Source organism: Myotis myotis, unplaced genomic scaffold (assembly GCF_014108235.1).
Source record: "Myotis myotis isolate mMyoMyo1 unplaced genomic scaffold, mMyoMyo1.p scaffold_m19_p_8, whole genome shotgun sequence".
NCBI lineage: Eukaryota > Metazoa > Chordata > Mammalia > Chiroptera > Vespertilionidae > Myotis > Myotis myotis.
The window spans coordinates 79,742,536-79,882,351 of NW_023416390.1; the positions used below are offsets into that span (position 1 = coordinate 79,742,536).

The 139,816-nt window shown below is 40.2% G+C and overlaps 1 protein-coding gene across 22 annotated transcripts; it reads right to left on the reverse strand.

Annotated features, from left to right (window-relative positions):
- Window positions 1-38,035: 38,035 nt before the first annotated feature.
- Window positions 38,036-85,746, reverse strand: SLC35F5 (solute carrier family 35 member F5). 22 transcript variants are annotated; one of them, XM_036319037.1, is made up of 16 exons: window positions 85,438-85,743; window positions 84,655-84,745; window positions 84,381-84,522; window positions 79,824-79,967; window positions 76,882-76,944; window positions 74,449-74,530; window positions 72,341-72,531; window positions 60,494-60,575; window positions 59,220-59,307; window positions 57,142-57,206; window positions 55,084-55,188; window positions 50,275-50,434; window positions 46,345-46,435; window positions 41,760-41,914; window positions 41,160-41,253; window positions 38,036-38,935 (listed from the first exon to the last, which is right to left on the reverse strand). In XM_036319037.1, exons 1-15 carry the CDS (start codon window positions 85,475-85,477, stop codon window positions 41,178-41,180), a joined length of 1,575 nt encoding a protein of 524 aa, XP_036174930.1. In that variant the 5' UTR covers window positions 85,478-85,743; the 3' UTR covers window positions 38,036-38,935; window positions 41,160-41,177. The 22 variants fall into 22 exon arrangements, 12 of the variants coding, with proteins under 12 accessions (XP_036174930.1, XP_036174929.1, XP_036174932.1 ...); XM_036319036.1 differs by lacking the exon at window positions 41,160-41,253 and having other exon boundaries at window positions 85,438-85,744; XM_036319039.1 differs by lacking the exon at window positions 41,160-41,253 and having other exon boundaries at window positions 84,655-84,799.
- Between the last annotated feature and the right edge of the window lie 54,070 nt (window positions 85,747-139,816).

The window sequence follows — 139,816 nt, forward strand, 5'->3', positions numbered from 1 at the left end:
CTGGGATTTTAGGGGAGGTGTCAGGGGAGGGTCTCCATAGAACATTCATCAGCTTTCCAGGTGTGTCCTTTCAGGGTCTTGGTCTCTACTCACTGGTCGATTGGTGGAAACTAGGGCAGGGGGTCATTCGTCATTGCAGCTGGTCCTGGTGTCAGTTATGGGGTTACTTCACCTGGTGGTTTTGCTGCTTTTCTGAGCCTGGAGCTGAAACACAACTGAGGTCTAGATGTTATCTATGGTTTGACCAAAACTGTCTCTGTGGTCAACAGACCTGGGGCTTTGTTCTTAAGGTTATCTGATATGAGTCAGAACCTCATTGTCCTGAGGACTTAATGCTTAATGTTTTTTTGTTAAATATATTTTATCGATTTTTTACAGAGGAAGGGAGAGAGAGTTAGAAACATCGATGAGAGAGAAACATTGATCAGCTGTCTCCTGCACATCTCCTACTGGGGATGTGCCCGCAACCCTGGTACATGCCCTTGACCGGAATCGAACCTGGGACCTTTCAGTCCGCAGGCCGACGCTCTATCCACTGAGACAAACCGGTTTCGGCTGAGGACTTAATGTTTAAGGGAGTGGCTACACCACGGCTTAGATGGGAGTCAATGAGGCTATTTGCCAGCCCCCTTGTTCCTCTTGGAGGGGATCTACCACATGACTAGTGACATGCCAGGGAGGGAAGGTCAGGGAAGGGTTGGAACTGCATGACCAGCGGAATGCTAGAGGCGGAAAGGTCACCCTGGGAGTGAGGTTCCACCTACCATACTTGTTTTCCCAGTGGTGCCTGTTGCTAGGCACCAGGGGCTTTCTGCCCTCGTGACCTTCTGCACCTGGCCTATGGTTCCTGCACTGCTCCTATCTAACTGCCTACTTTATCAGTACTAAGCGATATGGACAATTTCAACCCCAAGTGAAAGTGAAAACTAGTGCAATTGGTCTGCGTTCTTCCCTCTTCATCTCTCTTCTGTGTCCCCTAAAAAATTATTCCCTTTCCTTTTTAGAAACCCACAATCTCCCGCTGCTCCTGGCTTCCCCGCCTTGTCTACACCCCCAGCTTCACCCCAGGCGGAAATCATTTTCTCACCTCCTCCCATCAAAATTTAGCTGCCTCATGTCCCCTTCTCCTAGGGCCAATTCCCACCTAGGAAAGGGGGGGCAGCTGAGGTGTTAATTGTTGGGAAAGGGCTCCTTGGGACTTCCGAGGCACATCTTATTTGCATTTTAATAGAGGTCTTTAAGACCTTGGTAGAGAAGTTAATAATGGGGGTTTCCTCAGAGACCAGGGAGGGAGATAGATTAGACACCCTTGACATTCACTCCAGGTCCTCCCCACCACTTCCCGCACCGCTCCCCCCCCCCCCACGCTCCCCCCCCTCCGCTTGCCCCCATCATTAATGCTCTGCGAATACTTCCAGGAGGAGTCAATTGTTGCCTGTGGCTCCCAGCACTTCCCCCAGCAGTTTGTGTGTCCAAGATCAAAGCTGTGACAAAAACTCTCTCCTTGATCAGAGTGTAATTAGGCTCCTCTAAATCCCCCTTCAGCCAAACCTTGTTCTTTGGACGCTGTCCTTGTCCTACCTAAACCCAATTTAACAAACAATCCCGCTAAATCATCTCCCGGCCCCAATCCTTGATATCTGATAAAGGTCCTTATCACCCGCCTCTGATGACTACCTTGGCCTGCCTTTAGCAATAATATCGGGAGATCAGTTTAGCAAGAACCCCCTACCCTGGATGTCTCCTCTTAGTAATTTCCATCCACTGATCCTTACCACTTACTTATTGGCTACAAATCCCCACTTGTTCAAGTTTTATTCAGAGTTGAGCACAATCTCTCCCCCATCGCAAGAGAGTTGGCTCCATTGCAATAATCTTAAATATTACCTTTTAAAAAAGGGACAGGCATTTTATTTTTAACAGCTGAGACTCCTGAGACACAGCAGCATGCAGAAGACTTCCCTCAGAAGACCACATCCTGTTTAACCTCCCAGAGCAAACGCTTAGGTGAGAGGGATGACGATTTTGCAGAACACACTTGGGAGAAAGAGAAATAAAGAATGTCCATGCACATGCACTCTTGGAGGCTGTACTCTTCAGAACTCTTGGTTGTAAGCGACAGTAACCCCGACCACCTTAAAAGGAAAAAGACTAACCTATTAGCTCACAGACTGATAAGTACAGGAATAGTGTTCTTTTCAGGCAAAATGAGATCCACGGGCTCAAAAGACGCTTGTCTGTTAGCTGCATTCTCCAGGGCCCTCTCCCCCTGTGGGGGCAAAAATGGCCATCGCTCCCCTGGACTGACAATCCAAGGGGAAAAGCAAGGGTTTTTAACATCTCCAGCAAAAGCCCCGGTGTTGCTTCCTATTCGGGCAGCTTGCCATGGTCCCTGGGCCAATCACTGTGCCTGAAGGATGTGTGCTCCGACAGGAAGGTCAAGTCAGGCCATGCCCCATTTATTTTTTTTAAAATGTATTTCTTTATTGATTTCAGAGAGGAAGGGAGAAGGAGAGAGAGGTAGAAACATCAATGATAAGAGAGAATCGTTGATCGGCTGCCTCCTGTACACCCCCCCCGCTGGGGATTGAGCCTGTGTGCCCTTGGCCAGAATCGAACTTGGGACCCTTCAGTCCAAAGGCTCATGCTCTATCCACTGATCCAAGCCGGCTAGGGCCCCATACCCCCATTTATTATATATATTTGATTCCAGAGAGAAAAGGAGAGGGAGAGAGATAGAAACATCAATGATGAGAGAGAATCATTGATTGGCTGCCTCCTGCATGCTCCACTGGGGATCGAGCCCGAAACCCGGGCATGTGCCCTGACAGGAAATGGAACTGTGACCTCCAGGTTCATAGGTTGACCTTCAACCATTAAGCCATGCCGGCCAGGCCAGAGCTCCATTTTAAACACATGGATTGAGAGTGGGAGGGTTAGATCTAGGGGGAAAAATAAGCTTTTGCCAAAGAAGGCTTACTGGGTAGACAAACCAGCGTCCATTCAGTGGCCTGTGAAACCTCTCCTCCCAAAATATTGCATCACAAATAAATTCTGACACTCTAAAGACAGACGTGGGTTTGAGTCCTTATGGTTTCCTATTACTGTGAGCTTGACCAGTGGTTTCATTCCTGTGGGCCTCAGTTTCCACATTGTGCAATGGAGATATAACCTGCGCAGTGGGTGTGTTGGGAGAGTGAGAGGAGACAATTCTAAACGTTCACTAAATGTTAGGCAGGAAGAGTCAGTCGCTCATCCAACTTCCCCTACCCTCTCTCCCCTGTCGTCCGCACCAGCCTGGATTAAACTGAAGGGTAAAGATCTTGTCTGTTTTCTTCATGGCTAATTCTCTATTCCTTGTATACAGCAGACACCTAGCCAATATTTGTGGAATGAATGAATGGGGACAGAATTAATAAATTTCTGGTAAATTTCTACTCTTCAAATGTCAGCTCGCAGGCCTAGCAAACAGTATTAGTCATGTCCTTCTCTTTACCTGCTGGCATTTGTATTAATGCCTCTTACAGCCAGAATGAGAAGCAGGACTGTGTGTGACTCAGCTGCACCCTGTGCCTCTAGTGCTTGGTCCTTGGCACAGTATATGTGGCAAAAAAAAAATACCTAATCCAAACTCCTCACCTTACAAATGTGACAGAGGCCCAGAGAGGTTAAGCAATTTGCCTGAAGCCACACAGCTTACCAGTAGACCAGGACTTCTAGTCCAATACTTTCCTTCCACTTCATGCACCTGGACCTGGTTCTGCAGTGCCGCTATGAGGAGTGCGCGTTGCCAGGGATAAAGTGAAGCCACTGGCCCCCTAGAAGGAGAGGGGTTAGTTCCCTTCCAGGAAAGTCACCAGCACAGAGCAGATCAGCTCCTAAATGAGAATCTTATAATAGAAGAGCATTTCAGTTTCAGACTTTTTCCTTCAGCAACCACTCATGCTTCCCAGTAGCTCAAGCTGGGCTCACAGGTTTCCACGTGGCTCCCTCAGCACGTGCAAACCCAGTACCAAACCACTGATGGAGGAGGCCACTGGCCTATGCAGGCTGGAGGCTGAATGCTAAAGTCCACAGCTGTGGGTTGTACCCTCTACTCCACACTCGTCCCTCCACACTCCTCATCCACGCTCCTCCCTCCACACTCCTCATCCACACTCCCCATCTACACTCCTCATCCACACTCCTCCCTCCACACTCCTCATCCACACTCCCCATCTACAATCCTCATCCACACTCCTCCCTCCACACTCCTCATCCACACTCCCCATCTACAATCCTCATCCACACTCCTCCCTCCACACTCCTCATCCACACTCCTCCCTCCACACTCCTCATCCACACTCCCCATCTACACTCCTCATCCACACTCCTCCCTACACACTCCCCATCAACACTCATCCCTCCACACTCCTCCCTCCATACTCCCTCCACACTCCTCATCCACACTCATCCCTCCACACTCCTCCCTCCACACTCCCTCCACACTCCTCATCCACACTCCTCATCCACACTTCTCCCTCCACACACCTCATCCACAGTCCTAATCCACAGTCCTCATCCACACTCCTCCCTCCACACTCCTCATCCACAGTCCTCATCCACAGTCCTCATCCACTCCTCCCTCCACACTCCCCCCTCCACACTCCCCCCTCCACACTCCTCATCCACACTCCTCATCCACACTCCTAATCCACACTCCTATCCACATCCCTCATCCACACTCCTCATCCACACTCCTCCATCTGAAGGAAGAGGCCCAGCAGGTGCCATGCCAGTCCCTCCCCTTCCCTAACTATTCCCAAACCCAATTTCCCAAAGCCCACATCCCCTGACCAGTTAATTTCTAGGAAAAACAAGATCTACCACTAGCACATGCAAAATAATTTTTGCTATTCTCTTTAAGGACCATAACAATATATTTCTTTTATTCATTTGTTTATTCAACAAACATTTCAGTAGCTACTACGTGCCAGGCACTAGGCTTGCCAAAATGAATAAATGAATCATGAAGTATGTATGCGCTGGGTGAAGCACCTAAGTAATCCATTCATAGCATTTGTTTCAAAACCCCAAAGCAGAGAAGCTTTCTCATTCACCACCACCCCTGACCAATATTTAATTCACGCAATGCTTTGAAGAGGATGCCATTAATAGCTTTTCAATTAAAATAAAAGGTTCCTTCAAGGCAAACTTGATCCTTTGACCAGCAAATACATAATTTTTTAAATAAAGAAATGAAACCAGCAGGTGGGCTTGAACCGCTCTCTAATATTGTTAGAAAGAAGGCTGAAGTGATGTGTTCACTGGTTTCTTAACACCGGGAGGAAAGACTACTTGGAAATTTAAAGTGTGTTGATGTGAGAAGGAAGCGAAACATGAAAGACTCCATCAAAAATCTCCTTTGAAGGGGCTCAAAGAGCCCAGTGCAATTTTCTCCTGGACTCAGGTGCACAGCAAACACATCTCAGTGAATTAACGTGGTTGTGCATAAAGCATTTGGCTTCCATTTTCAGTTGTAATGAATGTGTTCATTTTGCAAAGTTAATGACCCTAATTTGTTAGTGTTAGCTGGGCCTTTGCAGTGTTTCCAGTATTCCAAAGCTCCTTCCTTATAGGGCATAAAGCAGTATCCTTTTTGGTGTATAAAAAGGGGACATTTTGGTTCCTCATTTATCTAAATATCTAAATTTGAGTGAGAAAACTGAGGTCCAAGAACACACAGCTAATTAGGACTAGAGCCAAGACTAACATGTCTCAACAACAAATTGAGTGTTACACTTAAGGGAGCCCATTAAATAACGCATTCCTTGGAATTTACATAAAAGTCTGCCAATTATTAAGGGTCTGTTATGTACTAGGTCCTTTACATATATCTTTTCTCCCTTTAATCCTCACAGAAAACCTCCCAGATAGGGATCATTAATGGATGTTGCATAAATGTTCAAAAAATAGCATTATACAGGGTGGAGAGGGTCAATGGGGGAGAAGCAGGGTGGGGGGGAGGGGGAGTGGAGAACATCTGTAATACTTTCAACAATAAAGATAAATTTTTAAAAAATTAAAAATAGCATTATATATTACTCACAGTAGATGGAGTACTTCCTATATGTTATTTCTAATTCTAACAAAAATCTTCCAAGGTATCATCATCCATTTTACAGGTGAAGGACTTGGCTCTCTCAGAAATTAAGCAACTTGCTAAGTTCACAAGCTAGAAATTGATGGGACTGGGTCTAAACCTCAAAGCCTGTAATGCTGACCATGTAGAAACCATGGATGCTCTTCCAACCCAAACATACAGCATCCCAGGCACCCCCTCAGCAAACCCACAGAACACTTCACAGCGTTAGGTAATTGTCTCCACTGCAGTGCAGCTCGGAAGAGTCAGCTGCGCTTCCAAGTAGGGCTAAGCTCTCAGTTTAGTGGTCCCAAGTGAGGTGGCTCTGCATTAGTGTCTCTTTGGGTCTTAGCTTATCAGAGTCAAAAACAGGATCCCATCATGTTTCAGTTAGGGGTGGCTCATGTCCATAAAAACCAATTCAAATTAGCCATATCACAAACTAAACCTATATAATAAAAGGCTAATATGCTAATCGACCAAATGTGGAATGACCAGTCACTATGACGTGCACTGACCACCAGGGGGGCAGACTCTCAATGCAGGAGCTGCCCTGAGGTGATCAGTGTGCTCCCACAGGGGGAGTGCTGCTCAGCCAGAAGCTGGGCTCATGGCTGGTGAGCGCAGTAGTGGTGTCAGAAGCTGTCAGTCAGACATCCCCTGAGGGCTCCCTGACTGTGGGCTGAGAGAGGGCACAGACCAGGCTGAGGGACTCCCCCCCCCCCCCCCCGCCGAGTGCATGAATTTTGGGCACCAGGCCCCTCTAGTAATCATATAATCATTATGACGATATTGATAATTATCATTTACACAGGGGCCCAGTGCACGAATTTGTGCACCTTGAAAGGAACTGTGGGCCATGAGGTTGCGGTGGGCTCAGGGGCGGGTCTTGGCCCATCCTCCACACCCCCACCCAGCCCCTCCCGCTACAGCCCCCAGTCCCCTGTCTGCCAGCAGCCCTGCTCCCGCCACCACTGCTCCCATGCACTGACGGCGCCGGCCCCACTCATACCCGCTGACAGTGCGGAGCAATTGGGGCCGGCACCAACAGTGGGTGTGAGTGGGACCAGTGCAGTCAGCCGGTGCAAGCAGCGGCTGCTGCTTTGATCACCCCTCAGGAGCAGGGGGAGGTGGAGAAGCCCTCAGGGGTGATCGGGGCCAGCAGCCACTGCTCACACCACTGATGGTGCCGAGCAATCAGGACTGGTGCCAGGCACCGGCCGCAGGTATGAGCAGCGGCTCTTGCACCAGCTGCAGGTGTGAGTGGGGCTGGCACTGGCAGTGGGTGTGAGCTGTGGCTTCAGTGCTGGCAGCAGGTGTGAGCAGGGCCATTGCCAGAAGTAGGTGCAAGAGGCAACTCTGGCCCCGATTGCCCCTCAGGAGCAGGGGGAGGTAGAGAAGCCCTCAGGGACGATCAGGGCCGGAAGCCACTGCTCGCATCCACTGACAGCACCGAGGGGGACTGCAGCGTGCAGGAACAAAGAATTTTCAGTAACCATCAGAGACTCACCCCAGTGACAGCAACCAGCGCCCTGCCTTGGTCTGGTGTTCCCACTCACCTGCTCCACCATCCCCCCACGGCTGACGCCCACCATGTTCCATGCACACCCCCTGGGGGTCAGTGCACACCATAGTGACCGGCTGTTTGGGTGTTCTGCCATTTGGTCTATTGGCATATTAGCCTTTTATTATATAGGATTGAGTATATGTTATATATAGTGTGCTTTACATCTATTATTTTCAATTACTGTGGAGATAAACCTACTTGCCTAAGAGACAAACCCCATTTTCCATTCAGGACACATCTTTATGCTGAATCATAGTGCTTAAGAATACCCTAACGAATGTGAACAAGGAATTGTTACAGAAGGAGGTGAAGGTCTTACCTCATTCTACCCCGACCTGCTGAATATCCTGTAGTGAAAGATCATTGCCAAAACTTGGTTTTCCTTATTTAAGTTATAATGTCAGTATTTGATAGACTTATTGTAAAATCAGAACTGGTGATATAATCAGTACTCAAATCTAGGCTAATTCTACATATATTTTTTGGTGTTCCTTAATAGTTTTGTATATATGCTCCTTATGCTATGATGTCTAACAATCTGGTGAGATTTTGAGAAATCATATATGTGTTGTCATGTAATGACATATTTAAAAATCTCATCATAATATGTACCAGTATTACTTCTGAGAAAACTTAAGCAGTAGGCGATCTCATCTATTGCAGCTTGAGTTTGACAATTTTTTTGTCAGGTATTTTGGGGATAAAACGGTGTGTTAGGCCAAGGGTGCCTAGTCCATCTTACTATACAGTGGTAGCAACCTCTCATTTTCATCCACATCAGCAACCAAGACCAATGTCATTAAAAAAAAAAAAAATAGAGGCAAGAACTTATTAGGAAAGTGCCTCAAAAGCCACCCACTCTTTTGCAGTCTTTAGCCTCCTTAGGATGTCTGTGGGAGGCAAGATCATAACAAAGAAGTGAACTAGGGAACTTCTTGTAGAAGCCATTGGTTCTAAAACATGGCTAAATAAAGAAGAGTGAAGGTGCCAGTCCATCCTTCTATCCCCTCTAGAGAGAAGATATTTCCAAGTTCTGGCTCTGGGTCCTTAGAAACATATATATGGAAACATTGTGCATGCTGGTCAAAGAGTAGAGGTGCCCCAGGGCCACCTGAGCATCAAGACTAGACTCCATCTGATTCCTCTGCTTCAGCAAATAACGCATCGCTCAACCAGCTGAGACGAAGTGGTTGGATTCACTCATGCGAAGGGCCCTGCACTACTGTCAAAAGTATCCCAAGATAGTAGAAGAGCTAAAACCAAAAGTTGGACTGATGTTAGAAACAGGAAAAGATATAGACAGATGTAAAAGCCAAGTACAAAGAGTCATAAATAGGTCAGTTCCAGACATGAAACAGCACCAAATCCAGTGTAAACATTTGTAATTTCTGAGGTTTTCTGCAGATTAATTTCCTCTATCACATACGGATTCTTATACCTTATCTTGACATGTTGAGGTGATTCAGTTTATTTTGAGGACCTATGTGCTATTTTTTCCATAGTTGCACCAACATACACATACATGTACACAGACTCAAACATTAGTCTCATTTAAAAATTGTATACAAACCAACAGACACCGGGTATGGGTTCAATCAGCCACGAGTTTGGAAAATTGTTATTCATTTGAAGAAAAAATAAAGTTAGATCCCTATCTCAAACTATAAACAAAAATAAAATTCCAAGAGGAGTAAAGGTTTAAACATAAAACCTATAAACATACTAGAGATGAAACTCCTAGCTATGGTGGCCTGAAAAGGTTGGAAATCCTCTCCCCCAAAAAAACAATTAGCTGAAAAATGTTTATTCATGAAACCTACTCAAACTTCCTATAAGAACAGCAGAGCTGGCTGGTGTAGCTCAGTGGTTGAGTGTCAACCTATGAACGAGGAGGTGACAGTTTGATTCCTGGTCAGGGCACATGCCCAGGTTGTGGGCTCGATTCCCAGTGTGGGGCATGCAGGAGGCAGACAATCAATGATTTTCTCTCATCATTGATGTTTCTGTCTCTCTCTCCCTCTCCCTTCCTCTCTGAAATAAATTTTTTTATTTAAGGAAAAAGAACAGCAGAAGTCTGAGGCTTCTTGCCTGGGGAGCTTTGATTCCCCCAAGTTCAGTTGGTGATGATGGCAGGTTTTACCTGTAGGGCAGGGCTAAGACAATCAGCAGCCTTGCTGCCAAGGGGCAGAGATCAGAAACTCTGATTGGTAGTGTCGTTAGTTAAAGTAGTAAAGCCAGTACAAAAGGCACTGGAAAACCTGTAGCTCTGCTAGCATGAGGTTGTGGTCCCATTTGGGGCCAGTGGCAGAGCACTAGGAATGTATGGGGAGATCCTAGATATGAGAGATCTATAGAAGGGCTAGGTAAACGCACCACACCTCCTTGGGAAACCACTCCCATGTGTAGGAGAGACTTTCGAGGCCTGCTGTAAAGTGAAAGCCCAAGCAGACCTAGAATGGGCTGAACTCTGAATGCACTCCCCAGCTCACACACAGACCCATCAGCAGAGGTTGGAACTTTCACCAGCTCAAGATACTTGGGCATAACTTTTGCCTAAATCATTGGTTGATCAGTAAGCTATGCAAACATAGCAGTGACCCCTAGGAAGATAGGCTTAAAAAAAATCAGTGTAGAAAAACTGAGCAAAGACGTCAGTGGCCACATACCACAAAGAAGACAGATTCTACAGTGTAAGCACAGGAAAGTTACAGGAAAGAAAGAGAGAAAGAAAAAGAAAGAAAGAAAGAAAGAAAGAAAGAAAGAAAGAAAGAAAGAAAGAAAGAAAGAAAGAAAGAAAGAAAGAAAGAAGGAAGGAAGGAAGGAAGGAAGGAAGGAAGGAAGGAAGGAAGGGAGGGAGGAAGGAAGGGGAAAAGAAAAGAAAAGAAAAGAAAAGAAAAAGATAGAAAGAAAGGAGGGAGGGTGGGAGGGAGAGAGAGAGAAAGAAGGAAAGAAAAGAGAACTTCAGGGATAAGAATCAAAGTCTAGAGTTTCAATAATATAGTATTTAAAATATCAATTTTTAACAAAAATTATGAGACATACAAAGTACTAGAAAACTGTGGTCATATTCAGGAATAAAAGCAGAAATTAGTTCTTTTTTCTGCCCCTGCCCAAATGTTGGAAGTAGCACACAAAGACATCAAAAAGACATCAAAGCAGCTGTGGAGGAGAAGGGGTTCCAGTGATGGAAAGTAGCCTCACAGAGAGATCCCATCATACATTCCTAACTGGGCAGATCAGGGTGGGTAGCAAGGGATATAACTTCTTTAAAAAATATATTTTTTATTGGTTGCAGAGAGAGGAAAGGAGAGGAAGAGAGATATAGAAACATCAATGATGAGAAAGAATCAGTGATCGGCTGCTTCCTGCATGCCCCACACTGGGGATGGAGCCCACAACCCCAGCATGTACCCTAGCCAGGAATCAAACCTTGACCTCATGGTTCATGGATTGACCCTCAGCCACACTAGCTGGAGGCATATAACTTTTTAGTAAAAGGTTTATCTTTGCCTTAAGTAAGCCCTGTCCATTGTTCTTCTGCATTTACCTTTGAAATGCCAGAGTGATCCTCTTTTTCAGACCCCTGAAGTGTAACTACCCTCAAGAGAGCACATAATCTGGTCAACTATCCTGTAATACAATCCCCACCTTGTTTTCTCCCACCTTTATTTCATCTTCCTTAATTCCAAATTTATAAAAGAAACTGCAAACTGTCATTCTAGAAAGCATTTTCCTCAGTGTTTAGATCTTGCTTCCAGGCATGTCCTCTGTTTGGCTCTAATAAACTCTTATATAAAAGTTTCTACAGGTTTGGGTGTACTTACATTTACACATCTATTCTAAGTACACAGAAAGAATTAAAGAAAATTGTTAAAAATTTAAAGAAAAATACTATAACCATTGAAAATAGGGAACTTAATACAGAAATGTAAACTATAACAAGACCCAAATGAAAATTAGGGTTGTAAAATGTAACAAACAAAATGAAAAATGGGCTTGAGAATAGATGTGAGATGACAGAGAAAGAAAATCCATAAACTTGAAGAAGATTAAAATAAACTATCCTTACACAGAGAAACAGATTGAACAAAAATGAGCAGGCCCACAGAGACCCTTGGGGCAACATAAAGAATATCAACATACATATAATGGGAGTCTTGAAGGAGAGAAGAGAAAAGGGGGTAGAAAAAAATTTGAAGTAATAATTCCTACAAACTTTCCAAATGTGCTGAAAAACATTGATCGGCAGGTTCAAGGAAGGACCTCAACAAACCTAAATAGGATAGCACAAAGAGATTCACACATCAGAGCCAAACTGCTAAAAGCCAAAGACAGTGAGAACATCTCGACTGCAGTAGAGAAAAATGATTCATATACAGAACAACAATCTATATATGAGCTGACTTTCCATCAGAAAAAAAATGGAGCCAGGAGGCAGCAGAATGACATATTCAAAGAGTTGAAAGAAAAAGAGTGTTACCTAATTCATCTAGCAAAACTATGTTTCAACAATAAAGGAAAAATAAAGTCATTCAAAGATAAACAAAAACTGAGAGGATTTGTAGCATTCAGAATGGACCCACAAGAAATACTAAAGGAAGACTTTCAGGTTGATAACATAAGAACAACTGATACCAGGTAGTAACTTGAATTCACAGAAAGAAATGAAGAACACTGGAAATGATTAATATGTGAGTAAACATAAAGGACTACATAAATATTAGCAGGTATTGCTTTCTTTTCCTCTCTGAATTTTTTAAAGTGATTGCATAAAGCAATAATTATAATGCTATAGTGTTGGATTTATGATTTATGTAGATACATTATATATGGCAATAATAGCACAGAAGAGGGAGGAAGAAATTGGAACAAAGCTGCTATATTTTACCAGAATTGTCATTATTAAACTGAAACAGGCTATAAGTTTACATATATATTGTAACCTAGAGTATCACTAAGAAAATTAATTTTTAACAATAGTTAATAAAACAACATCGGAATTAAAATGGCATACTAAAAATATGCATTTAACACACAAAAATAAAGGTAGCAGAGGAGGAATATGGAAACAGGGAAGACATGAGACATTCAGAAAACAAACAGCAAAATGGCACACATAAATCCAATCCCATCAATAATTAAATTACAAGTGAATGGATTAAACACTTCAATCAAAAGGCAATCTCTGGCAGCCTGGATTAAAAAGTAAGTTGCAACTATATGTTGTCTCAAAGAAAAACACTTTTGATTTAAAGACACTAATAGATTGAAAGTAGTCAAATGGGAGAAATACATATATATACACATATATATGTACATATGTACATATATATATATAATGCAAACAGTTATCATAAATAGCTGATGTACCTATGTTAATGTCAGAAAAAAGAATTAAATATAAGAAATATTGTCAGAGATAAAAAGGGATATTATCCTATATAATAAGAGAGGAATATGCTAATTAGCCATTATGCTAGGCGTAACGACCAAGTGCATCATGACCAGATCATGGATCAGCGGGAGGGTGGGCCAGCGAGGTACAAGTGGGCTGCGGAGAGCTACAGGAGGAGGCAGGGCAGCAAGCAAGCAGGAGGCAAAGAGCTACAGGAGAGGGCAGGGCAACAAGCTATGGGGGGGAAGGGGGAGCTTCAGGAGTGCAAGGCAGTGGGCAGAGAGCTACAGGAGGGTGGCAGCAACCTACTGGCACATGGATTCATGCATAGGGGTACTAGTGTAATGATAAAAGGATCAAAACATCAGGAACCTGTAACAATTGTAAATATAGAGGTGCCCAATAACAAAGGGCTGAATACCTGAAGTATACAGAATTGAAATTGGCAATTTAGTAATTATAGTTGGAGATTTCAAGTCTCTTCTCTTAGAAAGTCAACTAGAAACAAAATTGATCAGAATATAGAAAACTTGAACAACTATCAGCCAGCTGTGCCTAACTAACATATTTACTGGAACACTTCCTCTAACAATAGCAGGCTACACATGGTTTCAAGTGCACATGGAACATATTCCAGGATAGATTATATTAAACTAGAGGCCTGGTGCACAAAATTTGTGCACAGGAGGGGGGGGGGTATGTCCCTCAGCCCAGCCTGCATCCTCTCAAATCTGGGACCCCTTAAGGGATGTCCAACTGCCCATTTAGGCCCGATCCCACTGGGCAGTCGGACATCCCTCTCACAATCCAAGACTGCTGGCTCCCAACTGCTCACCTGCCTGCCTGCCTGATTGCCCCTAACTGCTTTTGCCTGCCAGCCTGATCACCCCCTAACCACACCCCTGCCAGCCTGATCGATCCCTAACTACTCCCCTGCCAGCCCAATTGCCCCTAACTGCCCCCCCTGCCAGCCTGGTCACCCCAAACTGCCCTCCCCTGCTGATCCAGTCACCCCTAACTTCCCTCCCTTGCCGGCCTGGTTGCCCCAACTGCCTTCCCCTGCAGGCCTGATTGCCCACAGCTGCCCTACCCTGCTGGCCATCTTCTGTCCACATGGGGGCAGCCATCTTTCACCACATGGGGGCAGCCATCTTGTGTGTTGGTGTGATGGTCAATTTGCATATTACCTCTTTATTAGATAGGATTATAAAACAAATCTCGATAAATTTAAAAAGATTAAAGTCATACAAAATATATTCTCCAACCATTATCAAAACTGGAAATTACAACAGAAAGAAATTTGGAAAACCCTCAAAAATATTTTTTAATTATGTTTTTTCATTGATTTTTAGAGAGAGAGGAAGAGGGAAAAGGGAGAGATAGAAACATTGATCAGTTGCCTCCTGCACGCCCCCTACTGGGGATCAAGCCCACAACCCAGGCATGTGCCTTGACTGGGAATTGAACCAGGGACCTCTTGGTGCATGGGTCAACATTCAACCACTGAGCTACAACAGCCAGGCAAAATTTTTAAAAACATACTTTTAAATAAACCATGAGTCAAAGAAAAAAATCACAGATTTAATTAGGAAATACTTCAGACTGAGTGAATACAAAACCAAACCTATTAAAATTTGTGAGTGCAATTAATGCAATGCTTAGAAGAAATTTATAGCTTTAAATACTTAAATTAGAAGGAAGAAAGATCTATAATCAATAAGTAAGCTTGCACCTCAAGAAGGTAGAAAAAGAAGAGAAAGTCAAACCAAAAGTAAGGACATAGAAGGAAATAATAAAGGTCAAAGTGATTAATCAATAAGATAAAAACAATAGGGAAAAAAATATCAACAAAATCAAAAGTTGTTTATTTAAAAAAATGAATAAAATTGATAAATCTTTCAGTAGACTGACAAAAAAAGAGATAAAACATAAATTACCAGAATTATAAATGAAAAAGAAATATAATATTGATCTTACAAATTGAGAGGATATAATGGAATATTATGAACCACTTAATTTCAACAAATTACACAACTTAGATAAAATGAATAAATTTCTAGAAAGATAAAAATTACCAAAACTGAATCAATAAGAATTTAAAAATCTAAAAGACCAATGAAAAATAAATAATTAAATTACTAATTCAAAATCTTCCTACAAAGAAAAAAACAGGCCCTGGCTGGTTTGCTAAGTTGGTGTGAGTGTCATCCCATACACCAAAACGCTGCAGGTTTGATCTCCAGTCAGGGCACATACAGTAAGCAAACAATCAGTGTTTCTCTCTCACATCAATCTTCTCTCTCTCTCAAATCAATAAACATATCCTCAGGTGAGGAAATAAATAAATGAATGAATGAATGAATGAATGAATGAATGAATAAGTAGATAGAAAAACACAGGCCCAGATAACTCTACTGATAAATTTTACCAAATATTTAAGAAAAGACATTACCAATCCTACACAAACTCCTTTGGAAAAATATGGGTATTAGTTTGCTGGGGCTGCCATAACAAGTACCCAAAACTGAATGGCTTGAACAGAAGTGTAGTCTCCCATTTCTGGAGGCTACAAGCCTGAGATCAAGGTGTGAGCAGAACTGGTCCCTTCTGAGGCTGTGAAGGAAGAGTCTGTTCCAGGCCTCTCTCCTTGGCTTGTAGATGGCTGTTTTCTCCCTGTGCCTTCTTCACACTATCTTCCCTCTGTGTCTGGGTCCAAATTGTCTCTTGTTATAAGGTCGCCTGTTATAATAGGGTTTAACCTCATGATCTCATTTTAAGTTGACCACCTCTATAAGACCCTGTTCCAAATAAGGTCACAATCTGAGGTACTGTGGGTTAGCACTTCAACATATGAATTTGAGGGAGGTGCACAATGCAATCCATAATAATAGGGGAGGAGCATGTATTTCCCGACTCGTCTATGAGGCCAGTATTATCACCCAGACATCAAAGTAAAACAAAAGCATTAAAAAAATGTTAAATAACATTAGCAAACTGAATATATGCTTTTTAAAAATTATATATAACTAAAGGCCCGGTGCACAAATTCGTGCATGGGTGGGGTCCCACGGCGTGGCCTGTGGGGATTAGGCCCCAGCTCAAACCCTTAGCCTCACAGCCCCACAGCCCTGTAGCCCTGCCTGGCACCCTGCCATGGCCTGGCTCTGCCCCCTCACTTGCTCCACCATCCTGCCTGTGTAGCAATTGATCAGGGCTGGGCACCCTGCCTGGCTTTCAGTGCCTGGGAGCTGGGTGGTGGCCCCGCTCCCTGCTCCCTTCACTGGTCACCGTCTGTAGAGCAATCAGGCCCCTGCTCAGACCCGCCTTGGCCTGGCGCTGCCCACTCACCTGTTTCACCATCCCACCACAGTCCCACTCTCATTAGGGCCCACCAGGGCTGGCAGCCTGCCGTGTTCCACACCGCCTGCTGATGGTCAGCGCACATCATAGAGAGCAGTCAAACTCCTGGTTGAACAATTTGCATATTAGGCTTTTATTATATAGGATTATATAGGATGACCAAGTGGAAATTATCTCAGGAAAGTATAGTAAGGTAGGTTTTACATCTGAAAATAAATAAATATTATATACCATATTAATAGAATAAAGGACAAAAAAATCACATGGTCATCTCAACAGATACAGGAAAAACATTTGATTTAAACACACACACACACACACACACACACACACACACACACACAAAGAAACTCTCCACAAAGTAGACTCAGACCAGAACTTCTTTAACCTGATGAAGAGCTTCTAAAAACACCAACAGCCATGTTACACTTATTGGTAAAAGACTGAAAGTTTTCCCCTAAGATCAGGAACAAGACAAGAATGTCCATTCTCACCCACCAATAGGCTAGAATAAGAAAAAGCATCCAGACTGAACAGGAAGAGTAAAACTGTATTTATTCACAGGTGTGTGAAGAAAACATCATGACACCTACAAAAAAATATCTACTAGAAGTAATAAATAAGCTTATCAAGGTTTCAGGATACAAGACCAATATACAAAATTAATAGACTTTCTATTTGCTACAAACATCCAATCTACAAATAAAATTAAGAAAAAGAGTCCACTTGTGATAGTGATAACAAAGAATAAAACACTTAGGGAAATAGTAACAAAATACGTGTAAGAGTCATACACTTCAAAACAATACTTTTCAAAGATCTGAGTAAATGAAGAAACATACCATGTTCATAGGTTGGAAAACTCAGTATTCTTAAGATGACAGTTGTACTCAAATTGATCTTTAGATTCAAAAGCAATCCTTATCAAAATTCAAGCAGGATTGTTTTTGTAGAAATTAGCACATTATTATGTCTGCTATTAGATGGTTACTAGAATTATTGTGGTGATCACCTCATAAGTTATATAAATGTCTAATTACTATGTTGTACACCTGAAACTAATATAATATTGTATGCCAAATGTAATTGAAAATATTTTTTAAATTTTTAAAAAGAAATAAACTAGAAAATTAATCCTAAAATGTATATGAAAATGCAAAAGACCAGTAATGAAGAAAGTGTGATATTAGTACAAGGATAGACATATTGATCAATGGAATAGAATAAGACTATAAAAATATACTCTTTGGCCCTAACCGGTTTGGCTCAGGGGATAGAGTGTCGGCCTGCGGATTGAAAGGTCCCAGGTTTGATTCTGGCCAAGGGCATGTACCTTGGTTGCGGGCACATCCCCAGTAGGAGGTGTGCAAGAGGCAGCTGATCGATGTTTCTAACTCTCTATCCCCCTCTGTAAAAAATCAATAATAAAAAAATATATATGTATATATAAAATATATACTCTTTGCATTAATGGACAGTTTATTTACAACAAAGATGCCAAGATAATCCACTGTAGAAAAGATAGTTTTTCAACAAATAGCACTAATACAATTGAATATATATACACAAATAAATGATTTTAGACCCTTACCTTACACTATACACAAAAATTAACTTTAAACAGACAGTATACAGTACTTCTACGTAGAGCTAACACTATAAAACGTCTATAAAGAAAACATTGGAGAAAATCTTCGTGGCTTTGGGTTCAGCAAAAAATTCTTAGATTTGACACAAAAATCATGATCCATAAAAAAATATTGATAAGTTCCACTTCCACAAATTTTAAACCTTTTGCTCTTCAAAAGACACCATCAAAGGTTTTAATGATTATATTGAAAACCCGTACCTCTTCAAAGTCTGATCAGCTGTTGGCCAGTTGCTCTTGCCTCAACTATGTGTCTCTCTCCCTCACATGTTCCCCACAGGGAGGGGGCTGCAGGCAGACACTGTATGTGCTCCTGAGGGGCACAGGGTTATAGGAAGAGGGCCCTTGTAGCTGTCCCAGCAAACTAGCAGCAGGACACAAGGAGGTGGGCTAGAGAATCCGCCTGGGACAGGGATGGCACCCAGAGAATGCCAACCAAGCTCCGCATCACACTCCCCACTTCCACCTTTTTATCCTCTCCATGCACTTCTACCACTGTTACCCCTCCCCCGTCCCTTCTACTTTCTTCTTCACTCCCCTCTTTTTATTTTCACACTTTTCCATAATTTTATTAAAGTTTTCTGCTCCCTTCAGAATTCCTCCCTTAGGAAAACCAGGGAACTATTGCATCTATTGGGAGGTAGGGAGGTGAAGAACAAGACTTGCTCTGTATGGCTTCTTATATTGTCTTCATTTAAAAAACCTTATTAATGTACCACTTACTTTGAAAAAACAATACATAATAACAACCAAACCAAAACAAAACCAAGATGTTCCTTGGTGCATCTCACCCCTAAAAATGTCATTTTAAGGGGTTAGACAGAAGGAAAAAAATCTATCATATTTTCAATCTTTATTATTTGAAAATACAATTGACCCTTGAACAACATGACGTTAGGGGCCCATCCCAAGGCGGTGTTATAAAGGACATTATTTGGATGGTTGAGGAAACCTGAATTTTGATATATTAACATGAAATGTTAATTTTCCAATTTTAATGATTGTATTTGTGTATTGTGAATATAGGAGAATGACTTTTGTAGAAACTCTGAAAATATTTGGAGTGATGGAGAATCACCATTTACCCTCAAATAGTGGCGGGAGGAGGGATTTTTGTACTCACCTAGTAAATTTTTTATAAATTTGAAATTGTTTCAAAATTTTTTTAAGTTATAAGTTAGTAGGTAGGTTGGTTTTGGTTTATGGCTTAGTAGGACTAACAAAACGAAATGGGAAAGGAAGAGGGAAAGGAAGGCAGGTGTCACAGGTTCCCAGTCCTGTTTTTTTGTAGAACTCTGCAGTTACGTTGACATAAGACTGGAAGTAACTATTTGCCTCACAAAGTGTAAACAAAGACATTACATCTGCACAGTGTAATAATGTGCTTTCCTCATCCCGGCTGCCAGCAGGACTCCTGTAATGAGACCAAATAAACCTCATCAGTGGGGCTGGGAAGGATCCCTCCCCCAAAGAAAGGCAATTTCAGTAATTAGCTCAGTCTTTTCGGCAGGATCATCTCCCCAGCTCCCCAGGGTGCGAGATAGCACATGGCTGTTATGCAATAAAAGCTATTCTTCATTTTTATACTCTCTTCTTCTAACACAGACGTGCAAAGCATACCCAGAGAGGACATTTCTTCCATGCCAGTCAGGGTCCCAGATGGAAAGAGGCTGATGGCTGAGCCAAACCGGCACATGCTCACAAGCTTTTGTTTCATTTTGGGTTTTGATTGTTGTTTCCAACTGAAAACAGCTTCATTGTTTTTCCAGATTATAAAAGTAATCCATGCTTGTTATCAAATTTAGTCAAAAACAAATAAGGGTAGCTATAAAGTAGAAAGTTAAAATTATCCATAATCTTCCCAACCACAGAGAGATTTGGCTTATATTTTAGAGTATTATCCTTCAAGTTTATATAATTAAAAATAAAAATATAATTATTTTTCATATTTAACCACTGTAATATTTATTATAACCATTGTAATATTTATTTTTCTCTTACTATGTCATGGACATCTCTCTCTCTCTCTCTATGTATACATATAGTATATTTTTATATATTTAATATATTTACATATTTATATCTACATTTACATATAAATTGATGACAACATACCATAAAGAAGCCTTTGCCCAGACAACACAATAGAAAAGTGGGCGAAAACGTTAGCCGTCTTTTGGAGATAGTGCCCAATAAGCATTAAAAGAATGCTCAGCCTCATTAGTCATCAGGAGAACTCAAATTCAAACCAGATCATCCACCAGAATGGCTAAAACGAAAGAGACAGATAAAGCACATGGTGGTAAGGATGTAAAACAATTAGAACTGCTGGTTGATTATAAGTTGGTACAACCACTTTGGGAGATTACCTGGCAATATCTATTAGAACTAAACATACGTATAAGTAGAATTCAGCAATTGTATCCCTAGGTACATTGCCAACAGAAGTGCATATACATGTTGACTGAAACATAGGTACAAGAATGCCCGCAGCCCATGGACAACAGAGTGATGATTAAAGGCCTCACAGAGTTATTTATTATTTAGGAGAAAACCAACTTAAAGCTTGCCAAATAAGAAGCCACCAGGCAGTCTAAGGGTGGAAGCGTAGGTGGGCAAAGTGAGTGAGGGGACCATTGCCAAGGTTGGCCTTACCAAGGCCAATGGCTTCACTGGGAAATAGAAATGCGAGGTTTCGTAGGCCAATTAGGACTGGTTGGGGGAGAAGCATTGGCTTGGAATTGGTTTTAACAAAACAGGGACCTGTGGTGATTCTTCAGCAGGTGATTAACAAAGTTAAAGCTGCTTTTGGAAAAATCTAGCAGCAAGGTACAAGACCGACTGCGGGTGAGACTGGCAGCTTGAAGTCCAGCAGGGCAGAGGGGGCCACAGTCCTGGGAAAAGGCAGGACTGTGCAGACTGCAAACAGCTCCCAGGGTGGACGGAAGATGAGAGCCATGCTCCCTCGCTGAAGGGCTAGCATGAGAAGGGATTGGCCTTGCTCAGTGGGGCAACCCCGAGCTTCTAAGGAGCAAACCTCAGAGCGCTTTCCAACAAGGAACTGGATGTCCCTTTGGCAGAGGTGAGTGCACATATTTGGGGATTTTTAAAAAGAGGCTGGTGGTTTCTTGTTGAACATAAGAGGAAGCCAGCAACGAGGAGAAGGTGAAACTGGAGTTCCTTTAATCTCCCTTTCAAGCCTACTGCAAAAATGTCTATTATATTTCTACTCTCTTATTTATAGTCTCTTCTTCTAACACAGAAACTTCTAACCAGTTTCTTTCTTTTTTGCTGGGATCTTTTGCTTCCTCAAGTTTGATTTTATTATACTGATGATGTTTCCTTCTCCCCAAACCCCCTTCCTCAACCATGTCCCTAAGGACTGTGTTCTTCATGGTGTCCCACTTATGGAGTCGATATTTTTGGTTCATACTCAAAGGAGGATAAAAACCGAAGGCATGCAGATCGCCTCCTCACACTGCAAGCCTCCATCTTTTGATCGTCTGACATTTGTTTCCAGAAAGCCAGTCCCGTATGGGTACCACTCAGCACTGCATGTGAGCATAGGTCTTCTGTTCTAGTACCCACTGAAAGAGGTCAAAGGTGCATGGGACGACTGTGTGTTTTTAGATTTCCTGCCCCAAGTTCATGTGTCTGGGACCAGTCTTGCTCTCGTTGCAGTGCTAACCACAGGAGCCAGAAAGGGGAAATACATTTTCACTAGAGAATGTTACATTGAAGAGGTGAGCACTCTTTCAGCAAAAACAGGCTACAACCACAACTGCTTTTCAAAGCATTGAGAAGAAACTGCCCAGAGACAACCTTAAAAGTATTTAAAGACAAGAGCAAGCTTGCCAAAATCGCCATTCAAGTGGGCATGGGTGGAACATCAGAGGCTAAAGAACAGCTATGAATGTGCTAGGGAGGGTCATTCTTGCAGGACACCTACACCCATTGCCTAGGGATAAGAATGTAAGAAATTTAGTGTCAAGGTCCACATTTGTAGAACAGTGAATACTGAATTCACCTGGGTCTATGTTCCTCCAGTGAGAGGGGTTCTAGAACAGCCCTTCCCTTTAGAGTCCTCAATGTGTGAACCTTCTGTGTGACATTGTAAATGAGGGCAGGGCCATTAATTCAGCATTTGGGGACCAGTTTGCTGCTCTGTTCCACATCACAAACCACAACCCTCACCTCAGGTAGCTATGGTGTGACTGTATTTAGTAGGTTAGTAGTCACACAAAAAAAACAAACAAAAAAACAAACAAAAAAAAAACAGTTAAGAAAATACTTGTGCTTCAGCTGGGGGAGATAATGTGCGCAATACCCAGGAAAGTATGCCTTTCTTACCCCAGCCCCACTTTCTGTCTTCAGAAGGTACTTTTTAAATGTTAATATATATTTATCTAATTATTTTTTGAATATATTTTATTGATTTTTACAGAGAGGAAGGGAGAGGGATAGAGAGTCAGAAACATCGACAAGAGAGAAACATCGATCAGCTGCCTCCTGCACACTCCCCACTGGGGATGTGCCTGCAACCAAGGTACATGCCCTTGACCGGAATCAAACCTGGGACACTTGAGTCCACAGGCCGATGCTCTATCCGCTGAGCCAAACTGGTTAGGGCTATCTAATTATTTGGTGATACATTTCTATCTTTTAACCACAGTAAATCAAATGTACACAGGAAACCTTCCCTCCCATTTGCCTTATATACCCAGTGTCCACCTGCCCATAGGAGTCTATATTCTTGATTCTTATGAATCTTTTCAGAGCTTCATACATATACAAGAAGTATGTGTACAGATACTTGTTATTCCAACTTTTTTACACATAAAAATATTCTGTTCTAAACCTTGGTGTGTGTTTTCTCCATTGAACAACATATTTTGGAGAGCCTTCCAAATTAGCACATAGACAGCTTCATTCTTTTTTATGGCCTCACTAGAGGCCCAGTGCATGAAATCGTGCATGGGGAGGAGGGGTGTCCCTCAACCTGGTCTGAACCCTCTCGCAATCCAGGACCCCTCAGGGGATGTCCTACTGCAGGATTGGGCCTAAACCAGCAGTCAGACATCCTTCTCGCAATCCAGGAATGCTAGCTCCTAACCACGTGCCTGCCTGCCTGATCGCCCAACCACATGCCTGCCTGCCTGATCACTCCTAACCACTCGTCTGCCTACCTGATTGCCCCTAACCACTCTGCCTGCCTGACTGATCACCCTAACCACTCGTCTGCCTACCTGATTGCCCCTAACTGCCTCTGCCTCAGCCCTCACCACCGCAGCTTCATCCGGAAAGACATCCAGAAGGTCGTTTGTCTGTACAGTCTAATTAGCATATTACACTTTTATTATTATAGACTAGAGGCCCAGTGCATGAAATTCATGCATGGGGGGGAGGGGGGTCCCCTCAGCCCAGCCTGCAACCTCTCCTATCCGGGATCCCTCTCACAATCCAGGACCACTGGCTCCTAACTGTTCACCTGCCTGCCTGCCTGATTGCCCCTAACTGCCCCACCTGCTGGCCTGGTCCCACCTAACTGTCTTCCCCTGCCGGCCATCTTGTGTCCACATGGGGGCAGCCATCTTGTGTGTTGGAGTGATGATCAATTTGCATATTACCTCTTTATTATATAGGATAGCCCCCCAAAAAGAAACAACTGAATTTCCCATCAATTGATTAATGGGTAAACAAAATGTGGCATATCTATATGATGGACTATTATTTGACCATAGAAAAAAATAAAGTGAAAATATACTACAAAATCCATGAAGATACATGGATGAACCTTAACATTCTTATGTTAAATGAAAGAAGCTATTCACCAACTGCCACATATTATATGATTCCATTTATATGAAATTTCCCAAACAGGCAAATATATAGAGACAGAAAATAGATTAGTGGTTGCTTAGGGCTGGGGAGGGAGGGGAGATTGGGGTAACAGTGAAGGAGGTGGATGAAAATTGGGATGAAGTAGTTCTAAAATGGACTGTGGTGATGCTTGCACAGTGAATGCACTAAAACCTGTTGAATTTCATGCTCTAAATTAGTGAGTTGTGCGGCATATGAATTATATCCCAAGCTCTTACCTAACAAATGTAATTACTGAGGAGTGAGTGCCTGGGAGTGGTGGGGGATCCATGCTGGGCTCTCATGATTGTCCTCACTCAGAGCCCACTGAATCTTGACAGTCACCACAGTCTAGCACAGGGGTCCTCAAACTTTTTAAACAGGGGGCCAGTTCACTGTCCCTCAGACCGTTGGAGGGCCAGACTATAGTTAAAAAAACACACAAGACTATGAACAAATTCCTATGCACACTGCACATATCTTATTTTGAAGTAAAAAAACAAAACGGGAACAAATACAATATTTGTATTTGCATGTGGCCCGCGGGCCATAGTTTGAGGACCCCTGGTCTAGCACATCCAGGACTTTCTGAAAATGCCCCATTTGAAGCCCCAAGGCTCTGAGAGCACCACCTGCCATTTGGCAATTGTACCAGTAAAAATGTGCCAGCCACCACCTTCACCTGACTCGTCACCATGTACCTCGTGGCTTTTCTCCTTATTGAAATGAACTATAAAATGAGAGAACTTTGACACTCTTGAGGCACATGTTTCTACACAGCAGACTATACAAAGGTGATTTAAAATAGTCCTTTTAGACACATGCCAATAAGTTATGTGGTTAGTGAGTCAAGTGTGCATGTATGGGAGGGATTGCTTTGAAGGCCATTCATCATTCGCCATCCATTCATCTATGGAAAAGCACCATTTGTTAATACCATTGTTAACGAAATCTACGATTGACTTCATAAAAAGAGCTCCTATCAATCAATAAGGAAAAGACCAGTAAAACATTGGGGAAAAGAATATACATGAAAATATAGTTCACAGGGGGGAAAAAAGTAAGTTTGTCTTTAATCTCAAGTTTTCCCCCACAAGAGACAAATGCAAGTTAAAACTACCTCAAAATTCCAAAAGCTTACATGTACGGTGGGCTTTCGGAAGTGTTAAGAAATAAGACCCTCAGCATTATCGCTGCAGTACACTGGCCCACTCTCCCTGGAGGAAAGCAGACAACACGGAACATGTGCAATGCCATGTCCCTGGACCCGGAGCGCCCCTTCTAGGAGTCATGCTACAGAGGCACTTCCCTGTCTTTTCTCCCCTTTATTCCAAGCTCTACTCTATGCCTCAACTGAAATCAATAAATGGGTTATAATGCCATTAAACTCTACAAATTAATTTCTTTTGACTATAGGAACTGGCAGTTAAAAAAGAACTACATGCCTTAATAATTAAAGAGAAACCTTAACAGTTCTTTCTATGAAGGTTCAAAACTATAAAGGCAATAAATGAAGCTCCCAAATACTGCACTTAGATCGGGTTAGTATTCTTACTCAACAAGAGCTAGCTAGCTTACCAGTCTAGGAAGCTGAGCCCAAATAACCAGCGTATGTGCGACATTAGCGCCCCCTGCTGGCCCAATGCTAGAACTAATTTATGTGGTAGGTTTTAGTCAACACTTTTTTGATAACTGCCCTTTGCTCCTTGCATTGCCTCCGACTTTCTGATTATTATCTTTGCTCTCTTAAAGTTCACAACGATTACTTGCATCACATAGGCTTGCCTCCTACTTCTCAGTGAAGATCAAGATCCCTCGATAGTCTTCATCTCACCTCCAAAGGAGACTTGCCCCTGTCGCTGTGGTTTCCCAGTTGTTTCTGCCCTCCTTCCATTTACCTGTTCCAGTTCTACCTGTTCTCCTTCCTCTGCCAGTGTGTCTACCTGCCTCTGTATTGGCCACCAACTCTGTGCCCACATTGCACCTTGATCTCGCACCCACAGACAGCCTACCATTTCCCCGCTCACTGCCCCATCTCACTGCACCTGTTCATTCACTCCCCATTCTTTCCTTAACCCAGGGTTTCATAAAGGAGGTCCATGGACCACCTACATACTATTCAACTGGCTGCTTGCTAAAAGTGCAGATTCCTGGGCACCCTGAATCAGGCCTCCTGAAATCCTGGACCTGCATTTATAACAAGTAATCTTGTTATGTACACACATACGCATATACACTCAAATCCACCCTGTTTTTTTTTAACCGAACCATATGCTCTTGTAGAAACTTGCTATAGCTACCAACCATCTAAAGAATTAAGTAAAAAGGATTCAGACTGGTTTTCAAAGCTTTTGGAAATTGTTCAAAATACCAGTTGTGCCTTCTTTTATAGCCCTACCCCATTGATGGCAGGCTTGGCCACGTGACTTGGTTAGCAAACGAAACGTGAGCTGAAGTGATGCCTGCCCCATTCACACAGGGCAGCTTTTGCACAGTTCCGAGCATTCTTCCCACAGCAGGACTGATGGTATCCCAGAGGGGCTGCTGTTCCAGCCTGGGCCATGCCAGGAGCAGAGCTGCACACAACCCACAATGGAAAGGAAGTGTAGGCGAGAGGTAGCTTGTGGTATGATTGTGATGTGGAGAGCCCTTTATCCTGCAGCCCGATGCTGCAAGTCCGTACTTCACAATTTGCTTTCCTAACTCTATCTCGCACTGCTCCCTAGCACCTACTCCGCCTCCTGCCAAACTGGATGCTTGCTTTTCCTCAATCACAAATTTTTCAAACTCTATGCAGGTGTTTGCTTTCTGTTTCCTGCCTACCAACTACACCTCTCAAAATTGGACCTTAACCTTCGAAGTCCATCTCAAATGCCACTCCTGTGAAAGCCTTTCCTCACCCCTCGATGGTTAGGACACCCTTTCCTTTCAACCCTCTCTAACGGGCAACTACTGTAACTTGTTTATTTTTATTGTTTTTAAAAAGACTTTTCTTATTGTCGTCCCCCCAAAGATCATAAACTCCTTGAGATTACAGACAAACTTATTCATGAATGTATTCACTGAAATACAAATAGTAGGTATCCGTACAAGTATTTATTGAATTGGAATAGATTTTTTTTTGTTAATACTTATGAGAATATCTTTTCCATTGATTTTTAAAGAGACTGGAAGGGAAGGAGAGAAGAGAGAGAGAGAGAGAGAGAGAGAGAGAGAGAGAGAGAGAGAGACATCTATGAGATCTATGAGAGAGACACATCCATTGGTGCCTCCCACACGTGCCCCAATCAGGGTGGGGGGATCAAACCTGCAACCCAGGTATGTGCCCTTGACCTGAATCAAACCCACAACCCTTCAGTGCATAGGCCGACACTCTAACCACTGAGCAACACCTGCCAGGGCTAAAGGTAGATTTTAAAGAATGCTTAACATCTCCTATGGAGGCGTGTGTTTGAATCCCACTCCTGACAGAAAAATAAAATAAAATAAAAATAATAAAGAATGCTTAACATATTTGTTGAGGAAGCAAAATTAAGATGCAAGTAGAATTATTTTCAATAGCTAAGGTTCCTGCTGAACAAAATATAGCTGAAACTTTAACCTATGTGAGTTGTAATCATATGTAAAAAACAAACAACACCCCTCCCCCCAGGTCCTGACCTCTATCCCTTTGTCTCCTTTACTAAGCCCAACAGATCTTACAGCAAAATTCACCAAAGAAAACAATGTATTATATAAAGTTCTGGATTTCATAAAGTTATTGTTCCTGTTGGGAAGGCTGGAGGTGGGTGGGGGTAAGTGGGGAGGGGTGAGTGGGAGGTGGGAAGAGATTAACTAGAGAACCTATATGCATAACCCATGGACACAGACAATAGGGTGTGAAGGCCTGGGGTGGAGGTGGGGGGTGCGGGGGAGGGCTAGAAGGGGTCACCTACCTCCTTTCCTGCCCTCTTCCAGCTTCCGTTAACCTAACGCCCTCTGAAATGTTGGGCAATAATTGCAAAGCTTCTTCAGGTTTTTCTGAATCTAATTTTAAAGGAATAGGAGATATTTTTGAATTGTTTATCAGTCTCATGCTGTGTGATGTTTTACTACACGCTGAAGGTGAAAGTACTTTGTATTTATTAGGGATGCAAAGTTGCTTGCCAGGGCACCCAAAATCAGCCATCTGTGACGGGAAAACATGTCATCCATTCAGCCCTGTCATTATCTCAGGAGAGGACACATTTCTTCTATCCCAAATTCAAACTGATGCAAAAATACATGAAGATTCCTGATCTTTTGTCAGCCATTTGCCATCCTCAATATCAGCATTTTCTAAACCATATTTTGTGGAACAAAAGCATCTCTCTATATATGGATAAATGTTCAGCAAAAAAGCTAGGCCTTATGGGGGGGATCAGTGATCAAATAAGTTTGAAGAAAACTGAAAATTGGACCTCATCCCCTTTGGGGAGTCATCATTTATATAGGATTTTAACATGACCACATGACCGTAAAGTGAAACAGGAACATGTGAGCACATTTCCCAGTTTACTTGACCATGGGATCAGCTTTTATTCCTATGTTTTATTTTGTTTTGTGTTGGACACCCATTAAGCTAACTGCACAGGACACTAGTATTCAGCAGGACTTGAAATGAGAAATAGTTTCAGACAGGTATACTTAAAAATGCATCTAAGGTAAAGTGTCAAGAAAAAGTTTAATGAGTTGAAAATTCACATTCACATAAGTACACCCAAGATTGAGTGGTTTCTCAACACTATCCAAGAACATAGGGCTAATACCACAGTTCTGAATTAAATGCACCCAAAAGGAGAGGTCTTGTAGCTATGCCCTACTTTAGTTGTTGAAGTGCTTCGATGCACTTGGTTGAACTTCTGGGATTTTTTCAGGTCTGGCTGATGCTGTTGGTCAAGGTCGCTCTTCTTTTTCTCTCCATCACATTTACAGAACTTTCATAATTGATGCTGTTAAAGCACCTGACCACATTTTCACACTGGTCGCTGAGGACCTTTCTTGTGTTCTTTCTTTCCCTATGCTCACACAGTTTATATTCCCCTCATGGGCCTATTTGCATTCTTTCCGGGTATTTGCCAGAAATGTTTCCTGGTAGTTCCAGGAAGTGATAGCTGCTCCCTCATTACAACAATTTTAAAATGCACCCATCTGTTTTTAGGACTCGCCATCTTGATTAGGTTTCAGGTCTTCCTGGGATTCAAGACACTAAGAGATGGTGCAGTAGCTGGTCGTTTAACAAAAGTATGTTACCTGCTATTTTCTGTTGAAGGTAGAGTGGCTTACCTATCAAGGCTTTTTCCTTACTATGAAAACAGTAACCACTGCATATTTTAAGTTTCCTCAGCAGGTGATTTGGGTCAATGTGGCTAGATTTGATTGTAGGTGTTTCTTTTCAGTGCCAATTAAAACCAAATACTGTGGTGTTCAGCGAGATTCAAATGGGGCTGCTCAGACAAAAGGAAGGCCTGTGTGGCCCAAAGAAGATATTGCCACTTAAGAATGTCATGCTGAGGACCTCTCCAAGATGGTTGAACAGAAGGCGCATGACTTTCCCTCCCTCTTGGGACACACCAAATATACAGCCACACATGAATCAATTCCTTGTGAGTGAAATCCGGAACTAGTTGAGTGACCCCTACACTCAATATGCCCTGCACATTATTTTGGGAAGCCACTGCTTTCCAATACTATCATGAGAGCGCACCAAGGAAGGCCGATGGACCTTGAGCGTTAGCAGGGCTGACGCTAAGCACCGATTGTTCGTGCTGAGATAGTGGTGGCTCGAAGCAATTTCCTGACCTGATAGCCTCCAAGTAAATGTTTACTGGATCTTTACTGATCTTTACTAACCTTAGAGATGGTCTGTCTGCTATCTGTTTGCCGTGCTTTACTGAGGACAAGATGTGTATCTAAAACTGAATAAAAAGCGGATAAGCCCAGGTCTCGGTGTGTCTCTTCAAGAAAGAGGCTCCACTGGCCCCCAATGCCTTCTAAATTCATGTTTCTTGTATAGCATTTTCATTTGTGTGCTGGCCCCTCCTTCAGATCCTGAACCCCGCCTCGAAGGTCACAGCACATTATGACTAAGAAAATACACCAAAATGGGTAGGAAGGGCTGAGATACACTCTCACCACAAACCCCACGCCCAGCATAGCACCTTATAATCAGGAGGGAACCCCAAACTCCAAGCTTGCCCTGGGGAGCAAAGCATTTGGACCACACATATAGTGCCCCAACTTTTACGGCTGCTACACAAGGGACAGGCCCACAGTCCCCGACCTCTGACATCCAACAGGCCTCAGCATTCAGGAGTCTCACAGGACATGCTAAACAAGGCTGCAATGTACAAAAATCAGGTGTGTTTCTAAACACTAACAATAAAATCCTGCAAATAAAAATTAGGAAAACAATTCCATTTACAATAGCATCAAAAAATAAAATATTTAGAAGTAAATTTAACCAAAGAGGTGGATGACCTGTACACTAAAAACTATAAGATAGTGATTAAAGAAATTGAAGAAGACACAAATAAATTAAAATATATTCTGTATTCATGGATTGGAAGAATTAATTTTCCACACTACCCCAAATGACCTACAGACTCAATGCAATTTCTATCAAAATTCCAATGCATTCTTCTCAGAAATAGAAAGAAAAAAAAAATCCTAAAATTCCTGTGGAACCACAAGAGACTCCAAATAGCCAAAGCAATCTTGCACAAGAACAGCAAAGCTAGAAGCATCACATTTCCTGATTTCAAACAATATTACAAAGCTACAGTAATCAAAACAGCATGTATCGGCATAAAAACACACACATAGATCATGAAACAGAATGGAGCCCAGAAATAAATCCACACACATATGGTAAACTAATTTTTGGCAAAGGTACCCAGAATACAGAATAGGGAAAGGATAGTCTCTTCCATCAGTGCTGTTGGGAAAACTGGACATCCACACGCAAAAGAATAAAATCCACCACTATCTTACAATACTCAAAAATTCAACCCTTGCCCTAACTGGTTTGGCTCAGTGGATAGAGCGCCGGCCTGAGGACTCAAGGGTCCCAGGTTCAATTCCGGTTGAGGGCATGTACCTTGGTTGCTGGCACATACCCAGTAGGGAGTGTGCAGGAGGCAGCTGATCTGTTTCTCTCTCATCAATGTTTCTAACTCTCTATCCCTCTCCCTTCCTCTCTGTAAAAAATCAAAATATATTTTAAAAAAAAAGTTCAACTCAAAATCGATTAAGGACTTGAACATAAGACCTGAAACTGCAAAACACTAAAAGAAAACATGGAAATTGAAATGGGCGCCCTAGACAATGACTTTTTGGGTTGACACCAAAAGCAAAAACAAACAAGTGGGACTACATCAAACTAAAAAGCTTCTGCACAGCAAAGGAAATTTTAACAAAATATAAGGGCATCTGAGAAAATGTGTGCAAACCATATATCCAATTAGAAGTTAATATCCAAAATACATAAGGAACTAATACAACTCAACAGTAAAAACAAAACAAAAACAAATAACCCGATTTAAATACAGGCAAAGGACCTGGACAAACATTTTTCCAAAAGAGATGTATAAATGGGTATATGAAAGATGTTCAACATCACTAATCATCAGGGAAATGCAAATTGAAACCACAATGAATTTTCCCCTCACACCTGTTAGGATGACTATTACTGAAAAGACAGAAGATAAACGCTGATGGCGTGGCTCCGTGGTTGTCAACCTATGAACCAGGAAGTTGAGGTTCCATTCCCAGTCAGGGCACAGGCCTAGGTTTTGGGCTCAATCCCCAGTGTGGGGCATGCAGGAGGCAGCCGATCAGTGATTCTCTCTCATCATTGATGTTTCTCTCTCCCTCTCCCTTCCTCTCTGAAATCAATAAAAATATATATATTTTTTAAAGATAAAAGCTGGTGAGTATGTGTAGAGAAGACTTTTGGTGGGAATGTAAACTGATATAGCCACTATGAAAAACAGTAAGGAGGTTTCTCAAGAAATTAAACATACTGTATAATTATCATATAAATCAGCAATGTCACTTCTGGATATATATCTAGAGAAATAAAGTCACTACTTCAAAGAGATATCTGTACTCCCATGTTCATTGCAACATTATTTGCAATAGCCAATGTATGAAAGCAACTTAAATGTCTGTTGATGTATGAATGAAATGAATGAAGATGTGTGTGTGTGTGTGTGTGTGTGTGTGTGTGTGTGTGTGTTAGTCAGACTTAAAAAGGAAGGCAGTCCTGCCATTTGTGACATAGATGGACCTAAAGAGCATTATGCTAAGTGAAATAAACCAGACAGAAGAAAGACAATTACTGTATGCTATCACTTATGTGTGGGAAATAAAAATAAAGTCAAACTCATAGAAATAGAGAATTAAGGGCTGGGAAGTGGGGGAAATAAGTAGAAGTTGGTAAGAGGTACACACTTTCATTTATAAAATGAATAAGTTCTAAGGATCTAAAGTATAGCATGGTGAGTATAGTTGATAATACTTTATTGTATAATTGAAATTTGATGAGAGTAGATCTTAAAAGTTCTCACACACAAAAAGGGTTAGTGTGTGAGGTGATGATCATGTTAATTCATTTGATGGTGAGAATCCTTTCACAATGAATACAAATATCAAATCACCACATTGTACAATTTAAATGTTACAATTTATTTCTTCAATTATACCTCAATAGAGCTGAAAAATAAAAATACATATTTGTTAATTCTTATTTCTTGCTAATAACTGGTTTATAGCCTTAGGAAGGAAAATCTGGGTCAACAATCTAGTGGCTAATTGGTATGAAAATCTGGTTCCTCGCTTAACCTCCATGAAGAACCCTAGCATTCCACTTCAGGTGGAAAACAAATACCAGGTAAGACTCAGCATCCTGAGCAAGAGCCCCCAGCCTGTTGGCCAGAAATCTTCCTTTAAGCACGCATATGGGTCTAGTGCAAAGAACAAGCGATTGGAGTCCAGAATGGGTGAAATTTGCCAGGCCGAGCTGTCAGAAACAGGTATACTAGGGTGGTCAGATGGTCATATAACTTATCTAAACTATGACAGTTTTGAGTGAAAGGTGGCACTATTAATAATTATACTAGGAAGCAGATGTAAACTGGGACTGTCCTTAACAAACTGGGACACATGGTCACCCTAATTCTGTCACTAGTCTGTAGAGATGCTTCCAGTGATAAAACAGTGATCCTATAATTTGTGAACTGGTTTACACTTTTTTCTCTAAAGGTGAGGGGTGATGTAAGATTAAGTGACTTTTCTAAGTAATTAGGTAGATGAAGTTCTAAATAGAGTAAAGTTTTGAGAACACTAATTCCTTAAGGTTTTATTTTCTATCTTTCATGAGTCATTTAAGAAATTGCTTCCTCTTTCCCAACACTTCCATGACTGTAGTATCCTGAATGCTTTAGCTCTTTTCCTGTCAGGCACTACACATTCTTTTCATGTTCTATTTTCATGTTTGATTTTTAAAAAGCAATACTGTTGCTCACATTTCCCACCAGCCCTGTTTGGGGGAGAGAAGGAACAAGGAAAGGAGGGAGTGGGAAGTACTAGATGAGGGATGTGAATGAGAAATGAAGTCCAGGGCAGGCATTTCCTCCAAATCCTCTTTCTGGAGTGGACTTGAGACAAAGCCAATCTTGCTTCCAGAGTATTTCTTGTACTGTCATCTTCACCTGTTGATTCTATTCCTTAAGGATATGCGTTCTCTACACAACCTGGCCTCCCAGTGCAAGCCAGCTCCTCAGTGCCTGGGCCAGGTCTGGGCCTGTGGACTCTGGCTCCCTGACACCTACAGGCCACACTTCCCAAGCTCCTGGGGCCTCTGGCTTCCAGTCAGGTGCTGCCAACCGGAGTCAATGACAGAAGGAAGAGAAGCCAGAGTACTGCTCTGCCATCAGCTGCATCACCTCTAAGACCCTGCTCTTCTCTGCTACAGTTCGGCTTCCTTTGCGTGACCCTGGCCTTGAGCTTTGCCCCACTTCCTTCCTTTGTCCAACTAGCCCCAGGATAGTACTGGCTTCCTGCTGTTACTAATTTCTGAGTGACCTCAGTCTTTTGCCTGTCCTCTCAGCTCTTTTAACGCTGAGCAATCAATTGTTTTAAATTCCCTGTTTAAAATCCTCAAGTAGTTTTTCTCTTCTTGGTAGAACCCTGACTGCTACAATCCTCAGTAAAAGAGTGAGCTATTCCAACTTAGAGGAAAACGCATTGGAGTGGCCTTATCACAAAATGGAATATGGATCTCCTCCAGGAAACCTTCCCAAGAATACATTATTCCAGAACTTCACCTTTTACGTTGGCTTTAGACTTTAACATGCGGAGGATGCAACTCACTGAGCATGTTTGGTCTCTCAAAACTGACCATGTTGTTCACAGGAAGATCTAACTTATCAGGTATCTGACATACATCTTAGACATTGAGGCATGAAAGAATGAGTGGAAATGTTTTAATAAAGGAAACTAGAAATCCAATACTGGCTTGTACAAAGATGGATCTTGGCTTGTGTATTTTTACTGAGATTAGGAAATACTATAATAGAATATGCAAATGATTTTACACAAACAATGCATTAAAGTAAATCATGCATATTTTACATTAGGTTCTTCATAGTATAAATTTCCCAGATTACATAGTATATGAATAAGCAATTGTCTCCAAAAAATGGGAGTTTTGACCCCAAATTATAACAGAATTAGTAACATTCACAGAAATTAAAATTAATTTCATGTTTAAATTTTAAATACTCCAGGGTCTGAAATATTTTTTTATTAAACAGATGGAGGAATAAAATTTCAGGTTTAGTAACAAACTTGAGGTTAAAATCTGCATTAAATTATCCACACCAAGGAGACTATATCTAAGACTGTTTCCTTAATTTATCATAAATATTTCATCTTTCCCTTACCTCTGGCCTTCTGGGTCTGGTACTGGAGCTTTTATATAAAATGATTTCTATACTATTCCTTTCTTGAGAGTGTTTGCACACAGGGTTGATTACTCAACGTAGACCCATCAGATAAAGTTTCAATGCTGCAACTTGGTCAGAATGATGCCCTCTCATTTTATGTAAACACTAGAGGCCTGGTACATGAATTCGTGCAGATGGGGTCCCTTGGCCTGGCCAGCGATGGGGGCCGACTGGGGCCAGTCAGCTGTGCGGGAGGGACTGTGGGAGGTTGGCTGGCTGCCTCGATTGGGAAGTTGGCCAGCCACAGGAGGTTGGCTGTGGGAGTGCACTGACCACCAGGAGGCAGCTCCTGCATTAAGTGTCTTCCCCCTGGTGGTCAGTGCACATCATAGCTACCGGCTGGTTGTCCGGTCACTTAGGCTTTTATATATACAGATACAAAACACAGTATGCTGATATTAGACAAATTCAGCTTTAATTCACTAGCCAAAGGAGATTAAGAATATACTATAAAATGTTAATATAGGAAATATCTCAGTACACAAACTATGAAACACTGTATTATAAATTTTGGTACAGATGCATGAGGCTAATACCATAAAAAGAAGGAAATGTGGGTCTAACTATTGTAACTCTAAAAAGGTACCTCAGTTATCTAAATGGAAGTTTGGATACTTAACAAACATTACAGGAGAACTTCAAATTCTGTAAACTGAAACGCTCATATATGTCATGTCATTGTTAAAAAACCAGCACACAGTATGTTAGCTATATAAGTTAAATCTGCAGATATCACAGATAATATTCATCTGTTATTTATGTGAATTTTTCCTAAAATAGTATTTAGTGATAAAGAATATCTCAAAAGCAGAGAGAAATGAAGCAGGATTACAACTGGAAATACTTAAAATAACATTTTATTTATTTGCTGGTATGATTATGAAAAAAAAAAAAAATTTCTAATTAATTCCTAGTTTATTGTCTTTAAATTGTGTTTCTTCAACCAGCACACAGAGAATATGTGCTAGACCTGACCACAGTGCATTATGAAAAACCTTGGCTTCCACTGAAGTCATATTCCGCAACCCCAAATTGGGCTCTGCATGACTGATTGCAAAGGGAGCATTAACATTCTTCCTGAAACAAGCCTCACACCTTTGAGAATATCCACATTTAACCCATGAGCTCACATCTATAGCAACAATGAACTTTATTCATCAACTTTCAGAGGGGAAATTGGTTTACTCTATAATTAAGTCAGGCTGATCGAAGCCAATATTTCAATTTTTTAAAAAAATCAAAATTTACTTAAAGAATAAAAATGAGTGCATTACATACATCTAAATAGCCTTTCTAAGCTCCAAAAAGCATTCATCTAAGAAATTCCAAGGCTGCCTTTTCTTTCAGTTTTGTTTTAGTAGAGATTCTAATGTTCAGTAACAGAAAGTCTTTGAGAAAACAGCGAACTTCCTTCAGTCAAGGGCATAATTCGAAGCATTATATAATAATGAGATTTAAATTATGTATGGGAAGAAAAGAAGACTGCAACGAGGTATTAGAATCTCTCTTTGTATCTTTAGATTCAGAAAACCATAAACATGAGCCAACACTGCTCAAAGAGGATGGAAGCGCCCCAGCATTCCCAGAGGCCTGCCAGGTGGCTGCTATGATCCTAGGGCTGGATGCTGACATTTCTGGGGAATCACAGAGTGCAAGTACTCCATCACAACTTTATCTTGAGAAGATGAACCCTTAACTACAAAGGTGCAGGAAGTCGTCCTCAGTTGCTGCTCACTCTAGGTACAGTAACCAAATACAAAATCAGTCAGATAAATAAAACATGAGGAAAAACAATAGGTGGGCAAGCAAACAGCAGTAATTCTTACTTCAGTTAAGCAATTTAATGGTGCTTCCTTCTACAGTTGTTCTTCGATAATAAAACAGCTGAGCAGCTGCCTACAAGAAGTCCTCCTCAAGATCTATCCAGCACGTTACAAAAGGCTTAATACTCCCCGAATCCTGAGTGAGAACACGCGATCTGTAAGACGTGAACATAGGCCACATGAAGAACCAAAAATTCTAAGTTCAACCTCTTCTCCTACTTAAATAAATTAAAATTTAAATGTTACTTCCAGTTTCAACTACTCACCCTCTAAACTGCTGAAGGTATTGGTGAACCGTCAAACAGCAAAAACAGAAAGCAGAGGTGGCTAGATAATAAACTTCAACCAAAATTAGTCTTTGAGTGATTGAAATGTTACTTCATTAAGTTCTTTTTAGGAGAAAATTCCCTAGAAGTCCCCACTCTTTACATGCCTTAACCTTGTGTCAAGCTAACAAAATCAGTATTACTTTTAGCTTAACAAGAATTATTGGTGGTACCAAATAGGAAAGCAGTCATCTGTTTTTAAAATGTGATATCATACACAATCTTAAATTAATATGAGTTCTCAGAACAGGCAGAAAAAGGGTTAAACTCCACTATAGACTCATGGTAACACTAAAGCACTTTTAAGAACAGAGTGGATCCAGAGACATGGAAGCATGGAACAGATTGAGAAATCTCAGAGGGAAGGTGTGGGAAGGTGGGTGGGTGGGAGTGATCAACCAAAGAACTTGTACGCATATATGCATAACCCATGGATATAGATAATAGGATGGTGAAGGCCGGGGGGGGGGGGGGCATGGAGCAGGGCAAGCTAAAGGGGTCAATTGGGAAAAAGGGGACATACGTAGTATGTTCAACAATAAAGATTTTTTAAAAAGAATGTGAATAACACAAACTGAAGCTAAACATAGCAAAGGGAATTTTTTAAATATTGATAAGAAATTTTGCAGAGTAATGAACTTGAAAAGCCTGGATGAATCCTGAGACATACTTTCATTCCCAATGTCTACAATGACGAGAATCCAGGAAGAGTTGCACAATATGGATATATAAGACCTAAGTATAGGAGTTAAAATTAGGAGTATTTTATAATTAATTTAAACTTGGTAGATTCATTTTAAATGTAATTTAATATGAATTTCTTGCCTTCCTTCTTTGGTATTTTATCCATTAAAAATTATTTTTTTAAAAACCTAGAATTATATAAAGAAGAGGCATCCAGTTCCATAGTAATGTGGCACATTTTTATGTGAAAAAAAAAATCAGAAACCAACTGACAGATCTATAATACACACATATATATAAACACTTTATTTTCATAATACTCTTATCACTTCAATTTAAGTCATTCCATTATGAAAATGTCTTAATTGAAGAGAGAATATTTCTTCAAAACTCTAAATTAAGCAGAGCTTTATCAATTAAATTTACAGCAATACAGGCTTTAGAAATACATGATTCTTCATTTTACAATATTTCCCCTTTAAAAATTTGTCATGGTTTGTCACAGATTTAAAATACAAGGCACCTAATGCTATGAAAGGATAACACAGTATATGTAGTGTAAGTGAACCAGATCTTATCTCAAATATCCTTTCTGAAGTCTAACCAAATTTGTGTAAATATACTTGTCACATAAATTGAACATTTTTTTTGTTAATTTGCAATATTCTACAAAACTCAGAAATATAATCTGTACCTATTATAGGCAGCTTAATTTAGCATTTTACCTATACAAACATTGATCTACATACTAAACAATTTCTTGAAAACATTTTCATAATACAGTCCAGCATTTAACAAATAATAGGTGAAGATAAAATCTCCAGACATTAGGATTTTATCCCTTGATTAGTTCAGATTATTTCATCAGCTGAATTCCTTGAGATGTATAAGGCAGGTGGTCCTTTAGACAGACTGTGGACTGAAACTTCCTATAACTGTAGTGACGTGTACACAGCTATATAGCAAAGAACTTCATTATGAAAATGAAGAACACCAATATGAGGAAAATATATTTTAGAGTTCCAAAGAACTGAAAATGTTATTTTTCAGAGTAGGCACTGAAACATTTTTCTCCAAAACCTTGCCAGAGATTGTCTCTTCGCTATATAATGTTCCATTGTCAAGCTGAAAATAAAAGCAAACACAAAATCATTAGATAACAGCTACCATAGCTTTAATTTCCTATAGTTTATATTTTAAAAAGCAAATTATCTTAACATTGAAATATACATCAAACACAATCTATGTAGTATATATAATTGGATATATGAACTTGAGGTGAATCCTGAGAACACATGTAATTAAGTACTATAGCAGTGTCAGAGGCTGACACCCAACACTACTTAAAGATCATGTAATAAGTTTAATCACGGTGTATTCCACCATTACCCACATTGAGACAGACTCCTGCCCAACCTGTCCTACTTTATTGCTTTATTGTAGCCCATTTTCTTTTGTCGTCACCATTTCCCCTTTATCCAGCTCTCACTTCCATAAATATTGAAACTTAAGTATGAGTACGGGGATAATGCACAGCATACTAGGGAGGGAAAATGTATGTCATAGCAATAAAAAGCTTTCAAGAATAACTACGTGTATTTTTTTAATTTAAAGTTGGCAAATAAACACATATTAGTTCCACTCTGTCCCTAAAAATCTCAGTAAAAAGACAATAAAGAGACTTTTTAAAAGGAATAAACCATGTGGACAAAGAGCAGAGCAGAGATAAGAAAATAGTGGCTAACTCTTAGCTAGCAGTAGAGAAATTGACCAGTTATATCTCTCAAATGAAGACACGACTAAAAACAACCAGACTGGTGCAAATTTTATAGAAAAAGCAGTTAGAAAATCAGATGCCCTCCTTTTATCTTTCACAGTTGGTGCCTCCCAAAAGAGGCTTATTCCTAAAAGAAAAAGTAGTAACAGAGGGTCTCTGGATTGGGGAAATGCCAAGCACAATCCTATATGCCTCAGATAAAAGCAACATTTGTATAGTCATAACAATGTAAAAGTTGACAATAGATCTACACAAAATTATGTAATAATGATACTGGGTTGATAAGAAGGAAGGAGTGATACTGAGTTGGCAAATAGGCAAGTGGGGTGAGAACAGAGGAGGGAGGCACTTGAAAGTAACCCATCCTCATTTACCACAGTGGGAAAATCAACTGAATATGCCTAAAACCAAGAAAGCAAGAAACAGAAGTATAGGCATGGTACTTTAGAGCGCCAGGGAGGAAAATACCAAAGACTCCACTAAGAGTTTAAAGTGATTCCTGAGAATGGGAAAAGAGTGAACACAGGATAGATAGTGCAGAGCAGGGAGAACTCCTTTGTATAAGATGTCATGTGGAACTCGAACCCTTTTGAACTACGGGCATGTATAACCATCATAACAAAAGGAAAATGACCAATCACAGAAAAACACAAAACCAAGACAATTAGTTTGTATATGAATTTACCATGAGGAATTTACTTAAGTTTCAAGGTCCGTGTGATTACAAGGAATTGACAGGAGTTGCTTGATGTTCTATGTGAGGAGGGGAACCCCCAGTTGCAATTAGGACACATTTCAATCTCAGCTGCCTAAAGTTATCTCAGAAAAAAAGAGCCTGCATGCCCAGAATTTCGGTAACTTATTATGATCTCTCATTCTAAATAAATAATCACTTTTGTACCTGACAAAGACATATGTCAGATATATTTTAAACATGCATTCAGCAAAATATAAAATGTAATGTACTTTTTCATTCATATAAGAAATATAAAATGTTTCTTAAAATTTTTAAAAACTGGGGAAATGTTCTTCAAACATCGTTAAATGAAAAAGCAGTCAGAGAATCAGGATATATACTGGGCCAGTTATAGTAACACATGCATAACGAAAAGACTGAATACATATCCAAGTATTGCATTTTTTTCTGAATGTTATACTTAGAGAAAAAACATGTTTCTAAAGTATATCATAAGTAAAATGATGATGGTGGACACGAATAAAAGTAACAGTTAAAACTTGGAATCACTTAGTTTGAGTCAGGCACTAATACTGTATGTACTTTAAACTTATGAAGTTTAAACTTATGTTTAATACTCCCTTAATAATGAGGGAATTTCTATTATAACTCCATTTCCACAAATAAGAAAACTGAGGCACAGAGAGGTTAGGAACCTTGTTTTAAGGTCACAGAGCTAGTACATGGTGAAGCTGGAAATGAAACCCAGGCAGTTTAACTCCATTAGCCTCTTGGTTGTATAGCCTCTCAAACAACTAATTACGGAAATTCAATTTTGTATATAAGCAATACAAGAATTAGAATTAGTCAACACTAAGGCCAGCTAACATACAAACCTGGATGACTGACAACAGCTAGCTAGCTCCATCCTCCTGAGCAACACTGTGCATAGGAATAAGACTCTCACACTGTTCACTGTCTTCTGAAACCCTTTAAAAAAAGGCAACAGTTAAGGAAAGCTTTAGAGCTAAAAGGAACCCTTAAAAATGACCCATACAGATGGCTGAAGCTGTGTGGTCAGAACTAAGACTAGGGCAAAATTTCTCAACAACTTGTCTCAAGTTCTTTCTATAATAGAATATGAAAGCTTTCTCTCTGTTTAAAAAAATTGAAAAAAATTTTGAGGCAATGTTATCATATTTTATTATGAATTTTATTAAAACCAATAAGAGTTCTCTACATTTAAATGTGTTATAGCAAAACAGTAAGAACTTTAGTTTTACCTGTAAATCAAAACATTTTTTAAAAGTAGTTGTGAAGAAACTATCTTATAACCTAAGGATCTGAACAATTTTAATTTTGCCTGGCATAGTACATATATAATTATAATCTTTCAATAATTCACAAAATCTCTAAAATTCAGGCCAGCATGATATGATTCCCATTTTATTTAGCAAATATTATTTGTTTAAAAATTATATTGTAGCTAAATATACCTCTGAATTCGATGTTTTCTGCATATAAAGGCAAAGATTCTTCTGATTCCCACCATCACAGGATCCCAATTATTATAATGGCATAGGAGAGTTACAATAAAAAATGAAAAAAATACAGGGATAGCGCCTGCAAAAAATAACCAAGAAAACTGCACCTAAAAATAAAAGGTAGAAAAAAACACAATCATTATTATGAAGATGATTTTCCCCTTTAATGTAAGTTTCCCATTTATGAAAAGTTACGGGAATAAGTTAACAAGCCAAGAAAATACTAGTAATACTAAGTACTGACAATACATTCGTAAGTATATTATTATTAAAAAGGATTCAGGACTTCAACATCTTAACCACTTGCTTAAATTACCAACTAAAATATTTCTCACTTGGGAAACAGCCTAAAGGAAAGCCAGAAAGGCATGCTTTTCACTTATTAGGCACAGTATGGCTGAGAACAGAATTATGAAACTCTAAGCTTTTGTCTTACGGATCACGTTGCCCATTTCCCCTTCACTGATTACTATTTATCTCAAGTTGGTCCTGCCCTTCAGTTTCTGAAGTCATCTTAAAAACTCAAATTTTAAAAAAAGTATGTTATGGTCTAGTTGTGATATGTTGTGTTGTTACAGTTCTTAAGATAGTATTAAAAACAGATTAAACTCTTAACTTCAACTTCTATAAACCTTTTATTAACAATTGGCAACAAATTTTAATCCTGACACTTAAAATGAGCTTGATTATCTAGTAACAAAAAAATTTCAAAAGTAAAATAAAGACTACAAATAGGAATGTGAGAAATGTGAGCCAGAGAAGACAAGCAGCGAGCTACGCCTCAGTGGTGCAGAGCCCTCAGCCATCAAGTCAGGCCCTCCAACCCATCATTTTATGAGGGTTGTCAAGAAATTTAAAAATAATGAGATGCCATAAAGTTACAAAAAAAATCATTCTTCTCTTTCAGTTTACCTTTACCACCTAGATTCAACTAAGAACTCCCTCTGGTGGGAAACATATACTATTTCACTTCATACCACCATTAGAGCAAAGGGGTTTTGTGAGAATGATGTTTTTTATGAGGGACTCACAATGTGTAACACATGAACAATAACTGACAATTTAACATGCACATCCTGAGTGCATGGTACAACCCACAGGCTGAGTCAGCCTAAGAATGCCAGGAAAGATCAGTCAGTAAGAGAAAATAAAAAGCCTTCATGCTGTTATCAAATTATTGGTATAACAAAATCTTAGAACATTTTCTTATCTAGAAAAGCCACAATGCACTTAAATGACTCAAGACCAGAAAAACTTATGAATACTGAGGGCTAAAATGTAGATCTAGTTGATAGAATGATTTCATGAATATTCAACTAAAAACCCTATAACTGAATTAAAGCAAACTTTATAAAGGTAGGTGAAACCCTAGATGACTTTTAAAGGAAAGTTCACTTTTAACAATGCAGGTTGCATGTTGCCACATACTATAAAACTTACTACTGGATTTCCAAGAAGCTAATTTTTAAAGAAGATTATCCAAGAAGATAATTTTTAAAAATGAAGACACCTATTAACAAAGAAAATTGCCTATATAAAAAATATATAATTCCTAAATATATCTGAAAATAAATCTAAGTATACTAGTAATCAGATATAGTTCCTATTATACAACATGTCAATTATAAATAAGTTCAAATAATATTTTTAAGCACAAATATTGTTAATAAATGCTAAAATTTCAGAAAGTATATATAAACATGATTGGCTAATAGAATCAAAAATTCCCATGCAAGTACATTTCTCCCATCATGCTTTTCTAGTATAGCTCTGGGGCCTACCCTGTGACTTTTTCCAGAAGGCATCTCCCAACCTTCAATTCCACCAAAGACTCAGCCTATTCATTTAAATGGTTGCCTAATAATATATGTGAAGACAATCCAGAAAAGACCACTTGGATATGTTTTTCTAATCAATGACATATCTGTATAATAAAAGCCTAAGTGACCGTTAAGGCCAAACGACCAGAATGACCAGTTGCTATGATACACAATGACCACCAGGGGACAGACACTCAATGCAGGAGCTGTCCCCTGGTGGTCAGTGCAGTCCCACAGGGGGAGCGCTGCTCAGCTAGAAGCTGGACTCACAGCTGGTGAGCGCAGAGGTCGTGGCGGGAGCCTCTCCCACCTCCGCTGCAGGGGTCGGTAAGGAGTGAGGGGTCCTGGACTGCGAGAAGGATGTCTGGCTGTCATCTCAAATTTTAAAAAAGTATGTTATGGCTGAAACCAGTTTGGCTCGGTGGATAGAGCGTCAGCCTGCGGACTGAGGGGTCCCAGGTTCGATTCCAGTCAAGGGCATGTACCTGGGTTGCGGGCACATCCCCAGTGGGAGATGTGCAGGAGGCGGCTAATCGATGTTTCTCTCCCATCGATGTTTCTAGCTCTCTATCTCTCTCCCTTCCTCTCTGTAAAAAATCAATAAAATATATTAAAAAAAAAAAAAAGTATGTTATGGTCTAGTTGTGATATGTTATTACAGTTCTGTCAGGGGTTGGACCTAAGCCGGCAGGTGAACATCCCCTGAGGGATCTCAGACTGTGAGAGGGCGGCAGGCCGGGCTGAGGGACACCCCCCCTCCCCAGTGCATGAATTTCATGCACCAGGCCTCTAGTACAGTGATTCTCAACCTTCCTAATACCGCGACCCTTCAATATAGTTCCTCATGTTGTGGTGACCCCCAACCATAAAATTATTTTCGTTGCTACTTCATCACTGTAATTTTGCTACTGTTATGAATCGTAATATAAATATCTAATATGCAGGATGTATTTAGGCGACCCCTGTGAAAGGGTCGCTTGACCCCCAAAGGGGTCGTGACCCACAGGTTGAGAACCGCTGCTCTAGTATATATATGTACACACACACACACACACACACACACACACATACACACGCACACAACACACTTTCTCTTGTTTTACCTTCATCTTAAAGTATTTGGTTAAACAAATTATGAAATCATTTAATAAAATGAGATCCCCCGTGACATTTCCTTTTTTTAAATTCCCTAAAATTAACCTTCAATTTTATTTTTCAAATGTACAAAAGCTAATGTTTTCAAAATATTGGAACATTAAAGTTCAATTGCATAGTGGTCTACCAAAATCCTTACTTCCCCAATTTCACTATAACAATTTTGGTTCATATTCAAGATTATGACCCTGAGATGTAAAGGACCTGGATATTATTTAAATCTATAAAGAGAATCTAATATGTGTAACTTTAGTATTATATATATTTTATAATTTTGACATTCTTTGAAAATGCATGCTATGTAAGGTAATTAATTCTCAATTAAGGAGATTTCCATTTTTAACCATGATAAATAAGAATTTACTAAACCACAAAACCATGTTAAATATTAGTACAGTTTTTTTTTTAAATAAAGAAGATAGATATCATTAAGAGTATTTTGACTTTATCCTAAAAAGTGCAAAAAGATCTAAAGAAAATTAGCTTTCAAAATCTGATTATAAGTTCTTCACATTATGCCTTTGGGCTTTCAAGTATTTCCTCTTCCAATTACATTAAACCAACACCCTCCCCTCCAACCCTCCCCCCCCCCCCCCCACACACACACACCCACGCACACACACCATTTTGTTACTTAAAAGCTTACAAATACTAAACTGAGTGGTCCATGCTACATTACATCTTCTAGCATTAGCCAATGGCATATCTCTTTTCTCCTTGTTAACCCTTAGGAGCACTAAAGAAACTCCTCCCTTCAGGCTGTTGGGAGAGACTCAGATTCTCTTGTCTGCAGTACTGCCAATATTTATCACAAGATTCCCGTATCCAGACCAGGACTTCATAGAAGAGGGAGGAGGCCCCTGCCCTGCTGAGTTCAGAAAGAAATGAACATTTGCTGAGAAGCAACACTGCTCATATACCTCACAAATTTATAGTAGTATTAGCAGGGTTAAGGATTTTATCTTAGAAATCAAAACACTACTACTTAAATGATAAAATATATCCCTACTCTATACCACTGACTTAACAAAGAGCATATGGAATATATCTACTCTACGATGGAAAACTACATATAAAGATACTACTCTTAAGATAAAAAAATTGAAAAGCTAAAAATTCAAGATATTATCCATTTCTTTCGGCATTTTTTTTTTTTTAATTCTCACCTGAGGATATTTTTACATTGATTTTTTTTTTTTTTAAAGAGAGTGGAAGAGAGAGGGAAAGACACTGAGAAACATCAATGTGAGAGAAAAACAGTGATTGGTTGCCTCCTACTGGAGCCCCGATCAGGGCCCCGGTGGGGCAGAGCCTGCAGCTGAAGTACATGCCCTTCACTGGAATCAAACCCAGGAGGTCAACTCTCTATCCTATCCACTGAGCCAAACCGGCTTGGGCTCTTTGGGTACTTTTTACATCTCTATGTAGTAAAGCACCTTGGGAGGGAAGGCATCAAGTATTTTTCATGGTTGTATCCCTTATAATTCAGTCACATCCCTAAACCTTCATTAGCTCTGTGTTTAATAATATACATAAAATATCTAATAAATAGCTTATCTTACCTTTTGCATACACATGTCAGCTATTATAGACAGAGGTATTGTAAGGCTTAGTGCAAGTGTGCCTATCAATGATGAGGTAAGAAAGCAGCCCCTAAAAAGGAAAAAACAAAACATACATTTCCATATTAAAAAAGTAAAAGGACCAAAGAAAAACAATGATCAATGTCTACCTACCCTAAAATATAGATGTGAGAAATCAAAAGCAAAAATGAAAGCTCAGGATGGACTGAGACAAAATAAATAATAGAGTTATTAAGATAATTCCTAAGGTTTATCTTCAAATATTAAAAATCCAAATATGTAAGTATAAATATTTTGAGGTATTTTATGCTATTTTCAAGATCTGCTTACAGACATTGTTCAACTTTAAATACATAACTTAAATTTCCTTAACATTTTTTACAAAACTGTCAAGAGTTGTGATAGCCCGACTGGTGTGGCTCAGTGGTTGAGCATTGACCTATGGTCACAGTTCAATTCCTGGTCAGGGCACATGCCTGGGTTGTGGGCTCAATCCCCAGTGGGGGATGTGCAGGAGGCAGATAATCAATGATTCTCTTTTATCATTGATGTTTCTATTCCTCTCTCCCTCTCCCTTCCTCTCTGAAATCAATAAAAATACATTTTTTTAAAAAAGAGTTGTGATAATGATACTTAGCTAACAAAGCAGGAAGCTTTATTAAAACTGTAATACCTCACAACACAGACTTTAAGAAAGTGATAAGCCAACATGTGCGTCTGTCATCAAACAAAAAATATCTCACCCTCATGAGAACTAAGTCTTTAGATGTGTACTGCTCTTCTGGTTTGGTTCAGCATTAAAAAGAAAAAAAACTGAATATTTTTAAAGGATTAGTTCCTTGTTGTTTCCCACTTGTCTAGCAATTGTCCTAACCAAAACCTGTATTATTTTCACCTTGAACTATCAATTAGTTTATTTTTATCTTAAACTATCAATATTGGTATCAAATTTTAAAATATCAATTTGCATATAATTTTGTTTAGTTGAAGAAAAAAAGAAACCATTATACCAAATAGGCGAGCCATTTATAACAACTAAAAATTTGGGTATATAAGAAGATAATGAATTATAGCCAAGATAAAACCATAATGTATATCATTAGGACTATAGACCCACGGAAATTACAGGCAAGCAAGTTCTAGCTCAGTATAGGTTAGAATTTATAATGTTGTCTTGTTATAAAAGAGGCTATCTCTTGAAAGTGTCATTTGAAATATTCAACAGAGGCTGGACAATTCGTTCTTATTGCTGCAATAAAGAGAACTCAAGTACTAGTGGTTTCCACTACTCATAAGCTGCTCTATGAAATGAGGGTTCAGGGATTAAATGTATATATTTTTAATGTAGCATATGTTCTTAGAGATTTATAATGCTAAGTACAATCATAAAAAGTCTGATAGGCTTGTTATGGTTATTTTGAGTTACCAACACCTAGAATTTAGGGGTATGTTTGTTTCATTACTTACTCACTTTACTGCTACTGAGTTTTTACTGTAAGTACTCATAAACACTTGAATATAGAGGTGTATCTGAAAAATAAACCTTGAGATCCTGAAAAATCCATCCTAGGTAAGGATAAATATAGCTTTATCATAATATATGAATTTCAGTGTCCAGTTTAACTATTTAATAATAAACACTCACAAATACACAGTAGAGGATAGAAATTGTGTTCCCTCTATGAAGAATGATTTTGCAATTCTGTATCAAAATTTAAAGTCTATGTTTGACTCAGTCTTTTCCACTAAGAGGCATTTATCCTATAGAATGCTAACATATATATGCAAAGATACATATAAGAATACTCAATGCTGTATTATTCACAAAGCAAAAGACTGCAAACTGAAAATGTCTCTCCATGAGGAACTGGTAAAACATGTTCTATCCATTACATAACAAAATGGATTGGAATAAAGTATTTTAAAATACAGCCTTTAAAAAAATGAACCTAAGTGCTATTATGTGAAGATTGAAAGACAATTTGTGAAAAAAAAAGTAAAGTATAGAACAATATCCACAGTATGCTCCTATTTGTGTGTTGAAAATAAAACAAATTGAGAGGAAAATTAAGAGAATGAAACATAATTTTGTATGTATAGAAAATATTATAGAAGGTTTAGATGTTAATAGTGGTTGCCTTTGAGAAAAAGGAATAGGTATTTGGGGTAGAAGGGACATTTCCTTTTGATTGTGAACTCTTTTGTACACTCTTTTAATTTTTAAAAGCTAAATAAAAAAGAATATTGTAAAACATGCTATTTATTATTTCTTTACATATAAAATTTTCCAAGGAGCAAACTATAAAATCTCACATAATGGAAAGATTACACATCACAACTCATATTTTATTGTCCCCAAAGCCTACATTAAATTCTGCTAAACATAATGAAAATCTTTTGCATATGTTTATTATTAAAAATAAAGTGTTCAATAACGAATGAGCATTTTAATATCGATAGGTGGCACAGTCCATGTTTACTATGAGTCTCAATGTAATAATCAAGTAATAAGGACCAAACTAAACCTTTATTTAGTCTAATATCCAAAGAAAAACTTAATTATTTCTTTCAGATATGTAAAAATGCTCTGCTTTGGAATTTCCCAATTTCAACTAAACTTACGAAACCAGAAAATATGAACTTGTATTAAAATACAATGAATACATAATTATTTAAAGCATATGGTTCATTGGGTTGAACCATATGAAACTGCAGTCAAAAATGGCTGAAGATCAACAATTCTTTATGATCCTACTAAGTTAAATCAAAACACAACCAGTAAATAGTTTTATCTGCTCAGAACCAAGAGTGGAGAGAGACAAGAGAAATGATAGAACAAAAGAAGTGATAACAAGAGGGATATGATATATATTAATGTATAAGATAAAGTATGTAACTATTTGAGGCTAAAAAAGGCATATAAATGCATGTAAAAAAAGATGGAAAAATAAATGAGTAAGTGGATTCTGAGATAAGAGTTTTAGATTAGCAAAGGAATTTAAGATGGGTACATAAATTACTATAATACAAAGGAAATCTTTAAGTACTACATGAAAGAGAGTGAGTAGTGAGGATATCAAGAAAGTAAGAGCTATTCCCTTATTAGGGAAGAGGAAGAAGTATAGGCAGAGCATAAAGAAAGACTTCTTACTAAAGGCTATTTTTGCCGCAGCCTTTTGCAAGGGAAACTAGTCAGCAATCTTAAATGCCATACAATAAAAATTCATTTAGTAGTTTAAGTACAATTTGTTTCTTTTTCAGTTCTTATTAGGTGGAAGTAGGACTAAGTATCAAGCTCTATATTTGAAAGGTTTCTTAAACTCCATACATGATATTGTCTTCCAACTATTTTAGGATTATTATTAAATATCAACATATTTGATATTTTAACATTTCAAAGTATGTTAACATGTCTAATCAGAGTTTAGGGCTTACATATGTGACTCACCCACATGAAAATTCCTGAGAATAAACAAAACAAAAGAGACAAAGTCTCTAAAATAAGCAAAGGCTCTTAGACAAGCAAAATCCTCAGAGTCTCACTAAGAACTCATGTCATTAATATGTAGGAAATACATCTTGTAAGTTAGGATGAACATTAGATGCCACTTTTCATTTGTATAACACTACTTCAAAAAACACTACAAATTTAGGTCATTCATATTCATTCATTCAATATTTACTGAGCTCCTTTTATGTGCAAAACATTGCTCTATATGATGGATAATTAGAAATTTAAAAAATCACAAAGCTCCCGCTATAATGGAGTTACTGTATTAAATTGTTAAGTGTGAGGTGAGAAGGTGAACAGCAAGGGCCATCAGAAGACCAAAAAAACATAAATGCTTAAACTATCCAAAAGTCCATAAACTGATAACTAATAAATCAGAGGTAATAAACAGTACATACCACAACCACAGGAACTCTGAGAGAACTGTTCCAATAAGGCCATTAATGATAATGCACATTAATACTACTTTATTGGGAAATTCAAAGTCCTCAAATCCAGTATAATGAAGTAAAAAGAAACCTGGCCATAAGAGCAGCAGATTAAACAGTCCTACAAAACCTAAACATGTGTAAAGAGACAAATGTTAGTTTCTCTGATTTATTTAAATTTTCCAAACTTATAACTCTATTCTTATAAAACCGATCTTATACAAATGGCTCCAATAGATTTCCTTAACTGGAACTTGTTTCTTTGTTTTTAAGCCAGTCCTGTGGATAACTCAACACCAGGAAAAACTGTATCAAGCAACTGGTGTCCACTGAGTCTTCAAGGTTCAAATGCCCACAGTGCCTGGACCAACTGCTACAGAATAAACCACTTAAAACAATTCAAAAAGAAGGGTTAACTTTAGCTACTAATAATTACAGGGTGAGGCAAACGTAGGTTTTCAGTCATGAGTATGCAAAACAGAGCTTATTCTTGTAGTACTATTTATTGGTTTCCATACAAGCAAATGTAAACCTACCTTTGCCCTACCCTGTATTATCTTGGAAGTTAAAAGAATAACTGGTGTGTGTTTGTATATTTACCCTAAATTAAGTATAAGGAAATGCACAGTTTGTTCTCTAATTCAACTCATAGTTCTATTTAAAGCTCCTGTACTATACTAGGAATAATGGAAGAAGGGTCCAAAAAAGGATAAAATTCTTGGTTCCTGTCTTCCCAAAGCTCATTAGCTAGTTGGTGCGATAACACATATATGCAAATACCTATCCAATGTATGAGCACAAACTACTTATAAGGAAGGCTGCAATGCTCAATGGTTACAGAGTATGAGCAGTCTGATTGCCCTGGGTTTTGATCCCAACTCTACTATTCACTAGTGGTGTAAACTTGAGGCAAGAGCAGAACCTCTTTTAAGCCTGTTTTCTAGTCTGTAAGTGTAAAGCAATATTTACTTAGGTTATTGGAAAGATTAGATAAAACATAAAATATAGCACAGTACCTAGCAAAGAGTAAACAGTTAATAAAGGCTAGCTATTATTATTATAAAAATTAAAGTTTACATATGACTATATACATGCAAATAGTATATAGTAATGACTACAAAGAAAAATTATAATTTTTATTGCACTTTCTATACAGTTTAGCATCAAGGATCCACTATGAAATTCATGAGGTAACAATAAGAGTTTTCATTTAAAAAGTTAAATTACAGTAGATATATATTTTATATTGGCTGCTAAACAATAAACTAGAAATTAGGCTGCCCAGTTAAATAGAAACAAGACTGGAGCACCCGATGCTAAAATCTTACAGCCTTCTTTCTGTCTTCTCTATAGAACTGTCTTGGACATTAAACAAGTCTGCTTTTCCCAGGAAATTCCCATCCCTGCCTACACTACACCCTTTGCAGCCAATGACTGCACTCACCCACAAGGCCGACCCCTGTGGCTGAAATCCTAATGGCTCAAGGCCAGGACATTTCCAAGGAGTGCCTAGACATTACCCGCTGCCTCCCACACCAGCTTCTCCATTCTGCTTCTCTCACTCCCTTGCCAGTTCTTCCTGCAGAGGACCCCCTCAATAAATAACCCACACTAAAGCCCTGTCTCCTACTTTGCATCTAAGAAACTCAATTTAAGACATTTAGTGATAAAAAATAAAATAAAACGATACACATACAGAAGGGACTAGTGATCCAAGAGACTTGCATAACATTAAAAAGTTGTCATTAAAATGCCAAAATTTGGTATTATCAAGAACCAAATCTATTTTCTGGTTCCTGAACTATCAAGTCTATGAAATCCCACATCAATTAACAATATCTGGACCTACAAATTATTTCCTCTATTCTCCAGACCCTCAAGAATTTGGCCTACATATCTTACCGTTCTACCTAAAGTGAAGGCTTCAGCACAATCACACAGATCTACTCACTGTTCCCTGCCATGCTCTCACTTCCCTATGCCTAAGGCACCCTCCACATTCCACCCATAACTTCTTTTATAAGCCCGTCTATTCTAAAACTCAGGTCAAATCAATATTTTCCGTATCACATCACATATGAAGAAGAGCAATCAAGTTAAATGTTTATGCGTATTCTATTAAATTAAGCAATGTTTCTTGAAGGCTGCCAATCTTAAAAAAAAAAAAAAATAGCATTTTACGCCATTACAGGTAGAATTTTCTATAGCTCTAAAATAAGATGACTAAAATGATCTTCATATTTAAGGTATATTTATTGAATTCTATACTTAAAAGGAACTTGAGTGATCACTCAGTTTGGTGGCTTTTCAAGCCTTTTATTTCTGTCAATCTTTAGGTAAAGATATTCAAACTGCTTTTAGCATCAACATCTGTTCTACAACTTAAATGATAATGCAATAAGCCTAACAAAGCAATGCTGTTCCAGCTGAAACAGACCCCACATACAACTCCACGGCCTACCAACCTTCCCCAGATCCTTTGTAAATCAGCTTGGAAGCTACCCATCAGTCCAATTTCCTCATTTTTCAGATAAGCATGAGATAAATTAAGTTATAACAGCTATATATTCCATGTCTCCTGATTCCCTGTAAGCTGTACTTTGAAACCTCATCACCAGGCTTCTTTATCTATTGGTTTTACGGTATCTTTTGAAAGATATCCACAGATAGTCTACAAGTAACACAAGTTTTTACTGAGCTGATTTTTGACAAAAGATAATTTATAAATCATATCAGGTATTTTATTTCCCAAAATTAAAAACAGATGCCAGAAACAATATTTGGGTAATTTGAAAAATATTTGTCATAAAAGAGTCCGACTCTTAAAGATAAAATGCAAATAGAAAAACCTTAAATGGCCCATAATTTTTAATGAAAATAAGTACATAGACCAGAACAGTATTATACATATCTTTTGGGGCCAGTCTCCCCAATCCTATGCTTCCAACAACTCAAAAATGGCAAAATGTATAATACAGCAAGTATACTCTCACTTGCTTATAATAGCACTAGAGGCCCGGTGCATGAATTCATGAACGGGTGGGGCCAATCGGGGCCATCCTGCCCAATTCCCGAGGGAGGTAGGCTGGCCAGGGAGGGACCATGGGAGGACTCCAGGTTGTCCGGCCCCATCTCGCCCAGTCCTGATCGGCCGGATCCCAGCAGCAAGCTAACCTACCAATTGGAGCATCTGCCCCCTGGTGGTCAGTGCTCATCATAGCAACCGGTCGAATGGTCGACACTTAGCATATTAGGCATATATATATATATATATATATATATATATATATATATATATCTACACTAATAAAAGAGAAAAATGGTAATTGGCGTACAACGCTACCCTTTTCATTGGCTAATCAGGGCTATATGCAAATTAACTGCCAACTAAGATTGGCAGTTAACTGCCAACAAGATGGCGGTTAATTTGCATATGTAGGCACAATGCAGGGAGGTGAAAGGGAAAGCAGGAAGAAGCCCCCTGCCACTGACAGTGATCAGAAACCCAGGGGGAGCTAAAAGCTGGGGGGCAGGGCAAAGGCGGCCCTGGGGCCACCTTTGCCCTGCCCCCCAGCCATGATCGGAGAATCAGGCGCCTTTGCCGCCCTGGCCAGTGATAGCAGGAAGTAGGGGTGGAGCCAGCGATGGGAGCTGGGCACTGTCGAAGCTGGCAGTCCCGGGAGCTAGGGGTCCCTTGCCTGGGCCTAAAGCGAAGCCCACGATTGCGGGGCCGCTGCAGCTGCAGGTCCCACTGCCCAGGCCGGACGCCTAGGCCAGAGGCGTTAGGCCTGGGCAGGGGCGGAGCCTGCAACTGCAGGGAGCTGGGGGTCCCCCGCCCAGGCCTGACACCTCTGCCAGAGGCCTCAGGCCTGGTCAAGGGGCCGATCCGGTGATTGGTGATCGGAGGGTGATGAGGGTCAACTCCTCTGGCTGAGGCATCAGGCCTGGGTGGGGGGCAGAGCCGGGGATTGGGGGGATATGATGGTCCCCTTGCCCAGGCCTGAAGCCTGGATCAGAGGTGTCAGGCTTGGGCGGGGGGTGGAGCAAGCGATCAAAGGGAGATGGGGGTCCCCTGCCCAGGCATGATTCCTGGGCCAGAGGCCTCAGGCCTGGGCGGGGGCCAGAGCCAGTGATGGGGGGAGATGAGGGTCCCCTGTCCAAGCCTGACACCTCTGGCGGAGGCGTCAGGCCTGGGCAAGGGGCCAATCCTGCGATTGGAGGGTGATGGGGGTCAACGCCTGAGGGCTCCCAGTATGTGAGAGGGGGCAGGCTGGGCTGAGGGACACTCCCCCCACACACACCCACCCAGTGCACGAATTTTGTGCACCGGGCCCCTAGTATATATATATATATATATATGATTCTGTCATATCAATGAGAAAACTATCTGATTCATAGGCTGAAGACATTAATGCAAAACTGTCAGAGGGGGGTAATACTCTCATAGGGTTGTTCAGAGAATTAAAGAGCTAATATGCATAGGGGCTTAGAATAATGCTTGTTACTTGGTACACACTCAATGAATGTTTACTATGACTATTTTTTTAAAAGGCGTTAAAAAGAATTTTTTTCTTTACCTCACTTTGAGGAAAGGAGCAATCCCTCATAGGTACACAACTATGCAGGACAAGGTAAGAGAAAAACATTGAGATTGGACTTCATAATCTTTAAAATCTGATGGACCTCCAGACCCCCCAGAATTTGGCCTACATACCTTCCTGTTCTTCCCTAAAGTGATAATTCAGAGTAAATTGCCTCACAAATTAAACATATTCTTACCAAAGAACATCGGAATATCCAACTTATCTTCTCTGTCTACTTTTCTCTTAATCATAACAATATAGACAGCATAGAGCATGGCTCCAGCAAGAGACCAAATGGAACCTGTAAAGATCCACATAATGATTTAAAGCATTTGTTCATTAACTCATTCAACACACACTTATTTAAAATCTAACAATGTGTTGGATCCTATTTCAAGAAATGAGTGTGCAAATGTGAAAAGATAAAGTACAGCCCACCCTATCTTTATCCTCCAGGAGTATAGGAAAGAGTTTAAAGTGTAAACAAATAAATGCAAAAACATTCACCTCAATGATCTAACCCAACACACATATTATAATACTGAAATTCATATAAGTAACACTTTGTTTTTAAATTTTGAAATGCACACTTTCTATTTCCCCTCCATAAACAATTTTGCCACCTGACACAGTCCAACTTTAACAATGCTTCTTCCCCTATCACTTGTCACTTTTATTTTTATTCTTTCTGTTAATCCTCACCAGAGGATAGTTTACCTTTGCTTTTTAGAAGAGTGGAAGGGAGGGGGGAGTGACAAAGAGAAACATTGATGTGAGAGAGGCACATCGATCGGTTGCCTCCCGCACGCACCCCGACTAGAAGTGGGATTCGAGCCTGCAACCAAGCCTTTGAACGGAATCGAATCCAGAACCCTTCAGTCCACAGGCCAATGCTCTATCCCGAGCCAAACCGGGTAGGGTACATGTGTCATTTTTAATATATATTCCACTACCATCTTTAAGGCCCTATTAAAGTCCTATCTCTGCCACAAAGCATCCTCTCTCCTCTGCTGAATTTCCATCCTACCTGTCTTCTACTTAGGGCAATTTAATGCTTACTATAGTTAAATGTGATATAATTTTATTCTCTAGTGGCTTCACTTTGCAAATCTTAGCTACTGATTACAACCAAGAATTCCTTGAAAACTGAGAACACTTAATTTATACTTTTTACTGTCCCAAAATACCTACCATAAGGCAGGGCTCACTGTATATACATAGTAAATATTGATCCACTTTAATGTAGTAACTCATTCTCAAAACATGTAAGTAAAACTTTAAAAATAGCTAAATAATATGCTATCTGCCAAGTGACCATATTCAATACTTTAATCAATTATCCAAAAGTCCAATGTTTTATTAAATCTGCTTATTATCAACTTTTTTTTAATAGCAATGGGAAAGCCTGTCAACAAAATCTCACACACACAACAAATACATATATTGTTTCTCCTACAAAACTATTTTGGGTGGGAAAAAGGTGCAATTCAAGACACAACTCACTGGATAGTATCCAGAAATAGTTTAGAAATATTACTCTATTCAATAAACTTCAAATATCTACAGTACCCAGAGGAAAACCATTAGGCTGGGTTCTGATTAACTTTGTTTTGTAACTCTAAATAATGGATCAAAAGCAAGGGAAAAAACTGGCAGACACCACCTTAAGATTAACATCATTAATCACATCAACAGCATGTGTCTTCGGATATAATATCCTGATCAGAACATAATACCGCTTCCATGGTATTCTTTCCAAAAAGATACAACATAAATTTAACCATAAGGAAATATCAAACAAACGCAAATTGAGGGATATTCTACAAAACCAAAGGACAGTAACCTTCAAAAGTGTTAAGGTTACGAAAGGCAAAAAGAAGACTGAGGGGTAGTTCCAGATTGAAGGAAACAAAAGAGACATGACAAGTAAATGCAACAAGTGATCCTGGATCAGAAAAAGAAAATTAGTGAAAAAATGGTGAAGCTGGAAAAGGACTATACAGACTAGATAATATAATTCTAATCAATGTAAACTCCTGATTTTTAGAACTATATTTTGTAGCTATCTATGTACGTAGTTAACAAAGAATCTGGATGAAGGCTACATGAGAATTCTATGAAATATTTTTGAATGTTTTTAACATTATCTCTAAAAAAAAGTCTTTTTTACAAAGCCCCAGTTAGTGCCCATCCTCTGTGTGGGCATGATGATGATATGCACAAAATTTTCTCGTATACTCTAACAGAAACTTACCTATCGTATTTCTTCCAGCAGATTTTTCAGACCCCGACAGGTTTACCAGCACAACACCTCCAATGCTATGAGAATAACAGTTGTTACTGATAAGCAAAATAATAAATCCCTTAAAAGAACTAAGCATAAAGATGAAAATTATTTATAAATGATCAAGACTAATTTTGGGGTAAAACTGTCAAATAATTCGTGATTTAATTAATATCAAACAATTTTTTAAATTCTCACCAGAAATTTATTGATTTGAGAGAGAGAAACATTGATGTGAGAAAGAAACATAGATGGACTGCGTCCCAGGGACCAAACCTGCAACCTAGACATGTGCCCTGACCAGGAACTGAACTCACAACCTTTTGGTCTACAGGACAATGCTCCAACCAAATGAGCCAGCAGTCAGGGCAATATCTAGCATAAGAGCTATAGTATTAGCTAATTTAATCCACACAAAATGTACAATATTACTGTATAGGAAGGCGTTATTGTTATTACCATTCCATTTTACACATGAGAAAACTAAGCATAAAGAAAGGAAGTATTGACCAAAATCACATAGCTGAGATCTAGGAAGTTCTTCCAGAGTCTAAGGGAAGTGCCCAGGGACACAGAGCAGAGCTGTGATTCAAACCTAACTCTGATAGCTAATACCAATCTCTCCATTAAATCATTCTGCTACTTTCTCTGATTTTTCATTTGCTCTCACAAAAACAATAGCTTAATCAAATCAACACATCTTTTTTGAGTACTGTCGGTGAGCAAAGCCCTATCTAGGCCTTTGGTGGCACAAGGGGCTTAAAATCTCATGAGAAGACAAGACAAACATACACAAAGTTAAACAAAAATAAAAGATTAGAACACAGTTATTGACAATATTGATGCTACCCAATAATATAAAAATGCCAAAATAAAAAAATAAATGAAAGGCTGAGGCAATCAGAGAAGACTGCATGTTAGATTTCTAGAAGGGGGAGAAATAAAGACCAAAACCCAAACAAAAAGGGGAACTTGTTTTAAGAAAATGGAAATTTGGAAGATTATAAATATTAATTTGTCACATTAACTTAAATGTGAACATCAGTACAATACTTAGTTTGCAGTCACATGAATGGCAACCAACATGCCTTAGGTCAGGGGTGGGCAACCCCTGGCACTCGTGCCAAACACGGCACGCCAGTAACTTTTGCTGGCACGCAAAATCCTCTCTTATAATCTTTCATTTACAATTTTTTTCTTAATATCAACTTTTTTATTTTTCAGATAAATTCAGTGTAGGTGCATCTTAGATAAATAATTTTACATAACAAGTTATCTTAAAGACCACAGACATGGATTGACGAGAGAGGGGAAGAGCAATTTCTATGCCTCTGCCTTAACTCTCCCTGCCTTCCTAGATCCGACCAGTGTTTTGGTTTCATCCACATACGCTTGTGAATCTTTGTTCTCAGTGATGAATTTTGTTAAGTCTTATAATAGGAGGAGCCTGACAGATGAAAGTAGTAGCTCGTGCATATCTCTGAAGGTCATGAAATATAAACCTGATGTAAAATCTCTGTCATCAGTGATGCAGCAGCAAAAGTCCCACTGATAATATCAAACGGAGTCATAAAGTTTTCTGTCGGACTATCAGTGTACATGTATACATTAAAAAATAAATGTAGTTTTCATCATCATATACTGTGTTTTTGTCGCTCGAATGAATTTTATTATTTCTTCAAGGTTCTTCACATACATACACCTTAAGAGATATCAAGTAGGCATAACATGTTCTCAAAAAATTAGGGTTGACACGCAGAAGAATTTTGAGTCAGAGATTTTGCTGGTTTTGGCACGCACTCACAAAAAGGTTGCCCACCCCTGCCTTAGGTCCTTCCCTCAGGTTACCCTCCCTAGGGAGGTTTAGAAAACTAGTCTAGGATAAGACACAGGGCTGAGTGGCAAAATGTCCATTTAAAACTTTCTACTATCCTCATCTTTCTTTGCTTATACAGTACACTGTAACATAAATTGTCCTCTCTCACAACCAGAAAAATTTTATACATATTTTTAAACAGAATAAATAAGCTATTACACTACATGCTTACCTTAAAATTACAGCTAATAATTTAGAAAGAGTAAATCTATCTCCACTGTTACTTGGAAATACTGCAGCAAGGATTAAGGTAAAAAGTCCTATGGAGAGAAAAAGATGAAAAAAGACACATTGGCTTAAATTCTGTCAAAATTATTTACTATCAATTTAATAATTTTTAAACTAATTTTTGTCATTTTTTAAATAACTAAGAATAAGCCTGGTCAACATGGCTCAGTGGTTGAGTCTTGACCTATGAACTAAGAGGTCACAGTTCAATTCCCAGTCAGGGCTCACTTCCCAGTGTGGAGAACGCAGGAGGCAGCCAATCAATGATTCTCTCTCATCATTGATGTTTCTATCTCTCTCTCCCTCTCCCTTCCTCTCTTCAAAAAAGAAAAAAAAAAGAACTAAAAATAAGACTGCAGTTACCTACGCTGAAATGTTCATACACAAAAACAGCCTCTAGGCCTAGCCGGTTTGGCTCAGTGGATAGAGCATTGGCCTGCGGACTGAAGGGTTCCAGGTTCGATTCCGGTCAAGGGCATGTACCTCAGTTGCAGACTTGATCTCCAGTCCTGGTCGGGGAGCATGTGGGAGACAACCAATCAATGTTTCTCTCTGTCTGTCTCTCCTTCTCCCTTACACTCTCTCTAAAAAAATCAATGGAAAAATACCCTTGGGTGAGGATTGACTACAACCAAACTAATACTCAAAAAAAACAGCCTCTAAACTAAGCCATGTTTATTTCAACAATACAGATCAAATATAGTCCTTTTTAAAAAACTAACAAAAAGTTAAACTGAGCATTCAGAATAATATTCTGACATCATCATAATCAAACTTGTATGTTAAAGTTATTTTTACAGCTTCAAAACACTTGTTATCTTCTAGATTTGGAAGGTGATTCAATTTTAAAAATAAAAACACCTTTCATAGGGCAAATTATAGTTCTAAGATAAGCAATTACATTTAGCCAAAGGATCTAGAAAAAGATCTTTGGAAAGAATATGTGAAAGATAGGGCAACTATAATACAAAGAGCCAGCATATCGGTATACAAAATACTGTAAAGTATTTGTTAGAAATATAAATAGCACAAGGCTATGGTATAAAACTATAAAGATTAAGAAATAGTTACAATACACTAATGTAATGAGAACAAATGACATAATTTATAACAAGATAAAAATGTGTGTATAATACATATATATATATATATATATATATATATATATTTGAAATATATCTTGATTCATAATGCAGATTTTAAAAATACATTTCTTACCAGAAGTTGAGGACAAAATGTTAACAATGGCAACTTGTGTGTCTGAAAGTGCTTCTTGATATGACAAATTTGCCAAAAACCACTAAAGAAATAGAAAACAAAGTGAAACCTAATGAATGGCGTGTTTATATTTGCCATTACAATATATGATTGCCCCCTTTTTTTTCTTCCCCTAAACATGAACATTAGAGGTTTTAAAATCTGGTTTGTATTGAAAAATCACAGGCCCGAAAAGAGGACAAGTATAATCAGACCTAAGATATGTTCCCTTCAAAAATTAAAAACGGTTAAAATTATTGTTCAGGTCTTTTTTTAAAATGAGGATAAAATTTAATATCAAACAACTTTAAAATTTTCTTTATCCAAGCACTGCTAGCACTCTATTAAGTTTATATAAATCAAATTTAAGTTGGGGAAAATTCTCAAACATTAAAACGAGCATAGCATGCTGAGAAATGAATAAGATGATGCCCATGGAGATGGATGGAACTAGCTAGCCAGATTGCTAGCTAAAATGCTATATTCACTTCGGAAATTTAAAAATGTCCAAGAAAATGGTGAATGTACTGGCTAATTGTGATTGTTTTTCTGATTCTCAGTTTGAAAACACAATACAGAGTTCTCACAACTTTAGATATAATAAAGGAAGTTTTGCAGCTCTGAGAATTTTTCTTTCTTCCCTTTTACTAATCTAGGCTAAGATATTCTTATATTCCCAACCCTGTGCCTACTTTGATTTAGAGAATAAGAAATGAAACCTCTTTTGATGAAGCCTGGTATGTGTGTGTATCCAAAGTTCATTTATTCTCACTGCCATCAGATATTCTGATGCATATTACCACAACTCATCCATTTTCCTGTTAATGGATACTTTTTGACTATTTCAAACAATGCTGCTATGAACATTCTAGTGTATGACTCCTGAGGCATATATACATGAGTGTCACTAACATATATACTAAGAAGCAGATTGTTTAGTAAAAGATAATTAACTACTTGTCTGTTTTTGGCATCACTGTTAAACACTGACTGGAGGGACATCTCCTAATGTGTCTCGAACTTCTGTGAGCAGTATAATTATTAGCAGTTACATTTCATTTCTAGCATAGACACATGCTTCCAGAGCACTGCTAAAAGGTAGCAAGCAGATAGCTGAGAGTCTAGTACTCTCCATTCAGTGTAAACTGTACCAAAAGGCTAAACCCAGGATAAAACTATTCTGATCCTGGCTAAAGCCAGGATAGTTATTCTGATTCCCCCTGCAGTCCTCTGACCTGCCTAGATCAGCGACTTTAAACCAGTATGCCACAATAATTTTTAAAACACACAATACCTAACTAGATAATTTCACTTGACTATCTAAATAAAAAAATGAAGTAGCAATTGGTGAGATGGGCAATATCAAACTTATATGATAACAGAAGCCACAATTTACTTGTAGTTGAAGTGCTAGAAAAAAGGCAAAAGATTCTGCCCTTCATTATCTTTTGGAGATTTTCTGCAAGGATAATGCTCATTGGGTGATAATTAGCTTTCTTGACCCACTTTCCTTATCACTTTAATACTTTAAATATTGTGCTCATTTTCCAAACAATCTCACTAGTCTCTGCTAATGCAAGATGAAGAAATAAAAACAGAACACTTAGATGGCAGACATTCAAAGATCATCACAACTTATCATTAGCTATGAAGTCTTCCCAGAAAGACTTTCCCATTCTCCACCTCTCTCAAAACCCCAAGCCACAGAATACCATAAAAGGTATTCTTGGTAAAGTCTATATGACCTAAGTTTTATTTTACAGAAAAAGAATTAAAACACCATAAGTCCCAATGAGACAAAATATATTAAAGGAGGACTGGAAAATACAGTAATCTTTAACTCCTTTTGAGCTGCACTGTCCAATACATTAGCCCAGTGATTTTCAACTGGTGTCCTGTAGGAATTTTTAAAACATACAATACCTGACTATTTCATCAGGTGTACTGACCTCTTTTCCTTTATATTGTCAAATAAAAAAATAATGACAATAGCCAACACAACAATAACTGCCTGGTGTGAATGAATCAAAATTATACCTACATTTTTGTTCAGATAGGCAAAAAATTATTTTTTGGTATGCCACAGAATTTTAGTAATTAGTTTATGTGCAACATGAGATGAAAAGGGTAGAAAATCGCTGTATTAGCCAATAGCCACATTTGGCTACTGAGCAACTAAAATATGTCTAGTCTAAATTGAAATGTTTAGAAATTGAAATTGAGAGGAATGGCAGCATGAGAGATCCCCTTGGTCTTTTCCCTTGAAGTTTCAACAGTTTGAACAGCTATAACTCAACAAAGGATTCCCTCCTCAGTGTACAAACACACCTTAGAGATCTACACACTGAAAGATCTAAACGTGGGCAAGTGGGAGCGAACCCGGGAGGCAAGAAGGAAGAAAAGCTGAGACAAGCCAGGGACATAGCCCTACAGCCTGAGCTCATGATGGGGCTCAGCTTAGAGAGGGGAGGAATCAGGCTGTGGCTGGCAAGACAATCAGCTGGAAGAAGCAAAGAGATTTAGTGGGCATTCTTGCAGGAGTGGGCAGTACGAGCAGTGGCTGAGCCCAGAGACCTGGGCAATAACACAGCATCTTGTGCAGGTTGCAGAGCACATTATCTACAAAGCCGAGAACTGGTACTACAGATTCACTTTTTTTCCCTGAGCAAAATGTACACTATGTGACCAGTCCTGGGGTCAGGGCACATGGAGGTACAAGGATGCTATTACCTGGAGGACAAAACAACAAAGAAGCCAGCCAGGTTACCCCAGCCCACCCTAACTCCCACACATCATTGCTACATTGACAGCAGCGTCTGACTGTGGGGGACAGCATTGGGATTTCACGGATTTGGAGCCCCATTGTATACCACATTCCCCTGTGGGGTTGGTCCACTGGGACCTGGAAACACTATCACAGGGAAGGAAACCACATACTCAGGGACCAGAGAATAGCCAGAGAAGTGCAAGAGAGCTAAAAAGCTTCTGATTCATCACTGCCTACTGCCTACTGCAAAATAACATAAAGATCTCTTCATATTAACCGTCTAGATAAATGCCACTCATACACTGACGCATAGACAGAGAAGGAATCCATCAAATACCATGAATAACCAAGGTAGCGAGGCAGCTCAGAAAGATAAAAAATATCCAGAAAACAAACTTAAAAACATGGAAATATGTGATCTAAACAACAGACATTCAAGAACTCTAAATGGCAGTTCTGAGAAAACTCAACAGAGTTTAGCTCAGTGGATGGAGCATCAGACTGTGGACTGAAGGGTCCTGGGTTCAATTCAGGTTGCAGGCTCGATCCCCAGTGGGGGGTGTGCAGGAGGCGGCCGATCGGTGATTCTCTCTCATCATTGATGTTTCTATCTCTCTCCCCCTCTCCCTGCCTCTCTGAAATCAATAAAAATATTTTAAAAGTAATATAAATAAATAAGTAAATAAAGCAAGATTCAAGAAAATACAGACAGGCAATTTAATGAGCTCAGAAAACAAATCAACGAACAAAGCAGTACTTTACTAAAGAGACTGAAACTGTTGAAAAGAACCAAACAAATTCTGGAGATAGAGAACTGGATAAAAGAGACTGAGGATGAACTAGCGAGCATAGGAAACAGCAGCTGGAGGAAAGGATTAGTGATATTGAAGATAGAAATCCAGAAATAATGCAGAGGGAAGAAGAGATTTGAGCATAAAAAAAAATGAAAGAACTCTATTAGAACTCTCTGATTCCATCAGAAAGAACAATATGAGAACAGATATACCACAAGAAGAAGAGAGGGAGAAAAGAATAGAGAGGCGATTCTAACAAGTAGTTGATGAGAACTTCCCAAACGTACGAAAAGAACTAGATCCTCCAATCCAAGAAGCAAACCGAACACCTATTAGCTCAATCCAAAAAGGCTTTCTTTTCTCCAAGATACATTGTATTAAAATTGTCAAGAATTAATGACAATGAAAGAATTCTCAAGGCAGCCAGGGAAAGTAAGAAAGTAACCTATAAAGGAAAGCCCATTAGGTTATCATTGGACTTGTCAGCAGAAACTGTAAGCTAGAAGAAAGTGGAATCAAAATTCAAACTACTAAAAGAAAGAAATTACCAACCAAAAATAATATATCCAACAAAGTTATCCTTTAGCTATAAAGGAGAAATAAAGACTTCTTCAGACATACAGAAGTTAAGAAAATTTATCACCAGAAGACCTGCATTGCAGGAAATACTCACGTGTCTTATTCTACCTGAAACAAAGAACAAAAAGTCACAAAACTATGAGTAAGAGCACCAACAAACTTGCAGCATATACAGGGATATTCTGGGACAACAAAAACATAAAAGGGCAGCAGTGAAAGATCTGAATTTGCAAAGAAGGATGGAGATCAGATGCATTTAAGGAAAAAAGCTACTGTATATATGAAATTTTCCTTTTCATAAACCTAATGATAACCACACACACAACACACACAAAAACTGAGACCTAAAGCTTAAAAAAAGAGGAAAGAAGTATGGAATACCACCAAACAAAAAGAATAGACAGAAGCACAAAGAAAAAGAATCAATGGGGGCACAGAGCTACCAGAAAACAAAAGATAAAATGGCTATAGGGGATCCTCATCCTATATAATAAAAGCCTAATATGCAAATTATCCCCTTGGGTAATGGTTCAACCGGGAGTTCGACTAGGTCCTAGTCACTAGGAGATGGGGAGTTTGACCACTCGGTATGATGTGTGCTGACCACCAGGGGGAGGCACAGAACATGGCAGGTGTCAGCACTGGCAGCGGGCAGCAGTGGAGGTGCTGCTGGCCCCAACAGGCCCCGACAAGAGCGGGACTGCGGCGGGATGGTGGAGTAGGTGAGCAGGTGACACCAGGACAAGGCAGGTATGAGCAGGGGCCTGATTGCCCTATCTATTGCGACCAGAAGCGGTGGGGGGGACGGGGCCACTGCCCAGCTCCCGCTCCCAGGCGCTGAGAGAGAAAGGGCAAATAGCAATATTAAAATATTCCTTCTAATTATTTCCCTTTCAATGTGCACAAATCCGTGCACCAGGCCACTAGTACATCAATAATTACCCTAAATTTAAATGGACTGAATTCACCAAAAAGAGATACTGAGTAGCAGATTGGATCACAAAGTAAAACCCAACCACATGGTACCTTCAGGAGACATATCCAAGTTGCAAAGACAAAGTTAGACTCAAAGTAAAAAGGTGGAAAATGATTCTCCAAGCAAACAGCATCCACAGAAGAGCAGGTATAGCCACACTTATATCTGACAAAAACAGATTTCAAGATAATAAATAAGATACAAAGATGGACATTTTATATGATAAAGGAGATAGTACATCAAGAGAACATAACACTTCTTACTACATATGAACCCAATCAGGGAGCACCAAAATATATAAAGCAACTACTAACAGAACTAAAGAGAAACAGACAAAAACATAATCATGGATGGGAACCTTAACATTCCATTGACAGCTCTAGGTAGAACATCCAAACAGAAAATCAAGAAAGACATATCAGACTTAAATGACACATTAGACCAAATGGACATAATTGACATTTACAGAACCTCTCATCCCAGAACATCAGATTATACATTTTTCTCCAGTGCACATAGAACATCCTCAAGGATAGACCATATGTTGGGTCACAAAACTAACCTCAACAAATTCAAGACAGATAACATACTAAGCATATTCTCTGACCACAATGCTTTGACATTAGAAATCAACTGCAGCCCTTTCTGGGGTGGCTCAGTTGGTTGAAGCATCGTCCAATACACCGAAGGGTTGCAGGTTTGATTCTCAGTCTGGACACATAACTAAGTTGTGGGTTTGATCCCTGGTTGGGATGCGATAGATATTTTTCTCTCTCCCTTCCTTTCTCTCTAAAGTCAGTAAAAACATATCCTTAAGTGAAGATTAAAAAAAAAAATCAACTGCAAAAAATGTAAAAACCCCCACAAATATGTGGAAATTAAACAACATACTACTAAAAGTGATTGGGTCATTTTAAAATAAAATGATTGGGTCACTATTAAAAATAAATAAAAGGTGAGCTCAGAAGATATATAGAGACAAATGAGAATAACAATACAACATATCAAAACTTCTAGGATACAAAAGCAGTAATAAGAGGGAAGTTTATATCATTACATGCCTATCTCAAAAAAATAAGAAATCCCAAGTAAACAACCTAAATTATATCTTAAAGAACTAGAAAAAGAACAAAACAACCCAAAGTCAGTAGAAGAAAAGAAATAAAAATTGGAGAATTGAATGAAATAGAGAACAAAAGACTATATGAAAAATTAATACAACAAAGAGCTGATTCTTTAAAAAAATATTATTAATATTAACAAGACCCTGACCCTGTTCACTAAGAAAAAAAGAGAACTCATATAAACAAATTCAAAAATGAAAAAGAAGTTACCACAGATATCACAAATATACAAAGGAACACACTAGAATACTATAAAAGACTATGTGCCACCAAATTCAGTAACTCGGAAGCAATGGATAAGTTCCTAGAAATATATAACCTTCCTAGACTGAATCAAGAAGAATTGGAAAATCTAAATAGACTGATCAACAGTGAGGAAATTGGAACAACCATCAAAAACCTCCTACAAAATCAAAGTGCAGGATCGAATGGCTTCACTAGTGAATTCTATCAGACATTCAAAGACCCTAGCCTTCTCAAACTCTTCCAAGAAATTGAAAAAAGGCAATACTTCCTAACATATTTTATAAAGCCAACATAACCCTGAACCAAAACCTGGCATGGATAACAAAAAAAGAACACTACAGACCAAAATCTCTGATGAATACTGAGGCAAAAATCCTAAACAAAACACTAACAAAAGGAATACAACAGTACATTAAAAAAATAATGTATTGCGATCAAATGGGGTTCATTCCACAGACACAAGGATGGTTCAACATACACAAATCAATCAATGTAATACTCCAACTTAACAAAACAAAGAATAAAAACCGTATGATCGTATCAATAGATGCAGAAAAAGCATTTGATAAGATACAACATTCATTTATTCATTTGATAAGATACAACACTCAATAAAATGGGTATAGAAGGAAAGTAGCTCAACATAATAAAGGCCATGTATCACAAACCCTAAGCCAATATCATACTCAATGATGAAAAACTGAATGTTTTTCCTCTAAAATCAGAAAAAAAGACAAGGGTGTTCACTCACACCACTCTTATTCAACACTAGTGACCCCGTGTACAGATTTGTGCACAATGAAAGGAAATTGATAAGAAGGTGGCTGGCGGGGTGGGACTGGGCGAGATGGGCGGACACGCCCTGGAGCCAACCTCCTGTAGTCCCTCCCTGGCTGGCTGCACCTGGGGTGGCGCCATGGCTCGAAGGGCATCTGCGGAGTGAGCAGGGGTTCCTCCAGCAGGTGGGGTCCCTTAGCCTGGCCTGTGGGGATCGGGCTGAAACTGGCTCTCCAACATTCAACCAAGGGGTCCCAGAGTGCGAGAGGGCACTCTGCAAAGTTGCTGTCATTCACAAACACAAGTCTGCAGTAAACCAGATGGGGTACCAACAGTACCCCAGAAACAACATAACCCACGGCTGAAGGTGGAATTGTGCAGCCCCATGAGGAATTGGGCTCCCTCCTCTCTGGTTTCTGAGTATGTCACCCAAGAACCACCGCTGCCAAGTCACTGCAGCTCAACAACTCCTGCGTTGAGTGTCTGCCCCCTTGTAGTCAGTGCGCGTCATAGCTACCAGTCGGACAGACACTTAGCATATTAGCCTTTTATATATATACTAGGGGCCCAGTGCACGAAATTCGTGCACTGAGTGTGTGTGGGGGGTGGGGGGAGTGTCCCTCAGCCCAGCCTGCCCCCTCTCACATACTGGGAGCCCTCAGGCGTTAACCCCCATCACCCTCCAATCACAGTATCGGCCCCTTGCCCAGGCCTGACGCCTGTGACAGAGGTGTCAGGCTTGGACAGGGGACCCCCATCTCCCCCTGATCACTGGCTCTGGCCCCCGCCCAGGCCTGAGGCCTCTGGCCCAGGAATCATGCCTGGGCAGGGGACCCCCATCTCCCTCTGATCGCTTGCTCCACCCCCCGCCCAAGCCTGATGCCTCTGACCCAGGCTTCAGGCCTGGGCAAGGGGACCATCATATCCCCCCAATCCCCGGCTCTGCCCCCCACCCAGGCCTGATGCCTCGGCCAGAGGAGTTGACCCTCATCACCCTCCGATCACCAATCACCGGATCAGCCCCTTGACCAGGCCTGAGGCCTCCGGCAGAGGTGTCAGGCCTGGGCAGGGGACCCCCAGCTCCCCACGGTTGCAGGCTCCGCCCCTGCCCAGGCCTAACGCCTCTGGCCTAGGCGTCCGGCCCAGGCAGCGGGGACCTGCAGTGGCAGCGGAGGGCGCCGTGATCGCGGGGGCTCCGCCCGCCCCTGCAGGACGCCTCTGGCTGAGGCGTCCGGCCCAGGCAGCGGGGACCCGCAGCTGCAGCGGCCCCGCGATCGTGGGCTTCGCTTTAGGCCCAGGCAAGGGACCCCTAGCTCCCGGGACTGCCAGCTTCGACCTTGCCCAGCTCCCATCGCTGGCTCCACCCCTACTTCCTGCTATCACTGGCCAGGGCGGAAAAGGCGCCTGATTCTCTGATCATGGCTGGGGGGCAGGGCCTTTGCCCTGCCCCCCAGCTCTTAGCTCCCCCCTGGGTTTCCGATCACTGTCAGTGGCAGGGGGCTTCTTCCTGCTTTCCCTTTCGCCTCCCTGCATTGTGCCTACATATGCAAATTAACCGCCATCTTGTTGGCAGTTAACTGCCAATCTTAGTTGGCGGTTAATTTGCATATAGCCCTGATTAGCCAATGAAAAGGGTAGCGTCGTACGCCAATTACCATTTTTCTCTTTTATTAGTGTAGATTTCTGAAAGTCTTTGCCAGAGCAATCAGGCAAAAGAAATAAAAGGCGTCCAAATTGGGAATGAAGAAGTTAAAGTGTCACTCTTTGTAGATGACACAATTCTGTATATTGAAAAGCCTAAATACTCCACCATAAAAACTATTAGAAACAATAAACAAATACAGTAAAGTTGTAGGATACAAAATCAATGAACAAAAATCTACTGCTTTCCTATATACTAACAATGAAACTTCAGAAAAAGAAATGAAACAAAAATATTCCTTTTGCAATTGCAACAAAAAGAATAAAATATCTAGGAATAAATTTAACAAAGGATGTGAAGAACTTATATACTGAAAATATAAAACATTATTAAAAGAAATTGAAAACTACATAATGAAATGGAAAGATATTCCATGTTCAAGGATTGGAAGAATAACATAGTTAAAATAGCCATATTACTCAAAGCAATATACAGATTTAATGCAATCCTCATCAAAATCCCAATGTCTTTTTTGTTGTTGTGAATCCTCACCCGAAGATATTTTCTTCATTGGTTTTTAGAGAGAGTGGAAGGGAGGGAGGAAAGGAGAGAGAGAAAGAGAGAAACATTGATGTGAGAGAGACACACTGATTGGTTGCCTCCTGCACACACCCCAACCAAGGATCAAATCTGCAACCCAGGTACATGTCCTTGACTGGGAATCGAACCCGCAACCCTTTGGTGCATGGGCTGATTCTCTAACCACTGTGCACATGGGCCAGGGACCCAGTGTCATTTTTAAAAAATATATTTTTATTGATTTCAGAGAGGAAGGGAGATGGAGAGAGAAATAGAAACATCAATGATGCGAGAGAATTACTGGTTGGCTGCCTCCTGTACACCCCCCACTGGGGATTGAGACCACAACCTGGGCACGTGCCCTGACCAGGAATTGAACTGTGACCTCCTGGTTCATAGGTCAACACTCAACTACCAAGCGACACCAGTTGGGCCCCAATATCATTTTTTAAAGAAATAGAACAAAAAATCATCAGACTTATATGGAACCACAAAAGACCTAATAGACAAAGCAATCCTGAGAACAAAGACTGAGGCCAGACCTATCATACTGACTTCACATTATACTAGAGAGCTACAATAATCAAAACAACATGGTATTGGCAGAAAAACAACACACAGACCAGTAGAACAGAATTGAGAGCCCAGAAATAAAACCACATGTATATAGGCAAATAATTTTTGAAAAAGGAGCCAAATCACACAATGGAGAAATCAAAGCCTCTTCAATAAATGGTGCTGGGAAAATTGGAAAGCCACATACAAAAACTGAAACTAGATTAGTTTGTCCCTACGTACAAAAATTAGTTCAAAATGAATCAAAGACCTAAATATAAGACTTGAAACAATAAATTGCATAGACGAAAACATAGGTACTAAACTTAAGGACCCAAATCTTAGAGAACATTTTTTTTTTTTAAATATATTTTATTGATTTTTTACAGAGAGGAAGGGAGAGAGAGATAGAGAGTTAGAAACATCGATGAGAGAGAAACATCGACCAGCCGCCTCCTGCACATCCCCCACTGGGGATATGCCCGCAACCCAGGTACATGCCCCCGACCGGAATCGAACCCGGGACCCTTCAGTCCGCAGGCCGACGCTCCATCCACTGAGCCAAACCGGTCTCGGCATCTTAGAGAACATTTTATAAATCTGACCCCAAAGGCAAGGGAAGGGCAAAAGCTTCTGCACAGGAATAGAAACTTCCAACAAAACAAAATGCAACCAACCAAATGGGAGGTGATATTTGCAAACAGCAGCTCCGACAAGGGATTGATATCCAAAATACATATATAAAGCACTCATACAACTCAACACCAAACAATCCAATAAAAAAAATGAGCAGAAGACGTGAACAGACACCTCTCCCAAGACGACATACAAAGTCCAGAAGATATATGAAAAGATGTTCAACTTCACTAGCTATTGGGGAAATGCAAACCAAAACTACAATAAGATACTACCTTACACCTTTTAGAATGGTTACTATCAACAAGACAGATAATAACAAGTATTGGTGACAGAACACGATTTGACTGTGGGTGGTGGGCACACAATGCAATATACAGGTCATGTATCATAGAAATGTACACTTGAAACCTCTATGATCTTATTAACCAACTAGAGGCCCGGTGCACGAATTCATGCACAGGTGGGGTCCCTCGGCCTGGCCGGCAATTGGGGCTGATCGGGGTCATCTTGCCCAGTCCCTATAGGGGCGATCGGGGCCAGCCAGCTGGGAGGGAGGGATCGCAGGAGGTTGGTCCGCCACAGGAGGTTGGCTGTGGGAGCGCACTGACCACCAGAGAGCAGCTCCTGTGTTGAGCATCTGCCCCATGGTGGTCAGGGCATGTCATAGCAACTGGTTGACTGATCGTTCTGTCATTCAGTCATAAGGGTCACTTAGGCTTTTATATATATAGATGTCATCCCAATAAATTTGACCATATTTACATGAATTTAATATAAACTTGTTAAACCCCTATTTGAAGAGATCAATGTATACAGTGAACTCTTAGCTGGATATTTACTAGTCCATATACATAGCATAGTGTAAATTAACTCTATTCATTATTCTGACCATGAGGCAATGGCAATTCTGAATATATGAGTAGTTGTAGTGTTAAAGTATTAAATTCTTTGAGGTGTGACAAGCATTTAAGTTCAATACTTTAATTCCCCAGTGATGCTAGACAGCAGAGTTTAAAGCCATGATTAAGCAACCTAAAAATTTTACACTTCAATAGTATAGTTGGTGTGTATACTGTCTTAAAATTCAAGGTCCAAACATATAATAAAAGTATAATAAAGAGAAGACATACCACAAAGCAAAAAAAAAAGCTAATTTTTGCTACTTGAGTTGCAGTAAGTTTCCCCACAGTTTTGAGTATGGATTCTTGTTCTTTCACAGTAGGATATGACATGCGAGACAACTTAGCTTCCAATGCATGGCTTGATGGAAGCTGTCGAATCTCCATGATATTACTGAACCTTACACGAGACTTTTTGGGAGCTTAAAAGAAAAAGTATAGTACAAATCATTAAACGTTTCTCCTCACATCCAACAAAAGTCACATTTTAATTTACTAATAAAAGCATATTATTTAATCCATCTATGACCAGACTTGAACAGTCAAAGAAAAACCATTTATATCATCACCTGAGGCAGCTTTGCTCATTCAAAAAAGTAAACAGAAAAAAACGTTTACATCTATAAAAATGTTTTAAAGGTTTAAGGTACGACCAATATTCAAACAAGATTTCTACAACTGTATATATACACAACTGCCTAGTTCAGGATTATAGTATGATTAGAGGCCTGGTGCACAAAAATTTGTGCACTCGGGGGGGGGGTCCCTCAGCCCGGCCTGTGCCCTCTTGCAGTCTGGGAACCCTCGGGGGATGACCACCTGCTAGCTTAGGCCCACTCCCCAGGGGATTGGGCCTAAGCTGGCAGTCAGACATCCCTCTGGCAGCCTGGGAGCCCTCAAGGGATGTCCACTTGCCAGCGGGGAGCAGGCCTAAGCTGCAGTTGGACATCCTTAGCGCTGCTGAGGAGGCGGGAGAGGCTCCCACCACCACTGCTGTACTGGCAGCCATCAGCCTGGCTTGTGGCTGAGGAGAGCTCCCCCTGTGGGAGCGCACTGACCACCAGGGGGGCAGCTCCTGCATTGAGCCCCCTGGTGGTCAGTGTGTGTCATAGTGACCAGTCATTCCCAGTTGTTCTGCTGTTAGGGTCAATTTGCATATTACCCTTCTATTATTATAAAGGATAGAGGCCTGGTGCATGGGTGGGGGCCGGCTGGTTTGCCCTGAAGGGTGTCCCGGATCAGGGTGGGGGACCCCGCTGGAGTGTTTGGCCAGCCTGGGTGAGGGGCTGAGGGCCGTTTTCAGGCTGGCCACACCCCTTTCAGGGAGGGGCGTCCTGCTGGGGTGCTTGGCCAGCCTGGGTGAGTGGCTGATGGCTGTTTGCAGGCTGGCCACAGCCTCTTCAAGGTGGGGGTCCCCACTGGGATGCCTGGCCAGCCTGGGTAGGTGCTGAGGGCCGTTTTCAGGCTGGCCACGCTCCCTTCAGGGTGGGGGGGTCCTGCTGGGGTGCCTGGCCAGCCTGGGTGAGGGGCTGATGGCTGTTTGCAGTCTGGCCACACCCCCCAGCCATCCAAGCTCCCAGGGGAGGCTGGTTGGAAGCAGGTATCTGAAATTTATTTATCTTCTATAATTGAAACTTTGTTGCCTTGAATGGAGGCCACAGCCGGCCAGAGCAGACGGGAAGCTTGGCTTCCTCCATATCCGGGGCAACCAAGCCTCCTGCCTGCTCCAGCTCTGTGGCTGCCGGCCGCCATCTTGGTTGGGTTAATTTGCATACAGTCTTCTGATTGGCTGGTGGGCATGGCTTGGGCATAGCAGAGGTACAGTCAATTTGCATGTTTCTCTTTTATTAGATTAGATTATTATTTTAGCATTTATAGTAAAACTTTGGATTTTCCCTCATAGATAATCAATTTATGAGAATTAGTTTCCATTCAAGAACTCAGAATATTCCTCTATAGGGCCATTCGTTGCAAAAGAACATTATGGATAAATACTGTGCCTTATGTTGAAGCTGGCATTCTTTACTAAATTCACAGAACCAGCAAAATTCCTATAACTGGCTATCAAGTTTTTTTGATGGCATGGTTGACGAGAATATTGTTCATTAAGAAAAGAAGTATATATATAAAGCACAGAGACTTCTGGTATTTGGAGATTATTTCCAGTTGAATTAATAAAAACTCCAGTCATACTTCTGGAAGACTACAGGCGGTGAAGCCAATACCACCTGAACAGACAACTGTCAAGTGATCTCAAAAATCACTAAGTTTTGGGATGGCTTGAATGAAGCTAAGATTTCCACCCATATCTAAGATATGAAATTCTAAGTTTTGCTTACTTTTTTCAGTATCAATATTTGTGTTCTCAGGTTTTTCACTGGGAAGATCATGAAATTTCACAGGAACATACAGAGGTTCACTCTGGAACATACCAGAAACAGAAACAAACATAAACAAATATGTAATAGCTGATATAGTGGTAAAATTTAAGTGGACGGTTTGTAGGCACAGATACCACTCAAAACATGGCTGTTCACCACCATGTTTTTACAGCATAATTTACCCAAAATGCATTTTCAAGACTTAAAGGAGAAACTCAAACGATGCACATAGGTACAATGACAGAAAAGTTTGTAAGTTTGTAATGACAGTTTCAAGTTTGTAAGTGTAATAATACCGCATTGGTATCTTATAATACTTAACATTTAAATGTCATAAAAGCAGACCCATCTCTCAATTAACAGATTACCTCCCATTCCTTTTCAGTCATTATTTTAATAAATACATGTTGAGTCCCACTATGTCAGGTGCTGTCCTACTTCCTGAGAATATAAGAGTGAACGAAGTGTCCTCAGTGATCATATAGTCCAAAGGGGAAGGCAGACAGTGAACAGATAATCAACTATATAATATGTATATATATTTGCCAAGTTGTTTTCTCTTATTACTTAAGATTCAAGTAAAACCAAAAATTCCTGAAAACTTTTTTAGCATTAATAGATACGAAAAAAAAAAAAGCTACAACTTACCAGTTCTTGCTATGTACCAGGTACCAAGTCCAGAGCAGTTCAACATACATTTCTCATCAGCCCTTGAAACTACCTTATAAAATGGTATTTTAAATAACTTTTCTAGAAGCTGAGATATAATAACCCAGGGGTAGACAACAGAATTAAGCCAGGTTTGTCTAACATGTTCTAAAGATCGATATTTTTAAGTCGTTTCAAATTCAACTGTTTTTGCAAAAATTGTTCAGATAATCCATATTTAAAAAACAATTCTCCAACCAAGCTGTTTCTTAAATTAACATAAAATTGTGTTTTATATCTTTGATTTCTCTTTTAACTCCTGGTATAGAACTCCACCAATAAAAATTATTCAGTAAATGAAGAGACTATAGAATCTGGAAATAGATGTAGTCTCTTGTTACATTGAACTTTTCATTACAGCATTTGGCCTAGAATGATTTGACATATCCATCTTAAAGATAATAGCAAAAATTAGGAGAAGAGCCCTAACCGGTTTGGCTCAGTGGATAGAGCATCAGCCTGCAGACTGAAAGGTCCCAGGTTCAATTCCGGTCAAGGACATGTACCTTGGTTGTGGGCACATCCCAGTAGAAGGTGTGCAGGAGGCACCTGATTGATGTTTCTCTCTCATCGATGTTTCTAACTCTCTATCCCTCTCCCTTCCTCTCTGTAAAAAAAAAAATCAATAAAATATATTTTTAAAAAAATTAGTAGAAGAGTAGTTAGAAGAGTAGGCTGCCATCTTAGCTCTGCTTTCTACACTGAAAGAGACAACTGATAATACTTTGTTGATGCTTATGATCCCAGGCAAATGAGATGACATTTTCCCTAAGCTTCAAAAACTTTTCACAGCACCTTGTAACCTACCCTGAATACAAATGTAGTTCTAGAAGCCAGACAAACAAAAAACCAAGCTAATGCATATAAATTTGTATTAAATTTTAGAGCAACTTTAAAATTCTTCTCAGACAAAATGCCACATTTTGAACAATACATTAAAAAATGTTTTACTGATGGTCTAAATAAATATTTTAATATATTATCTCTCCAATGAGATTATAAATGCCTAATATAAGTAAATGCATTACTTTATCTGCTTATTATCTGTCTCCTTCTCCTTTCCAAACTTATGCTCTCACTACTAGAATGTAAACTATATTTCCAGAGTAAAAAACAAGTGCTTAATACAGATTAAGCACTCTTAAAAAATTTATGGGACTAATGAAAAATTTCCTTAAAAATTCTCAGTGTCAAGCAAATACATGTGTTTCTAAGTGATAATAATCCTATATAATTGATGCACACTGACCACCAGGGGGCAAACGCTCAACACAGGAGCTGCCCCCTGCTCCCCACCGGAAGCAGGCCTAAGCCATCAGTCGGACATCCCCCAAGGGCTCCCGGACTGGGCCCCCGCCCCCCAAGTGCACGAATTTCATGCACTGGGCCTCTAGTATAATAATAAACACGAAGTGACAAAGCTTTTAAGAAACAAAGGGCTGCCCATCACTATTTTCACTTCTTAACTATTTCCCTCCCCATCTCTCCCCTGTAGTAGTTGAATTGCTTATTTTTTGGCTCCGGGTGTCCCTAAAGAAAGAGAGTACCAAGCTAAAATAATCATGGAGGACACCTAATATTTATATATATTCTAATGTAGCTTTGGTGTTCAAAGCTATTCAGTCCTTCCCACTACGGTTCACCTCCCTCTGCTCCATTCCTGACAAAAAAAGAAGCACTTACCAAAGAGCTATTCATAGTTGTATCTGTTGTGCAAGCAGCAAAATAACCTTCAGCATCTGCAAACTACAGATAACAGGACAAAAAATTCAATTAAACTTGTGATAAAGTAGGACTAGTGTCAGTCACAGCTTAAAAGAATAGAAAAACCAGAGTAGATCTATAATAATATAACTATTATTAACAATAATAGCAGCTAATGGTCAGTATTCAACCATGCAAGGTTGGTATTACCTTCATTTTAAAGAAACTGAGACTGAGAGATTTTATCTAAGTAACAAGAGTTAGGATTAAACCCAAGTTAGTCTAACTCCAAAACGTATGCTCCTTTCACAATACTATTATAATATTTCAGATTAGCAGGGAAAGGAAAGTGAGTGGTTAGTCAAAAAGACAAATAACATCTTCGTATTATCATGATAACAGTATTAATCAAGAATTCCCTAAATGGATCTCAGCGGCTGGACCACGTTCTGAGAAGCACGGTGCTAGTGGTGTATAAGCAGGCTTTTATTCATACCCACAGCTATCCTATCATTATCCTTGCTTAGTCGCTAGAGGTTAAATAACTTGCCCAAGGTCAAACAATCAGCAGTGACAGAACAAGATTCAAATACAAAGCCCATGCTATTAAGAATGCTTGTATATCAATAAGAAAAAGTCAATGTAGAAAAATGGACAAGATATATAGACAACTGATAAAAGAATTCTATTGTGCAACAAACATATGAAAGAGTAACCCATACCATGCATACTAAACAAGATGCCACTGATCACTTAATCAAGTTGGCAAATGTTAGGGTTTTGGTAAGGATTCAATCTCATATACTGCTAACAGAGATATAAGTTAGGTATAACTATAAGACTAAACTTATTTCTGCTATAAATAATTTTAAGTATTATTACATAAATATATAGCTATAGAAAATATCAAATATTTATAGTGGCCTTAGAATGGTGAGATTGTGGATAAATTATTCTTGTTCTTCTTGTTACTATAATTTGTCTTCAACAATGAATATTTATCACTACTACATTCAAAAAATCTTTAATATTAAAGAATGTTCTAGTAATACGAAATTACATAGAAAGTTGTTCATGATAACAAGTTATAAAACAGGACATAACAGTAAATTTCACTTTTGTGAAAAATGAAACAAATGCACACATGAAAAAAAAACTGCAGGATATATGCCAAAATACTGTCAATGAATGGTAGAATTCATTCCTTGAATGGTAGAATTATTCCTTGAATGGTAGAATTTATTATTTTTTGACTATATTTTCTAAATTTTTGATAAGGTACATGTATTCATATACATATAACATCCCTACATGTAATACTATAATATATATACGTTTCTATAATGTCTATATATTCCTCTTAAAAATAATATATATGCACACACTTTTTTTCATAAAAGTTAAATTTTTGTGCACATATAAGTGTATACTTCCAGGCTTTACCTCAAAAAGTTACTGAAAAGCCCCTGATAAAAATCAAATGACTGTATTTCTCAAGAATGTACTCATTAGATAAGACAAGATATAATAGTATTTTAACCTACACAAAAAAATAGCAGACAAAAGAATAGGAGTGACAGAGACAGAAAGTAAAACAGTACTAACCAGGGAAGGAAAGGAGGAGGGACATGGGAGTTGTTTAATAGGCAGTGTTTCTGTTTGGAATAATGAAAAAGTTCTGGAGTGGATAGTGGTGATGTTTGCACAGCAAAATACTTACTGCCACTGAACTATATACTTTTTAAAATGTTTCAAATTGCCCTAGCTGGTTTGGCTCAGTGTATACAGCGTCAGCCTGCAAACTGAAGGGTCTCAGGCTCAATTCCAGTAACGGACACATGCCCAGACTGCGGGCTCGATCACCAGTAAGGGGCATGCAGGAGGCAGCCAATCAATGATTCTTTCTCATCACTGATGTTTCTATGTCTCTCTCCCTCTCCCTTCCTCTCTGAAATCAATAAAAATATATTTTAAAAATAAAATAAAAATGTTTCAAATAGGAACTTTTGTTTTATATATATATATATATATATATATATATATATAATCTCCCACAAAAAAGGGAAAAAGAAAAAAATGGTTAAGCCCTAACCAGTTTGTCTCAGTGGAAAGAGCGTCAGCCTGCAGACTCAAGGGTCCCAGGTTCGATTCCGGTCAAGGGCATGTACCTTGGTTGTGGGCACATCTCCAGTAGGGAGTGTGCAGGAGGCAGCTGATTGATGTTTCTCTCTCATCGATGTTTCTCACTCTCTATCCCTCTCCCTTCCTCTCTGTAAAAAAATCAATAAAATATATTTTAAAAAAAGGTTAAAATGATAAATTTGATGTTATATTTTACCACAATTTTAAAAAGAAAAGGGAAGAGAATAAAAAAATTTGAGAGTGTTATATTCTTCATTCTCAAAACTTCAGTTTCTATTTCTATGAATCAGCACTGAAAGAACATAATTTGATGAGCCAAACATCTGAAACATGCCCTGAAATATGCTATTTTCATTTTAACAAATAAACCTTGAATAATTTTGCTTTTACAATCAATGGTATAACCAATTAGATGATAATCATCCAGTCTACAAAAGATCAGAGATCCAGATATTACTCTTCTTCCTTACTTTCATCATCATCTCCACATTAAATGATTTAGGCTAGTTCAAAAATGTTTAACAACTCAGAGGATGTCATGAGATAAAGAAAAGAGGGTGATTATATCCCTTTGATTTCTCACAAGATATTCTGATACGAAGGTGATTAAAAGAATACATTTAAAGTTTTGGACAAAAGTAGGTTTTTCTTATAATATGCTATGTTCACTCACTTAACTGAACAACTGAAAATTGGACTGTCCTTCAAGAAACTAATACATCTTTAAACTTTGAAAAACTATATCTGTCTCCAACAAACATTTAAAATTGAAAACTTACAAAAGCAGCATGCTTTCCTCGAAATCCTCTTGTACACTGTTGTCTCCATGGCTTCCAAATAATAAAGCCCAAAAGGTACAGAACAAACATCGACGTTTTTGCAAAGGTGCTGAAGAATGGTTTATTGTACTGAGTAAAAACATACTAGAGAGAAAAAAGTTACATAAACTATGAGATGACTTTAAACCTAATTACTTATCTCCAATAAAACAAAGCCATTACATGATTTTTAACTCTAAAAGTTCATTTGGAAAAGAAAACTCTAGAGGGATTATAAAAATGTTTTAGATTCATTTCTGAATATTATATAGAATTTGCCTTGAAAAAAAAAAAAAAGGATAATATACCCAAACAAAGCATGAACAACTTGGCAAAAACAAGTTCTATTCAACATTCACTGAAAACCTACTATGCAATAGTGTTTATGCTAGAAGCTAAAGAAAAATAAGACAGGCTTTCCTGAAAAGAGAGCACACATCATAACGTGCTAAAAACCATGACAGGGGTATAGAGGGTACCATGGGAATAGCAAAGGAGACAGGCCATTTTAAAGGTTATGGAAGTTTCCTAAAAGAAACTATTCTTGCGCTGCCTGAACAGTTATCCCAAAGTAACAGGCAATGAAATGGAATGGTGTATGAAGAAAACTGCATGAAATTTAAAGTTATTAGGAAATTATACAAAATATGTAATCTTTGTTTAAACTGGAAATATCAGTATGGACTCATGATGTTTCCTTTCCTAAAAAAAGTTTTAGTTATCTGCACTGAAAGACCCAGAAAAAATGGCAACCCTGGAGGAATGGGCACTTCTAGAATCCAGATAGTGATCTGAACCATGCGTTACTGAAGAAATGACTACATCCATGTATAGGGCAGGAAATGTACCAGATGAGCCTGGGGTATCTTGTGCCAGAAAGCAGATAGGATGTTAAAGATTAAAGGGATCATGTTAAAAGGGTATTAGAGACAACAGGAAGGGGCTCTTAGTGGTCAAAGATAGGAAACTTTAAGTGTCAAAAGAAATAACTACAACTGTTTGAAGCTTCAAGTATACAAAAATCCATGAATGTATAAAGATACTCAAAAAACCCTCAATAGTTACCACTGGAAGTTGCTAGGCAACATTATTTTAAAATGGATAAAGGAACAGAATCAAGATTTATCCAACATTTTTTCTATAAACCATGTTTCAGGATAACCAAACAATAGTTGTGAAAAAGTCTTCCTTACAGAATTCCAGCTAATAAATGCAGAAGGAATGACCCTTAGAAAAATCGCCACTTTACCACTTCTAATGAAATACCCTATCTGGGCAATAATCATAAGGATATTCAACTATTACTTAGAGGTTGATAAGGAACTTTATAGTTCTCATACTAGCATTACCTATGGTAAGACTTGTGGCCATTATGTGCCTCATGTTGTGATATGCAAGGAAGTGCCCAGTACTACCAAGGTATTTTTTCCTAAATACTGAAACTGAATCAAATCAAGACTGTACATCTATCTACCATTTTATAGGAAACTAGAGGGCCAGTGCATTGATTCGTGCACCGGTGGGGTCCCTCAGCCTGGCCTGCGGGGATCAAGCTGAAACCAGCTCTCCGACATCCCTGAGGGATCCTGGGTTGCAAGAGGGCGTGGGCCAGGCCAAGGGACCCCACCAATGCATGATCCGGGCTGGAGAGGGACCGCAGGAGGGCTCCAGGACAAGTCCGGCCTGTCTTGCCCAGTCCCGATTGGCTGGACTCCAGCAGCAAGCTAACTTACGGGTCAGAGTTTCTGCCCCCTGGTGGACAGTGTGCGTCATAGCGACTGGTTGAACAGTCGAACAGTCAGACATTTAGCATATTAGGATTTTATTACATAGGATAAAAAAGAGGAGCAAGTTAAATGACACCCCAAGGACGCAATCAGTCAAATCCAGAATGTGTTATGGACTAAATGCTTGGGTCCCCCCAAAATTCATGTTAAAATCCTAACTAACCTCCAATATAGTGATATTAGGAGGTGGGGCCTGTGGGTAGAGCCCTGATGAATGAGATTAATTCCACATAAAAAGAATCTAGAGAGCTCTGCCTTGTGAGGACACAGTGAGAAGACTGCCACCAAGAACAAGGAAGCAGCTCCACACCAGGCAGAATCTGCATCTTGACCATGGTCTTTTGAGCCTCCATAACTGTGAGAAATAAACGTTTGTTGCTTGAGCCACACAGCCTATGGTGGTTCTGCCAAAGCACCCCAAACAGACTGACAGTGTAATCCATCCTACAGGAAAAATGATACAGTTTCTCCAACAAATCAATGGCATGATAAAGGGAGGGGCATAGGGGAATACAGCAAAAGAATAAAAATGACTTAAGAATTATAACAAATGAAATGTGTGATCTTTTGTTTAGATCTTAAACTAAAAAAATGTCCTTGACATAACCAAAGAAATTTAAATATGGACTGGATATCCATATTTAAGGAACTGTAGTTAATTTTGTTAGGTATGTTAATAGCATGGTGATTATATTTTTAAAAATTAAGTCATTTTCAGTTTGAGATGAATATAAAAGAATTTTTACATGAAATCAGAAGTTAATAAGATCGGCAAAATTTGACAGTTGTTAAAAGTAAATGATGGGCACATGAAAATTCATTATACTTCTTTCTACTCTGTGTATATTAGATGTTTTCCATAATAAAAAGATTGATTTTCTTTTTAAAAAATATTTTTTTTATTGATTTCAGAGAGGAAGGGAGAACGAGAGAGAGTTAGAAACATCAACGATGAGAGAGAATCATTGATCAGCTGCTCTCTGCATGCCCCTCACTGGGGTTCGAGCCACAACCCAGGCATGTGTCCTGACCGGGAATAGAACCGTGACCTCCTGGTTCATAGGTCAACGCTCAACCACTGAACTGAGTCACACCAGCCAGGCTGATATTTTTTTTTTTTACATATATAATTTTTAATTTCAAAAGTTTGATAAGCATATCTGTACTGAAGAATTAGACACATTACATATGCTCTTGGATAATGAAATTATAAAATATCCTCTTAGTAACAGATTTTACTTTTTAAAAAATAGGGACACACACACACAAAAAAATAGGGACAAGTTTTTTGTGTTTGTTTTTTACTTTGCTTAGATATGGATTGCTAAATTATAATTTAATCAGGTGCTCTTTTGCTGTAAATTTTCTTGCCTGATAAATAAGAAACCAAACTACTTAAAACTAAAATAAAAGTTTAACACCCAGCTGGGTTAAGCGCCCCCCAGACTGTTTTGTCTTCTGGACAGAAAGCATAGTGTCAGTCACTGGTGATTGACTGGCGCTTAACGTGTTAAAGATAGGCTTATTTCTCTGTCAACATTAAAGAGATTTTTTTTTGTATTTAAAACAGAATATTAATCTAAAAAGAAGGTTATAGAAGAGTGAGGGGTATAGAAGAATTAAAAATAAATGGCCTGTTTTACTCCAGAGCCTAATTCCAAAAAGACTAAAAATTTATTTATTCATTAGATACAATGTCAATGGCAACTATTTACTTAGCTATGATGTGAGATGACCAGTAGTATCAAATGGCTTCTTCTGACATTTCAGGCCATTTTATAAATGCTAGTTTATTTTTGTATATTAGCCTTGTGATTGCAACATGCAAGTTTAAATACAGTAATTTCTGAAAATAAAATTGCTTGTCTTTTTATAGGGATCACTAATCAAATAGAATAAAGTAACTGCACAAGTAGAGAGAAAAACTAGCTTGTGAATTCAAAATACCATGATACTGCCAATAGGTCATCAATAAAAAAAAAAAAAAAAAATACAGCCATAGCTGGTTTGCCTCCTGGATTGAGCATCCATCGGCCTATTGGACTGAAGGGTCCCGGTTTGGATTCCAGTCAAGGGCACATGCCCAGGTTGCAGGCTCCATCCCCAGTAGGGGGCATGCAGGAGGTCGCTAATCAATGATTCTCTCTCATCAGTGATGTTTCTATCTCTTCCTCTCCCTTCCTCTCTAAAATCAATAAAAATATATTTTTAAAAAATTTAACTAAAGGCAATCACTGTACTTTATAGTAATGTTTGAATCAGCAGATAAAGGTACATGCAACAATCGTGCCTGTGCACAACAGTGAGCTGTACATTATAACTCTGATCACTTCCACTCATTTGTCCAAAAGCATTCTTACATTCTACTAAATGGTGACAAATGGTTTTGCATCCTAGATGGCTGTTCCCCTAAAAATAGCATTTACATAGAAATAAACTGAACTTAGAAACAGACACACACACACACAGCTTCAAATATTAAGAAAATATGCATATACTCGCTTTCTAACAACCCCTAAAAGACACAAGAAACTTGTATGAAACAACAAAGAGTATCCTTTCAGCTTCAACTTCACTCTAATTCAGTATCAAAGAAAACATAAATAATTCAACCATATTCAAAACGCTGCTTTCAGTGAGCATGAGAAGAGAGTAATGACTAGAGATCCGACAGAGGAAGAGGGATGTCGTCATTACAATGGAGCATCGTTCCAAGGCCAGCGCCACGTACCGAAGTGAGTTCTGAGGATGCGACCCAGATCACATCCACGAGGAGGAGAATGACGATGCCCAGGGCCATTCGCCGGCGCTGCGTGAAGCCACTGCTCTGGGCGCTCATTCGGTTCATGATACACACACACACCATTTGCAGTCTGTTTAGAAAACAGAGAGGATTCTTTAAAAAAAAAAAAAAAAAAACGAGAAAATTCGTAGGGCAGACACATCGGACACGTGTTCCGGTCTGCGGTCTGGACGTCACACCGTCACTAAAGGGCTCGGCTTACCTTCTCTTCCAGGCCTTGCCGAGGTCCTCCAGAGCGGCGCCTGCAAACCTGGCAGATCTGAGTCTAAACGGCGGCGAGGAACTCAACGCACCTGACGGGAGGCGAAGAGCTCAGAGTCAGGGTCAGCGCACCTTCTGTGCCCGTCCTTAAAATGAACGCAAAGAAAGGAAATGCCCAAGTGCGGCCCACCTGACTGGCACTCCTCCCCAGACTTCAAACTGTCATCAGAGAATTACACGGCACAGAGCACAGAAAATAAATGAAAAGGCGACCTTCCGCACAGCGCACAGCGCACAGCCGGGCGCTCCCGGGAAACGGCGTCGGTGAACCGCACCGACCGAGCCCGCCCCCTCTGCGGGGAGCCCGCCCCGGGACAGGGCGGCTTCTGCGCGGCTTCGCTGCCCCCCGACCTCGAGCGGGGTTCGGGCGAAAGGGAGTCGTTTGTGGTGAGTCCGGGGCGCGTTTCCAGGCGCTCACGTGGTAAAGGGGAAGGCTCCTCCGCCACCCCGTCACTCTATCTAGACATTTAAACCGAAATGGCAACGCACAGGAGCAGAGAGGAAACAGCTGTTGCGGGGAACCCGCCTCCTTTTTCGGAGGCACAAGTGTGGGGCAGTGACGCCTCCCGGGGAGCGTCCACGTCCCGAGGTGGCGGCGCTTGGGCAGCTGCCTCGGCGGCCGGAGTCGCGCCCGCCGCCCGCCTCCCCGTCGGGCCGCCCGGCAGACCGTTAACGGCGCTTCGGCCGCCGCCCAGGGCGCAGTCGTGGGGCCCTGCCCGCCTACCTGGCCTTCCTGCCCAGCGGAGGCGTCGTGGCGGCACCATGAGCGGACCGGCCCGGCCCTGCCGCCGCCCAGCGCCACGGCCACGGCCTCGGACTCACGGAGCGGTCGCGGCGCCCGGCATTGCGCCGGCCGGAGGCCCAGCCCCTGAAGCCGCGCTGCCCTCCGAGCGAGGCTGCCGACGCCGCCCAGCTCCACGGGGCCCGGGAGGGCGCGGAGCGGCGAAGCGAGGGGACCACGCAGGCAGCGATGGCCGCGGAGCCGGGAGCTGGACCCTGTGCCGACCCCACCCCCAGCCGGTCGGTCCCTCGCGGCCCCGCCCCCCCCCCCGCCCCACGGCGTGGGCGCGTGATTACGTCACGGCGAGGCGGTGGCGGACTAGGGGGTGTGTCCCACGTGATTCGCAGCGCTGAGCGGGGCGCTGCCGGCGCGGGCCGCCCAGGAGGAGCGGAGTTAGGGAGACGGGGTGCGGGGCGCGGTGGAAGGAGAGAGGGGAGCGGGCGGGCGTGGCTGGGCGGAGCGTAGGGCAGGGGGAGTGGCCGAGCTGCTCCTTGACCCCAGACTAGGGCAAGAGCTGTCAATTGTTTTACAAAGTTCCGCCCGGAACTCTTCACATTCCTGAAAGCAAAGTGGCTTGGGAGGATCTTTGCTTTCTGGAACCTTTAGTGTGTAAACTGGGTCCCAGCTGTTGGAGTTAGAGGCTGTACAGCTTCACCTCCCTGGCCCTCAGTTTCCTCATTTGAGAAGTGGGCATAATGATAGTGCCTGATATATATATATAATCCTGATAAATATAAATATATATATATGTACACATATGTATATATAGTGCCTGATGTATATGTAATCCTGATATGTGTATATAGATATATATATATATATATATATATATATATATATATATATCAGGATTACATATATATATATCAGGATTACATGTGTACAAATGTGAAAGGCTTAGATAGTTCGTGGCCCATAGTAAGAACTCCACAAATGATGGTAATTAACTATAGATTTTTTTTTTAACCATCTTTTGACTATCCCACAAGAAATAAGGTTTGGCCAGCATACTAATTTATATTTAGAAAACAAAAACGAGACAAAAAGGTTCTGTAACTTAACTTTTGTAACATCTTTATCAGATGATGGGAAGAAATTAAATTTGCTTATAGCTTATATCTGTAGTCACCTTTTAAACCTTGGTTTTCTGAAATTGAATACATATTCAAATGATAAAACCATACCAATGGACTTTTTGTGTTCATCCAGTAAATTATCAGCATGAAGTATCTCTAATCGTTCAGAAATCTATCATGTAAAATAGAAAAAATCTTAACCATCTACTTGAATTACTAGTTAGGAAAAATTTGATTGTATGACATTATTTCAGCATCTGTTTTACTCTTTCTTTCATTAACTTTCTTTAAAGTGTCAGGCTCATACTATGTTTAAATTATTTTGTTACATTTATGATATGTAAACTGAAAAAAATTTATATATATAAAAGCCTAAGTGAACAAACAACCGGTCGACTGATTGCTATGACACGGACTGACCACCAGGGGACAGACGCTCAACACACAGGATCGGGCTCTCTCCTGTCTGGATCAGGCCTGCAGGGATCAGGCAAAAACCAGCTATCCAACATCCCCCGAGGGGGCCCGGATTGCGAGAGAGCGCAGGCCAGGCCAACGGACCCCACTGGTGCACGTATCTGTGCACCAGGCCTCTAGTAATAGCATAATGAATAACTCCCAGTATCTAACAGGAACACTAGGTTCTAATTTTTAATCTGACCACAATTTGTTAATGTAATCTTGAGGATTATTATTCTCTACTTTGCCTCAATTCCCCTTCTATAAATATGCTGATACTGTTATGTTTATAAATAATGCAAATGATAATAACTCTGAATGGAAGTCCTGCAGCTAGAGAAGTAAAGAAGAAAGCACATGGAGACTAGTAGAAGGGGCAGAGGCATGGATGGGATGGCCCGACACCAATGTGTGGTGTTTTGTTTTGTTTTGTTTTCAGGAGGGTTATGTGGCTCTGGGGGCCTCCTGTGAGGAGCAAACGGACCCATCCCACACCAGACCCCCCAGCCCAGGGTTCCAGAGCTGGGAAGAGAAGTCCCTATAACTTTGGGCTATAAAAAACCAGCAGAGATTGTGGCTGAGTGGCACAGAAGCTGCTGGAATCACAGGGAGTTCCCTTAAAAGGGCCAGTGTATGGACTTACTCGGACTTGATCCCTCTGAACTCCAACTCTGGGGTGATGGCTTGAAAGGAACCTGGGACATTAGGGGAGGAACTGATCGTCTGGCATTAGAGCAAGAACCCTCGGGGGTGGCTTCTTCCCAGATGGGTGCTTGCAGGTGTCATTGTTCCTATGCTGAGACCTCCCCTGTCCCAGAGCTGACTGGCAGCCATATCTGAGTTTCCATAAGTGTGGCTCGCACTGTTCACTCGCCCTGGTGATTCCCCGAGGCCCCACCCCATCTAATTTGCAGCCCCACCAAAGCTGTTTGCAACAGCTTTTCTATATGAATGGCCTCTCCTGGTTCAGGCTTCAGACTTTCCTAAAATCTCTGAAACAAGCAGCAGCTGACTTTGGAGTGCCCCATACCTATCAATAAGAGGCCCAAAACCCGGTACTAGCACCAGCCTGCCTCACCGGGGCAATTCTAAGCCCAATACAAGTAGCAGCCATCTGCAGATCTCTCTGTAACTCCTACCAGGTGACGCTAGGCAGTGAATTGGTATAATCAACATCATTAAAATGTCCATACTACCCAAAGCAATCTATAGATTCAATGCAATCCTTATTAAATTACCAATAGCATATTTCACAGACCTAGAACAAATACTCCAAAAATTTATAAGGAAACAAAAAAAGACACTGAATAGCCACAGATATCTGGAGAAAGAAGAACAAAGTTGGATGGATCACAATACCAGCTATCAAGTTATACTACAAAGCCACTGTAATCAAAATAGCCTGGTACTTGCACAAGAATAGGTATATAGATCAATGGAACAGAACAGAGACTCCAAAAATTGACCTAAGCCATTATGGTCAAGTAATATTTGACAAAGAAGGCAAGAGCATACAATGGAGTCAAGACAGTCTCTTCAATAAATGGTGTTGGAAAAATTGGACAGATACATGCAAAAAAAATGAAACTAGACCACCAACTTATACCACACACAAAAATAATATCAAAATGGATAAAAGACTTAAATGTAAGGCATGAAAACATAAAAAATCCTAGAAGAAACCATAGGCAGTAAAATATTAGACATCTCTCATAGCAATATGTTTGCTGATTCATCTCCTAGGGCAAAGGATATTAAGGAGAAAATAACAAATGGGACTACATCAAAATAAAAAGCTTCTGCACAGCAAAAGAAACCATCAACAAAGTGAAAAGGGAGACCACTGTATGAGAGAACATATTTGGCAATGATACATTTGATAAAGGGTTAATAAAATACATAAGGAACTTATACAACTTAACAATCTAATTTAAAAATGGGCAAAGGACCTAAATAGACACTTCTCCAAAGGAGACAATACAGATGGCCAAGAGACATACGAAAAAATGCTCAAAGTCACTGATCATAAAAGACATGCAAATTAAAATGACAATGAGTTACCATCTCACACCTGTCAGAATAGCTGTCATCAACAAATCAACAAACGACAAGTGCTGTTGAGGATGTGGAGAAAAGGGAACCCTAGTACACTGCTGGTGGGAATGCAGACTGGTGCAGCCATTATGGAAAACAGTATGGTGTTTCCTCAAAAAATTAAATAGGGAACCGCCATTTGACCCAGTGATCCCACTTCTAGGAATATATCCTAAGAAACCCAAAACATGAATCAGAAAGAATGTAAGCACCCCTATGTTCACAAAAGCATAATTTACAATGGTGAAGATCTGGAAACAGTCCAAGTGCCCATCAGTAAATAAGTAGATAAAAAAAGCTGTGATAGCCAAAACCGGTTTGGCTCGGTGGATAGAGCGTCGGCCTGCGGACTGAAAGGTCCCAGGTTCAATTCCGGTCAAGGGCATGTACCTGGGTTGCGGGCACATCCCCAGTAGGAGATGTGCAGGAGGCAGCTGATCGATGTTTCTCTCTCATAGATGTTTCTAACTCTCTATCTCTCTCCCTTCCTCTCTGTAAAAAAATCAATAAAATATATTTTTTTTAAAAAAAGCTGTGATATATTTACACCATAAAATACTGTTCAGCATTAAAAAGAAGGATCTCTTACCCTTTGAGATAGCATGGAGGATCCTGGAGAATATTATGCTAAGGGAAATAAGCCAGTCAGAGAAAGACAAATAGCACATGATCTCAACTCATGTGTGGAATCTAATGAACAAAATAAGCTGTTGAACATAATAGATCCAGAGACATGGAAGAGATATGTGATCTCAGAGGGAAGGCAGGAGTGGATGGGTGGTTTAGAAGAGATCAACCAAAGAACTTATATGCATATATGCATAACCCATGGACACAGATAATAGGGTGATGGAGGCCTAGGGCATCCTTTAGAAAGTGTTGCAATACAGGTTTGTAAAAATGTGTGTATATATATATATATATATATATATATATATATATATATATATATGTATATGTATATATATATGTATATATGTATATGTATATATGTATATATGTATATATATATATACATAAATACATATATTACTATTCTAGTAATCATATATATATTACTATTCTATATATTTTACACCATAACTTTATAACACTGTAATCCTAGTGGCTCTGAAGAACAAAATGTTATAGAACTATGACTCAAAACATATTATAAGTCTGCAAAGGCATTGATTCCTAGCATGGGCCCTTCTATGTCAATTGATCAAAAAGTATTTATTGATGCTCTTTTGTATAACCAGAGCTAGACAATGTGGGGGAATTTATTGACTCTGCAAATATTTATTGAGTGTCTACTACATTCCATATTCCCTTCAAGACACTGGACCATCTTTTTTGTTGTTGTTGTTAATCCTAACCCAAGGATTTTTTTCCCATTGATTTTCAGAGAGCATGGAAGGCAGGGAGGCCGCGGGGGAGAGACAGAGAGAAACATGAATGTGAGGGAGACACATCAAATGGTTGCCTCCTGGACATGCCCTGACCAACCCTGGACCATCTTAGAATGACCTTAACTTCAAGTATAGAGATATAGCAATAAACAAAACAAAACCCTTATATTTTGGACCTTATTTTCTAGAGGGGGGAATAGACAATAAATAAGCAAATACATAAATGAGTAAACACAGATTGCGATAAATACTCTAAGAGAAATAAACATGGAGATGTGATAGTAACTAGGAGAGGCCGGTTTTCAATGGATCTGTTAGAGGAGGCCTCTCTAAGGAGGTGACTTTTGTTCTGAAGACTGAGATTGAGCCAGTAATGTAAACATCTGTGGGGAGAATGGCCCAATGGAGGAAATAACTGGTGGGTTTAAAATAGAAGACCAGGTGTGGCTAAAGCCTTGGTGGGCAAGAAGTACTAGATAGGAGTGGAGAGGTAGGCAGCAGACAACATGCAGAGTCCTGAGCATCTTGGCAAAAAGTTTGGATTTCCTTCTTGGTGCAATGGAAAGCTTTTGACCCATTTTAAACAAGGAAGTAACAATATTCTGGGTGATTTTTTTTTAAAATTACTTAAACTGCCATATGAAGAATGAATAGACGGGTGGGTAAGGAAGAAAAGGAGTAATTAGAAGGCTATTGTGGGAACCCTAAGAGAAAGAACAATGTCTTGGATTTGATAAGGAGTCATAAAAATGCAAAGAAATGTACAGATCTGAGATAGATTTTGAGACTAGAACTTGCTGATAAATTGGATGTGGTATTGACAGGGAGAGTATTAAATATCATCATCCCTAAAGCAAAGACCATCTGCATATCTTTCATGCCTAAAAGAGCACTCAGAACATGCACATATATGTTGGATGAATAAAACTGGTTGAGCATTTAGAAATGTGGGAACCAAACAAGAAATACAGCCCTAGCCAGTTGGCTCCATGGATTGAGCATCAGCCTGCAGACTAAAGGGCCCTAGGTTCAAGTGTGGTCAAGAGCATGTACCTCCATTGCAGGCTTGATTCCCAGCCCTGATTGGGGCAAGTGTGGGAGGCAACCAATCGATGTGTCTTTCCCCCTCTCTTTCCCTCTAAAAATCAATGGAAAAATATCCTCAGGTGAGGATTAAAAAAAAAAAATCAACTACTGATAGGGTTTAGCAACCCAAAACTGCCTTGGAGTAAGTAGAGGAATATAAATCCTTTTAAAAACATTCTTGATTTGCCTCCTAAAAATGTATATATTTCAGCAGTGCGCTAATGCGTATGTGGATATTGTTAGGGTAGATTTTAAAACGCAGTGCCTTGAAAAATTAAAAATACCTAAAGTGCTGCTTCATCTTCCAAAGTCCCCTATATTGTGCTCGCAATAGATTTGAACTGCAGTTCAATTAAGATACAAATTAGGGACCTTCAAAATCAGAAATTTGGTGAGAAGACCACGCAGCCAAAGCTCTCTGGAAGTCCGTGTCTTAGAATGACCTCGACTTCAGCTTCTCCCCCGCCAGGGAGTTTGCCTCATTAATGTTTCCTTGGAGCAGCTGTTATCACTGAACCACGACGAGTTTTGAGGTCATTAAGTATGAAAAGGACACATGAAATAGGAAATTTTGAAAATATGGTTAGAGTCCACTACGATTAGCATTAGCGTTTTAGCAAAAGTTAAAATAGTATTTTTTTTTCAACAGCAGTTCTAGGTTCGTAGCAAAATTGAGAGGGAAGTACAGAGTTCCCATATATTCCCTGTTCCCCACCCATAGCCTCCCCCTCTACCAACATCCCACACCAGAAGATAGCATTTTAAATGTGATTTTACACACACACACTTTTTCCATGCCTCCCTTGCCTAACAAAATTAAAGCAATTAAAAGATGGTTTTTCCCAATGTGCATTCATTGTAGTGAAGACAGGGTCTCTCGTAGTTCAGCACGACTGACCCTTCAATGTTCCTCACAGACCAAGTTGATCATACCCCAGCCCCTCCCCATGTTCCAGAAAGCCTTTTCTATTCAGTGAGATGTGTCAGTTGCCTTCATCCCACCACCTTCCCTGCCAGACTTAAACTGTCAACGATCCTTTTCCTTAAATAAATGAAAAAATAATTTTTATGAAAACTAATTGCATACCGTGCTGGAGTAATCTGTCTGCATTTTATCATGGGTAGGGCCTTGACCTTTGATTGAAATGTTGTTTCATCATAAAGATTACGTGGAGCCAACACAACCCTTTCTTGTTCCATTCCTGGGACTATCTGTGAGGCGATTCAATATGCATATAATAGGGACACACAGCACATGAGCAGAAATCTAGGGCTTTGATTCATCAGCTTGCTTTTTATCACAGACCTGCTCTGTGCCACGTATGCTGCTTGCCACACACAGTAATAGATAAATCAGAAATGGGCCCTATCTCTGAGGAGCTCACTGCTGCGGTGGTTTTCAATGACCTGATTTTAACTGCTCCCCACCCCCTCCCCCAAAAGGACATTTGGCAATATCTGGAGACTTTTTTTGGTTGTAACAAGGGTGGGGGTGCTACTGGTATCTAGGGAGTAGAAGCAAGGGATGCTGCTAAACACCTTTAATACCCAGGACAGCCCCCTAACAAAGAATGTCAATAGTGTCAACAGCAGTACCAGCCCAAATGTCAATAGTCCCGAGGTTGCGATAACACAGTCTAATGAATGGAAATATGTTACTCCTAGATTGCTGAATGGTAAACTGAATCCCCCTTGGAGGATTTCACCTTCTGGGAACCCTAACTTAGAATGAAGTATTTTAGGTCAATTTAAACAGCTCAAAGTTGCAAACAGTAATAGGTCCAACCAGCTGGTTTTGCTTATTGTGATGATTTCAGATTCTGGTACAATGATTATCAACCTAGAGATCAATGTAGAATCACATGGGGAGTATTTTTTGTATTTTTAATTGTCACCAGAAGATATGCTTTTATTGATTTTAGAGAAAGGACAGGAGAGAGAAACACTGATATGAGAGAGAAACATTGATTGGCTGCCTCCTGTATGCATCCTGAATGTACTCTGACAGGGGATCAAACCCGCACCTGGGTATGTACCCTGACCCAAAATCGAATCTGAAACCATTTTGGTGCATGGACGATGCTCCAACCAATGGATCACCGGCAGGGCAATGACATGGGGAATTTTTAAAACTTTTGGTGACCAGGTTACACTCCTACTTTGTAGGCAGTAGAGAAACAGGCCCAACACAGAGTGTTGTAGGCTAACCCTGACCCTACAATATGCTCATTAGTGCTCCCTCTTCCTTTCCTCCCTCCTTCACTCTCTCCTCTGTTTCTCCTTTTCTTTTTTCCTTCCTTCCTTCCTTCCTTCCTTCCTTCCTTCCTTCCTTCCTTCCTTCTCCCTCTCTTCCTGACTCCTTCTCTACCTTTTTTATGGTCTAATCATTTCATAAATGGAAATATTGTCATCCCAAGAGATGACTCAGTAGGATATTTTATCTCTACTTTTTTTTTATCTTCTCCTGACCAAATATAATGCTACTCATATAATAGGTGCTAAATAATTGGTATTTAGTGGCTTAAGAAAAGGTCAAGACTCACATCCTATCTAATAAAAGAGAAACATGGTAATTAGCCGTACATCTGCTACCCTTCCCACTGGCTAATTAGGGTGATATGCAAATTAACTTCCAGCCAAGATGGCGGCCGGCAGCCAGGCAGCTTGAAGCTAACATGAGGCTTGCTTGCTTCAGTGACAGAGGACTCCAATGTTCCCTGCCTGCCATTGCCGGCCTCTGAGATTGCAGTATGAAACATTGTTACAAATATAGAAGCTAAACAAAACCCCAGAAACCTGCTTTCAGTCAGCCGGGATCTCAGAGCTAGAGTTGAAACAGTGTTTCGATTATAGAACCCAAACAAACCAGATACCTGCTTTCAGCAGTGGAGGCCTAAGAGCTAGAGCCTCAGAGCCTAAAGCTGTCCCAGAATAAAAAAAGAAAAAAGAAAAAAAGAAGCGGTTGGGAGCTTCAGTCACCCGCCAGCCTGAAAACACCCTCAGCCCCTCACCCAGACTGGCCAGGCACCCCACTGGGGACCCCCACCCTGAAGGGTGTGTGGCCAGCTGCAAACAGCCATCATCCCCTCACCCAGGCTGGCCAGGCACCCCAGTGGGGACCCCCACCCTGATCCAGGACACCCTTCAGGGCAAACCAGCTGGCCCCCACCCGTGCACCAGGCCTCTATCCTATATAGTAAAAGGGTAATATGCCTCCCAGCACCGGGATCAGCAGAGCCACGAGGCCTCCCAGCACCGGGATCAGCATGACAGGGGGCATCACCCAAACCCCCTGATCGCCCTGCAGCTCTGTGTGTGACAGGGGGCGGGGCCACAACCTCCCTATCGGCCCTGCTCTGTTCCTGACAGGGGAAGGCGCCCCAACCCCCGATCAGCCCTGCTCTATGCCTGATAGGGGGGAGCTCCCCAACCCCCTGATCGCCCTGCGGCTCTGTGTGTGACAGGGTGCGGCGCACCAACCCATCCCCCCCCCCCCCCCCACCCTCGGGCCCTGCTCTGTGTGCAATGGGGTAGAGCCATAACCTACCCATCAGCCCTGCCCTGAGTGTGACAGTGGCGGCGCCCCAACCCCCTGATCAGCCCTGCTCTGTGGGTGATAGAGGGCGACGCCCCAACCGCCCCCCACAGGCCCTGCTCTGTGTGTGACGGGGTAGAGCCATAACCTCCCCATCAGCCCTGCCCTGAGTGTGACAGGGTGCGGCGCTCCAACCCCCTGATCCGCCCTGCTCTGTGTGTGACAGGGGGCGGTTCCCCAACTCCCCTATCGGCCCTACTCTGTGAGTGACGGGGGGAGCTCCTCAACCCCCTGATCAGCCCTGCTCTGTGCGTGACAGGGGTGACCTCCCCAACCCCCTGATGGGCCCTGCTCTGTGCATGACAGGGGGAAGCGCCCCAACCCCCTGATCAGCCCTGCTCTGTGCGTGACAGGGGGCAGCGCCCCAACCTCCGCATTGACCCTGCCTTGAGTGGGACAGGGTGCGGTGCCCCAACCCCCAATCGGCCCTACCCTGATGTGACTGAGGGCGGCATCACAACCTCCCGATCTGCCCTGCTCTGTGCATGACTGGGGACGGTGCCCCAACTCCCCAATCAGCCCTGCTCTGAGCCCGACCAGGGGCTGCACCTAGGGATTGGGCCTGCCCTCTGCCACCCGGGAGCAGGCCTAAGCCAGCAGGTCATTATCTCCAGAGGGGTCCCAGACTGTGAGAGGGCACAGGCCGGGCTGAGGGACAGCACGCCCCCTCCCCGCCAGTGCACAAATTTTTGTGCACCGGGCCTATAGTCTTAATATAAAAGCTCTGACTGTATAGATAGGAAGAGAGGGGAGCATCAAATACATTTTAAGATGGCAACTAAACACAACACAATGGTTCAGAAGGGAAAACACTATATAGACTATTATTGGAACAACTGGTGCAATTTGACTATACAGTGGGGCCTTGACTTATGAGTGTCCCAACTAACGAGTTTTTCGAGATATGAGCCGTCTCTCGGCTGATTTTTTGCTTTGAGTTGCGAGCTAAAATTCGGGTTACGAGCCAGCTTCAGATACCCCACTGCTAGTTGGTGCAGCGAACGTCACAGTGAACGCCACAACATCAGCCCAGCATCACGTGTCTCACTCATTCACTTTAGTGATTTGACATACGAGTAATTTGAGTTACGAGCTCCATCATGGAATGAATTAAACTTGTAAGTCAAGGCCCCACTGTAGATGGTACATTAAATGTACTACCTTATTTTCTTGCCATTCACTTAAGCCTCTGCATTTTTTTTACCACTTCAATTTCTGATAGTTCTTTTCCTAATTAAATTGTATGTCTGGATTTTTTCCAGAAACAAAATGCTAGCAACTGGTTAACAGCAATAACCCTGGCAGCTGAGGTGAAGGGCACAGGTGCATTTCTGAAATCTAAGCTCTTCAGCCAAATATTCAAACTTGCCAAGGGACTGATTCTGGCCCCTGTGCCCCAGATGTATCTGCTCAACACCCGAGCCTGAGCCCTCCATGCAGGTGGCTACCCTCCCCACTGTCCTTTGTGCCATTTTACTCTCACCTTTGTCACTGCTCCACCCGCTTCCTTCTCAGCCCCTGGAACTAGCACTCATTGTTCAGGGTTTGGATCCAGAAACAACTCCTCCATAAATCCATCAGGCTAAACTAATCTCTCTTTCCTCTGAAATCCTGTAGCAACAAGTATTAGTACCACTTGTTTGAACACATAATTACATATTATTCTGGGTCACAATCTAGTTTTTCCTGCATTAACCTTGCCTCTCCAGCTTGACTGTATAATCAGGGAATATATTTTATTTTTCTCATGTATTTCTTCTATATTTCCCATAGCACCCAGCTGGTTGCTTTTACACAATGCTAGTGCTCGATTAGTACTTGTTGAACCAAACTGAGTGATGAATTAAATATGTTTGACTACAGGAGAGATGTAGCAGCTGTCTTTAAGGCTTGGATACGGCCAAAGGTGATTCCAGTTCTTGATAAAAAATATCATATTACTTCGGGTTCCAGACTGAAAAGGGGATGAAGCTGACATGGCACATGGTGGTGATCTTCCTCCCTTATTCTCTCTGAAGTCAGCCCTCCCTCACTGTAGCTTGCCTTTTCTTCAGAAATACAGTGAAAACTATCACAACACCATATTAAGCAATTTGAAATTTTAAATCATATTTCATACGTAAGTTTTCTTCTTAACAAAATTAATTAGCCTTTCAACAACTAAAAATAAACCGCAGATATGTTAAAAATCACGTTGACCCTCCATCACTAGATCTGCATGTATATATGTGATAAAATTAAGTGTTGAATGCCCAGTTTCAGGTCGGGAGCATCCTGTCACACCAGAGGAAAGGAAGCTATCAGAGACTACTTGTTCATGTCAAAGGATTCAGAAGCAACTTCACAGAGCTCCTATAGCAAAAGATGGGACAGATTGAGCAAAATCAGAATAGTAATTGCAATAAATTTTGAAATACCAAATATGTTTGCACTCCATAAATTAATTTTAAAAATCCCTTAAAATTTCTAAATGCTAAGAATCTAATATTTTGAAAGACTAGCACATTTCTCTTCATAGAAGTATACTGACTAATTAATAAAGAATAATAATGAAATACCACTCTGATAGATTGTGTTATTGACCCAGTTCTTTGCTCCTTTTAGTAACCACACACTTTTCTATGTAATGTGCAATGCCCTCCTGCTGAGTTGCCAGGTGTCAAGGAGGTCAAATTGAAAGGAACACTTAAGCCGTATTCACTTAAGGCAACAACATGGCAAAAGGCAAAAGAGAAGGCGGCCAGCTCTGCAGTGTTCCATTTTCCCCCATGGAACAATGCTGGGCAAGGGTGAGGTAGATGCATTGCAGACAGGATAATCATCTCCCTTCAGAGGAACTCTGAGCAAAAGGCTCAATGGAAAGGCTCAGAGTGCAAAAATACCGAGTTCAAGTGGAGAAAAATGCCTCAGCCAAGGCCCCCAATAAAGAGAACTTAGAATATGTGCCTGGGAAGTACCCCAACTGAGATCCCCAATAAAGAGAACTGTTGATAGAGGCACCTAGGCTAGGAATGAGGACATGTGGAAGAGCATGGCTGGTCCGAGCAGGGAGGGTATGAGTCCTCAACCGTAGCTCCAGAGACTGTATTGCACCTGGTACTAAGTCTGGCATGGGAAGGACAGCTCCTCCCCATGAGGCCTGCCAGGCAAAGCCTTACATTGCCTGTGAGCAGTCCTTCAGGGCTTTAACCTGGAGCCTAACTCTTCACCTGCCTGCTGCTAGAGGCAGAACTACTTTGGCACCTCTTGATTTTAAGGTGAGGTGCAAGTGATGGTGAAGCATATTAACATCCATCTTGTATAAAAACTGCTGTTTGAAATTCTCTGCTATTGTTAGATAGTCCCTTGTTCTGTAAACTCTGTCATTTTTAGATAGTCTCTTATTCTGTAGAATAGCTGTTTTAGTTTGAATAATAGAAAAAGATAAAAACTTAACTGTCTGACCTTGCAATCTAGCCATCTAAAGTAATGGACTAATACTGATAATAATTCTCATATTCTTATGCCAAATGTTTGTTCTTTATGTATCCAAGATTATAAACTGTCTGTAACAATCACTCACACAGAGCCCTTTGTAAAACCTGCAGACAAAGAAGCTCAAAAGGTATAAATACCGGAAACTTCCTGTGTGACTTTGCTCAGAGATTTGGAAGAAACACCTCCCTCTGGGTAGCGCAATAAATGACTCCTAATTAATTGGCTCATTAAAGAGTCTTGTATCTCACTCGCTGATTTATGACACAACAATGGTAAATAAGCTAAATAAACACTTATTATATGCTGCTGAGATTTTTTGATCCTTATATAGTAATAGCTAACTGATACAATCTCCATTTTGCAACTCCAAGTTAGTTAAATGGATCCAGGCAATGATTGTCAATGGCTGCCAACATCACAAAACAAGAGACAAACTGAAGTGATGTATCTCCCGAGAGAAGTGTACACCACCACCTATAACACAGCTTTGCCGCAAATCAAACCTGATACTGATCGAGCCTCTACAGATTTGCAGAAATCCCAGGTGACAGCTGAACATATTAAACAATACTAAAATCCAGATTGTAGGAAACTCTGAGAACAAATAATCCAGTTTTCTAAACAAATAATTTGGGGAAAAACAAAAACCAAAGAGGAAACCATAGATTGAAAGATTTTTAGAGATACAAAAATCAGTTGCTATGTATGGGCCTTACACAGATCCAGATCAAAGCAAAATGTTAAAGAGATTATGAGACAATAAAGATTATTTGTAATTTAAACACTGGCTCTCTGATATTTTAGGGAATTATTGCTAATTATTTTTAGAGTGATGATGGTTTTGTGATCGTTTCACTTTTTTTTCCTATTGCAGCATAGTGAATAACCCAAGGTTAGTGGCTTAACATGGCAAACTTAAAACCTTGTGGGTCAGGATTTTGAGCAAGGCTCAGTTGTATGATTCTTCTGTTCTGTGTGGCACCATATAAGATAACTCAGTGGTATTCAGTTGGCAGATGGGCAAATCTAGAGGGTCAAGATGTCTCCTGCTTTGGAGAGAAGCAAGAAAGACTGGGCTCAGTTGAGACTTTTGACCAAAGCCCTTACATGTGGTCTCTTCAGTGTGGCTGTGTTAGGATTGTCAGACTTTACTTGGCAGCTCAGGGCTCTCAGAGAATGTGTCTCAAGAGATCCAGATGGAAGCTTCAAGGCTTCTTAGGACCTAACCTTGGAAATGCCAGAACGATACTTCTGCCACATTCTCTTGGTCAAACAAGTTACTCTGGCTGAGTTCAAGGTGAAGGGAATTAGGCTGCACCTATTAATGGAAGGAGTGGTAAAAAGGTGGGGTTGATTATATGTAATCTACCACAGTGGTTATGTTTTTGAAAGGATATGCTTTACCTTGCAGAGGCACATACAAACGTATTTACAGATGAGTGGTATGATGTCTAGGATTTACTTCAAAATAATTGGGGTGAGGAAGGGATAAACAGGATAAGCCATAAATTTATCATTGCTAGATCTAGATGACGGGTACCTAAGAGCTCATTGTGTTATTATATTTTCACAGGTGTTTGAAATTATCCAAAATGAGAAACATAAAAATAAAGATTAAGCTCCTCCCTCCCCCCCAAAAACCCTTGTGTAATATGGAAGAAAAGACCACCAGCAAGACCTCTGGTACTATGTATTTGGTGTATCTTTACAGGTATTAGACATAGAGAGAGTGTACACAAATTATTATTGTGGTAGGAAGTCAGGTATTTGATGTTTGGAAGAGAAATTTGAATTTCTTTAAATTACTGATGTGCAATTTTATGTACAGTGTGAATTTACAGATATCTTATATTTGAAATATTGCCATTCATTTTAGTGTTCTGAAAGTGCTTTCAATACCTAGTACAATACAACTTCAATTGGGTGCTTGACTATATGATTACTTTTAAATAGTTATAATGATATAATGACCTCAGGAAAACAGTCAACTATTTTTTATTTTAAAATTAACGTTCTATAATAACCCACTTTTCTTAAGGCACAATACTATGACTAATTTTTTCCAGTCTTTTAGACCTCTCACAAAGTCTTTTTTTTAAAAAATATATTTTATTGATTTTTTACAGAGAGGAAGGGAGAGGAATAGAGAGTTAGAAACATCGATGAGAAACATCGATCAGCTGCCTCCTGCACACCCACTACTGGGGACCAAGGTACATGCCCTTGACCAAAATCGAACCTGGGACCCTTCAGTCCACAGGCCGATGCTCTATCCACTGAGCAAAACCAGCCAGGACACACAAAGTCTTTAATAAAAGCACAACTCAAGTGAATAACTAAATGAAGGAAGGAATTGCATGACATCAGAATATGTAAAATGCACGTAGTATTTTCAGTTTCTCTAAAATAAACTCTGTAACTACTTACTCTTATATTCACTATGTCTATTATTGATTAGACAATCTGCAATCTAAATAATCGGATCTTGTTGATCTCTCTTTATGTATAAAAATACAGAGGCCAGGCCACTCACCTTTGCATTACTAACTATATAGTCAAATGTGCATAACTACCACATTAATATTGTGCCTTATGGAGGATCCAAAATCCACACAGTACCTATACAACAGGATTTGATGCCAAGATTTATTGTTACACTACAGTGAATGGGGGTCCCAAATAGAAGGTTCCAGCCTTATTTGACAAATGTGCAGTGGTTCAGAGGAAGAACAGCTTGAGGAGAAGCTAAATGACTTTGACATTGGTGCCATGTTTGCACGCACCAACTCCCAACACTATCAAGGCCCTTCATGGAAGATTCTCCTTCCCACAAGGCTCCCATACGATGCCGAAGTAAGAAAACTAGAAAATAAATTAGAACTCATAGCCATATGACCTTGGGGAAGACACTTGGTCTTTCCATGCCTTGGTTTCATGATCTTTGTAATAAAGACTACAATCTCTGTCTAACTCATAGGACTCTCAGGCCATCAATTTATATCATGTTCTCTAACACCGTTGTGTATATTACTAGAAGTAGTATTCTGTATACATAAAAAATTTTTCTTGCCAGGTTGGTGTGGCTCAGTGGTTGAGTGTCAATCTATGAACTAGGTACAGCGGTTCTCAACCTGTGGGTCGCGACCTCTTTGGCGGTCGAACGACCCTTTCACAGGGGTCGCCTAAGACCATCCTGCATATCAGATATTTACATTACGATTCATAACAGTAGCAACATTACAGTTATGAAGTAGCAATGAAAATAATTTTATGGTTGGTCACAACATGAGGAACTATATTTAAAGGGCCAGAAGGTTGAGAACCACTGAACTAGGAGGTCAGGATTTGATTCCTGGCAGGTTGCAGGCTTGATCCCCAGGAGGTGGTGGTGGTGGTGGTGGTGGTGCGGGGGCTGGTTAGTGGTGCAAGAGGCAGTTGATCAATGATTTTTTCTCATCATTGATGTTTTTTTCTCTCTCTCAATTCTCTCTCTCTCTCTCTCCCTTCCTTTTTGAAATCAATAAAAATGTCTAAAAATTTTTTCTTAACAAAAAAATAGAGCTTTTTTTTTTTTTTTTTTTTTATCAGAACAGCATCTTATTCATTCCCAATCTCTTTAATATTCTCCATTATTTTTCTTTAGAAAATCAGGTGCCATCATTTTTTAAAATAGAAAAAAAATTAATTAAATGGACATGGAAGCGACTATCCAATATACATTCTCTCCTTTCATTCTAATAGAACCAATATTTTATTCACAGTGACAATGTACCTGCTAAAAGGCTGTATTTCCTGCCGCCCATTATAGGTAGTTATAATCTCATAACTATGTGCATGATTATAACAGATTATTTAGATTTGTAGGTAAACACCAAGACAATCAGCTAGAGTAGAAATCACCACATTTTCCTCTCATATCTCTTTTCACTGTGTGTCTCTCTGCCAGGCTTATTTTTCTGTGAAGATACCAATTTTTTTCCAAAATGGTCTCAGTTAGTTAGCTGTCAAACATGGAAAAATTTGAAGGGTTTATTCATATTAAAGTGTTAAAGGATAATAGTAAGCTAATATTCAAAACTCTTTATGGATGGTTGAATTTAATATAATTCCCCAATCAAAAGAAGAGCTAAGAGAACTCAATCCCCATATACCATAATAAAAATCGGGTGATGTCTAAAATCGATAAATGAAGAAACAGCATTATGATCTGTAACAAACAAAATAAACAGCTGAGAGATTACAAGCACAGAATGAAGAGCAGTGAGGTGGGAATAGAGTCCTATTGTTTTCCTTAAGGGGTAGATCATTTCTATGCTGTTCTAAACCGTTAAGCCTTTTGCTACTTCTGCTGCCTTTCAAAAGAGTCCATTGCTTTAAAAATGATTTTGGGTAGTTATTGTTACACAATAATATTTTCAGTGATTCCATTGTATCTTATCCATATCTAGTCCCTATTTTGTATTAATAATCTTTACAAATATCATTAACATGTATTTATTAATTCAACACCTTAATTTTGTGCAAGGATGTACCTGTCTCTATTTTGCTGTCTTGAACTTGCCCTCAAGGAGAGAAGTTGGAGGCCCTGTTGTCACAGAGTCTGAGCAGTCATACCTGTCAGGGTCCTGGTTTCTTCTGAGCAGACTGACCCTAGGAGTGTCCTTGAATACATATCTTGACGTGCTTAGTCATTTGGCCACAGCTGAAATAAAGCAAAAATTGGTTTGTTGACCAAAGGCAACCAGTTTATAGGTTGAGGCAGCCCTGCCTCTAAATCAATCCACCTGGGGCAATCTATTTTGGAGGGCAACTCATGGACCCAAGTAGATTCTCTCTTAGGAAGAAGATATGAATGCAAAAGGAAGAGCAGTCGGAAGAAGTGAAGAGCAAACAGTTGATATGGAGGCCTAGTAGAGGGAGACACGTACAAAGAGAAAATCTAAATTGCAATTATGTTGGAGTCACAAGAGTAGAAGCCATGGGTCTGCTTCTGAGATGGCCACAAGCCTACTGGGCAACACAATTATTGTTGATTCTGTATGATGTTAGGTTTCACATGTGGTCAGTACATCAACTTCCTAGTGGTCTTCTTTGTCTCCTGGATTGCCTATTTTTATAAACCTTTAATAAACATCTCCTATCTGTTCGTTCCTATATGAAAAACACTGGTGGATGTGGTTATGTGCTGCAAGATCCACCTCTCCCTTCCCCCAGCACTATCCTCTCAGGAGTACAACCTTTGATTCTCTAGCTACTGGGAGTAGTGAAGGTTCCCAGCTGAAACACCAAGGTCACTGTCCTGGAGGCAGCCCTCATCTGAAGATGGGCTGGGAGGAGGATGGGAATGAAGTTGCCCTTGTCTCAATTGGGACAATATATAGGACCAGTGCTCCCTAAGTGAAGAGTGTGTTCTTTGTTGTGACTGGATAGCAGTGTATTTTTCCCTTCTGCTTATCTCTGTTTCCCTCACTCACCCATAGGTGGTACACTAACAACAGCCCCACCACACCCTCACCATAAACTTCCTATGTGCAAATCTCAGATTCCCAGCATTTTCTCTGGGAATGCAACCCGAAACAAAGAACACATTGGTTCTTACGTCAAATAAGACAATCCAGCCACCTGTTTCTGTCACCCTTCCATCCACATTTCTGAAAGTTCTTGCCAGACTTAAATTTTCTTGCCAGCCATCACGTTTCTCTTCCCAAATCTAAGTCAGTCATGAGCACTAGTGAATCCAGGCAGCTCAACTTCAATAAACTTCACCAGTAAAAATATTTGCTAGAACATGCAATGACCCATAAAACAGCAACTACCTGCTCAGTTGCCTTCACCATCGTACATATGAGCCTCTGCTATCACTGGCCAGCTTGAGACAATGAAGGTGTAACTGCAGCAGGGCACAACAACCAATGCTCTGTCATGGACCCAAGAACTTCTAGACTGGGTATGGCCATTAAGCAAGTCATCTTGGCAAGGATGGCTTTATGTAAGCCAGAGTTCTGCATTTAAAAAAAAAAGTATTGATTGATTGATTTTAGAGAGAGAGAAAAAGGAAGAGAAGAAACAAAGATTTGTTGTTCCATTTATTTATGCATTCATTGGTTGATCTTTTTTTAAAATACGTTTTATTGATTTTAGAGAGGAAGGGAGAGAGAGATGGAAACATTGATGAGAGAGAAACATCAACATCGACCAGCTGCCTCTTGCACACCCCCTACTGAGCATTGAGCCTTCAACCCAGGCATGTGCCCTGATGGGAAATTGAATCCATGACCTCTTGGTGCATGGGTCAATGCTCAGGCACTGAGTCACACCCGCTGGGCAGTCAGTTGATTCTTGTATGTACCCTGATCAAGAATCAAACCCACAGCTTGGTGTGTTGGGATGATGCTCTAACCAGCTAAGCTGCCCAGCCAGAGCTCAGAATTTGGCATTTTGTCTTACATAATTTTTAGGTAGATGTCTATGTAACTGCACAGAAAATTTATTTTCTTTAATCTGCCCTTTATTTTGACTTTTTTTCCTTTGACGCAAACTGGCCTTACCCAGCACCCTGACTCACCCACCTCCCTCTCCCTTGCTTCATCATTAAACTCTCAGGGCAATGAGGCTCTGGTCAGCATCCAGTAGTCTTAGGAACAAGTTTCTTGGTCTATTGACTACAGAGACAGAGTTGTCAATCAATCTAAAGAAAATATCTTGGTCTCAGTTGTGTTTTAGATCCAGACCCAGAAAAGTGAAACGATCCCCCAAAACATATCCTTGTAAAGTTGGCCAGAACAACTCCATGGCCAACATCAAGATCAGATGCAATGACGAGTTACCCCTACCCTCGCACCAACCAGTCAGTAGAGACCACAACCCTAACTCCTTTGTCACTATGATGAAAGACTTTTCCCTATGTAATCCATCCCCTGGAAGCCATCGGCGAGCCAGGTCTTTGAGCACGAGCTACCCGTGACTCCGGGCATGGTGCCATCTCCTTAATAAATCCCTACTTTCCTGGCTTCAAACACCTGTTTGTTTCTTCTTGGGCTTTGATGTGCGTAGGCAAACAGACCCCTTTAGTCCGGTAATATCTGCAGTACTTGCAGCTGGAAACCCAAGCTAGAGAGGCTCTGCTGCTACAAGTAAGAATAGCAGACTAGGCATCTCATGACAATGCAGACAAGCAGGTGGATTATCCGTGTGGGAATCTAGCTGGGTTCAAATTCCTGTGCCAATGTGATATGCTTAAAGTTAAGCCAAGAACGTTATCTCCCATTTAATCACCAAACATTAACAGTGATGGAATTAGGTAAAACGCATTGGCTATATGTTATGCATTAATATCAGTGCACAAAGTGAGGTGATGAGGTGACAAAGAATAGTACATTTCTTTTTTTTATGGAATGTTTTATGAATTTGCATGTCATCCTTGTTCAGGGGCCATGCTAATCTCTATTATTCCTATTTATTTATTTATTTATTTATTTATTTGGTGCATATGTGCTGCTAAGGAAAGCACAGAATACTACATTCCTTTACATAAACTGGCTAATCATTATGAGCCTATTTCCTACCAGACTGGTGAGAAACTCAACTTCAATGACTTTGGGGACCTAGCTCTCAAGGAGAGACATGCAAAAGTCCTGGGCTGACATGGTGCCACACTAATTATTGTTGATTCATTCACCCCACAAGCTGCACTCATGTCCTGTGGCATTTCTGCTTCAATTCTCCCCTCCCAGGTACCTACAAAGCCGTTCCCACGCTATCCCAGTGCCGCAAGGCAAGAAGGCCAGGGCCCAGGATTGCAAAAGTGCCTTCGAGAAAATTTTTTCCCAGCCTGGGGCTTCTTCAATCAATATTTCCTCCTCTTCTCCTCAAGGAAACCTAGCAGAAGCCCCTCTGACATCAGCCCTAGACATTAGGTTTCTACCAGATCAGCAGGCTTCCTTAGCCTTATGCTGTTTCTACTTTCAGCCCAACATAAGCCCTGAGGCAGAAAATGGATGAGGGGGGAAGGGAAAATGTTGGGAGAACAAACAGAATTTAGTGATTCAATAAATTATCCTGCCACCTCCCAATGGCTTTCCTTTCACTCGGCGACAATTGATCTATAAAGTCCTATAAAGTTTAACATGACTTGGCCTCCTGTTCCCCCTCAGACCCTGACCTTCCTTTGCACCCCCTCGTAATTCCACTGTAACCACACTATGCTTCTTCATGTTTCTTGAACTTACCAACCTTTCTCCTTATCAGAGCCTGTGGTAGCCAGGCTCTAGGAGGATCCCCAATGGGCCCATCTCATGGTATTTATGTCCTAAGAGTCCCTTCCTGCACTGAATAGGGTTGATCTGTGTGTCAACTTAAGAAACATTAAGAGTTTATTTGAGCCAAACTGAGGACACGGAGCAAGATCGCAAATGCTCCAGAGAATAACAGTTTTGAGTCTTCTTCCATGTACTGAAATTAAAGAGAGAATGTAAGGAAGGTGACATGGAGGTTGGAGAAAGCAAGGTGGGGATTAGATTACAGCAAGCACGTCAAACTCTCGGCCCCAGGGCCGCACGCAGCCCACAATGAGTATTTTTGCAGCCCAGCCAATATAACAGTATGTAAAAAACATTTTAATAAAAATTTCATACCTTAATTTTTACAATATCCTGTTATACATAATTATTAATAACAAACTACAAGGTTCGCTAATGAGTGATGACTATAATCGTGTTGCATTCATTTCCCTTATGCACCTTATACGCAGGCACACCATTTCTCTCCACTAATACTAGCCACAAATATTTTAGCAGCCGATTGCCTCGTCATTAGTCTTGGAATGACTTGTTTGGTGTGCGCAATAGGAAATATTTCGCTTTCAAAGAACAAGAAAAATAGGTTTATTTGCATTACATTTATTAATCTGTGCAGTTATTCAGTGTCTGGTAAGTTAATGTTCAAGAAAAAATATTAATTTTCATTAAAATGTTCTATTATTTTATGTTAACAATGACTCATTTATCAGCCCTTTGTATTCAGCATGTCTCTATCGAAATAAACCTACGTTTCTATGAAAATTGAAGCTTTTGTTTTTTTGCGGCCCACACACTCTTAAACCTTGTTTATTTGGCCAGTGTTAGCCTTTGAGTTTGACATGCTTGGATTACAGGATGGTGAAAATTATGTGCTTTCCTGAGGGTGCTTATTCCAAAGGTGTGTTAACCTACATGCACAGCAACAATGTAAGGGGTTTGCTTAAGGCAAAGAAGTCTTTTCCTAAAATGTTATTGTTAGGTCTGATCAAATAATTGAATTGACACCCCCTGCCCCCGCCCGGGAACTGACCTTTAGGCCACCTCACAATGGACACCTTTCACGTAGACCACATTCCACTTGCTAAGACCACATTCCACATTCTCTCTCCCTTCTGAACCTTCCCAGGATCCGCACCCACCCAGGAAATTCTCCACCCACAAAAAGTCCACCTAAGGTCGTTTAAAATCTCTGATTCCCAGTCCCTGGGGACTGGCGCCATTTTGGGATCTAGCCCATCTGGTATACAGATGACCTAATAAATTTACAATTCTTTACCCCCTTTGGCCTCATGCATTCCTCCTTCAGTGACCCTAACAGTTATATGCCGGGGATGTGACTAATCACCATGACTTGCCCACTTAGGAATTTATGATCAGATGACCCCGTGAGGTTATTTTTTATAGAACCTTTTTTATTTTTCTGTCCACCTGTGAAACAATTGGAATTTGCAGAGATGATGTGTAACTTCTGAGCCGGGTCATAGAAGACAGGTGGCTTCTTCCTCACTCCATCTTAGACTGTTTGCTCTGGCAGAAGCCAGCCAGCCACTATGTCATGAGGACAGTCAAGCAGCCCATGGAGAGATGGATGTGGGGAGATACTGAGGCCTCCTGCCAGCAGTCAGCATCCTGCTAGTGAACCTTTTTAGAACTGGATCCTCCAGCCCGTGCCAAACCTTTAGAGCCCGATCTGACATCTTAACGACAATCTCTGAAGAAACCCTGAGCCAAAACCACCCAGTTAAGTCACTTTCAAATTCTTGGCCCACAGAAACTGGGAGATAATAAATATGTACTGTAATTTTAAGCCACTTAGTTTTGGGATAACTTGTTTTGCAGCAATAGATAGATAATACAGGCCTTCACATGCCTTCTGCGGGAATACTTTATCTCAAGTTCCTACGTCTCCCACACCTCTTTGAACACCGCTCTGATGTCTCCTTGTAATAAGGCCTTCTCTGACCACCTATGGACAAATAGCACCCTCTCCCCACGATGGCACTGGGTTGGTTCCTCTTTCCCTGCTTTATTTTCCTTCACTGGCATTTCTAATCAGGTGGCAAATTATATATTTGTTTTTTGTGTGTGTGCATTTTTTTAAATCTTCATTGTTGAAAGTATTACAGATGTCCCCTTTTCCCCTCCATTGACCCCTTCTAGCCCACCTCCGCCCCATGCCCCCCCTTTGCCCCCCCATGCCCTGCCCCCTGATTATGGATTTGTTTGTTTGTTTACTCTCTCTGTCTTTGTGCTCAAATGCAGGCTCCTTGAGAGCAGGGATTTGTTTTGTTCTTGGCTATATGTCTCAGGCCAAGCGAGTGTCTGTCTCACACCCAATAAATCAGTGATGGCGAACCTATGACACGCGCACTCATTTTTTTGGTTGATTTTTATTTGTTACATGGCATTTAAATATATAAAATAAATATCAAAAATATAAGTCTTTGTTTTACTCTGGTTGCAAATATCAAAACATTTCTATATGTGACACGGCACCAGAGTTAAGTTAGGGTTTTTCAAAATGCTGACACGCCGAGCTCAAAAGGTTTGCCATCACTGCAATAAATACTTGTTGAATAAAGGAAGAAATGAAATCAAAAGTCAGCAAAAGTTCACTATGAAATCGTGGGGTCAGGCTGAAAATGAGACTCAATCTGTGCTTTGGAGATGATAATAACAGGGAGTTTTAGGGGGTGCTATATTCCAGCTCTGGTCCAGGCAATTACACGGAAAAGAGGGGTGCATAATTACAGCTTGGAAGAGAACAAAGAGGGACTGAATCGATAGGGAAGACTGAATTTCCAAGGGAAAGCCATGGCATTTATAAGGGAGAGCTTTAGGGCATTTTCATCAAGCATGAAGTATTCTAAATGAATAAAAAAATTAATTTAGGAAATTAAAGAGTTCAATAGTAAGCCAAAGGACTTCATCATGTTAATGTGTTCTTGTTTGCACATTTCTACTCAGTGTATAACTACTTATTAATAATCATTGAAAATCTTTAAGTATTAAAAATATATGTTTATTCCATCCCACATAACACTCAAGTAAAGTCCAGGTAGAAGTTTGTGCTTTCAGGAATTCTGCTAAGCAGGTAAAACACAACTGTTCTAAAAGAATCCAGTCTGATACCTGTCAGAGAGTAAACACTGAATGAACAACAGCAGCAACAGACAAGGATTTGAGTAGAAATAGGTATTTTCTGGAATATATCTCGGATGGGCCACTTATGTATATTAAGAGCCTCTTATTTAAAGTTCCAGAAATAAAGTATTTTTAAAAATATGGTGTTTTTTTTAATTTTAGAGAGAGAGGAAGGGAGAGGGAGAGAGAGAAACATCCATCAGCTTCTTCATGCATGCCCCCTACTGGGGATTGAACCCACAACTTAGGCTTGTGCCCTGACTGGAAATCAAACCAGCAACCTCTCGGTGCGTGGGATGATGTTCAACCAACTGAGTCACACTGGCAAGGGCGGTAAGTGTTTTTTAAGGGAAAGAATCAGAGGCTGGCAATCAGGGCAAGAAGACAAAAAAGGTGGGCTTTTTTGTTCGTTTGTTTTAAAAAATATTTTGGCACATACTTTTTAAATACAAACCTCATTTATCCCTTAAAATATATTTAAAAATATTTTAGTATATTCCATCTTACCTAATTTGTATTTATATTTCTTATTCTGACTACTGTTTGTTTATATTTATTGAGCTTGATGGCTATATTTGTTAAAAATCTGAAAGCAATGATTTGACTCCTGTTTCCATTAATATACTATCAGTTCCATGTTTTTCAATTCAGATCAACTCTTGTTTTTATCTCTAGTTCAACATTTGGGCAATAACACTACTGAATATTTTCTTATCAGCACCTCCTTTGCTTTCAATAAAACAAATAGTAATGCCTATTTCATTATCTATTTCACACTTTCACTGTCTATAAAATACTGTTGTTCAGGTAAAAAAAAAAAAAAAAAAAGGTAAATTATAACAAAGCATTCTATTAACAGTGATATGGGATTTTTGGACTGGAACATGCAGTGTTCCCCTGAGCAGGATGGTTCCCCGGATTCTTTGTCCATAGGAGTCGAAGAATGAATCCACAGACAGCAGAGGGTATAGCAAAGGTGGAAATTTATTGACCCTGTGTTCTTTCCATGGGCCCTTCATTTTTAAATGCCCTTCATTCCTAAACCTGCCTATTTCACCCCTAAAAATCCCTATTTCAACAGCATGGACTTTAATGCATATAAATTACTATTTGCCACAAAATACTGCTCAAAGTCATGCTTTGAATTTATGTAGTCTCTTCCCTTTGATACACTGAAATGTTTGATGGGAGGCTAATCTGTCTTTGCTCTGTCTACCACAGTTCAGCTGGGGACAAAAAATGACATCATCGGCGAAGCAAGAGAATTGTTATGGGGAAAAAACAATGTTCTACCCCTTGAAATTATACTCCATCCTTTTTTTTTTTTTTAACAAACTTTTGTGTGGAGGGCTGACTTTCAATAGATCGCAGCAAGGGAGCTGCTCTGCCACCTATGAAATCCTGACCCAGAGCAGGTCCTCTATGGTTTAGCACCAGGTTCTCCACGAACGTGCATTGTATGAAAGGCGAGGGGGCGGCCCCGTTTCTGGCGGCACCCCGTTTCCCAGGACGAGGGGCTCTCCGCGCCGGTCCCCACTCGGGCAGAAGCGGACCATTCTTTATAAATCTTTTTATGTAACCAGACATGCTGAAGCTAATACCTAAAGCGAGAAGGTATGGTGTGTTTTGTGTGTGTGTGTTGTGTGTGTGTTGTTGTTGTTTTTGCAAGTTCTATAAAAATCTCCTTGAATCTCCTAAAATGACATATCTGAGATTATTTAATGATCTTGACAGACTGTTTAAGTTTCACTTAATATGAAAGAAAAAAAAAATAAAGCCATTTATACTTCCACAAATTGAAGTTAAATATATCATTGTGAAGCAATGGGTTGTCTTCCAAAAGAGAAAAAAAGGAAATATGCCTATGAAATCTAAGGATGGCCTTCATGGTAGCTCAGTGGACCTGTATGTTACCTGCGTATTAGTCTACTAAACACTACATCAGATAACTGGACTAAGTATTGTCAAATGAAAAGCTATGCTTGCATGTGATTATTTTAACGAGGTGTTTAACATCATTTAATTATCACATAAATGTACTAAATTGAAAAGCTGACAGAATGATATTGAGTTGGGAAGGGCTTCTTAAGTATAAAAAAAAATATGCAGATGGAAAGTCTTTAGAGAATTTATATTGCCCTAATTAAAATTTAAAAATGTCAACTTCAATTTGTGCAAGGAAATCACTAATGATTGCAATTGGCCTCTTCTGTCAATATAGCTAGCGTTGGGTTATTTTATTCTACGAGCCTGATGTAGGGTTCTACCTAGGTTTATCATTTTTGGCCACTGTGTGTGACGGCTCTTCCTGACTACATGCCTCACATTCCCTTGCAGTTAGGTTGACCATATGACTGAGTTCTAGCAATGGGAATGTACAGTTGTGGCTCCATCATGCTTTCTCTTTTCCCTGTATAATTACCATGTGGATACAACCTTGAAAAGGGACTTGAAAATTCCTAGCCACAATATGAAAGGGTCTGAATCCTAAATCATCCCATGGAGGAAAGCTATCCCCAACTAGAAACCCCTCATTGAGCAAGAAATAATTTTCTATTATGTTAATCCATTGCAATTTTATATTTTACTTATTATAGCAGCTAGAGTTACTCCAATATACTAGTAGTTATCTAAACTAAGTAGTAGTCCACCCTACTAGAAGAAACACACGCATATACACACACATTATAGACACACAAACACAAAGAAATAAATGCAAACACACATACACATTTTGCTTTTACTTTTTTGTATTGCTAATGGACTGTAAAATTCCACAACCTGTCTGGAATAAAATTTCACAATATATATCAAAATACTTACATATTTGTGCTTAATTATATGCTTTTGACCTATTTCTAGGAATTTATCCTGAGTTAACAATCACTACTGATGTGTGCAAAGATTTGGTTCAATGACATTCAGTGTGTCATTTTTTTATACTAGCAAAAAATTCTAAGCAACACAAATATCTCATACTGGTTAATGATTTAAATAAATTTTGGCACTTTAGACAATAATTGAATATTCAAGATAGTTAAACTAATATTTTAGGAGATTACTTTATCACATAAGAAAGTAGTAGTGCTACATTGTTAAGTGAAAACATGTAATAACATATATAGTTTGGGTTCCAACTATTTTTAAAGTTATGTATACCTGTGTGTGTGTATAAAAAAAATCTCATAAAAGACTGAATGAAAAGATACTAAAATATTACCAATATTTATATCTAGGTAGTAGAACTAAAGGTGACTTTTAAATTTTGCTTTCATTTCTGTATTTTCTAAATTTTCACCAACAAATAGACACATTTTTGTTATGTATTTTTGTTAAAAATTATATATATAATTTCTTTTTAATGAAGGTAGCATTAATCCTTTTGCAGAATAGGCTTTTTCTCCCAGAGTATAAAATGAGAAGACAGGTAGTCTCTGGCTGTGGTAGAGAAATGTAAGAAAGAAGTAGATTATTGGTAAATGAAGGAGGAAAGTACATCAAATTCCATAGTAAGTTGATTCTGAATAGAGCTGCAGAGGGCACTAAATGAATACTGAGTATTTTGCATTATAATAAAATATTAACTTGTTCCCATGTACTCATGCAGTAATTCTAGCCTAATATCCACATGTGTTATTCCCATTCTAACCCTTATTTTAAGACACTGCAAAACCCATGTCTGTGTCCAAAAGACCCTGGCAAAGGTATATTTTGTATTTTTTTTTTATGTCCCCTATTTCCTGCTTTGTTGTTTCCCCTTATTTTATAATCATATTAATTGCCAAAACTCCAAAGTTGACCTGACTCACTTGAGATTTGAACTCTTTTAACCCGAGCTTCTTTCAAATTGGACATGTGATTTTGAAAAAGTCCCTGCACCTCTTGGGACTTGGTTTCCCTTACTCAGTGATAGAATTGGACCAGGGTCCTCTCCTACTTCAACATTTGCACATTCCATGGTAATGACTTATCATAGGAGACTGCTCTTGAAATTCACTCAAGGTCCTACTTCCTGCCTCTGCTTCCTGAGCTAAAAAATAACCCAGTGCCCAGACACGAGACCCCAAAAGAGAAAATATCTGTGCCTAGAGATTTTTGTTCTTACTTCGTTTCTTCTTTTTTATTCTCATTTTAGAGAATAAAAATGAGAGGTAAAAATTTCACCCAAAGGCCATGGGATCGATGATTCAGTTTCCTAAAATGTGAGAGTTAGAATGGCACTTATCGCTGTGAGGAATGCATGAGATAAGGCATGTAAGGAGGATTGCATAGGGCACACACTTGGCAGCACTAGCTCCTATTTTACGATTATTATTTTTTATTGCTAGTAGGTGGGTAACTGAAGCCAGTTGTTGCTTTTCCTTCTTCATGGATTTAAACAAAGTAGTGTGGTATAGAAAGAACAGTGCTGGGAGGGCTGGCACCATCAGAAAGAATAGCAATATGGCTCAGGTATAATCTCTGAGCCCATAAAATGCTGCCTTGGGGACAGAAACCTGACTAACAGGTCCTGATGGCAGGGATGTGAATTAGAACAGTCACCATGACTCTCGTGATGTAGGCAGGTGCTACCTATGTCCACTTAGTAACCTGCCTTCTTAAAAGCTCTCTGAACACAGTTCAAACTACAGGAAATGGTACAGATACTCAAGATTATTGCATGAGAATGACAGTTCCTCCCATCCAAAATTTTATTTGCTCCTCTTATCAGAAGGCATGATAAACATAGGTTTTGATTTGAAGCACAAACTTGCAATAATTTTGAACAGCAGCAGTGATTTGTGGTTGCCTCTTTCCACAAAACCAGAATAGGTCAGCTTAAAATCTATCTTACATTTTACATGTCTTAGAATTTTTGTGTATAACTGATACTTATAAGGATCTCCAAAGACTTGGGAGCACAAAGCTCCTTTTGGAGTGAAAAATCAAAAAAACAAAAACCAAAAAAACAACAACAATCATTTGTATTTCAGGTGAAAGTATAGAACAGAAATAATCATCATTAACCAACCTCCCTAAGGTATATCTGAAGCATCATTGTTCACGTAACCGAAACCAAACTGTATTACAAATATTTTTAATTTTACATATGTGTTTTGACATTGTAAAAAACTTCTGGCTGGGAGAGATATCCTGTCTTGGGCAAGCCCATGCTTAGCATTAGCAAAGGGCCCAGCTGGGACCATGTCTTTGGTATGCAATCTAACCAATTCAGAGCTCTCTCCTCCATCAGGCTTGTGCACGCCAGGAGGCAATGTTCCTCCTTAATCATCTCAGGGCCAGGCGCTAGGAAACTGGAGAGCACTCTTACAGCTTAGAGCACGCTCGTAGTACTCAGACTAGCCAGTCCTGAACTGTTTACCCTGCCTGGACTTGCCTTTTCCTTGGAAACCCCAATCTAGGTTGTGGCCTAAACCTTCCCCTTGCTACTGTCTCCTGCTTTCCAACCACTTGGTGGCTTTTTCCATCTGGCCCTACATGACATGCTATGCTTACTGTCCCTAGGACTTGTGAGTATAATAAAGTTGAGGGGTTTTTTTTTTGTTGTTGTTGTTGTTGTTTTGCTTGTTTTTCTTGAGTTTCTTTTCTGTCTTGTCTTTTGGCCACATCTGACTGACGATTTCATAAATAAACATAAACATCATTACCCTCAAAAAAAAAAATAATAATAATGGGTGCTTTGGCTCTTTATATAGAGGTCAAACCCTAACATGGCAGACAAAGACCTTCAACCTTTGAACTTTTTTACCCTATAACCTCCTTACAACATGCAAACAGCCACCCTCCCAGCAACTTCAAAAAAATTGCAATGTCCTAAATACAAATGCTTATTCTTTTAGGTCTTTTGTTCTCTTGGCCCTACACACCAGGTCCAACTGAGGAAATCGTAATCCTTTCTTCTCTGTTAAGCTCTCAGACACTAGCCACTCTTCCTTCCTTTCCCCACTTGCTTCTGTTCCTGTAAAGACCTCTATTAGAGCCTTAGTGATATCTTATTACAGTTCTGTTTACCACGTGGGGGTTAAGACATGGACTAGCAGACAAGTCTTCAGCAAATATTTGTGGATCTCAGGGAGACTCTGCACTTGAGCAGCCCAAATGGGAATATAATGATCTCATCTTTGCACTTACTGAGTGCCTGCTATAAACCAGTTCAAGTTCTAGGTCTTGAAACTAAAGCAGGAGAAAGTAAGCAAAAACATGAAAATCCTTACCTTATGATGCTTACCTGGGAGTGTGGGAAGACAGACAATAAGTAAAATATATCGTTAAATGTTGATATGTGCATTGGAAAAGTGTAAAACAGGGAAGACAGAGGATTTTAGAGAGACTTGTAATTTTAAATAAGATGTTCAAGTTATGTTAACATACAAGTATCAGTTAATAATATTCAAAAATTATAAGTGGAAGCATTTAATAGAGTATTGCTTGGTTCTTTATTTTATTCTGAAGAAAATCTTTGCAGAAAATCTACTTAGAAAAAAAGTTTATCAAAAAGATCTAAGAAATTAAGATGTGTTCCCAAGGTACAGCCTAGTAACAGTAAAGAAAAATATTTTTTATACTACCACCAAAACTAAAGAAATTCTCAAGATATATTACACAAATAATAATATTTGTGCCCTGGCAGAGCAGCTCAGTTGGTTAGAACATCATCCCAATACCCCAAAGCTGCAGGTTCCATCCCCTGTAAAGGCACATATAAGAATCCTATATAATAAAAGCCTAATATGCTAAATGTCTGGTTGTCTGGTTGTCTGGTCATCCATTCAACCAATCAAAGCATAATATGCTAATGATATGCTAAGGCTGCTCAACCGCTTGCTATGATGTGCACTGACCACCAGGGGGCAGATGTTCTGACTGGTAGGTTAGCTTGCTGCTGGGGTCTGGCCAATTGGGACTGAGCGAGATGGGCCAGACACAGCCTGGAGCCCTCGTCCGGTCCTTCCCTGGCTGGCCAACCTCCTGTGTCCATCCCTGGCCCTGATTGTGCATTGGTGGGGTTCCTCAGCCTGGCCTGCACCCTCTCACAATCCGGGACCCCTCGGGGGATGTCAGAGGTTTTGGCCTGATCCCGCTCAATGCAGGAGCTTCCCCCTGGTGGTCAGTGTGCTCCCACAGGGGAAGCGACGCTCAGCCAGAAGCCAGGCTCATGGCTGGTGAGCGCAGTGGCGGTGGTGGGAGCCTCTCCTGCTTCCATGGCAGTGCTAAGGATGTCTGAAGGACATCATTTGAGGGCTCCCAGACTGCTAGAAGGCACAGGCTTGACTGAGGTACCCCTCCCCCCTCCAGTGCACAAATTTAATGCACCAGGCCTCTAGTGCATAAATAAGTGGAACAACAAATTGATGGCTCCCTCTCTCTCTCTCAAATAAAAATGTAAAAATAAAGAAACAATATGAGATGACATTAATGGAAATGGTGATTATTGGTTCCTGAAAATTCTCTCCTCCTTAAAAGCAAACACAATAGATTGTAAGAAAGATAAAGGACATTTTACAATGATAAAAGGGTCAATCAAGAAGAAAATATAGCCCTGGCCAGTTTGGCTCAGTGGATAGAGCATTGGTCTGTGGACTGAAGGGTCCCAGGTTCAATTCCAGTCAGGGGCATGTGCCTTGGTTGCAGGCGCACCCCCGGTGGGGAGTGTGCGGGAGGCAGCTGATTGATGTTTCTCTCTCATCGATATTTCTAACTCTCTATCCCTCTCCCTTCCTCTCTGTAAAAAATCAATAAAATATATTTTTGGAAAAAAAAGGAAGAAAGTATAACAACTATGACTATATATGCACCAAAGAACACAGCCCCAACATATATGAAGCAGAACTAAAAGGACAAATAGACAATTTAAAAATAATAGTTGGAGACTTCAATACCCCACTATCCATAATAGGTAAAACAATGAGACAGAAGATCAACAGGAGATAGAAGACTTGAAAAACACTGTAAAGCAGCTAGACTTAACAGACATCTACAGAATACTCCACACAACAGCAAAATACACATTCTTCTTACGTGCACAAGGAACATTCTCCAGGATAGGCCATAAGTAAGTCTCCATCAATTTAAAAGTATTGAAACTACATAAAGCATATTCTTTAACACAGTGCAAAAAAATTAGAAATCAATAATATAAGAAAATTTGGAAAATTCACAAATATGTGAATATTTTAAAACATTCAAATAACCAATGACTCAAAGAACGACTGACAAGATAATTTAGAAAATATGTTGACATGAATAACAATGAAAACACAACACACCAAAATGTATGAGATGTAGCCAAAGCAGTGTTCAGAGGGAAACTTATAATTATAAACGCTTACGTGAAAAAAGAAAAAAGATCTCAAATAAAAAGCCTGTCTGTCTACCTTAAGAAACTGGGAGAAGGAGCTAGGAAGGGGGTAATCAAACTAAAACCTAAGCAAGCAGAAGTAAAGCAGTTACAGAGATTACAGGAGAAAAAAATGAAATAGAATAAAAGAACCATGGGGAAATCCACAAATTGAAACATCTGTTACTTTAAAAACTCAAGAAAATGGACAAATCTTTAGCTAGACAGAACAAGAAGATTCAAATTATTCAAATCCAGAACCAGAAAGCAGACATTACAACTGACAGCACAGAAATAAGTAAAATACTGTGCACAATTATGTGCCAGTAGAACATAAAACCTAGATAAAATGATGAACTTCCTAGAAAAACACAAGTTACTGAAATTAATTTAAGAAGAAATTAAAAATGCTTCTATTACCCATAAAGTGGTTGAATTAGTAATAAAAAACACACACCTATGAACAAAAGTCATTCTTATAATGTGTGGATATCTAGGGGTCCCAGCACCCAGGATATTATTTATTATGCTTGCCTTTCTGTTGATTATTTGTTGAACTGTATCCCTCTCAGTTAGTCAAGGGCCATAGTTTCTCTTTGAATCTCCTGAAAGCATGTAGAGCAGTGTTTTTTGTTTTGAAATTAGAAGGTCATGATACTAACTTAGTGACTCATAGTCAATACTTTTTAAAAAATGAAATCACATAGAAAAATATCAGATGGCTCAATTGTATTTAGGAGAGACATTATTTTTAGGAAACAGTTTCAGTGTGTGTGTGTGTGTATGTGTGTGTGCATGTGCACATGCGTGCTCTCATGTTTGCATGCATATATATATATATATATATATATATATATATATATATATATATGAGTACTTGGTTAAGATAGAAAGCATATTTCTTATATTTTTAAATTTACAAAAGTTTGGAAAACATTGGTCTAGAATACAGTGTCTCTAAAATAGGTGATAAATGAAGAATATACTAGAGGCCCAGTGCACAAAATTCGTGCATGGGTAGGGCCCCTAGGCCTGACCGGTGATCAGGGCTGATCTGTGGGGTCCCCACTGGCACCCACCTTGGCTGGCCTGGCACCACCCACTCCCTGGCTCTGCCGCCTCTGCTGCCGATCACCTTCCTCTGTGGGCAACCAGCAGGGTGATGGGGGGGGCGGCCTCTGGCACCCGCCTTGGCTGGCCTGGGGACTGCAGGTTGGGGCAGTGCCTGTGTTGAGCATCTTCTCCCTGGTGGTCAGTGCACGTCATAGCCACCAGTCATTCAGCTGGTCATTCTGCTGTTCGATTTGCATATTAGGCTTTTATTATATAGGATAAAAACCTAAGCGACCATTATGACTGAACGACTGGTTGACCAGTCACTATGACGCGCACTGACTACCAGGGGGCAGACGTTCAATGCAGGAGCTGTCTCCTGGTGGTCAGTACATGGCCCCTCTCCCTGGTCGGTCAACCTCCCGCAGTCCCTCCCCTCCACTGCTGGCCAGCCAACCTCCATGGCCCCTCCACCTGGCTGGCCAGCCAGCCCCCCCAATAGGCTTTCATCACAGGCCAGGCTGAAGGACCCCACCCGTGCACGAATTCGTGCACCGGATCTCTAGTACATAAATAAAAGAGCACTCAAGGACTGCTTCTCTTTGCCTTTAGGTGTTTGCCTTTCTTAGGAATGCACTTATTGGATGAAGGTAGCTGGAGTTCCAGATATCAAGAGTCTCAGTTACATCCTCCTCCTCGACATTTAGAGCAGTTAAACACTTTTGTGCATCTCTAAAAGCAGGATTCAATTGGCCTTTTGCCTTTAGCATTTTCAGGTGTTGGGAAGATAAGAAAATACTGACTCCCAACAAGGACATTATCTCCCCTCAGGCTGCTTGACAGGTGAAATTCCCATTCCAGATAGGCAGTCTGAAGCACAGATTTGATATCTTGGATTTGCAGGGTGAATCTACTCAAGTCTCTCCCTCTGGGCATAGCCTTCCAACAACAATGAACCTCCCCTAAAATGAACAGACTTTAAATTAGTAAAGGAACAATGTGGAATCATTTGAAGTAAATATCTAGGTACAAACATAAGTATAGAAGCCCTTAGGGAAATATTTTTTAAAATATATTGAATTCTATTTAACAAGTAACATTTGATACAGCATAAAATGCAATACTTATTAAGTCTATAGTATAAGTCACAGCCTTAATATTTTACTTAAGAAACACTGGAATGCTAATGTGTGATCTCTGGCATCAGATATAGACAGTTTGAGTGCATTGTATCTCAGTGTTTCATCACCTAAATCTGTAAGAACACTTAATCAGATTATTCTGAAAGTAAAGCAAAGCATAAGTCACTATTCAAAGAGTTTAATTAGAGCGGGAAAGACTTAAATGGTTTAGGGACTTGCCCAAAGTTACACAATTCACCAGTTAAGAGCAAAGCTGAAAGTAGAACCCAGACTCCTCCACAGTGTTCCTTCTACATTGGTGCTCCCTACCTCTTTCCTTACACTTATCTGAAGCTACTTTAAGGAGGCCTGTTATTGAACCATAACCATTCATTGACTATAAACTTAATTTCTACTATGTGCTAGGCAGTCTTTTGTGACAAAGTCCCTGCCTTTGAGAAGCTGGCTTTCACTTGAATGACAGAGATTGAAGTAATAATGAAGGTTCTGCAAAGATTGCTATAGTAACGGAGGAGGACTTCAGTATTTTGGTTAACAGGAATTTGTGAAAATGGTCACCCCTTTCTGGATAGAAACGATAATACTGAGTGGAGTATATAAGTCCCAATTCCAGCTCCATGTACCTTCCTCCATTCCAGGTGTTTAACCAGATGCAAAGACTGGAAAACATGGAAAAGATTTCGTTTCTTCCCTGCCCTAGGGTCAGCCTGCCTCCCTAAACTGAAAGATTTACGTAAGGAAATCACATCATAGGCCATGAAATGACTCAGATAAATTGTAGCCAAATTGCCTCTCTTCAAGATGAGTAGATCTACATTTTAAAATATCCTAAAAGAAAAAAATTGCTGATGCAAAAGCTATTTGTTTTCATCTTATAATCAACAATATCAAACACTTCTAGGGAAGGGAAAAATAATGGTTAGAGATACTGCTGTTTAAAGAAGCAGCACCTTTTAGAAAAAGACAGCAATTTCAACTCGTGTGGAAAAGTTCAAACATTAAAAGAAACAAGCAAAAAAAAAAAAAGGTTAATCAGCTTTTTTAGTATTCAACAATTCTGGAGGTGAAGTGGTTTACTCTAGGAGCCAAGAAACAAATCAAAAATTAAAGTTGGAAGACCATGATACAGAAGCAAAGACCTACCTATCTTTCAACAGGGCTAAAAGAACAGCGGGAAGTGTGGTCAATATTTTACACTGAATTGGTTAGCAAAAATCTTGGAACTGACAGAGAAAGAAATCTTTATTCAGCCTTAAGCCCAAAGATATTCCCTTGAACACGAGTTACTTAAATGTGCTGAGTATGACATTTCTACTTTCAAATGAAAATGATACTAAAATAACATCTGCCTCATAGATAATGGAGTAATCCACTGAGATACTCAACACAGTACCCGGCAGAGGATTAAGCAATCAATCACTTTTATCATTGGCAATCACATCAGCAACAATAATAAAACAGATTCACAGTAGGGGCGTTGGATCATCCAAGCCACTGGAGAGGCATGTTAGGAATAGCTCCTGAAAACCTCATGTAACTCAAAACATGCATAAGACATCCAGATAGATTTTTCCCTTAAGAATAAATGTAATGCAAGAAATAACAGTCTCGGTGCACATAAACCTGGGCCATTGTAATGCATTCCCTATATCAAACTTACTCGTTAATGCACCATAAACAAGTTTTAGTGCGGGGAACTCACATTGTTTCAATGTGTGTGTATAAAGTGAGACTTTAATGATATTTTTCATTGCGCAGTGTTTTAAATTTGCTAATTCAAATTGGTGTGAAATATAACTGCACTGTTTATCCAAAGGCCATTCAAAAATCAGAGAGAGGCTATCATAAGAAATGAGACATAGGGGAGTGTATCATAGGATTTCAAGAGGGGTGAGCAAAAGTACATTTGTAGTTGTTTGTATAGGAAAAGACATGCAGGTTCTGATTAGTACAGTCACTTGATTAACTCAAAAGAATGTCAAAATGGCACAGTGCACTTAACTTTTGCCCATCTCTGCATACTTTAAATAGGGAGGAAAACAATAGGAACTGTAAATCCTGAAATACCTAGAATTTAAATTATTGGAATTTCTTTTACAACTTTGAGGCCTATAAAATGATAAATTTTATCTGTAAGTAAACCTACAGAGAATTGTGAAATGATGACAAACTAAAACCTTTCACTCCAAGACACTTGTGGTGGAAGAGAACATAAAAGCCCTACCTGGAGACCTTGTTTCCAGATTCCACACATAAAGCCATGCCTTGAATCAGATATTGTCCAAAGATCACATAGTGTGATAAGGTGTTACTACCACAATGCTGATGTCAGAGACTGGAAGAGAGAGATTTTAATTTTGTTTCCTTTTTTGTTTTTATTGAGGGGATTTTAGTTTTGTTTTTTATTGTGAGGAGGGATTTCTTTTGGCTTATGATTTAGGTTTAAATCTTCATTTTTCTATTTCAGTTTTTTAAATGGGATGCAAATATGCAATTTACATGGCAATGAATTGTATTTATGGGATAAGATCCTAAAATCCTCACTTAATTAAAAACTTTCATAATTCTAGACAGCTTATTTCCCCAGAGGAATCAATATAATGTAAGTGGAAAGCATTCTCAAAATACATAAGCCTATAACATTATAGACCGTTTCATAGAGGAATGCTTTTTAAAAATCACAAAAAACAACTTTATTTGGAAATAATTTAGATTTACAGAAAAGTTTTACAAAGATAATATGGAGAGTTTCTATATACCCCCTCATCCAGTTTCCCCTATTGTTAACATCTAACAGTTCCATGATGTATTTATTAATACTAAGAAACCAACAAAGATACTCTTAACTGAAGACTTTATTCAAATTTCACTGGTTTTTCCATTAATGCTTCTTTTTTTGGTTCCAGAATCCAATCCAATTAAATTACTTTTTAGTTTTGGAAGAATCCACATTATTTGAAATTTGTACAAACTAATAAAAATTTTTTCATGCTCTTTAAAATTTGAAAAATTTAAATTGGTATGAAATATAACTGCATTGTTTACCCAAAGACTTTCCAAACACAAAAATAGCTGAAGAATTAACCTACTTCAGTGGCTTAGGCCAGTGTTTTGTTCGAATTGGAATGGTGAGGGGATTAGAGGGAGTGTATTTTGTATTGGGTTTCAACTGAAGATTTTATTTGAAGAAAATTGCTAGTAAGAAAATCCAGAAAAAATATTAGGATAATTTAAGGAATACTAAACATAAACAAATAAGCCCCAAACTGGATATGATCATGTTACAAGAAACACTCAGAAACTTGCCAGCCAGGTACCATTTTTTATACAAGCAGTTTAAACTTTTTACTCCAAAGAGCATACAAGCAAACTATGTAATCACACATATTTCAAAATATTCCCTATTTGCTGTTACTATTATTAAAACATAAAAAGCTCTTATAAATCAATAGAAAAATGGGCAGGGGCATAGTCAATTTATAGCCAATAAGGATATGAAAAAATGTTTAAACTCATTTTCAAAGAATGCAAATTAAACTGCAATATACTTTTTTTTTTTTACTTATCAACCTGGTGATGATAATGCATACATTGGGCTAATGTACAAAAAACAAGACACTCTCACACATTGGAAGTAACACTTGAGACAACATTTTTATGACAACTTGGCAATATGTGTGTTGTTACCTATTGCTGACTAATAAACCATTCCAAAATGTTGTGGCTTAAAACCACAATGTGTTATCCCTCACATGTCTATGAGTTGGCTAGGAGGTGGTCTTATGGTCCATGTAATTAGTTGGCTGGGGCCACTCCTGCAGCTGCACTCAGCTGGGAGCTCAGCCAGGATGGAATGCCTGAGGCCTCCTTTCTCCTCTATGTGGCCTTTGTTTCTTTTTAAAAATATATATATTTTTATTGATTTCAGAGAGAAAGGGTGAGGGGGAGAGAGAGAGAGAGAGAGAGAGAGAGAGAGAGAGAGAGAGAGAGAGAGACATCAATGATGAGAGAGAATCATTGATTGGCTGCTTCCTACACGTCCCACCAGGAATTGAGCCCGCAACCTGGGCATGTGCCCTTGACTGGAATCAAACCTGGGACTCTTCAGTCTGCATGGCCAACGCTCTATCCACTGAGGCAAACCAGCTGGGGCTGGCCTTTCTTTCCATGTGGCCTTTCATCACTCAGGAGCCTAGCCCAAGGATCCTACATGTCAACTGGATGCCAAGAAAGCAAACGTGGGAGCTGACAGGCTACTAAAAGACTAGAGAGAGAAGCAGTGGTGTGCAGGAACCCATTTGTACAGGCTAATGAGGACCAAGTATGTATATCTCTTCCCAACTCCATGGTCAGTAATATAACATTGGTAGCTTGAAATCAATCATGGTGAAAGTATTAACACCTTAGAAATTGGCAAATCTTATAAATCAGGGATTTAAAATATTTTTTTCCAAGCCCTGACTTTCCAGAACACTATTTCCTGAAAGTCACACAGCTTCACATCTACCGCATTCTATTTATCCAAGCAAGTCACAGGCCAGCCCCGAATCTCTGTGGGAGGGAAACAGACTTCACCTTTTGATCAGAGGAGTGGAACATAATTTGTGGCCATATTTAATCCATCACAGTCTGCTGTCTTCCCACAAATTATTTCTTTCCACTTGCAAACACACACAGACACACACACACACACACACACCCCTGACCACTTCCCAAGTTACCTCAAAACCTCGTCCATGAAAGCATCGGGCTCCATGTTCAATATTCACAATCCACATCATGTCCCAGATGTGGAACCCTCCTCTCTGGACCTGGAGAGCTATGAACTGTTCCCCTACTCCCCAACTTCCCCCAACTCTTCCACCCCACCCAGGCATATAGTCTTGAGAAAGGGATAAGAAAGCCACAATAGACACTCCCATTCAACAACAGGGAAAGCAGGTCTATAGCAGGCCTGAAATCTATGTGGACATATGTTGTCTGACCCTCTACTCCCAGGACGGGAGCCCAGCTGGGGCTGAACATCTGAAATGACTTCTCATCCTCTTGGGCTTCTCTAGGTGGCCTCTCTCCATTCGGGGAGCCAGTCCAGATTCCTCACAGCCTGGTAGGTGGCTTCCAGAGAGACAAAGCAGAAACTGCCTGCTCTCTCAACGGCTAGGCCTGGAGCTGGTGTAGTGCCATCATGCCTAGTGTTACCAGATTTAGCAAATAAAAATATAGAATGCCCAGTTACATTTGAATGTCAGATAAGCAATAAATAATTTTTTCAGTATCAGTATATCCAATTTTTCTGTTTATTTGACATTTTAATTTTACTGGGCATCCTATGTTTTATCTGACAATCTTACTTTCGCCACATTCTAAAGGTCAAGGCAAGCCATCCAAGGATAAAGGAAGGAAATATCAGCTTTTGATGGATGAGTAGCTTGCTTGTACTGGGAGGAAGAAGATAATGGTGACTATTTTGCAGACTACCACACTATAACAAAAGCCTTGTAAATGTGCATGTCACAAAAAAATCAGTGATTCTATTTCTAGGAATTTTTCTAAGCACATGATTAAAAACATGCTAAAGATTTAGCTACATGAATGCTCATTTAGAATTGCATATAATGGTGAAAAATAGAAAACAATCTAGATGTTCAAAAATAATACATAAATATATTTATTGTGCTCCTAATATGTGCAAAATACTGTGTTGAGCCATGAGGATATACTGAACAACACAGAAAATCTCTGGCCTCAGGGATCTTAGAAACTAAAGGGGCAAGATTGACATTAAACAGATAATCATACATACAGACTATAAGTGTGCTGATTTCTACAAAGGAAAACTAATGGGTGCTATGTAATCACCAAGGGACCTAATCTACTGGGGAAATCAATAATACAAAAAAGAATGGTGTATTTGCAGGTTTAAACTCCTTGAGAAGGTGAAAGGTGAGATCCAGAGAGCAAGGGAAGGGTTGACCAAGTTAGGAGTGGGGACATTTTCTCCTATAGAAGCAGATTGCAAAACAGAGGTTCTGATTTAAGAAACTGCAGAGATGCAGTGGAAGGAAGGAAGGAAGGAAAGAGTGCCTGCTTGCTTCTATTTCTCAGGAAGTATGACTCCAGGTCGTCAGTAAGAAGGAGAGAAAGGAAGGGGAAGATTAGAAAAACATATTCCCCAAATATATTTTACATCTCATGTTGATTATACTAATTTGAAAATTAGCATGTATATATAGACTCTCACTCATCCAATAAATTCTAGTTTCTCAATATTCCAAACAGGAAAAAGAACGAAGGGGCGGCCATTGTAAGTATCTCGAACGAGAGTGCACAATCAAGATGCATTTATTGAAGAATTTTATTTAAAACCCTTAGGGGAACCTAATAAGCATGATTCAAAATTCATCAGCATCAATTCCACCATCAGAAAAATTCCTAAGTTATAGAAGGAAGTACCCATTAAAGTGTTGTTCAGAGTCACACATCTTAGTTAGAATTAATAGAGACCCAATGATGTCTGCTTTAGTGACTTAGCCAATGCATTACATTGCTTATTTCCATATTATGCAGAGTCTAAGTTGCTCAAGGATGCATTTATCATGACCAAAGCAGACTGGACATAAATAGACTCTTGTGAGATAGAGTCGATGTGATAAAATGCAATACACTACTGTAAATTGCATAAATTACCCACGTTGACACCAAGAGCTGATTCTCCTGGGAGTGTTATTTCAGAAGCTATTAGGAAAAATGAAATTTGAGGAGAGCTTTTGGGTCATCGGTGCTCTATATTTAGAATCTTCAAATAATCAAAGATTCCAGCACTTTGTCATCAAGAGAGAAATAAAATGGGGTTATCGCCTCTTTTCACTGCTTATTTTCTTTTCTATTGGACACACCAGAAGATGCTGTGGTGAGACAGGTCCAAGTCTAAGGCTTAACAATAGATGTTACAAATTTAAGATAAAGTTTAAAATATATTATGATAATTTAAAACATTAAGAGTAATATTGTTCAAAATGTAATATAAATCTTTAAAAGAGCAGACATTTGCCCTGCCGGCTCAGTGTGTGAGCGTCGACCTATAAACCAGGAAGTCATGGTTTGATTCCCAGTCTGGGCACATGCCCAGCCAGATTGTAAACTCAATCCCCAGTACGGGGCATGCAGGGAGTAGCCCATCAATGATTCTCTCTCATTATTGATGTTTCTATCTCTCTCTAATCTCCCTTCCTCTCTGAAATCAATAAAAATATATTTTTTGAAAAAGAGCAGACATTTATTGAGCACTTAGGCATCAAGCATTGTTCTTTGCACCTGGTATATGCATTACTTTAATAATCCCCAAAACTCCTAAAGCACCTTTATGAGGTAGGTTCTATTATTACCTACACTTTGCAAAGAGAGCTGTGCTTTGTCAAATCCAATACAGTAAAAACAGATTCTCACTAAAATTGCATACCTGTTCAGTGCCAAATATATTACTGTGTTCAGAGACTGTGTGGGAAATATGAGATCCCCAACTCATAGCCTCCGGCGGAGACAGATGGACATACAGATGATCAGCATATCAATGCAGCATGGCTTGTGAGAAGATGAATATATAAGTCTGGTTGGAGAGTCAAAAATATTATGTGAAGGAGGTGACATCTGAGCTGGAGCTTGAAGGATGAGCAGGGAGAAGATGGGTAAGCTGAGAAAATGGGTGCTAAGGTGTACAGCTGGGACAAGGTCCTGATTACACTGGAAACTGAGAGTTCAGTGTGGCTTATGTAGGAAGTACAAGTTAGGAAGTGGTGGGAAATAAGGCTGGAGAAATAGGTGAGAGGCAGATTGTGGGGGTCTTGGTGTAGCTTCCAAGCAGTATCAGACACTAATACACACTGAGCAACATGATCAACTTTGATTTTCAGGAACATGACTTGGGCACCAGCCTGCAGTGTGTACTGGAGACAAGAGACCAGCAGCCTGGAGAAATCTAGAGGGAAGTACAGAAGGAGGTACAGAAAGATGAGAGCCACAAATAAGGTCTAATTAAGGGGAGAAGTCACATTTATGATGCGTTTCTGAGCAACGATATCAAATGTTGAAATTTAACTGCCTAAAATAAGAATTTGTCACAACGTATCTGTATCTATGGATTGATGCTGGCAATTACCAGAGGGTATCACGGGAAGGTTTTTAACTAACTAAACAGCTATTTCATGACTGCCACTGGCTGCTAGCAGTCATAAGATGCCATCTACACTAATAAAAGAGAAAAATGGTAATTGGCGTACGACGCTACCCTTTTCATTGGCTAATCAGGGCTATATGCAAATTAACTGCCAACTAAGATTGGCGGCTAATTTGCATATGTAGGCACAATGCAGGGAGGCGAAAGGGAAAGCAGGAAGAAACCCCCTGCCACTGACAGTGATCGGAAACCCAGGGGGGAGCTAAGAGCTGGGGGGCAGGGCAAAGGTGGCCCTGGGGCCGCCTTTGCCCTGCCCCCCAGCCATGATCAGAGAATCAGGCACCTTTGCCGCCCTGGCCAGTGATAGCAGGAAGTAGGGGTGGAGCCAGCAATGGGAGCTGGGCAAGGTCGAAGCTGGCAGTCCCAGGAGCTAGGGGTCCCTTGCCTGGGCCTAAAGCGAAGCCCACAATCGCGGCACCCCCCGCTGCCACTGCAGGTCCCCGCTGCCTGGGCCGGACGCCTAGGCCAGAGGCGTTAGGCCTGGGCAGGGGCGGAGCCTGCAACCGCGGGGAGCTGGGGGTCCCCTGCCCAGGCCTGACACCTCTGCCAGAGGCCTCAGGCCTGGTCAAGGGGCCGATCTGGTGATTGGTGATTGGAGGGTGATGAGGGTCAACTCCTCTGGCCGAGGCATCAGGCCTGGGTGGGGGGCGGAGCCGGGGATTGGGGGGATATGATGGTCCCCTTGCCCAGGCCTGAAGCCTGGGTCAGAGGCGTCAGGCTTGGGCGGGGGGTGGAGTAAGCGATCAGAGGGAGATGGGGGTCCCCTGCCCAGGCATGATTCCTGAGCCAGAGGCCTCAGGCCTGGGCGGGGGTCAGAGCCAGTGATCAGGGGGAGATGGGGGTCCCCTGTCCAAGCCTGACACCTCTGGCGGAGGCGTCAGGCCTGGGCAAGGGGCCGATCAGGCGATTGGAGGGTGATGGGGGTCTACGCCTCTGGCCAAGGCATCAGGCCTGGGTGAGGGCGGAGCCAGTGATGGGGGGGAGAGTGGGGGTCCCCTGCCCAGGCCTGAATCCTGGGCCAGAGGCATCAGGCCTGGGCTGGGGGCAGAACCAGTGATGGGGGGAAATGAGGGTCCCCTGCCCAGGCCTGACGCCTCTGTCAGAGGTGTCAGGCCTGGGCAAGGGGCCAATCCTGCGATTGGAGGGTGATGGGGGTCAATGCCTGAGGGCTCCCAGTATGTGAGAGGGGGCAGGCTGGGCTGAGGGACACTCCCCCCCCCCCCCGCCCACACCCAGTGCACGAATTTCGTGCACCAGGCCCCTAGTCCTATTATAAGATGCATTCTGATTTCAGACATGTTCAAATATGAAGGGAAAATGTGTATTTAGAATAAAATAAATCTAACCATTTCACCCTACGTCCAGTCCCCTGGCCCAAACCAACATCACCTGTTTCCTAGATAATTCTAGTAGCCTCTTAATGGACCTCTCTGCTTATGCCCTTAATATCTTCTCTTCCCTCCTCCTAAATCCGTTTTTAAGTGGGTAGCTAGGGTCAAATCATGTTATTCCCATGTTGAAAATCCCCATGATTTTTCATCTTAGAGAAAAAGCCCAAGTCCTTACAGAGGCTCCAAGGCCCTGCAGGCTGGGGACCCTCACTAGCTCTCTGTCCCATGACCCTGTCCCCTGCTCCTCCCCCTTTGCTCGCTCTAATCCTGGAAAATGGGCCTCCAACACACAGGCTGCCACTTAGCCAACTTGTAACTCCCGTCCCCTCTGCATGACCTGCTCTTCTCAATTGCTGGTCTTGCACTAACTGCCACCTTTTCAGTGAGGCCGCCTTTGCCTTCCTTGGTCTAAAATTCCTATCACACCCCCGCTCCCAAACTCTCGTTTACTCCCTAAATGCTTTATGTGTGTATTTAGTTAGTTAGTTGGCACTTTCCACTATCTAATTTAGCATGTGTTTTACATGTTTATCCTATTGATTGTGTAGAACAGTGATGGCAAACCTATGACACGCGTGTCAGAGGTGACACGCGAACTCATTTTTTTGGTTGATTTTTCTCTGTTAAATGGCATTTAAATATATAAAATAAATATCAAAAATATAAATCTTTGTTTTACTATGGTTGCAAATATCAAAAAATTTCTATATGTGACACGGCACCAGAGTTAAGTTAGGGTTTTTCAAAATGCTGACAGGCCGAGCTCAAAAGGTTCGCCATCACTGGTGTACAATGTGGGTGAGTGTCGAGCTCCCAGTTAAAAACTCACGTGTGACTTTTCAGGCCAGACCATAGGTGGTTACAAAGGCTTTGCGGGGTAAGCCTCAGGGAGAAAGCAGACCTGGTTCCCAGCCAGGGCACCCCAGTCTCTGAAGGGAGGTGCAGTCCAGACTCAGACCCCCGGGGCAGTCATGCTCTTTCTCACATTTACACTCCAAACCCCGGGGCCTTCATTCCTAGGCCTCTATCTGAGGGGTCTCTGGGGCAGAGGTCTTCCTCAGGTGCCGATGCTAGGACCTACCTCCTTATGACGGGGTGGGAGAGGGAGGAACCTTGAAGTCACTTTCCCCACTCTGACTTAGCACCCCGCACTTTTCCACATCTAACCTTTCCCCACACCCTGCCCCCACGCCAGAGTTCATAAACCTGCCGAAGATTCCCACAGCTGCACGGGTCCACCTCGCCCTCCCTGGGGTGCCACTTCATGGGTCATGGGCAAGGAGGGAGTCTGCACTCCTCCAGCTTTAGACTCTTGCTTGTGCCGTCACAGTGATTAAAGTCTTAACTCTGACTTTCGGCTTTCTTCCTTGAAAGGACTACTTTGGCCTCTTTCTTTCTCCTCCAGCTCCGCTGAGCTTCTGATAGTAGCTCTACAAGGACAAGGGTCTGGCCTTCGATTTTGTTTGTTTTAACAGACTGTGTTTTAGGGCAGTTTTAGGTTCACATGCATAGCTTCCTCCTTTGTCAACATTCGTCACCAGTGGTACATGTCACCCTAGGGTTCACTCTTGGTTGCTGTACATTCTAAGTGTTTGGACAAATTTATAATGACCTATATGCACTATTATAGTAACATAAAGGGTAGATTCAATGCCCTAAAAAATCCTCTGTGCCCTGCCTATTCACCCTGTCCTCCCCTCTAATCCCTGGCAACGAGAGATCTTTTTACTGTTCCCTTTTCTAGAATGTCATATAATCAGAATCACATAGTACGTAGGCTTTTCAGATTGGCTCCTTCCACTTAGTAATATGCATTTAAATTTCCCCCATGCCTTTTTATGACTTGATTGCTCATTTCTTTTTAGCACTGAATAATATTCTGTTGTCTGGATGTATCACAGTTACTTATCCATTCACCTATAAAGCACACCTTGGTTGCTCCAAGTTTTGGTAATTATGAATAAAGCTGCTGGAACACTTGAGTGCAGGTTTTTGTGTAGACATAACTCTTCAACACTCTGAATAGATACTAAGGAGCTTGATTTCTGGATCAGTGGTAAATGTATGTTTAATTTTATAAGAAACGGCCAAACTGTTTTTCCAAAGTGCCGGTGCCAGCAATTAATGACAATTCCTTTTGCTCCACATCTTTGTCAGCACTTGGTATTGTCAGTATTCTGAATTTTGACCTTTGTAATAGGTATGTAGTGGTATCTCATTGTTTTAATTTGCATTTCCCTGATAGCATTTTCATATGCTTATTTGCCAGCTGTGAGTCCTCTTTGTGAGGTGTCTGTGAAGGTCTTTGGCCCATTTTTTAAAAATATATTTTTATTGATTTCAGAGAGGAAGGGAGAGAGAGAGAAATATCAATGATGAGAATCATTCATCGGCTGCCTCCTGCAGGCCCCACACTGGGGATCGAGACTGCAACTCACGAACCATGAATCAAACTGTGACCTCCTGGTTCATAGGTCTACACTCAACCACTGAACCACACAGGCCGAGCATTTACTTAGTTCCTTTATCTCATTTATCAGTTTTGTAGTTTTCTACATATAGATCTTTTACATATTTTGTTAGATTTATGCCTAAGTATTTCAAATGGGGGGGGGGGTGCTAATGTAAATGGTAATGTCTTCTTTTTTAATAGATTTTTATTGATTTTAGAGAGGAAGGGAGAGAGATAGAGCAAAAGGAACATCTATGAGGGAGCAACACTGACTAGCTACCTCTCACATGTCTCCCACTGGGGACTGAGCCCGCAACTGGGGCATGTGCCCTGACTGGGAATCAAATTGATGACTTCTTGGCTCATGAGTTGATGCTCAACCATTGAGCCACACCAGCTAGGCAATGATAATGTGTCTTAATTTCATATTCCACTTGGTTATTGCTGATATACAGGAAAGTGATTGACTTCTGTATATCAACCTTGTATCCTGTGACCTTGCTATAATTATTTATTAGTTCCAGAAGTTTTTTGTCAATTCTTTTGTATTGTCTATATAGACAATTATGTTGTCTGTGAACAAAGGCAGTTTTATTTCTTCCTTCCCAATCTATATACCTCTTATTTCCTTTTCTTGCCTTATTACATTAGCTAGAACTTTCAATGTGATGTTGAAAATTAGTGGTGAAAATATCCTTGCCTTGTTCATGATCTTAGAAAGTTTCTAGTTTCTCATTATTAAGTATGATGTGATCGATATTTTTTGTTTTTTTGTCACATTCATGAAGTTTCCCTCTATTGTCATATTGGTTTTTTATTTATTTATTTATTTATTTATTTTGATTGTCTATTGACATATTGTTGATAATTTTTATTATGAATGGGTATTGGATTTCGTCAAATGCTTTTTTTGGCATCTGTTGATATGATCATGTGATTTTTCTTCTTTAGTCTTTTGACGTGGATTACATGACTGATTTTTTTAATATTGAGCCAGCCTCAAGAAAGCACACATTCTTGTCCTGGTCTGTGTGCTCAGTAGGATGGGTGCTGTGTACTGAAAGGTTCAATGCCCGGTTAGGGCGTATGACTGGGTTGCAGGATTGACCCCCCAGTAGGGGGTGTTCAGGAGTCAGCTGATCAATGTTTCTCTCCCTCCCTCCCTCTCCTTTCCTCTCTCTCTCTTCAAAAATCAATTATATATATATATACATATACATATATATACATATATATATAAATATATATACGTATACATATATATACATATATATATATAATCTTATTAACTGTCCTGTAATTCAATCCTTGCCTTACTTTTTTCACCTCCATGTAATTGTCCATAAGTTCCCTCCTCTTACAAAAATTCTCTAGAGATTTGAATGTTTTTACTTCGACAAGGGTTTCAAAATATCAATAGAAAAATGGAAAGCAAACCAGAGGAGAATGCCTAAAATAAACTAGGGACATTTGGAATGTTGTAAGCTTTCAACCTATTGTTATTGTTGTTACAGTTAAAGAGATTTATGTATCCAGTGTCCACTCTTGCACTCTCTATGTAAGAGGAGGAAACAAATACCAGTGAACTAAAAAGCCAGTCATTTCTTCACAAGGTTGTTGAGCTGCCCCAAGGCTCAGGCTCTCTTGGTCTAAAGGAATTCAGCTTCAGGGGAAATTCTTAGAGGACTTTTATCTGTTGACCTGCAGGTTGCTACAAACTGAAGGATTCCTGGATTGATATGCCTCAAATAAAGCCTTTGTTAACTACTGATGTATCAATCCCAGAAGTCCCCTTTATTTAAAAGAATCTTCTTCCTACCTTACTCTTTTTTTCTGAGCTAGAGAAGAAAGGTAAGGGATCATCTGACAAGACCTCTAGTAGTCTGCCGTCTGGGTGGGTGACAGGATCAACAAAGGACACAATTCCCCTGCATCCTGTTTCCCTTGAAATGTACCCAAGTACTTTTATGCCATCTCTAGGCACCCTAAAGTTTTCCCCAATAGGGTTCATCTACCACTCAATACTCCAGGACTTTATTTTTATTTAAATTCTTCATTGTTTAAAGTATTGCATAAGTCTCCTTTCCCCCCATTGACCACTACCCGACTGCCCCACTCCCCAGCACATGCCCCACCGTCTGTGACCTCCAGGACTTTTTATGTACTTCTTCACTACACAGCCAAACATTTTTGCTTAGTATTCTACAATTCTTTCTAAGCTGGTAAACTAAATCACAGGAACTGATGGACAAGAATGGCTTAAAGTATTACCTCTTCCAGGTAACACAATTTTCCTCACTCCTACCAGCTTCAAATGTAACCAACTAACGTTTCAATGATCAGCCTCTCCTATAATAGGCCAATCTGGCTTTCTAATGTCCACCACATAGCTGACCTCATCAACCCATTCTTGCTGATTTGTCCTTGGAGGAATAATTGTATTGCATGCTTGAAATGACCAATGAATGAGGGGTCAGGGGCCAGATTGATTGGCATACTACCAGTTCTTCATGAATTCTAAACCTAACCTGTCACAAAAGTTGAGTGGAGTTGCTGGGTATAAGACTTTGGATCTGTTTATCACTTCACTGTAGAGCACCTGGACCAGAGATAAGTGACAACTGTGCTACTGTCAGAAGATTAATCTATCCCAAAGGTGACAGATAACCCAACCGGTTTGGCTCAGTGGGTAGAGCGTCGGCCTGTGGACTGAAGGGTCCCGGGTGTATGCCCAAGTTGTGGGCTTCATCCCCAGTAGGGGGCATGCAGGGGACAGCTAATCAATGATTCTCTCTCATCACTGATGTTTCTATTTCTCTCTTCCTCTCCCTTCCTCTCTGAAATCAATGAAAATATATTTTTTAAAAAGCCACAGATAAAAGGGTGTTCAAGAGATGTAAAAGTCTGTCCACTCTTCCACTAAAAACTTAGTTCACCTTACATGTAGTTTTGCTTTTGTTTGATTTGATTTAGCTAAGTAAGAGTCAGCTTGAATAGTTTCCCTAAGAATATATACAAATGACCAATAAGCATGTGAAAGGATGCTCAAGATCATTAGTCACCAGGAAAGTACAAATCAAAACCATAATGTGGTAATACTTCACATCCACTAAGATTCTTAAAATAGAAAATAAAAAAATAAAATTATTTTGTTGAGGATGTCAAGAAATTAGAACCCTCATACATTACTGGTAGGAATGTAAAATAGTGCAGCCACTCTGGAAAACAGTCTGAAAGTTACTCAAAAGGTTAAAATAGAGTTACCATATGACCCAGCATTTCCACTCATAAGTATGTACTCAAAAGAATTAAAAACACATGTCACACAAAAACTTTTACATGAATGTTCATAGCACCATCTTCTCTATATATAAAAGGCTAAGTTTCCATCCTTTCCTCCGACTGGTAGCTATGATGTGCGCTGATCACCAGGGGGCAGACGCTCAACACAGGAGCTACCATGATGTGCATTGGCCATTTAAAAATAAACGGAACCATGGACCTGGCACTGACAAACCAATTCTCGGCTTCCCCCAAGTGGGACATAGGCCCTGCAACTACCCTAGAGTAACACCCCACCAAATCGCAGCCAATGTTGCCAAAACCCCATGGCACAAAATGCAGCCCACAGTTCAGCCCAGCCTGAAAATGGTCGCTATGGGCGCCGGGTAATGACATCACATAGCAACACCTGGCTTCCTCTCCATAGCGACTAGCCTCCTTAGAGTTTCTTCAGCCCAGGTTTATAGCCAGGTGCAAACATTTTACACTTTAACCAAATGTTTGTGAAGCATTTTCCCATGTCTTATCTCATTTGATCCTCACAGAAGTCCTGGAGTAGGTAGATAGGAGACTCGGTGGAATCCTATTTTCATTAGCAAGACAATAGAGATTTAGAAAGTTTAGAAACTTGATCTGACTGAAAAGAAGTAAGAAATGGCGGAACTTGAAAATGACTTCAGGTTTTCTCACTGTGCAGAATATAGTCGAACACTGCTGCAGTTAAATATGTTACCCTTTGTTCTCACTGTGTGATCTACAATAATAATCTGATTCGTGTGGATATTCACTGCTGTGTTGCTGATAATTACCAGAAAGAGAAGTTGGGGTGCTTCACTGGGCTGTAAAAAGTTTAGCTAAATCAGAAAGCAGGTCTAATTATGCACGTTTATCTATATAAAAGGCTAAGTTGACTGGTGTATGCACAATACATATAAGCTCTTGCTGGCGCCAATCGCATGCGTGTGTTTCGATCTGTCATTGTCCATCGTGAATTTGGTTGATACTTCTATTATAGAGAAAGGGCGAGTAGCGATATTAAAACATTTCTTCTAATTAATTTCCTTTCAATGTGCATGAATTCGTGCACCAGGACACTAGTTATTCATAATAGCTGAAAAGTGGACACAACCAAAATGTCCATCAAAGGACAAAATGTGGTCTATGCACACAATGGAATGTTATTAAGCCATAAAAAAGAATTACATATACTAATACATGAATGAACACTGAAAAATGCCAGGCTCAAAAGACCACATATTGCATGATTTTATTTACATGACATGTCCAGAATAGGCAAATCTATAGAGATAGAAAATGGATTAGTGGTTGTCAGGAGGTGGAGGAAGTAGAAGTGAAGAGGGGCTGACAACAGGTACAGGGTTTCTTTAATGGGTGTGTGTGTGATAAAACTTTTCAAATTTTAGATTGTTGTGACAGTGGCAAAATTCTGTGGATACACTAAAAACCACTGATTTGTACTCTTTAAGTGAATAAATTGTATGTAATGTGAATGATGTCTCAAGCTGTTAAAAAATAAAAAAAAAGAAGATATCTTATTTAAATAGTAGTGATTGAGAATGTTATTTTTTATCTTTAGCAGACCCATCAAAGCCATAAGGAGGAAGAGGTAGTCCATGTGGTCTATAGGGCCAGACTCTAAAACCAAGAGTGAGCCCCTTATAGTGTGGCAGCAGTTAAGAAAAGAAAGCCATACTTTTGAGAGGAGACCCTGACCCTCTATGGGTCATGAATAGCTAAGGTCTCCCTGTGTCATTCCAAGGCAAACCTGGAGCCACTGAGCTGCATTTGCACATCTACAATCTTCTATTATGGTAGCCCAGGCCTCTGAATTCTCCAAATCAGGGGCTGCAGGCTTTCAGAATCTGGGAAGTACTTAGGGTGACCAACTTGTCCTGGTTTACCCTGAACGTTACCAGTTTTACCATTGAAAGTTCATCACTAATATGAAAACCTCTCCTCCAACAGTCATGGGAAGAAGATGATTATACTTGAAAGTCCCATCGATGTCAAGCAAACTTAGATCACCCTAGCACCAGCAGATAGAGTAAAAGGTTATGGAGAGCAGCTGTCTGTATTTATTCTTATAATCAACTAGAGACCTGGCGCATGGATTCGTGCACTGGTGGGGTCCCTTGGCCTGGCCTGCACCCTCTTGAAACCTGGGACCCCTTGGGGGATGTTGGAGAGCCAGTTTCCGCCCGATCCCCAAGGCCCAATCCAGACAGGAGGGAGCCCGATCCTGTGCATTGAGCATCTGTCCCCTGGTGGTCAGTGCCCGTTATAGCAACCTATCGACCAGTCATTCGGTTGTTCAGGCTTTTTTTCCCTGCTTAGACTTTTCTATATATAGTATAGATGAGCCACAGCGGGTAGAAATTATTATAATCTCTTTTGCTACAGATTCCCATCTTTTCCCTTGGCGTCCTGGGCTCACTGATATTCTTATCCACCTTAGAAAAATGACCAGAGTTCAGAAACAATCCAAGAGAGTGAGTTGTAATTCAGGTTAAAAGCACCAGAAAACACATTTCCCTGGTGGAATTCTGTCTAACTCACATATGAGAGCCATGTGGGAAATCCACAACAAAATGTATAGTATAAATACAATGCTTGCCCACCAAATAAATCATACAATCTAACTCAAAGCTAAAACTATTGATAAAAGGTGTTCATTAATGAGGGAGACTTTCAAGTTCTTTGTGCTTCTCTGGCTAAAAATTTCCTAGAAGCTAATCATAACTCACTGAAATACTCATTTAATAAAATCTGTAAATTGTACCCAAACCAAAATTTTCAGAATAAGGCAATATAACATTAAAAAACATTTTATCCATCAAACCTAAACTACTTGCATTCTTCAGGGAAGAAATAACATACATTCATAAACAGCTACCAATACTTCAGGAAATATATAGTTGTTGTTATTAGTATTGTTGGTAATGAGAAGCATTAGTGTTTTAAGTTTGGGGAAACTCAGAATAAAACAGCAGCAACAAACAAACAATAACAACAACAACAATAAACAGCCATCTGAAAATAGGTCCAAAGTATACTTTTCCAGGAATTTGATTCAGGCTCCTATATACTAAACAAGAAACTGTGACAGAAATGAGCAAGTAGTAGAAAAGTTTTATGCAAAAGAAAATGTAAGTTTCAACAGCAATACCAATGATGTAGGCCTACCCGGACAGTTGCTGAGCTTCTGTGTAGTTCATCCAAGTGATGTCTTAGGATCAATGGAAACGGACTGTTTTATAAAAATAAACTAATATGAAAACCTTTTCTCCAACAGTCATGGGAAGAAGATGATTATAATTTAAGATGTAATGCCAGAGTCTTCCTTTTCACATGATGAACTCGTGGTTTCTTAGCTGTTACACATAAAAAAGGCATTTGACCAAAAATGACTTAATTTGTTATATAGTTTATAAAGCTGTTAATAAAAAGAGGAACCCTTCCTCCCTTTCCTCCCTCCCTCCCTCCCTCCTTTTTCCCTCTTTCCTCCTATTTATCTACTCTATGTGTGTGTGTGTGTGTGTGTGTGTGTGTGTGTGTGTGTGTTTTACAACTTGCCAGAGGCCAAAGGCATTTTGTTGTTTTGAAACTCAAACACATGTTTATTACTCAGCTTATAAACCCCACATGACAATCACAGGATTAGTTGATTGCTTTTCCAGAGGTGTCACTGTGTGGAGCTTCTCCTCTAGTTAAAGTGTTCAGTGTCAGTGCTGTCACAGCCTCCGCAAGATATGTCTTTGTCCTGACTTGAAGCTAAATTCCATGCTACTTCT

Excerpts from the sequence above, each read along its gene's own strand:
- SLC35F5 (XM_036319036.1), bottom strand. The coding sequence starts at position 85,477 with ATGGTGCCGCCACGACGCCTCCGCTGGGCAGGAAGGCCAG. Across the intron at positions 72,532-74,448 it reads AAATATTGATACTGAAAAAA|CTCCCAAAAAGTCTCGTGTA; the intron begins GTAAGCAAAACT and ends TTTTCTTTTAAG. Across the intron at positions 55,189-57,141 it reads TGCTGGAAGAAATACGATAG|GTTCCATTTGGTCTCTTGCT; the intron begins GTAAGTTTCTGT and ends GGATCTTTACAG.